This window comes from Saimiri boliviensis, chromosome 14, assembly GCF_048565385.1.
Source record: "Saimiri boliviensis isolate mSaiBol1 chromosome 14, mSaiBol1.pri, whole genome shotgun sequence".
Classification (NCBI taxonomy): Eukaryota; Metazoa; Chordata; class Mammalia; order Primates; family Cebidae; genus Saimiri; species Saimiri boliviensis.
In genome coordinates this window covers 37,379,685-37,523,337 of record NC_133462.1, presented here as the reverse complement: position 1 = coordinate 37,523,337, position 143,653 = coordinate 37,379,685, and the positions used below count along the sequence as shown (strand labels likewise).

Sequence of the window (143,653 nt, the reverse complement as noted above, 5' to 3'; positions counted from 1 at the left end):
ATATTTCCACTAGGTATTGCCCTAGTGAGGACTCTGCAGCAGCCCCAACCTCACATTTCTGCCCCACATGCTCTGGTGGGGACTCCCTGCAGCTGCTCCATCCTTAAAGGCCCATGCTTAGGCCTCCAGGCTTTTGATGACATCCTTTGAAATCAGGGTGGAAACTGCCAAACCTCCACAGCTCTTGTTTTCTGCAAGTCTGCAAAAATAGCTGCAGATGGATGCCACCAAAGTGTAGGACTTGTACATTCTGGAGGGCAAGAGCTGCACCTGGGGTCACTCGTAGCTGGGCAGCCACAGAGCACTGTGCTGAGGTGCACACAGCAGAGTCCCAAGGCAACTGTGAGCAGCAAACGATGGAGAGTGAGTGACTGGTCTGTTTCCTGAAGCCACTGTGCCCTCTGAGGCCTCTAGGCCTGTAATGTGAGGAGCAACCTTGAAATCTCTGAAATGCCTTCAGGGTCTTTGTTCTACTGTTTTGAGTAACAGCACCCTTCCATCAGCGCTAATCTCTTTAGCAAAGGATCACTAGGGTACAACCTTAGCTTCCACCTCCAGAGCACATTTTTTCACTCTGAGGCCGGACTGAGAGTTTTCCAACTCTTTCCACTTTGCTTCTCTTTTAACAAAATTCTGTCTTTAAATTGCTCTTTTGCTTCTGAATCTCAGCACAAATAACCAAAAGTAAGCATGCAACTCCTCCTATGTTTTGCTTAGAAATTTCTGCTGCTGGCCAGGCACAGTGGCTCACGCCTGTAATCCCAGCACTTTGGGAGGCTGAGGCAGGTGGACTGCCTGAGGTCAGCAGTTCAATAACAGCCTGGCCGACATAGTGAAACCCCATCTGTACTAAAAATACAAAAAATTAGCCAGGTGTGGTGGTAGGCACCTGTCATCCCAGCTACTCGGGAGGCTGAGGCAGAATAATTGCTTGAACGTAGGAGGCAGAAGTTGCAGTGAGTCGAGACTGTGCCATTGCACTCCAGCCTGGGCAAAAAGAGCAAAACTCTGCCTCAAAAAAAAGAAAAGAAAGAAAGAAATTTCTACTACCACATACCCTAGTTCATCACTCTTAAATTAGGCTTCCACAGAGTCCTCAGGCACGGATACAGTCCAGCCAGGCTTTTGCGAATTTACAACAAAGACAGCCTTTACTGCAGTTTCCTATGCCGCCTGTCTCAATTCCACCTGAACCACACCAGAATGGCCTTGATGGTCCATATTTCTTTTTTTCTCTTTTTTTTTTTTTGAGGCGGAGTTTCCGCTCTTGTTACCCAGGCTGGAGTGCAATGGCGCGATCTCGGCTCACCGCAACCTCCGCCTCCTGGGTTCAGGCAATTCTCCTGCCTCAGCCTCCTGAGTAGCTGGGATTACAGGCACGTGCCACCATGCCCAGCTAATTTTTTTGTATTTTTAGTAGAGACGGGGTTTCACCATGTTGACCAGGATGGTCTCGATCTCTCCACCTCATGATCCACGCGCCTCAGCCTCCCAAAGTGCTGGGATTACAGGCTTGAGCCACCGCGCCCGGTGGTCCATATTTCTATCAGCATTCTAGTCACAGACACTTAATAAATCTCTAAGGAGTTCCAAATCTTTTCCTAGCTTCCTTGTCTTCTAAGCCTTCATCAGGATATGGGCTTTTTCTAGTCTCTTCCTCCAAATTATTCTACCCTCTGCCCATTATCCCCAGTTTTAAAGCTTTTTCCACATATTCAAGTATTTCTCATTGTCATTAACACCATATTTCTTGGTACCAATTTACCAAAACTCTATGAACTCTACCACCAGCTTACCCAATGGTAACTAGAACACATTCCAGCCAACACATTCAGCAGTTTATTTTAAAAAAAAATTTTTTTTAAATTCAGAATACTGAAGAGATGGAGAATGATAAAGAAAAAAAAAATTTTTTTCAAACAGAGTCTCACTCTGTCACCCAGGCTGGAGTACAGTGGTGCCATCTCGACTCACTGCAACCTCTGCCTCCCAGGTTTAAGCAACTCTCCTGCCTCAGCATCCTGAGAAGCTGAGATTACAGGTGCACGCCACCATGGCTGGCTACTTTTTGTATTTTTAGTAGAGACAGGGTTTCACCATGTTGCTCTGGCTGGTCTTGAACTCCTGACCTTGTGATCTGCCTGCCTAGGCCTCCCAAAGTGCTGGGATTACAGGTGTGAGCCACCATGTCCAGCCAGTTTATTAAAAATTAATGGATCTCCATGCCAAGGCCTCTTTATAATAAAAAAAAAAAAGAAAAAGAAAAAATTGAATGGATCTAGGCCAGGCATTGTGGCTCACACCTGTAATCCCAACACATTGGGAGGCTGAGGTGGGGAGATCCCTTCAGCCCAGGAGTTTGAGACCAGCCTGGGCAACAAAGCAAAACAGCCTTATCTCTACAAAAAACAAAAAGATTTGCTGGGCATGGTGGTACATACCTCAGATACTTAGGAGGCTGAGGTGAGAGTACTGCTTGAACCCAGAAGTCAAGGCTGCAGTGAGGTAAGACTGTGCCCCTCTACTACAGCCTGGGTAACAGAATGAAATCATTATCTCTTAAATAAATAAATAAATAATTTAACCCTGGCTGGGCACAATGGCTCACACTTGTAATCCCAGCACTTTGGGAGGCCAAGGTGGGTCCATCACCTGAGGTCAGGAGTTCAAGACCAGTCTGGCCAATATGGCTAAATGCCAATCTCTACTAAAAACACACACACACACAAAAATTAGCTGGGCACGGTTGTAACATGGCTAGCCTAACAGTTAGAACCTGAGAAATGCCATTCTGTAAAAGACAAAGCTGTTTTTAAAGTAAGTTGTAACGGCTTCCCCGTTCTCTTTGCAATAACTGCTGACCTTGGCTTCTATGAAAAGTGCTTGCTTCTGCTTATCAATAAGTGCTGAAAAGTTGCTTGCCCTGCATCCCCTCACCCTAAAACCAGGATGTGGGTTTTCAGCTTAAAAACCCCGCTCCACCGAACTCGGGGCCATGGGTTGGAGAGACGCGAGTCCTCCGTGGTCGCCGCTGGCATAATAAATGACCCTGCAATTTGACATACTTTTGTCTTGGTGTTGACTTTCTATGCTCGGTCCAGTACAACATTTGGAGGTTCCACCGAGATCTTTTATTTTCATCACCAGACAAAAGCCACCTCAGAGTCTCCACCGGGCGGCCGCTCCCACCTCAGAAGCCTCTAGGGGAGGCGCCCCCGACTGTCCCAGGGCCCCAGAGTGCCATCGCAGAGGATAAGCGACCACCCGGCCGACATTCACCCGAAATTCCTCAGGGTCCTAAAGACCTCCTAAGTTTGGGCTGGAAACTGGGAACTAGTTCAAAGGAAAGGGCCTGAGTCGGGGGGACTGACGAGTCATTGCAACTCTGACCTGGCAAGCCTCACCGAGATGTTGCTTGAGGTTTCTGATGGCTGTCATAGTGGGTGGCAGCCTTCTGGTGGCTGGTTACAGTGGGCAACAGCCTTCTGGTAGCTGGCAGAGGGTGTCAGCATTTGATTGTTTTCCGTAACCTCTGTGTGAGTGAGAGAGAGTGTGTATATATGTAGTCCCACGGCTGAAAGGCTACGGGGCTTGTGTGGGCCTCCAACTGCGGTTCCACAGGAGCGTCATAGGACATAACAGTGATTCACCACAGAGCTGTCCTACTTGGACTTCCATCCTGAGGTGACCAGGCCCGGGGTTTATACGAGCACACCTTAGCCAAGATGCACCCTGAAATTTCCTTCGGGAAAGTGGCTGGAGAGGCAACTGAGTGGTCTCCCAACTGGGGGGCACCCACCCTTTGTCTGTCACTCTTGTATGGGGTCCTGTTTCGTCTGTAAATTTGTCAGTTTTCTTAGACTCCTGCTAGCAGACATATACTGGTTCAGGCCATCTTCCCTTGAGGTAGGGGATATTCTACAGTGGTTGATGAACCACTGGATGCAGGGAACTTTTATTGATCATACCCCTGCAGAGATTACTTCTCCTTCTTTCTCATTTTTTCTTCTATCACTGAGGCCTCACTCTTTCTTCCTTCGCCATGTGGCAGATAGTCTTAACTTTAGTTGTCTTTATTTTTTTCCTTGTTATAATTATTGTGGCTTGTAAATTCTCCCAGCCGCCTCCACCGGGAAAGGAGTACTTTTTGCCCGTGCTGGGTCTGATTTCATGTCGGGGAGGCAGTTGTGCCCTTAACACTTTGGAAGTAGTTTCTTTGGGATCGTGGGAGACAAAGTCCTAGATCAGGGTCTACGAGGACTCTTTTTCAGGCTGGGATGGAAAATCGGTAACTGCCTATTCTGCCAAAAAAGTGTCCAATGTTGTTATGGGCAGTGCCCAGTGGTGCATCACAGAAAGGAGAGAGAAAAAAGAGACAGAGAGGAGAAAAAAGAGAAACAGAGGAGAAAGGAGAGAGGAGAGACAGAAAACAGCGCAAGAAAAAAAGTGGACAAAAGAGAAGAGAGAGGACAAGAAAGTAAAAGAGGAGAAAGAAAAAGGAAACAGAGAGGAGACACAGAGAACAGAGAGCAAAAGAGAAAGTAAACTAAAGAGAGGAGAGATGACAAGAAAGTAAAAGAGGAGAGAAAAGACAGAGACAGAGAGAGATGAGAGAAAGAAAAAAAGTAAAAAAGGAGAAAAAGAAGTAGGAAAAAAAGAAGCAAAGAGAGGAAAACAAAAAGAAAAACAAATATGAAGAGGGATTTAATACTTTTTTAGGGTCCCTGTGTCAAGGTGACCAAAAGCTGCAGGGGCGGAAAACTCACAGCCCGCCCAGAAGCTGTGAGCTCAGTTTTTAAACTGACACAAAAAGCATTTTTTTTTCCTTCCTCTGCCAGCCGGCAGCCCCACCCGGCTTTGAGGCAGGCCACACTGCCGCAGGGTGCAGATTTGGATTCAGAATGTGACTTTAAGAAAAGCTTTCTGATGCCGGGCGCGGTGGCTCAAGCCTGTAATCCCAGCAGTTTGGGAGGCCGAGGCGGGTGGATCACGAGGTCAAGAGATCAAGACCATCCTGGTCAACATGGTGAAACCCCGTCTCTACTAAAAATACAAAAAATTAGCTGGGCATGGTGGTGCGTGCCTGTAATCCCAGCTACTCAGGAGCCTGAGGCAGGAGCATTGCCTGAGCCCAGGTGGCGGAGGTTGCGGTGAGCCGAGATCGCACCATTGCACTCCAGCCTGGGTAACAAGAGCGAAACTCCGTCTCAAAAAAAAAAAAAAAAAAAAAAAAAGTATTGCCTGGGCAATACCAAATAATTTTGACTGAGGTCATTTTAGGGACCACAGGCTTCATAATTGCTACTTGATGCTAACTATAGCAAATTACACTTGGGTTTTGGTAGTTTTCAGTATAGTGTTGTCTCTTTTAATCCCATCTTGTGTGTTAATCACTGACTGCCAGGAAATGTCTTTGGCATAACATCCCTACTTACTAAATTAGCAAAACCGTTTGCCCTAATGGTCCTGGGGTTAATATTTGGACCATGCCTTTTAAATATACTCCTCAAATTTGTCCAGAAAAAAAATAGACTCAGTCAAGTTAATAGTTCTAAGATCCAGCTATGGGCCCTTAAGCCTAAAAGAAAAAACCTATTAAAGATTTAATATGTGTAAAAAAACAAGGGGGAATGTAACATGGCTAGCCTAACAGTTAGAACCTGAGAAATGCCATTTTGTAAAAGACAAAGCTGTTCTTAAAGTAAGTTGTAACGGCTTCCCCATTCTCTTTGCAATAACTGCTGACCTTGGCTTCTTTGAAAAGTGCTTGCTTCTGCTTATCAGTAAGTGCTGAAAAGTTGCTTGCCCTGCATTCCCTCACCTTAAAACCAGGATGTGGTTTTTCAGCTTAAAAACCCCGCTCACGGCTGGGCGCGGTGGCTCAAGCCTGTAATCCCAGCACTTTGGGAGGCTGAGGCGGGTGGATCACGAGGTCAAGCGATCGAGACCATCCTGGTCAACATGGTGAAACCCCGTCTCTATTAAAAATACAAAAAGTTAGCTGGGCATGGTGGCGCGTGCCTGTAATCCCAGCTACTCAGGAGGCTGAGGCAGGAGAATTGCCTGAACCCAGGAGGCGGAGGTTGCGGTGAGCCGAGATCGCGCCATTGCACTCCAGCCTGGGTAACAAGAGCGAAAACTCCGTCTCAAAAAAAAAAAAAACCCCGCTCCCCCGAACTCAGGGCCACAGGTTGGAGAGACGCGTGGTCGCCGGCATAATAAATGACCCTGCAATTTGACATACTTTTGTCTTGGTGTTGACTTTCTATGCTCGGTCCAGTACAACACAGTGGCACACACCTGTAATCCCTGCTACTAAGGAGGCTGAGGCAGGCAAATCACTTGAACCCGGGAGGCAGAGGTTGTGGTGAGCTGAGATCGTGCCCTGCACTCTAGCCTGGGTGACATAGCATGACTCCATCTCAAAAATAAATAAATAAAATAAATTTGGGTCTAGGCACCAAAATGAGCACCAATGAGTACTAACAGAAAAGAGACACAATTGTACATTATGTAACTTCTGGTCCAAGATCATATGTGCCACCACATCCCCTAAAATGAAACTGAATCTTTTTTTTTTTTTTTTTTTTTTTTTTTTTTGAGATGGAGTTTCACTCTTGCTACCCAAGCTGGAGTGCAATGGCACCATCTCGGCTCACCGCAACCTCCACCTCCTGGGTTCAGGCAATTCTCCTGCCTCAGCCTCCCGAGTAGCTGGGATTACAGGCACGCACCACCATGCCCAGCTAATTTTTTGTATTTTTAGTAGAGACGGGGTTTCACCATGTTGACCAGGATGGTCTGGATCTCTTGACCTCGTGATCCACCCGCCTCGGCCTCCCAAAGTGCTGGGATTACAGGCTTGAGCCACCGCGCCCGGCGAAACTGAATCTTATCTCCAGATACCACTATGATATAAAAAGAAATATGCTGACAACCCTATGAGGATGCAATTAGCAAAATCCACACTATACATAACTTTAGATCTTAACCCAGGAGCTTCAAAAAATAAAAAAAGGAGAAAGTAAAAATGACATCCAAAAATGAGCAAAAATTAAATAACATTTGGGGTCCACATCTGGGTGAAAGGCAATAAATGATTACTATAAAAGTCATGAGAGTGGTTACTTTGAGACAAAGAGGCAGTTGTGACCAGGACACAGTATTTGAGGGGCACGTGGGAAAACAGGCAAAGTTCTACGTCTTGAACTGGGTGGTGGTTACAAGAGCTTTCATCATTATTAGCCACACAATTAGGGCAATCAAATAACCTAAACCTTATCTACCCCGACAAAAAATACTAGTCAAGAGGAAATCTACCCCCAACTACCCTTATGAGGCTGGCATGACCTTACTATGCACCAGATATGGTGACAGAGAAGGAAAACCACAGAGTTATCTCATTCACAAATAGATTGGCCGGGTACAGGGCCTCACACCTCTAATCATAGCCCTTTGAGAGGATGAGGTGGGAGGATGACTGGAGCCCAGGAAAAGACTGGTCTGCCAACAAAGGGAGACCCTATCTCTACAAAAATGTAAACACTAGCCAGCATGGTGGTGTGTCCCTGTAGTCCCAGCTGTTCCGGAGGCTGAGGTGGGAGGATGGCTTGAGCCCAGGAGTTCAAGGCTATACTGAGCCGTGATCATGACACTGCACTCCAGCCTCAGTTTAGAGTGAGACCTTGTCTCAAAAAAAATAAATAAATAAAAATAAAAATAAATAAATCAAGGTGTATGAAAAGTCGGAAACTATAGTTTCTATACATTTCTGTTAATTACATCTTCTGGATTCTGGATTCTTGCTCACGCCTGTAATCCCAACATTTTGGGAGGCTAAGGCAGGCGGATCACTTGGGGTCAGGAGTTCGAGACCAGCCTGGCCAACATGGAGGCTAAACCATAAAAATCGCTCCAATAGGCCGGGAACGGTGTCTCATGCCTGTAATCCCAGCACTTTGGGAGGTGGGGGCAGGCGGATCACGAGGTCAAGAGATGGAGACCATCCTGGCCAACAAGGTGAAACCCCGGTCTCTATTAAAAAAAAAAAAAAAAAAAAAATCGCTTGAACCCAGGAGGCAGAGGTTGCAGTCAGCCAAGTTGCACTACTGCACTCCAGTCTGGGAAACAGAGAGACTCCATCAAAAAAAAAATTATACACACACACATACACACACACACTATATATATATATTACATTCTCAAAGTTTAATGTTTAATGTCTTTTTTCAACTATGACATATGACACATCTTTATCGGTGAAGCACTTCTAATATTTGCATCAATGGGTCTAATTATTAATCTAAAAAAAGTATCATGAATACTAACTACCCTGAGATTTCAGACTTTTTGGCCATTATACATTGCATTAACAATTAAATTCACTGCAGGAGTAGCTATATTAATTTCAGACAAAGTACATTTCAAAAAAAATTTTTTTTGAGATGGAGTCTAGCTGTATCCCCAGGCTTGAGTACAGTGGCACGATCTCGGCTCACTGCAACCTCCACTTCCCAGGTTCAACCAATTCTCCTGCCTCAGCCTCTTGAGCAGTTGGGATTACAGGCACATGCCTCCATGCCTAACTAATTCTTTTGTATTTTTAGTACAGACAGGTTTTCATTATGTTGGCCAGGATGGTCTCAAACTCCTGACCTCGTAATCTGCCCACCTCAGCCTCCCAAAGTTCTGGGTTACAGATGTGAGACCCTGTGCCTGGCCCAGAGCAGATGTCATATCAAGGAAAGTTATCTGGGATAAAGAGGGGCATAACTTAATGATAAAGAGGTCAATATTCCAAGAAGTCGTACAATCTTTAATGTGTGTGCACCTAACAGAGCATCAAAGTACATGAGATACAAGCTAACAGAACTGCAAGGAGAATAGATAAAACCACTATTATTGTTGGAGATTTAAATACTCCTCTACCAGAAATGGACAGATCCAGCAGGTAGAAAATCAGTAAGAATGTAGTAAAACTCAACAGCACCATTAATCAAGTGTATATAATTAACATATATAGATTGCTTCATCCAAAACCTGCAGATTATACATTCTTCTCAAGCTCACATAGAATACTGATCAAGACAGACCACATGAAATTCCTCCTAACAAATCTGAAAGAACTGAAATCATACAATGTATGCTCTCAGATCACAACAGAATTAAACTAATCAAAGATAGCTAGAAAATCTTTTTTTTTTTTTTTTTTTTGAAATGGAGTCTTGCCGGGCGCAGTGGCTCAAGCCTGTAATCCCAGCACTTTGGGAGGCTGAGGCGGGTGGATCACGAGGTCGAGAGATCGAGACCATCCTGGTCAACATGGTGAAACCCCGTCTCTACTAAAAAAAATACAAAAAATTAGCTGGGCATGGTGGCACGTGCCTATAATCCCAGCTACTCAGGAGGCTGAGGCAGGAGAATTGCCTGAACCCAGGAGGCGGAGGTTGCGGTGAGCCGAGATCGTGCCATTGCACTCCAGCCTGGGTAACAAGAGCAAAACTCCGTCTCAAAAAAAAAAAAAAAGGAAAGGAAATGGAGTCTTGCTCTGTTGCCAGGCTGGAGTGTACTGATGTGAGTTCGGCTCACTGCAACTTCTGCCTCCTGGGTTCAAGCGATTCTTCTCCCTCACCCTCCAGAGTAGCTGGGATTACAGGCATGCACCACCATGCCCAGCTACTTTTTGTATTTTTAATAGAGATGGAGTTTCACCATGTTGATCAGGATGGTCTCCATCTCTTTTTTTTTTTTTCTTTTTTTTTTGAAACAGAGTTTCGCTCGTTACCCAGGCTGGAGTGCAATGGCGTGATCTTGGCTCACTGCAACCTCCGCCTCCTGGGTTCAGGCAATTCTCCTGCCTCAGCCTCCTGAGTAGCTGGGATTACAGGCACACGCCACCATGCCCAGCTAATTTTTTGTATTTTTAGTAGAGACAGGGTTTCACCATGTTGACCAGGATGGTCTCGATCTCTTGACCTCGTGATCCACCGCCTTGGCCTCCCAAAGTGCTGGGATTACAGGCTTGAGCCACTGCGCCCGGCTGGTCTCCATCTCTTGACCTTGTGACCCACCTGCCTCAATCTCTCAAAGGGCTGGGATTACAGGCATGAGCCACCACGCGCAGCTGAGAATCTCAAAAATACTTAAAGATCAAACAGCACACTTCTAAATGACAAATAGGTCAAATAAGAAATCTCAAGAGAAGTTAAAATTTTTGCACTGACAGCAGATACAACTGAACAAAATTTGTGGGGTGCAACAAAAGCAGGTCTTGGGGGATATTTATAGCACTGAATGGTTATTTAGATAAGAAAGAAGATCTATGTCAATCATCTAAGCTTCCACCTTAGGAAACTAAAAAAAAAAAAGCAAATTAAATCCAAAGTAAGCAGAAGAAAAGAAATAATAAAAATTCGAGGCCAAGCATGGTGGCTTATGCCTGCAATCTCAGCACTTTGGGAGGCCAGTGTGGGAGGATTACCGAAGCCAGGAGTTTGAGACCAGCCTGGGCAACATAGGTAGACTCCGTCTCTACAAAAATTTTAAAATTGGTGGCACATGCCTGTAGTCCCCTCTACTTGGGTGGCTGCGGTGGAAGCATCCCTTGAGCCCAGGAGGTGGAGGCTGCAGTGAGCTGTGGCCATGACACTGCACCCCCGCCTGGTCAACAAAGCAAGACCCTGTCACAAACAAAGAAAAAAACCTCAACAAAAGTCAGTGAAACTGAAAACAGAAAAAAATAGAGTAAAATCAGTAATACCAAAAGCTGGTGCTTTGAAAGGATGAATAAAATTAGCCTCTCAACAGGCTAACAAAGAAAAAACAGAAGACACAACTTACTAATAGCAGAAATTAAGAAGGGACATCACTACAGATCTCCTAAACATGAAATGGATAATAAAGGAATTTCATAACTCTATATCCACCAATTTGAAAACCTAGATGAAATAGACCAATGACTTCAAAAAAACAATATGCCTGTATTGGTTCGTTTTCATGCTGCTGCTAAAGACATACCAAAACTGGGCAATTTACAAAAGAAAAAGGTTTAATTGTACTCACAGTTCCACAAGGCTGGGGAGGTCTCACAATCAGGATGGAAGGCAAGGAGAAGCAAGTCATATCTTACATGAATGGTGGCAGGCAAAGAGAGAGCTTGTGCAGAAAAACTCCCATTTTTAAAAGTCAGAATTCTTTTTTGTTTGTTTTTTGAGACAGAGTTTCACTCTTGTTACCCAGGCTGGAGTGCAATGGCGCGATCTCGGCTCACCACAACCTCCGCCTCCTGGGTTCAGGCAATTCTCCTGCCTCAGCCTCCTGAGTAGCTGGGATTACAGGCACGCACCACCATGCCCAGCTAATGTTTTGTATTTTTAGTAGAGACGGGGTTTCACCATGTTGATCAGGATGGTCTCCATCTCTTGACCTCGTGAGCCACCCGCCTCGGCCTCCCAAAGTGCTGGGATTACAGGCTTGAGCCACCACGCCCAGCCAAAAGTCAGAATTCTTAAGACTTATTTACTATGTATAAAACCATCAGATTTGGTAAGGGAAAAAAAAAAAAAAAAAAAGACTTATTCACTATCACAAGAACAGCATGGGAAAGACTGGCCCCCATGATTCAATTACCTCCCAGGTGGGAATTCAAGCTGAAATTTGGGTAGGGATGCAGCCAAACCATATCACACTGCAAAAAGCAGAAAATCAAACACCGCATGTTCTCACTCATAGGTGGGTGTTGAACAATGAGAACACATGAACACAGGGAGGGGAGCATCACACACTGGGGTCTGTTGGGAGGAAATGGGGGAGGGACAGCGGGGGGTGGGGAAATGGGGAGAGAGAGCATGGGGAGAAACGCCAGATATAGGTGATGGGGAGGAAGGCAGCAAATCACACTGCCATGAGTGTACCTATGCAACAATCTTGCATGTTCTTCACATGTACCCCAAAACCTAAAATGCAATTTTAAAAAAACCCCACATAAGAAGAAACAGACAATCTAAACAGGTCTATATCTATAAAGAAAAAGAATAACATTCCAAAACAGAAAGCAGCAGGTCCAGATGTGTTCACTGGTGAATTCTACCAAACATTTAAGGAAGAAAGTATGCCAATTTTCTGCAATCTCTTCCAGAAGAAGCAGAGGGAATACTTTCTAACATTCTGTGAGGCCAGCATCACCCTAATACCAACATGAAAGACATTAAAACAACAGAGAACTGGCTGGGCACAGTGGTTCATGCCTGTAATCCCAGCACTTTGGGAGGCCAAGGCCAGCAGATAACTAGGTTAGGAGTTCAAGACCAGCCTGGCCAACATGGTGAAACCCCATCTCTGCTAAAAATACAAAAAATTAGCCGGGTGTGGTACTGAGCGCTTGTGATTCCAGCTACTTGGGAAGCTGAAGCAGAAGAATCGCTTGAACCGGGGAGGTGGAGGTTGCAGTGAGCTGAGACTGCACCACTGTGCTCCAGCCAGGGTGAGACACCGTGGGGGGGGGGGGGGGAAGGGCCGGGCTCGGTGGCTCAAACCTGTAATCCCAGCACTTTGGGAGGCCGAGACGGGTGGATCACGAGGTCAAGAGATCGAGACCAGGCCGGGCGCGGTGGCTCAAGCCTGTAATCCCAGCACTTTGGGAGGCCGAGGTGGGTGGATCACGAGGTCGAGAGATCAAGACCATCCTGGTCAACATGGTGAAACCCCGTCTCTACTAAAAATACAAAAAAATTAGCCGGGCATGGTGGCACGTGCCTGTAATCCCAGCTACTCAGGAGGCTGAGGCAGGAGAATTGCTTGAACCTAGGAGGCGGAGGTTGCGGTGAGCCGAGATCGCGCCATTGCACTCCAGCCTGGGTAACAAGAGCGAATCTCCGTCTCAAAAAAAAAAAAAAAAGAGATCGAGACCATCCTAGTCAACATGGTGAAACCCCGTCTCTACTAAAAATACAAAAAATTAGCTGGGCATGGTGGCTCGTGCCTGTAATCCCAGCTACTCAGGAGGCTGAGGCAGGAGAATTGCCTGAACCCAGGAGGCGGAGGTTGCTGAGAGCCGAGATCGCGCCATTGCACTCCAGCCTGGGTAACAAGAGCAAAACTCCGTCTCAAAAAAAAAAAAAAAAAAAAAAAAAAAAAAAAATAGAGAACTACGGGCCAATACCACAGCTCACGAATACATGCAAAAAATCTCAACAAGTTGAGGCATGGTGGTTCATGCCTGTACTCACAGCACTTTGAGAAGCCAAAGTGAGTGGATCGGTTGAGTCCAGGAGTTCAAGACCAGCCTGAGCAACACGGCAAAACCCCATCCCTTAAAAAAAAAAGTCTCCACATTAACAAATTGAATCCAAAATCTAAAAAAAAAACAAAAAACAAAACTACACCCCTGTATTAGAATTTTCCAGAGAAATAGAATCAATCGGATATATATAGGTATACAGCACATCCTTTTTTCTCCACTGTTTTTTTTCCCACAAGCAGATGACAATATCTGTAAGTCATAACGAGTTATAATAAACAACATGGTCAACTTAACAAACATCTCTATAAACTTTTTTTTTTTTTTTTTTTTTTTTTTTGAGGCGGAGTTTCGCTCCTGTTACCCAGGCTGGAGTGCAATGGCGCGATCTCGGCTCACCGCAACCTCCGCCTCCTGGGTTCAGGCAATTCTCCTGCCTCAGCCTCCTGAGTAGCTGGGATTATAGGCACGCGCCACCATGCCCAGCTAATTTTTTGTATTTTTAGTAGAGACGGGGTTTCACCATGTTGACCAGGTTGGTCTCGATCTCTCGACCTCGTGATCCACCCGCCTCGGCCTCCCAAAGTGCTGGGATTACAGGCTTGAGCCACCGCGCCCGGCTATAAACTTTTCTTGATTCTCTAAAAACTGCCCAACTTCTTCCTTGCATCAAGCCAAATTAGACATAGAAAAAGGCACATGTACTCTAAGTGTTCCCTTACTTCCATTAGCTACCTCCCACAATGCACGCAGGTCTGGCTTTAAGGGTTGATACTGGGCCCCACTCCAGGTGGTACTCGTTGGGCTTACTCTCCTGGGGAGTGGGAGGGTTAGGCTGGGGCTACTTAGATAAGGCGGAGGGATAAGCGGGAGGGATGAGTGATGACCTTGGAGTAGAATCCTTCACTAAAGAACTGGCAGAAAGCCCCTCAGAACTGGGGGACATTTGGGGAAAATGTAAGCCTTGTAAAGGGGGCAGCTAGGAGGGGATCCCTTAGGCATGGCATTCTGGTTCCTGGAAGTAACATGAGCCTGTAAAGGGCCATAAAAGCCTGCACATAAGGGACCTCTTCTCACTTTCCTTTTTACAAAATAAGTCTAATTGTAAAATACCATTATAATGTACAGAACCATATTTAGGCCAAATCTATTAGTTTTCTAATCTGTATGGAACCCAAACAGTGTTTCGACGGAAAATGAGTTTCTTCTTTAAGACAAATTTTAACTTGCTCCAATAGCCTAAAAGATACCAGGTGGACAAGTCCTCTGGGATGCTTGCTGTTGTCCCCAGGTCGACTAAGGAGCTCTACAGGGGGGGTTTCAGCTAAGTTTAGCAAATGTCTAGTCAATTTTCCCTTTTAAATTCCCACCTTCCAGAAAGGTGTAAATAGGGTGTTATAAAAGTGGATTAGGGGCTGGGAGTGGTGGCTCACCCCAGTAATCCCAGCACTTTGGGAGGCTGAAGTGGGTAGATTGCCAGGTCAAGAGACTGAGGCCATCCTGGCCAACATAGTGAAACCCCGTCTCTACTAAAAATACAAAACTTAGCTAGGCGTGGTGGCACGCATGCGCCTGTAGTCCCAGCTACTCCGAGGCTGAGGCAGAATCGCTTGCACCGGGAGGCAGAGGTTGCAGTGAGCCGAGATCGCGCCACAGCAACTCCAGCCTGGGAACAGAACGAGACTCCCTCTCAAAAAAAAAAAAAAAAAAAAAAAAGTGGATTAGGAGTTACAAATGCGCAGTTGCATGTTGAGTCTAAATTCCAGAGGGCTGGGCAGAGAGGGGCTAAACAAATGGTGACTGTGGACGGGAGGAAAGGAAGGCGGTAAACAGCATTGCCCAAAGGGAGACCTCAGAGGCCCTGACCACCTGAGAACCTACTCAGTAGTGGAGACACCAAAAACAACATTCACGTGGCCCCAGACCTGTTTTATCTAGTCTTCAATTCGGTGGGGTATCCAAACCCCGACTCCAGCGTCTAGTCTTGCCTCCTACTTCACCTTTAATTTACTTTTAGCTTATAAACCTCAAATGTGGAAAGAAATGTGAAAGGAAATGACAAGAGATTAATATTTAGTTAATTTAGGGCAATGGTGGTTTGTTGTATTGGACTTTGACGTTTTCTTGAGTTTGAACATTTCCAAATTAACAAGGCAAGGAAAATCCACTTGGAAAATGCTCTTGCTGTTTACGGTCAACTCGATTCCAATCTGGGATACAAAAACAAGTCTGCATGTTCTCTTTTTTCCTGGAGATGCTTGTATTGAAGCTCAGAGACTTACAGAGCCCTAAGCTGAATACAGAACTGACTTTTTGCTTTTCCATGATAGTAAAATTTGCATTTACATGCATTCATTCACCCATGCATTTAAATTGTATGAGACGCCTTAACTCCCTAAAATGAGTTTCTAATCTCTCCACCTGTACATAATTTACCAAACATAAAGAATATCCCCCAAAAGAACAAAGTAGTCCAGTGCTCACCCAAACTGGCTGAAATCTCCAGGTCGGTGAAGCCGCTGAAATAACCACGACCCCAGCAAGAAATTTTCTTCCTTTGGCAAGAAAGTCTGCAAAGGTTGATGAAGAGTTGGGAAAGGGGAGCACCTGGACCCAAGCCGCGAGCGGCACGAGCAGGAGTCTCGAAAGTAGTGCGGCAGCGGCAGGCGGCCCCACGTGCGAGATGCTGGAAGTCTCGAAAGTAGTGCGGCAGCGGCAGGAGGCCCCACGTGCGAGATGCGGCAAAGGCACCGGAGAAGGCGACCTGCAGGAGACCGCCCTTCGACCCCCTCCCGACTTCGGTCCTCCTCGTCTAGTGGGAGGAACTTTAGTCGGCGTAGAACTGCCGGCACGCGGCTGCACGCGGATGCACGCGGATGCACGCGGATGCACGCGGATGCACGCGGCGTGCAGCGTCCACTTCCGTTTCCGGGAGCGCACTTCCTTTTCTAGGCTAGCGGACAATGGGCGGGGCCTCGGAATAGACTGGGAAACAGGATTCACGACAGTTGCGTGCTGACGTCAGGCGGACGCTTCAGCCACGGCCTTCCAAAGCTAGTAGAGAGATCCCAGCGTCAGCCGGGAAAGGCAGAGGGGCGGAGACAAAGGGGCGGGGCTACTCCCAGGAGGCGGGATTGTCTATCAGAGAGCCACTCTGCCGGCCGTGCAGACCCCAGGTGAAATACGCATAGGGGGTTCCTGGAGCCGTGGGAGGGGGTCCCCTTCTCCCTCAAGAGCGTTTTTATGTTGCTCGCTTTGTGGATGGAAAACAGAGGCATGGACGGGCCTTGGAACTTGGCTACATTCACTGACCTAATTAAGGAGTCTCTGAGGCCGGGCGCGGTGGCTCAGGCCTGTAATCGCAGCACTGGGAGGCCAAGGCAGGTGGATCACCTGAGGTCAGGAGTTCAAGACCAGTCTGGACAACTTGGTGAAACCCCGTTTCTACTAAAAATACAAAAATTAGTCGGGCGTGGTGGCGCGCCTGTAATCCCAGCTGCTCGGGAGGCTGAGGCAGGATAATCGCTTGAACCCAGGAGGCAGAGGTTGCAATGAGCCGAAATTGTGCCACTGCATTCCAGCCTGGGTGACAGAGCAAGATTATTTTTATCTGAAAAAATAATAATGAAATAAACTGAATCTCTGAAACTGGATCCTGGGTCGCTGGAGAACTTACAACCTCCTCCAGAGACAACGATAAATATCAGTCTACAAGCAAAGAAAAACTTTGGAGTTTCAAGCCCTGTGTACTGTAGTTGTTCTTTCTATATTTTTGACAACCAAACCAGAAATATTTTATAACACACACATACACACACACACACACACACACACACACAGCCCGCTTCGGCACTTTCTAAACATTCGTGTGAACAAAACACCTGCCAAGACAAGGTAGGATTTTTTTTTTTTGAGACGGAGTTTCGCTCTTGTTACCCAGGCTGGAGTGCAATGGCGCGATCTCGGCTCACCGCAACCTCCGCCTCCTGGGTTCAGGCAATTCTCCTGCCTCAGCCTCCTGAGTAGCTGGGATTACAGGCACACGCCACCATGCCCAGCTAATTTTTTGTATTTTTAGTAGAGACGGGGTTTCACCATGTTGACCAGGTTGGTCTCGATCTCTCGAACTCGTGATCCACCCGCCTCGGCCTCCCAAAGTGCTGGGATTACAGGCTTGAGCCACCGCGCCCGGCCGACAAGGTAGGATTTAAAAGTGATTTGCGGCAGGGGTTTTATTCACGTCAGCATTCCCAGTACTTTGGGAGACCCAGGTGGGAGGATTGCTTGAGCCCAGGAGTTAAGAGATCAGCCTGAGCAGACCCCTGTCTCTTAAAAAATAAAAAAGCGATGGGGGATAAACGTAGAATTGCCATATGTCATAAATCGCTTAATGTAACGCTGCTATGTGGGTGTCGTTTTAGGTCTGACAGACTTCTCCCTGTGTGGTGGTTTCCCGATATAACCCACTTGTTCCTCATCTCACAGCTGCTGACCACTGTAAAACCTAATGACTAATACCAGAATCATGTGAATAAATTCCTTCAACATTTTTTCCCCTAGCGAATCAATCATGTGAAAAAAGCCTAAGATAACCCCATAAAAGAAAAAAGAAAGAAAGAAAAAAAAAAGGCACTGCCGGCCGGGCGCATTGGCTCACACCGGTAATCCCAGCACTTTGGGAGGGCGAGGCAGGTGGATCATGAGGTCAGATCCAGACCATCCTGGCCTTGGTGAAACCCGGTCTCTACTAAAATACCAAACATTAGCCCAGCGTGGTCCCAGCTACTCAGGAGGCTGAGGCAGGGGAATTGCTTGAACCCGGGAAACGGAGGTTGCAGTGAGCCGAGATCGCACCACTGCCCTCCAGTTTGCCAACGGAACAAAACTCTGTCTAAAAAAAAAAAAAAAAAAAAAAAAAAAAAAAAAAAAAAAGGCATAGCCCCAGCCCGGCGCAGTGTCTCATGCCTGTAATCCCAGCACTTTGGGAGGCTGAGGCAGGCAGATCACCTCAGGTCAAGAGTTCCAGACCAGCCTGGCCAACATGGTGAAACCTCGACTCTACTGAAAATACAAAAAAATTAGCTGGGTGTGATGGCAGGCACCTGTAATCCCAGCTACTCTGGAGGCTGAGGCAGAAGAATCGCTTGAACCTGGGAGGCGGAGGTTGCAGCGAGCTGAGATCTCGCCATTGCACTCCAGCCTGGTCAACAAAAGCTAAACTCTGTCTCAAAAAAAAAAAAAAAAAAAAGGTACAGTGCCACAGATCCTCTCTCTCTTCACCTCTCCAGTAACCTACCCACAGGTTGAGCACCATGCAGTCTCTGGAATTCCTGTGGGCCATTATTCAGCATCCCTAACCTCTCTGAAATCTATAATAAACTTTTTTTCTTTAATTAATTTTGGTTTCATTTTCTCATTGCGTCTCACTTGACACATCCGAACTTAACATCCTCCACCAGCTGTCCTAGAGAGTGGCTATCTTGGGCCAGATACGTTGGCTCACGCCTGTCATCCCAGCACTTTGGGAGGCCGAAGTGGGTGGATCACTTGAGGTCAGGAGTTCAAGACTAGTCTGGCCAACATGGTGAAACCCTGTCTCTACTAAAAATACAAAAATTAGATGGGCCTGGTGGTGCATGCCTGTAATCCCAGCTGCTTGGGAGGCTGAGGCATGAGAATCACTTGAACCCAGGAGGTGGAGGTTGCAGTGAGTCGAGATTGTGCCACTGCATTCTAGCCTGGGTGACAGAGTGAGACTCTGTATTTAAAAAAAAAAAAAAAAAAGAGGCCGGGCGCGGTGGCTCAAGCCTGTAATCCCAGCACTTTGGGAGGCCGAGGCGGGTGGATCACGAGGTCAAGAGATCGAGACCATCCTGGTCAACATGGTGAAACCCCGTCTCTACTAAAAATACAAAAAATTAGCTGGGCATGGTGGCACGTGCCTGTAATCTCAGCTACTCAGGAGGCTGAGGCAGGAGAATTGCCTGAACCCAGGAGGCGGAGGTTGCGGTGAGCCGAGATCGTGCCATTGCACTCCAGCCTGGGTAACAAGAGCGAAACTCCGTCTCAAAAAAAAAAAAAAAACAAAAAACAAAAAGTGTGACTATCTTGGCATTTGATCATTCTCAAGAGAGAAACCTCAAGACCAAACTGGAAAATAAACATTACTACCAAAAAATGGGCTGGGCATGGTGGCTCATGCCTGTAATCCCACCTTTTGGGAGGTTGGGTAGCTGAGGCAGGTGAATCACCTGAGGTCAGGCGTTTGAGACCAGCCTAACCAACATGGAGAAATCCCCTACTAAAAATTTTTAAAAATTAAAAAATAGCCAGGCTTGGTGGTGCATGCCCTTACAGTCTGAGGCAGGAGAATTGCTCGAACCCAGGAGGTGGACGTTGTGGTGAGCTGAGATCATGCCATTGCACTCCAGCCTGGGCAACAAGAGTGAAACTCCATCTCAAAACACAAAACAAAAAAACGACACCAACATATAACCCAGCAATTCCAATTGTGGGTGTACTAGCCAAAAAGTTGAAAGAAGGTATTGGAAGAGATATTTATACACCCATGCTCATGGCAGCTTTATCCACAATATCGAAAAGGTGGGAGCAACTCAAAATGTGGTCTATCCATACAATACAGTATTATCCAGCCTTAAAAAAGGAAAACTGACCCGGGCGCGGTGGCTCAAGCCTGTAATCCCAGCACTTTGGGAGGCCGAGGCGGGTGGATCAAGAGGTCAACAGATCGAGACCATCCTGGTCAACATGGTGAAACCCCGTCTTTACTAAAAATACAAAAAAGTAGCTGGGCATGGTGGCACATGTCTGTAATCCGAGCTACTCAGGAGGCTGAGGCAGGAGAATTGCCTGAGCCCAGGAGGCGGAGGTTGCGGTGAGCCGAGATCGCGCCATTGCACTCCAGCCTGGGTAACGAGAGCGAAACTCCGTCTCAAAAAAAAAAAAAAAAGGAAAACTGAGGGAGGTTTCACCATATTGGCCACGATGGTCCCAATCTCTTGATCTCGTGATCTGCCTGCCTCAATCTCCCCAAGTGCTGGGATAACAGGCATGAGCCACTGGGCCTGGCCCAGGATTAGATTTTAAAATAAGTATTAAATTAGATGTTGCATCAAAGGAATATATTGGTTTTAAAAAATTGCTCAGCTGCTCTTTCAGAGAATAAGTTAAAAACCTAACACTAGGCCAGGCGCAGTGGCTCATGCCTGTAATCCAGCACTTCGGGAGGCCGAGGCAGGAGGATCACGAGATCAGGAAATCAATACCATCCTGGCCAAACATGGTGAAACTCCGTCTCTACTAAAAAATACAAAAATTAGCTGGGCGTGGTGGTGCGCACTTGCAGCCGCAGCTACTCGGGAGGCTGAGGCGGAAGAATCACTTGAACCGGTGACAGAGGTTGCAGTGAGCCGAGATTACTGAACCACTGCACTCCAACCTGGTGTCAGAGCAAGACCCCGTCTCAAAACAAAGAAATGAACAAACCAAAACCAGAACAAACAAACAAACAAGAAAAACCCTAACACGAAACAGCATTTTTAAAGTGACTCCGCAGATTCCAAGCATCCAGGAGTCACTGGACTCAAAGCATCAGCTGCCACGGCCAATCAGAAACCAAAATGGCCGGTTACCAGGCAGACCCTAGTGGGTAGGTCAAACAGGGAGTCCTGCAGACAGATCTCACTGTGCACAGATGGCTGCTGAGGAAAGGTGGGCCTTGGCCAGGAGCTCCAGGAGCCACCTGTGCAGAAATTTCGCCAATGTCTCCAAGCCTCGTGGAGCGGTCACATGACACTCCGGACCCACTCTTCAGTCCACTTCCCCAAAGGTCACCATGGGATGAACACAGCTCAACATTGGTGAAAGGTGTGGGTGTCTTCACGCATGTATTAACCAGTAACTGTGGGCTTTGCTTTGGAGACAGAAATAAAGCCCCACCCTCTTCTCTGCCGGTGGAGCCTGCGGTTTCCATGGGAGCGGGACAGGCCATAAGTGGGTTTTGAAAAGGGTAACATTCTAATGGGAAAAGAAGGACATAAATTTCTCACGTTGGGCCAATCTGAAAAGGTCACATACTGCACGATTCCAACTCTGACATTCTGACAAAGGCAAAACTGTGGACACAGTACAAAGATGAGTGTTTGTCAGGGGCTGGGGAGAGGGAGCGAGGAATAGTTGTAGCTCGATGATCTGTAGACTTTGGGTGATAATGAAGTGGCAGTGTAGGTTCGTGAGTTCTAACAAGTGTATTAGTCGATTGGATTGTGTTGATGATTACGTTGACAATGGTGGAAGCTAATGCGTGTGTAGTGGCAGCAGGAATACAGGAAATCTTTGAACCTTCCACACTATTTTGCTGTGAACCTACTAAAACTGCTCTAGAACATGGATTTTTGTTTTGTTTTGAGACAGGGTCTGACTCTGTCACCCAAGCTAGGGTTGCAGTGACACAGTCTCAGCTCACTTCAACCTCTGTCTCCTGGGCTAAAATGATTCTTCTGCCTCAGCCTCCTGGGTAGCTGGGTCTACAGGCATGAGCCACCATGCCCAGCTAAGTGTCTTTTTTTGTAGAGGCAGGGTTTCACCATGTTAGCTAGGATGGTCTTGAACTCCTCAGTTCAAGCGATTCACTCACCTCAGCCTCTCAAAGTGCTGAGATTACAGGCGTTAGCCACCGTACCAGGTGAACATGGATTTTTTTTTTTTTTTTTTGAGATGGAGTTTTGGTATTGTTGCCCAGGCTGGAGTGCAATGTCTTGATCTTGGCTCACTGCAACCTCTGCCTCCCGGGTTCAAATGATTTTCCTGCCTCAACCTCCCGAGTAGCTGGGATTACAGGCATGCGCCACAACACCGAATTTTTGTATTTTTAGTAGAGATAGAGTTTCTCCACGTTGGTCAGGCTGATCTGAAACTCCCGACCTCAGGTAACTGGTCCACCTCAGCCTCCCAAAGTGCTGGGATTACAGGTGTGAGCCACCTCGCCTGGCCAACAAAGATTTTTTAAAAGAGCTAATAAAACATTTTCAATTGGTCAGAGTTTTCCAGTCTGAGAGGTTAACATTATTTAGCTGAACTACCAGTCTCCAACAACTCTGAAACTAATAGGATTTCTCTTTACTGCAAAATGTTACTTAAGCAGTCCCTGAGATAACAGCAAAGGGCTTTCCGTGTTTCCTAGACTGCGGTCTCATTCCCAAGTTATTTCGCGCTGGGTTGTGAAGAGATTCTGACAGGTTTCCCATATTCCTTACATTCATATGGCTATGAACTGTGATATAGTAAGACATGAGAAGCAAATGAAGGACTTCTTGCATTTTTTATAATCACAAGATTTTACCCCGGCATGAATCCTCATGAAGATATGGAGGCTTGAGCAATGAAATAAGGTGACACCATATCCCTGCGATACATGGGTCTTCTTCCATTGTGAGATTTCATGTTAATATTATGGCATGTGAGATATTTAAAGGTTGTCATACATTCCCTTACATTCTCAGGACATTTCCATTCTAATTTTTTAAAACTATTTATTTTACTTTAGGTGCATACTATATCTGGCATTTCTCCCCATGTTATCCCTCCCCATCCTCTTTCCCTCCCCACCCCTCATTATCTCTCCCCTACCCCCCCAACTGTCCCCTGTGTGTGATGCTCCTCTCCCTGAGTCCACGTGTTCTCGTTGTTCAACACCCACCTATGAGTGAGAACATACAGTGCTTGGCTTTCTGTTCTTGGGTCAGTTTGCTGAGACTGATGGTTTCCAGATTCATCCAAGTCCCTACAAAGGACACGAATTCATCTTGTCCTTTGAATATTTTTTTATGACTGATAGTATTCCATGGTGTATATGTACCACATTTTCTTTGTCCAGTTTATCACTGATGGGCATTTGGGTTGATTCTAGGTCTTTGCTATTGTACACAGGGCTGCAATGAACATACATGCTCATGTGTCTTTACAGCAGAATGATTTATAGTTCTTTGGGTATATACCCAATAGTGGGATTGGGAAAATTTTTTTGCAATCTACCCATCTGACAAAGGGCTAATAACCAGAATCTACAAAGAACTAAAACAGCCGGGCACGGTGGCTCACGCCTGTAATCCCAGCACTTTGGGAGGCCGAGGCGGGTGGATCATGAGGTCAAGAGATCGAGACCATCCTGGTCAACATAGTGAAACCCCGTCTCTACTAGAAATACAAAAAATTAGCTGGGCATGGTGGCGCGTGCCTGTAATCCCAGCTACTCAGGAGGCTGAGGCAGGAGAATTGCCTGAACCCAGGAGGCGCCATTGCACTCCAGCCTGGGTAACAAGAGCGAAACTCCGTCTCAAAAAAAAAAAAAAAAAAAAAAGAGGACATATATGAGGCCAACAAACATATGAAAAAATGCTCATCATCACTGGTCATTAGAGAAATGCAAATCAAAACCACACTGAGATAATCATCTCACGCCAGTTAGAATGGCAATCATTAAAAAATCAGGAGACAACAGATGCTGGAGAGGATGTGGAGAAATAGGAATACTCTCACACAGTTGGTGGGAGTGTAAATTAGTTCAACCATTGTGGAATACAGTGTGGCAATTTCTCAAGGATCTAGAAATAGAAATTCTATTTTAATTTTTTTTTTTTTTTTTTTTGAGATGGAGTTTCGCGCTTGATTACCCAGGCTGGAGTGCAATGGCGCAATCTTGGCTCACCGCAACCTCCGCCTCCTGGGCTTAGGCAATTCTCCTGCCTCAGCCTCCTGAGTAGCTGGGATTACAGGCATGCGCCACCATGCCCGGCTAGTTTTTTTTTTTTTTTTTTTTTTGTATTTTTAGTAGAAACGGGGTTTCACCATGTTGACCAGGATGGTCTCGATCTCTCGACCTCGTGATCCACCCGCTTCGGCCTCCCAAAGTGCTGGGATTACAGGCTTGAGCCACCGCGCCCGGCCCTATTTTAATATTTTTAAGACAGAGTCTCACTTTGTCACCCAGGCTGGAGTGCAGTGGCATGATCTCGGCTCACTGCAACCTCTGCCTCCCGAATTCAAGTGATCCTCCTGCCTCAGGCTCTCAAGTAGCTGGGACTACAGGCACATGCCACCATGCCCAGCTATTTTTTGTGTTTTTAATAGAGATGGGGTTTCACCATGTTGGCCAGGATGGTCTCGATCTCCTGATCTCAGGTTATCTGCCTGCCTCGGCCTCCCAAAGTTCTGTGATTCCAGCCGTGAGATGCTGCACCCAGCCATTTTATTTTTATTTATTATTTAGGGTTTTTTTTGAGATGGAGTCTTGCTCTGTTACCCAGGCTGGAGTGCAGTGTTCCTGGCTCACTTGCAGTCTAATTTTAGATGTGTAAAATAAGCCTCATGGAATTAGCAGAAGCTTTCCCACATGCCTGAAGGCAGAAATCTCTACACTATGGATTTTTATTCCTTATATAAAAGGTACAAACATCTAACGAAATCTCTCCACATTCCTAATAATGCAGCATCAGTCCATTCGAAGTCACTAAATGTTGAGTGAGGTCACATTTCTGACTTTCACAGTAAAAGAAACTTTCTTTTCTTGATGTTGATTTTCACAGGCCCTGTCACCGCAGGAGGTGGAAGTGAGAATGAAGATCTGATGAGCACCTGCAGACTTCTTTACATACCCTACATTCAGAGAACGTCTCTCCTGTGATCGCTTTTGTGTTTACACTAACACTAATGATAGCTTATGAATGAAAAAAGATCATACAAAAAATTTCATTGTATTTTAAGAAAGCTTACAAATGTGTGTTGGTGCACATTCAAAGCCATCCTGACCTGCAGGTTGGACAAGCTTGATCTAAAGCTTGTCCCAAGTTCCTCACAGTATTAGTTATCTAGGGTTGCCATACAAAGTAACGCAGACTGAATGATTTCACCAAGAGAAATTTATTGCCTTACAGTTGTGGAGCCTGCAAGTCCGACATCAAGGTGAAGACAGGGTTGGTTTCCTGTGGAGGCCATAATGAAAGCATCTGTTCCAGGTCTCTGTCCTTGGCCTGCAGATGGCCACCTTCTGGTGGATTCACAGTCTTCTTCATGTGTATCCTTCCTTCACTTTCTGTCATAGGGACACCAGTGATGTTAGATTAGGGATCGAACCTAACAGCCTCATTTGAAGTTACTCACCTGTTTGAAAACCTTACATCCAAATACAGCTATATTATAAGGAACCAGGACTTAGGGCTTAATAATATGGAGTGGGGCATTGTCCAGACCATACCATTTAAATTGCAGTTTCTCTCCAATGCGAGTTCACATATGCATATTAAGGTTTGTGAGATTCAGAAAGGAATTCCCAGATTCTCTACATTCATAGGGTTTCTCTCCAGTGAAATTTCTGATGTGTTTGGTAAGGCTTGGGAATTCAGTGAAGTGGTTTCCACATTCCCTACTGATACTGTGAATTCATACGCGTTCATGAAGACCTGAGATACAAAGCTGCTTCCACATTTTTACATTCATAGGGTTTCTCCCGGTGAGTTTTCATGTATTCAGTGAGAACAGGGACACCTTTAGGTTTCCCCACATTCCTTACCCTGACAGTTTCTCATCTCCATGCCTTCTTTCATGATTTCGAAAGGAACTGGAAGAACTGAAGGCTTTCCCACACTCCTTACATTCATAGGGTTTCTCCCCAGTGTGAGTTCGTTCATGTAACTGAAATGAATTGGAGTAACTGAAGGATTTCCCACACTGTTTACATTCATAGGGTTTTTCTCCAGTGTGAATCCGCATGTGAAGGTTCACACACGTGGGAAACTTAAAGGCTTTGCCACATTCCATACATGTGTATGGTTTTTTGGTACTGTGGGTCCGCATGTGATTATTAAGACTAGAGGAATGCGTAAATGCCTTCCCACATTCCAGGCACTCAAAGGGCTTCTCTCCAGTGTGAATTCTCAAATGCCCACTAAGATTTGAAGAAATAGCAAAGGCTTTCCCACATTTGACACATTCAAAAGGCTTCTCTCCGGTGTGAGTTCTTACATGTTCACTCAAACGAGAGGATCTGGCAAAGGCCTTCCCACATTCCTTGCATTCATAGGGCCTCTCTCCACTGTGAGTTCGTGCATGCTTGGTAAGGTCTGAGTTCTGAGTGAAGGCTTTCCCACAGTCCTTACATTTATAGGGTTTTATTCCAGTGTGAATTCGAAAGTGGTCACTGAGGCATGAGGAATTTCTAAAGGATTTTCCACATGTCTTACATTCAAAGGGGTCCTCTGCAGTGTGAGTTTTTAAATGTTCAGTAAGTTGAGAAGATCTAGTGAAGGCTGTTCCACATTCCTTGCATTCATAAGGCTTCTCGCCCACATGAATTTTCATATGTTGACTTAAGCATGAGGAAACAGTGAAGGCTTTCCCACAATCCTTACATTTATAAGGCTTCTCTCCAGTGTGAGTTTTTCTGTGCTGAGTAAGCTGACAAGACCTAGTGAAGGCTTTCCCACACTCCTTACATTCATAGGGAATGTCTCCAGTGTGGGTTCCCATGTGAATATTAAGGTATGCAGAATATCTAAAGCCCTTTCCACATTCCTTACATTTGTAGGGTTTTTCTGAACTGCGAGTTTGTATATGCACAGCAAGGTCTGTGGAGTGAATAAAGCCTCTCCCACATTCCTTCCATTCATGGAGACTTTCTCCATTGTGAGTTCTTAAATGTCCCTGAAGGTGTGACTGATTAATGAAGGATTTTCCAGAGTCACTGCAATCAAAAGCTTTCTCTCCTATGCACGTTCCCTGGTAAACAACATCTGGAGTCAGGTTGAAGGCTTTTCTACACTGATTAAACACAGAACAGTGCTCTCCGGAAGAGGTTCTGTTGTGTAGGGTACGGAAGTCTACTCCATACTGATGACACTCAAATGTGCTCTCACTACTTTGAGTTCTCACATGTGTGTTAAGGCATAAGTGTTCGCTGGAGACATCTCCACACTGCTTAATGTCATTGAGCTCCCCTCCATTGTGGCTTCCCGTCTGTTGACAAAGGAATGAATGGTGATTAAAGGACTGTTCAGACTCATTCTCGCATTCCACTCATCTGAAGAGAGGAACATTGTGATGATTATATTCATGTTTACCATTCTCACTACACCGACATAAGTACTGCCCTTTTGATTGCTTTCCAAGAGAATGATGAAAAGCTCCTGCCAGACTATGCCATCTACTCTAATCTCAAATGTCTGTAGAGTTTTATGAAATTGCTTTAAAAACTCACTATCTAGTTACAAATGTGTACTTGAGGGGAACTCTAAAACACTGAGTTTTGGCTAGACACGGTGGCTCACACCTGTAATCCCAGCACTTTGGGAGACCAAGGCAGGCTGATCGACTCAAGTCAAGAGCTCAAGACCAGCCCAGTCAACATGGTGAAACCCTGTCTCTACTAAAAATACAAAAATTAGCTGGGTGTGGTGGCACGTGCCTGTACTCCCAGCTACTCAGGAGAGTGAGGCAAGAGAATTGCTTGAACCCAGGAGGTGGAGGTCGCAGTGAGTCGAGATCAGCACTCCAGCCTGGGCAACATAGCAAGACTCCATCTAAGAAAAAAACAACAGTAAGTGTCAAGCTAGGTTTCAAGCATCCCCAAGTCATCATATGCCAAGTCTCTCTCCAGAGTCATTATCCCTCTTGGGAATGCTACTTTTCTCAAAAAGCTTTCATTCTGCTAATTTTCTTTTTTCTTTTAATGTAATTAAATTAATTAAGTTTTTGGTGTTTTTTTTTTTTTTGAGACGGAGTTTCACTCTTGTTACCCAGGCTGGAGTGCAATGATGCTATCTCGGCTTCACCACAACCTCCGCCTCCTGGGTTCAGGCAATTCTCCTGCCTCAGCCTCCTGAGTAGCTGGGATTACAGGCACACGCCACCATGCCCAGCTAATGTTTTGTATTTTTAGTAGAGATGGGGTTTCACCATGTTGACCCAGGATGGTCTGGATCTCTTGACCTCGTGATCCACTCGCCTTGGCCTCCCAAAGTGCTGGGATTACAGGCTTGAGCCACTGAGCCCAGCCTTAATTAAGTTTTTAAAGCCAAGATCTTGCTAAGTTGACCAGGCTGGTCTCGATCTCCTGGCCTCAAGAGATCCTCCCACTTCAGCCTCCCAAAGTGCTGGGAAGACAAGTGTGAGCCACCATGCCCAGCTTCTTTCTGATTTTCTATAATGGAATTCCAAATCATCTTTAAATGTGAAAACTAAGACATATCCTTGTTCCTCTTACCATTTGAATCCCACTAGTGGTTGGCTCCCCAAAAAAATCCTGCTGAAGGGCCGATTCTTTGGTTTTAAGTTGCACTTTCCATTCTAAAGTTAAAGAGAGAAAGAAATGTAAGGGTTTACAGACATATATGGTAGACAGATGGAGCTGCAAATGAGAGGGATCACTTGTATTTGTTTTTAAATTAACCATGGTAACAAAAAACAAACACAAAGACAGGTTTGAAGATTTTATATCAAATATTTGGCAATAATAAGGATATAGGGTCAAAATTATACATAGTTTACCATAAATTGATTCTGTGAAAATTATAAACTGATGGTGAACACAAAGAATATTACCATGTTAGGTAAGTTGAAGAATAAGACAGTAACCACACATCAAAACAAGGAACTTGGTTTTGTTTTTTGTTTTTTGTTTTTTGAGATGGAGTTTCACTCTTGTCATCAGGCTGGAGTGCACTAGCACAATCTCAGTTCACTGCAACCTCTGCCTCCCGAGTTCAGGCAATTCTCCTGCCTCAGCCTCCCGAGTAGCTGGGATTACAGGCACTCGCCACCATGCCTGGCTAATTTTTGTATTTTTAGTAGAGATGGGGTTTCAGCATGTTGACCAGGCTGGTCTCAAACTCCTGACCTCAGGTGATCCTCCTGCCTCGGCCTCCCAAAGTTCTGGGATTACAGACGTGAACCACTGGTGAGTCACCATGCCCAGCCTTTTTTGTTTTCTTTTCGAGACAGAGTCCCACTCCCTCACCTTGGCTGGAGTTCAGTGGCACAATCTTGGCTCACTGCAATCTTCAGCCCCTGGGTTCACGTAATTCTCCTGCCTCCACCTCCCTAATAGCTGGGACTACAGGAATGTGCCACCACACCCAGGTAATATTTATATTTTTGTAGAGATGGGATTTTGCTATCTTGGCCAGGCTGGTCTCAAACTCATGACTTCAAGTGATCTGCCCGCCTCAACCTCCCAAAGTGCTAAGATTACAGGTGTGAGCCACCACACCTGGCCCAAAACAGGAACTTTTAAAGAAGAAACCAAAGGATCCTATCACAGGAAAGAATGAGTAGACAGAGAGTATGAGAAGTTGAAGATTTCCTAACTTCTGAGAAAAAAACAGCCTAGCTGGGCATGGTGGCTCATGCCTGTAATCCCAGCACTTTCAGAAGCCAAGGTAGGTGGAACACTTGAGGTCAAGAGTTTGTGACCAGCCTGACCAACGTGGTGAAATCCCATCTCTACTAATAATACAAAAAGTTAGCCAAGCGTGGTGGCACACACCTGTAGTCCTGGCTACTTGGAAGGCTGAGGCAGGAGAATCACTTAAACCCAGGAGGCTGAGGTTGCAGTGAGCCGATATTGCACCACCATACTACAGCCTGGGTGACAGTGAAACTATGCCTCAGAAAAAAATATATAGATTATATATATACAGCCTCCACATTGTGAAATAAAGTGCATCTTGAAGAGTTTCCTCATTATACTTATACACATACTGAACTTATTGACCAGGGCAGTGCTTCATGAACACTCACCTTGGAAATCACCTCTCTGTGCTGTCCTAGACTCTTCTTGTTCCAGCCAAGAGATCAGACTGGGTTTGAAGAGCTGACATCCTGTGCACAGAGAAAGATATATTACTAGAAGAGGCTCAGGCAAGAGATGATAAATCTTTCTATAACTCATAACTATAGTTCCAATGGAAGCAGTGACATTATTTTAAAAGGGCTAAAAATGCAAATATCATCTGTCCATGCCCCCAAAAGATTGGTTATCTCTGATCCCTGAAGCCCAAATCCAGGCTGATGTACATACTTAGAAAGCACTAAGACTTTTATCCAAATAGGAAATTAGGTGAAACAAAGAGATCTCCATTCTCATCGGAAACAACTATACCTCTCACTCTTCAACATTACAGCACGTCAGATTCATGAGGAGAGCTTGCTGAAACATAGATGACAGGGCCATGGTGCACAGTTTCTGACTGAAGATGTCAAAGGAGGAGACTGAGAACGTACATTTCGAACAGTGCTGGTGATACTCTTGATCTCACACCACATTTTGAGAACCACCAAGCAGATGAAAGCCCTTTAGGACAGGGACTATGCCTGCTATTTCCCATTGTGCTCAGAGTTGCTATCTCTGATCTGCGACACAGTAAGTGCATAACATAATCTGCCCCACAGCAGGCTACAAGGGATGAGGCCAGTCTTACCTACTGTGGCCAAATTCTTGTAGTTCTCTAGCATTACATCTCTGTAGAGGTTTCTCTGAGTTGGGTCCAGTAACGTCCATTCTTCTGGGGTGAAGTCCACAGCCAGATCATCAAAGGTCACTGAATCCTTAAAGCATCACACACATGCCTGCTTGAGCCGCCTAACATGTCTACCAGTGTTCAATGCAAAACACAACACCAACAGAGATGGAGGGCTCACACTGCCCAACCCTGAGTTCACTGGACCCAGGAAGTCTTCTCTACCCACACCCACTCACTGCCGATCCCCTTCAGTGACATGGCTTTAATGGCACTTCTTATGCATGATCTTATCTAACACAAGCAGACTGGGAGGTTGTATTATTTTCCTCGATTGCATCACACTCTTGAGCAGATGCTAGATAAACGCTGTTGAATGGATAAAATCTCTGAACGAAGGATACTTTCATGTCCCTTACTATGTGTCAGAACACTCAACAAAATAAAAAATATGCAGTTGGGATCATGAGACAAGACTAATCAATAAATCTTGAAATACTGGGATGACACTCAAGGTAAACCCTCACCAATATGACAGGCTCTACTCCTTCAAGGAATTTAACTAGGGACCCAGTCCTTGAGGGAGACTTTATTTGCTCTAAGAAGCTCTGGAGACCATTCTGTGTAGAACGAAATGTGTCTACCTGGTGATGCAAGTATTTTATTTTGGAGAAGGATACACTTCTGCGTACCTGATAACAATTTGTCAGACAGTCAGCCACCATCCTTTCTACTTCTGTCTTTTCTTGAAGGCAGACTGGGTCTCTATAAAGACCTCATGGGAAAGAAAGAAGGCATCAGAACCCAGGGCTGACCATAATTCCCACATTCACACACCTAGAAGTCATTCCATCCTACTTTGAAATTCCCATATACTCCTGCACACTCAAGAAAACACACATACACACTACTGCTATAAATTCCAGGGCAGTCTTACCTCACCTAAAGGCAAAAAAAAAAAAAAAAAAAAAAAAAAAAGGATGGTCAGCCATGCTGCCCACTGGGAAAAGGGTAACAGTCTTATTTTACAGATAAGGAAACTGAACCATGGAAATACATAGCACCTCTTCCCAAAGCACACACAGCAGGGGCCTGATTAAGAATAAAGCCTTCACCTCAGGCGCGGTGGCTCAAGCCTGTAATCCCAGCACTTTGGGAGGCCGAGGCGGGTGGATCACGAGGTCAAGAGATCCAGACCATCCTAGTCAACATGGTGAAACCCCGTCTCTAATAAAAATACAAAACATTAGCTGGGCATGGTGGCATGTGCCTGTAATCCCAGCTACTCAGGAGGCTGAGGCAGGAGAATTGCCTGAACCCAGGAGGCGCAGGTTGCGGTGAGTCGAGATCGCGCCATTGCACTCCAGCCTGGGTAACAAGAGCGAAACTCCGTCTCAAAAAAAAAAAAAAAAAAAAAATAAATAAATAAATAAATAAAGCCTTCCAGCTGGGCGCAATGCCTCACGCCTGTAATCCTAGTGCTTTGGGAGGTTGAGACGGGTAGATCACTTGAAGTTAGGAGTTCGAGATCATCCCGGCCAACATGGTGAAACCCCATTTCTACTAAAAATACAAAAAATTAGCCGGATATGGTGGCACACGCCTGTAATCTCAGCTACTTGGGAGGCTGAGGCAGGAGAATTGCTTGAACCCCAGAGGCAGAGATTGCAGGGAGCTGAGATCGCGCCACTGCACTCCAGCCTGAGCAACAGAGTAAGACTCTGTCTCAAAAAAAGGAAAAAAAAAAAAAAAAGAACAAAGCATTCCCTAGCCCGTGTCAGCACCTCAGAAAAGAACCTGCAGTGTGAATGATCAGGCACAGACCACTGGACTCCATATTGTGTAGGGGGACACCTAAAGCAGGGTCTCTGGAAATGAACAGAAACAGGACTTACCATAGGACAAATCAGTGGCTGCCATCCCGCAGGGCTGACAGCTGAATGTGCTTCAAAGCGCCCTTCCTTTACTCCAAGGATCACTCGCAGAGCGGCTTAGGAATCTACACGAACAGACTTAACCTCCATTCTCTTTATCCAGGGTTAATGGTGTCCTGTTTGTATCAATCATTAATCAACAAGCATTACTTATCAGTCATCAGACATCATTAGCACTCTGCAGAGAATGTACGTGAAAGCCACTGAAAACGGTGTACACTAGGAATGTTAGGAACACCAGCTTCCACTACTGAGGAACAGTTTGTGTCAGAAGTCATACTAGCAGCTTTATATACTCGCTTAATTATCATAACCACTCTTTACAGTAGATATCAATGACCCCTATTTGTTGAAAAAAAAAACCAGGCTGGGCAAGGTCGCTCAGGGCTATAATCCCAGCACTTTGGGAAGCTGGGTGTGTCACTTGAGGTCAGGAGTTCAAGACCAGCCTGGTCAACGTGGTGAAATCCTGTCTCTACTGAAAACATAAAAATTAGTTAGGCATGGTGGTGCACGCGTAATCCCGGCTACTTGGGGAGGCTGATACAGGAGAATCCCTTGAACCTGGGAGACAGAGGTTGCAGTGAGCTGAGATCGGGCCACTGCACTCCAGTCTGGGCGACAGTGAGACTGTCTCAAAAAAAAAAAAAAAAAAAAGAAAAAGGAAAAAAGAAAAGAAAAAGAAAAAGCCTACATTCAGACAACACTTGGATTTGATCCAGTAGCATCCAGTTTGGAAGTTGTGGACCAGGACTTGAATGCAGACACTTTTTTTTTTTTTTCTTTTTTTGAGACGGAGTTTTGCTCTTGTTACCCAGGCTGGAGTGCAATGGCGTGATCTCGGCTCACCGCAACCTCCACCTCCCGGTTCAGGCAATTCTCCTGCCTCAGCCTCCTGAGTAGCTGGGATTACAGGCACGCGCCACCATGCCCAGCTAATTTTTTGTATTTTTAGTAGAGACGGGGTTTCGCCATGTTGACCAGGATGGTCTCGATCTCTTGACCTCGTGATCCACCCGCCTCGGCCTCCCAAAGTGCTGGGATTACAGGCTTGAGCCACCGCGGCCGGTTGGCAGGCAACTTCTAAGAGTTTCTATAGGAGGATGCTCTGAGTCAGCACAGTGGCAAAAGAGCTGACAGGTTATACAGCCCCTGCTGGCAGCTTCCAGTGATTTCTATAGGAGGATGCTTTGAGTCAGTACAGGAGTAACAGAGCTGTCAGCGTATACAGCCACCTAGGCACAAGTATGCCGGAGGGGCTTAAAGCCCTAGGACGCTCTCGGGCTTGCCAACTTGAGGCCAGCTTTCCACAAGAACTGGACGCAAGGTACTGCAACTCCTTTGTAGGAGGAGTGACTCTTGCTCCAAGCCTGCTGTACAGCGCGTGTCTTTACGAAACTCCACGCTGCCGCCTGGGCCAGCCTGCCATGTAGCACGTGCCCTTTCAGGCAAGTGCACTACTGCTTGGGCCATAGATTCTTCTCCTGGTCTGTTTTTCCCTTAATTCATGCTCTGCGCTGTGTCTGCTCTAGATATTCCTCATACTATAAACACGATATGATTATCTATGTATAGCTGTTTTTTCCCTTATTTCATGCTCTGTGCGGTGTCTGCTCTAGACATTCCTCCGACTATAAATTAAGATATAATTCTATATGTGTATGTACACACACACACACACACACACACATAGAAATAACTGAGTCATAAGATATTCTTCCAGCACTAATTGTTCTGCCTATAAACTAATATAAGATTATATATAAAGGATTATATAAAAGGAAATAACTGAATAGCAACGCTATAGACTAAGATATTCTTCAGGCACTAATTGTGCTGGGGCTCTGCTTAGCTCTCCTTCCTCGGTGCCCAGAAGGGGGATTACCCACACCCCGTCTCTACTAAAAATACAAAAAATTAGCTGGATGTAGTGGCACGTGCCTGTAGTCCCAGTTACTCAGGAGGCTGAGGCAGGACAATCGCTTGAACCCGGAAGTTACTGGATGCAACGAGCCAAGATCATGCCACTGCACTCCAGCCTGGCGACAGAGCAAGATTCCATCTCAAAAAAAAAAAAAAAACTATAAATCTCCCACTGCAACTGTAGACTTGTCTATTTCTTCTTGTGTATCTGTAATAGATACTCCTTTATACATCTTGTAACATTACTGGGTAGATACACACATTGAACTTTCGTATTTTTGAAGCAACAAAACCTTTTATCATCAGGAATGCTGCTTGTCTCTAGGAATGTTCTTAGACGGTGCTGTGTGACACTGGGACCTGCTTTTCTTTGTTCATGGGCGGCCTTAGGTATCTTTGGGTGCCAGTGTTCCCCTTTCCCTGGCATGGAGCCTGAAGGCACCCAGTGATGGCTGGACAGACAACTGAGATCCTTCTCAACACTGTTAAAGTACACCCAGATTACAGCTCCATCACAGTTCATAACACAATATCCATCTGAGTTTTGAAATGTATTGAACTACTCAAAGAATGCATGGGTGAGAGGAATACTGTCTCCTTCTATGTGCTTACCCACCACCCACAGCCTGTCTGCATACCAAAGACTGGTTTCCCTTGGCTGCCTGATGTGGATACTTAGTGCTCTCGCTTGTACCCTTAACTGGCACCCCAACTTCCTCTGCTCATGAGCCCAATAGCCAGGGTTGCCTGCATTCCAGAGGGCTGCTTCCTGCTCTCCCAGAGTCTGATGACTAGCTCTAGTACCACCCAAAAGTACAGAGCAGAAGCACTACAGCCCCGCTAAAGGCTGATCCTGAAAGGCAGTACTAAAGGAAAATCTTCCCAGTGGTAGAACTTAAGGCAATATATTGGCCTATTTCTGGGTCTGGAGTGAGAGTTGACAAGATGAATGCATACACACAGATTCATCAAAAGTTGCCTATGGCTTGGCTGGATGGTCAAAAATGTGGGAGGAACCAGAGTGGTAACAAGGAAAGCTGGGAAAGGGTATACGGATAGACCTCTCTGAAAGGACTGTGTTCCATGTGAACACCTACCAAAAGTGATCCACTAGAAATAAGGTGGACAAAATCATGCACTCTAAAGATACCTGTCACTTTTCCAAGCTACTTCAGTGCTTGCTCAATGGGCCCATTAAAAAATGTTCATGACAGCAGGGTAAAGGCTATGCATAGGCTCAGCAATAAGAACTTCCCTTACCAAGGCTGACCCAGCTAACATTACTGCTGGGCCTAATCTCCTGAAAGCAGAAGTCAACACTGAGCATCCAATATGGCACCACTCCTTAGAGGAGACCAGCCAGCCATACTGTAATGGGTCCTCTTCTACCACAAAATTGTCAAAGACTCATCCTCACCAGAAAACACTCATGTTTTGGTATGGATCTGCTAGTTAGGCTTCTGCTGGCACCACCATCCAAGGATTAACAACATGCTTTATCAGTAGTCATGGCCTCCACACAATGTAGTTTCTAAACAAGAAAGGCATTTCACTGCAGAGGAAGTGCAACAATGGAAGCATGTCCTTGCAATCGACTGGTCCCATCACACACCACATCACTCAGAAGCGGCTGATCTACACGAAAAGTGGAATCGCATACTGAAAACTCAGTTATAGGGCCAAATGGGAGACAACTCTTAGAAAGGAATTCTGTCTCATAAGTCAAGGTATACACTTTGAGTCAGAAAGCCTTCCATGGTACTGTCTCCCCACAGCCAGAATATATGGGTCCAAGAATTGACGGGTGGGCTGGGCATGATGGCTCACGCCTGTAATCCCAACACTTGGGAGGCCAAGGTGGGAGGATCATTTGAGGTCAGGAGTTCATGACCAGCCTGGCCAACATGGTGAAACCCCGTATCTCTACTAAAACACAAAAAATTAGCTGGGTGTGATGACACATGCCTATAATCCCAGCTACTTGGGAGGCTGAGGCAGGAAAATGGCTTGAACTGGGAAGGAAGAGGTTGCAGCGAGCCGAAATCATGCCACTGCACTCCAGCCTGGGCAACAGAACAAGACTCTGTCTCAAAATAAAACAACAATAAAAATACAAAATAAAACAAACAAACAAAAAAGGAATTGATGGGTGAAGGTGAAGTTAGCTTCACTGACAAAAGTTTGCTTCCATTCCCAAAAACTTAGAGCCCTGCTGGTCCAGAGGTCTTCTTAGTCCCTAATGGAAAATGCTTCCCCCAGGGGGCACAGTTATGGTTCTAATACGTTGGAACAGGAGATTGCCACTTAGCCATTTTGGGCTAACCAAGAGGGAAAAAAAAAAAAAAAAAGAAAGAAAAAAAGAAAGAAAAAGAAACGCTACTCTTCTGGGTGGAGTGGCTAATCTCAATTATCAGAGAAAAACTGGGTAGCACTGCTAGACAACTGAGGCAAGGAGGACGAAGTGACGAAGTGTAGAACCTCCAAGTACTTCTATACTACATAGGAAAGGTTAATGGGAAACCACACTGGGCAAAGGCAGGACCACAGAGGGCTTGGACTCTGGGCGGATGAAGATTTGGAGCACTCCTCCCTGGTGTAAAACCCAGAGCAGCTGAGGTTCAAGTGAACGGCAGGGAAAACATGGAATTCGTCACTGAAGAAGTAAACCATGGATACCCACTACAACCTCAAGACCAGTGACAGAAACAAGAAATGTAGTTTTGCACGTTTTCTCTGTGCTTGTTATATGCATGTGTCTGTTTATATCCATGTGTTTATTTAAATGAACCATTTACTTTTTCTTCTCACTTTTATTTTACATACATATTATTAGAGGTTAAATTTATAGTTTTGTCTTTAGGAAACAGAATAGTTAGAATGTGACTAAATTTGTGGAGTAATTGATATGCCAGTGGTGGGAACGCAAAGGACTACTGGAACAGTGCATCTTCTCCATTTGGGGCTGGGTGAGGACTTCTTCCCTCATATCTTCTTAGGTAGGAATATAGACTTGTTCAATTATTACATTCCTATGTGTTTAGAAGAATGCATATGGATGGTAAGGGACCAAAGAGTGCAATATGCCAGTCAGCTATTTATTTATCTCAGCTCCAACACCCTCATCGCTGTTGTCCTAGTTAAAACTTCCCCTCCCTATGTAGCTGTTTCTTTTTTGAGATGGAGTTTTGCTCTTGTTGCCCAGGCTGGAGTGCAATGGTGTGATCTCGGCTGACCGCAATCTCCACCTCCTGGATTCAGGCAATTTCCTGCCTCAGCCTCCCAAGTTGTTGAGACTACAGGCATGTGCCACCATGCCCAGCTAATTTTTTTCTGTTTTTAGTAGAGACAGGGTTTCACTATGTTAACCAGGATGGTCTCAATCTCTTGACCTCATGAAGCTGTTTCTTATATAGCCTGCTTGCTCCTCACCTCACTGGCCCTCAACCCAACACATCTCACAGCAGCTGACTACAATAAAACTTAGTGACCAACACCAGCGTCATATAAATAAGACCTTCCCTTTGCGCAACCAATTCACAGCCCCCAAAGGCAGGCCTGAGGGATAACATCGACGGACCTTAACAAAGACAGGGCCCCACAGGTCCTCTCTCATTCCTAGCCCACAGGTTGAGCGCCCGGCTGTCTCTGGACTTCATCAGCCTTCGAGAGCAGCCTCCTGTCTTGGAGATCTGTGAGCAGGAGGACGCTTCTGACATTTCTTTTTTTTTTTTTTTTTTTTTTTGAGATGGAGTTTCGCTCTTGTTACCCAGGCTGGAGTGCAATGGCGCGATCTCGGCTCACCGCAACCTCCGCCTCCTGGGTTCAGGCAATTCTCCTGCCTCAGCCTCCTGAGTAGCTGGGATTACAGGCACATGCCACCATGCCCAGCTGATTTTTTGTATTTGTAGTAGAGATGGGGTTTCACCATGTTGAACAGGAGGGTCTCGATCTCTTGACCTCGTGATCCACCCGCCTCGGCCTCCCAAAGTGCTGGGATTACAGGCTTGAGCCACCGCGCCCGGCCTGCTTCTGACATTTCATGTGTTTCTCTGTATCTTGCCTGCCCAACACACTGGAATGTAACTCTCCTGCCCGAACTGGTAGGGCTAAAATTTGCAGCCACTCTCCAGAGAGAGAGAGAGAGAGATAGAGAGAGAGAGAGACCCCCTAGACCAAAACAGAGGAAAATATACTCGGTGGCAGTGAACAGGGTGTGTGCTCACAACCCGAGGGACACAACACAAGGCCTTCAGATTGCTCTTGGCCTGCCTACTACCTGGCCTGCCCACACGGCTGATGCCACATGGGAGGGCTCCATGGCCTGCTGGGGTGCCTCTCTGCTGCTGTGCACTGCTGCCTGTTGTCTTTGCGGAGCGCTGCCAAAACTCCCCTCCCCAAACTGGGTGGGTCCTCCATAGTCCTAGCGCTCCCTGGGACTTACCAACTGCTAGCCTTAAGAGAGCAGGAGGGGCATTACACTATCCAAGGCTGCTGTTACTTCCCCAATAAGAACTGCTGGGCTGGAAGAAACCAACTGTATTCCCAAGGCCTCACTCTGGCACGATGGGCTTGCTACTGAGAGGCAGAAGTGGGTCAGGCAGACACTGGAGGGTTAGCAGAGTGAAAGAGGAAGACTGGCATTCTGGCTGCCCGCTGAGTGGAGAGGTGGTATCTAGGGAGGCCTGCGGACTTCCCAACATGACAACAGGAGTGGCTCCTTCACTTGGGAGATGATGGTACCTCGCTGACAAGGCTGCCACCAGGGTCTGCTATCCCCATGAGGCTGTCTTCCCTTGCATCTGTTGCTCTACGCCCCTACCCTGACAAGGTCAACTGGACACCCTAGACAGAGAGGCAGCTGCCTACGAACTGGGCAGACAGGAAGCACAAATGGAGGCCAGGGATCAAAACAGGGGCCACTTGGGACCACCAGGAACTTGTCAGGTAAACATCCAAAGACAAAGGAAAAAACAGTTTAGCCACCTGGAGATACAAGCCATTCTAAAGAATTTACTCAAAAGAAAAAAAGAGAGGGAAAAAGACTGATTATCTTGAGGTCTGGACTTCCCAGTCCTCTACGCCTAGAAGCACCAAGCCCCTTACCCCTCCTTTTCCTCTTATCAACCAGAGACAGAAACGAAGAACCCTTCAGAGAGTTAAAAGCCTAAGACTCCCCCCGAAAAAAAAGGAAAAAAGGCTTGGGCTTTAGGAGGTTACAAGTTTAAAAAAAAAAAAAAAAAAAAAGAGGAAATTTTTGAACTTTAAGTACTAAGCAAATGCCATGTCTAACAAACAGAATCCTGCTGGCCCTGGATTACTTAATGATTTAAACCAGACCGTGAGACATGGGGAAAAAATAAAAGGTAATTAGATTTTAACTAACACTTGCTAAAATGTACCAATTAACACAACTGCATAGGCCTACTCAATCTGGGGCTCAAATTTCACTTATACCTAGGGATCCTAGTACATTTAAACATTGTGCTCCCTAAAATCTTAAAAGAGTAACTAAATACAGGAGGGAGAAAAAAGGTACAGCCAGGCGAGGTAGCTCACCCCTGTAATCCTAACACTTTGGGAGGCCGAGGCCGGTGGATCATGGGGTTCCAAGATATGCCTGGCCAAGATGGTGAAACCCCATCTCTACTAAAAATATAAAAATTAGCTGGGCATGGTGGTGGGTGTCTGTAATCCCAGCTACTCGGGAGGCTGAGGCAGAGAACTCTTTGAACTGGGAGGTAGAGGTTGCAGTGAGCCAAGATCACACCACTGCACTCCATCCTGGGTGACAACACAAGACTGTCTCAAAAAAAAAAAAAAAAAAAGGTATGCCTCGCTTTAACTGTAGCCTTGCTTAAATTTCCCAGTCATAGTACCCATTGCCCTAAAATATTCCATATTAGGCACAAATATGCTAACATAATAAATAACAAATTAAAATTAAAGTGAGACTTTGACACTTAAAAATTGGCTTCACAGGCCAGGCACGGTGGCTCACGCCTGTAATCCTAGCACTTTGGGAGGCTGAGGCGGGCAGATCATGAGGTCAGGAGTTCAAGACCAGACTGGCTAACATGGTAAAACCCCGACTCTACTAAAAAATACAAAAATTAGCTGGGCATGGTGGCTTCTGCCTGTAATCCCAGCTACTTGGGAGGCTGAGGTAGGAGAATTTTTTTTTTTTTTTTTTTTTTTGAGACAGAGTTTTGTTCCTGTTACCCAGGCTAGAGTGCAATGGCGCGATCTTGGCTCACTGCATCCTCCGCCTCCTGGGTTCAGGCAATTCTCCTGCCTCAGCCTCCTGAGTAGCTGGGATTACAGGCATGCGCCACCATGCCCAGCTAATTTTTTGAATTTTTAGTAGAGACGGGGTTTCACCATGTTGACCAGGATGGTCTCGATCTCTTGACCTCGTGATCCGCCCGCCTTGGCCTCCCAAAGTGCTGGGATTACAGGCTTGAGCCACCGCGTCCGGCCAGGAGAATTGTTTGAACCAGGAGCCGGTAGGCGGAGGTTGCAGTGAGCTGAGATCTCCACTGCACTACAGCCTGGGCTACAGAGTGAGACTCCATCTTAAAAAAAAAAAAAAGGCTTGATAAAATGGGAACCCATGGATAATCAGTTAAGATCCTTCACATGGCCCATTGTATAAGTTACAATAGGGCTTCAAGGATGAAAACGACTATAAAACCTAATTAATGGCCGGGCGCGGTGGCTAAAGCCTGTAATCCCAGCACTTTGGGAGGCCGAGGCGGGTGGATCACAAGGTCAAGAGATCGAGACCATCCTGGTCAACATGGTGAAACCCCGTCTCTACTAAAAATACAAAAAAAATTAGCTGGGCATGGTGGCGCATGCCTATAATCCCAGCTACTCAGGAGGCTGAGGCAGGAGAATTGCCTGAACCCAGGAGGCGGAGGTTGCAGTGAGCCGAGATTGCGCCATTGCACGCCAGCCTGGGTAACAAGAGTGAAACTCCGTCTCAAAAAAAAAAAACAACTAATTAATGACGGGATACTTATTCCTACTGCTTCTCCTTTTGACAGCCCAGTTGTGCCTGCTCTTAAATCTGAAAACAGAATAAAGTGCACCTCATGCTGGATTACTACAGCCTTCATATTGTGGTCCCACCCATCAAGTCACCGACATCTAATACTATTAAAAATACTGATTCTATTCAATAAACAAGAAATAACTATTGTGCTTTTAATTATAAATTTGGCCAACATGTTTCTTTCTCCCCCCCCCCCCTTAGATGGAGTCTTGCTCTGTCACCCACGCTGGAGTGCAATGGTGTTATCTCGGCTCACTGCAACCTCTGCCTCCCAGGGTTCAAGCAATTCTCCTGCCTCAGCCTCCAGAGTAGCTGAGATTACAGGTGTACGCCACCAAGCCCAGCTAATTTTTCTTTTCTTTTTTTTTTTTTAGTAAAGACAGGGTTTCACCATGTTCGCCAGGCTAGTCTCAAACTCCTGACCTCAAGTGATCTGTCCCCCTCAGCCTCTCAAAGTGCTGGGATTACAGATGTGAGCCACCCAGCCTGGCCAACATGTCCTGTTCAGGGCCTATTTCAACAGCCTCTCAGGTGCAGCTTGCCTCTCCCTCTGATGGGATACAACACACCTCTTCCAGGCTACCCAATAGATCTGTTATCATGTAAGATCTTTGCAAACGAGATCTTAAGGACATCCACCTTCTCCGGGAACATGGGCATGCACTGCATTGATAACAGCCTTCTCCAAGGAAACTCCTGACATGCTCATTAAGGGAAGATAATTCCAATCTTTTAGTAATTTTTGGGATCTGGTGGCAATATTTCTGATTTACAAGTTACACTTATAAATTAAAATCAACAAGTGCTCCTATTAATGCCTAGAATTAAAAAAGAAAACAGGAAAAAAAAAACCTCCTATAACAACCTTCATGATAGAGAAACTGACAACTTTTTAAATGTCTGCTGGAGTATCTGGACCACTTAGGATCATCATTAGCTGCCTCAGGGCCTCTAGTGAGAGACACTGCCCCCACTGACTTCTTGTTATTCCCCAGTAAAACAAGTGACTGGCCATCTATTGGGCTCCCCTAGAAACAGAGGATCTCATGGACCTGAGCCTGTGATCCTCCTACCCAGCTGCTCACTGTGCTTTTGGGTCATGGAAACAACACCCCACAAACTCTGCGTGGACACTGAGGCCTCCTTAAGCCAGGATGAAGACAGTCTCAGGCCCTTGGGTCTAATCCATCTGCAGGAGGCTGTGGCTTCCCCTGTCCTCAGTCAGCTGCCTGATGCCGGGGTGCTGAAGGAGGTCACCCCTCTCTTCCCCAGGTCTCCCGACTACCTGGAAAGCCCTTGGGATTAACTAAGTGAACAGTAATGGGAGTTCACAGACTATGCAAAGGCCACTGCTGGCCACCGTAAGTGATGGAGCTCAGCGGAATGCTGTTCCCTTCCATCCCTTAGCCAGGATGTCCCTAATAAAGGACAGGATCCAAGAAACAATGTGCCTGGCCAAACTTTGGGCAGCTGTCTTAGCAACGGATACCCAGGTCAACAAACAGTCCCATCTTCTTCACGGTTATGATAAACCATTGGGTCATTACCTAAAAGCTGTCCCTTTCAAGATAAGAAAACAAAACAAAACCCTGGGAATCTCTTGTCTGAAAAATACCCAAAATATAAGGCAAAATCCCATCTCACTCCATATACTAAAGACCACAATACAAGGCCTTGCCAGGACACTACTTATTCTCTTCAGAATTACAGACATTATTTGTAACCAAGATATATGTTTCACTTCTTTTCTGTCAATTTAATTTTTTTTTTTTTTTTTTTTTTTTTTGAGACGGAGTTTCACTCTTGTTACCCAGGCTGGAGTGCAATGGCGCGATCTCGGCTCACCGCAACCTCCGCCTCCTGGGTTCAGGCAATTCTCCTGCCTCAGCCTCCTGAGTAGCTGGGATTACAGGCACGTGCCACCATGCCCAGCTAATTTTTTGTATTTTTAGTAGAGACGGGGTTTCACCCTGTTGACCGGGATGGTCTCGATCTCTCGACCCCGTGATCCACCCGCTTCGGCCTCCCAAAGTGCTGGGATTACAGGCTTGAGCCACCGCGCCCGGCCTTTTTTTTTTTTTTTGAGACGGAGTTTCGTCCTTGTTACCCAGGCTGGAGTGCAATGGCGCGATCTCGGCTCACCGCAACCTCCGCCTCTTGGGCTCAGGCAATTCTCCTGCCTCAGCCTCCTGAGTAGCTGGGATTACAGGCACGTGCCACCATGCCCAGCTAATTTTTTGCACTTTTAGTAGAGACGAGGTTTCACCATGTTGACCAGGATGGTCTCGATCTCTCGACCTCGTGATCCACCCGCCTCGGCCTCCCAAAGTGCTGGGATTACAGGCTTGAGCCACCGCGCCCGGCAATTTTTTTTTTTTTTAAAGAGGCAGGGTCTTGCTTGCCATGTTGTCCAGGCTGGTCTCAAATTCCGGGCTCAAGCGATCCTTCTACTTTGGCCTCCCAAACTGCTGGGATTACAGGGGTTAGCCACTGTGCCCAGCCCATGTTTCCCTTCTTAAAATGCACAATGCTAGCCCCTTGAAAAATATATTCAGCGACCAGGCGCGGTGGCTCATGCCTATAATCCCAGCACTTTGGGAGGTCAAGACGGGTGGATCACGAGGTCAAGAGATCGAGACCATCCTGGTCTACATGGTGAAACCCCGTTTCTACTAAAAATACAAAAATTAGCTGGGCATGGTGGCGCACAACTGTAGTCCCAGCTACTCGGGAGGCTGAGGCAGGAGAATTGCTTGAACCCAGGAGACAGAGGTTGTGGTGAGCCGAGATCACGCCATTGTACTCCAGCCTGGGTAACAAGAGCAAAACTCCATCTCAAAAAAAAAAAAAAAAGAAAGAAAGAAAGAATAGAAAAATGTATTCAATAGGTCTCAGATAACTGGTTTCATTGAAAAACAGAAAAATGTCCTCAAATAACTACTTTTCAATTTCCAGTCCATCAAATAAGCTCCTGAAATTCTCTATCATGTTCTAGGGCTTAACTTATTTCCAATCTTACCCCCATCCCACAAGGGTTGAAGGCCAAATCGAGGGTGCATAGTCTCCTGGGACTTATTAATCTTAGATTGTCCCAGAGGCCCGGCGGCTGCTCATATGATAGGGAACCCATCTGAACCTAAATTTCCGCCAAAAGAAACAAAGACACACTGTCGGGTACAGCTACATATCATTCTATTAATTGTTCATCTTACCGTTACTGGTTTGGGTGCTTTTTGGTGTACAACTTAGAGGGCTACATCTACATCAGTGCGTATCTACTTAAAAAGGATACCCCAGTGACATCCTAGATGACTCTGTCCTAGCCCAAAATATCACCGCTGGAAATAACATTGCCTCCAGCAACACAGCCCCAAACCACAACTCTGATGTTGGAGATGACTTCACCATTGCACTCAAACCTCCACACAGCGATGCCCGTGGACTGCCTCTCCTAAAGCACAAATGGACACAGAACATTTTTTTTTCCTCCTGAACTGTCTGCTTAGCCCAAGATCCTGGTAGAGTACTTGCTTTCTGCTCATAGGTGCACACCCACACACCCATACCTGAAGGAAAATCTGGTAGGAGTTACTATAATTAATGGAGATTACTGTTTTCCCCAAGAGGCACCTGCCTCTAGGCAGTCAACTCCTTAACCTGACAGAGGGGACCACCTATTCCCTGATGCCTTCTACTACCTCTCCCACTTTCTGTCTCAACTTCCAGCCTTGCCTATCCAACCACAACCACTCCTGCCCCTTGGTTACACACAATACCACCAACCTTTACGTATACTTTCCTAAATCATCAGCTCATACCCTCCAACATAACAGCCCAACATCCATTTTTTTTTTTTTTTTTTTTTTTTTTTTTTGAGATGGAGTCTCACTCTGTCACGAGGCTGTAGTGCAGTGGCATTATCTCAGCTCACTGCAATCTCTGCCTCCTGGTCTCAAGCGATTCTCGTGCCTTGGCCTCCCGAGTAGCTGGGATTACAGGCAGGTATCACCACACCCTGCTAATTTTTGTATTTTTAGTAGAGACAAGGTTTAGCCATGTTGGCCAGGATGGTCTCGATCCCCTGAACTCATGATGGGCCTCCCAAGGTGCTGGGATTACATGTGTGAGCCACTGTGCCCGGCCCCTACATCCATTTTTAGGCCTGACATAAGTTATTTGGAACCCAGTCAGATCCCATCACCTTTGGCTTATTAAAACTTCCCCTACCTGTGTGTTGTTTGTGACATAGCCTACTTGTTCCTCACCTGACTGACCCCAAACCCAACACACCCAACAGCTGCTGATGATAATGAAACCTACTGGCCAACATCAGACATGTAAATCAGTTCTCCCCACTGCTCAGGTCTAGCCAGTCCACAACCACGCTGGGAAAGCCTGAGGGATGAGGCCCATGGACCTTAACAAAGGCACAGTCCCTGCTGGGCACGGTGGCTCACGCCTGTAATCCCAGCACTTTGGGAGGCCAAGGTGGGTAGATCGCCTGAGGTCAGAAGTTCAAGACCAGCCTGGCCAACATAGTGAAACTCCGTCTCTACGAAAAATACAAAAAATTAGCCAGGCATGGTGGCATGTGCCTGTAATCCCAGCTACTTAGGAGGCTGATGCAGGAGAATCGCTTGAACCTGGGAAGTGGAGGTTGCAGTGGGCCGAGATGGCACCATTGCACTGCAGCCTGGGCAACAAGAGCAAGACTCTATCTCCAAAACAAAAAATAAAAAACAAAGGCATAGTCCCACAGGTCCTCTCTGTCTCATTCTCCACCCACTGGTTAACACCTGGCTGTCTCCTGACTTCCCGTCAGGACTTCAAGGGCAACTGTCTTCTCACAGATCTGTGAGTAATAAAATGCTTCTGCTACTTGCTATGTGCTGCCTTCTCTGTACCTAACCTGCCCAACACACCAGAACATCTCTCCTCTTGGTCAGGACAGGGCTAGAATTTATAGCCACTCTCCAGTGACAGAGACCATAGGATCGAATTAGAGGAACATACAAAAAGGGGACATGGAATAGACACTGAACAAGGGAGGGTCACTTGCCGGATACAACTGTGGCATGGCGGTCAGCAGTGTGGGTGTGAGGGCAGTGGAGGGTGCTCTGTCCATGCCATGTGCCCAGAACACAGTCTTAAGATACCACAAAACCCTGGTCCAGTCACCACCACCCTGTGGCCTTTCTAACACATGCTCAAAGGACTCTCACTAGCAGAGGCGCCCTCTGCACATGTGCCAGCAGGCTTGGTGGCTAGTGTCCCTCATGACAGACACTGCACATGCCAGGATGCATGCTGCTGCATCACCTGTCCCCCAGAGGTTTATTCCCAAAGGCCTCCAAATGTGAACACTGAAGTCCCAGGCCTTGCAAACCAAGTGGCATCCAAATTTCCTCTGCACAGCTGCCCATTAGCATCAATGTGAATGTGCCCCAGAGGTGGCTGTCACAGCACTTCCAGGGCAGACAGGAAGCACTTCAAGCCTCACATTTACAGTGGTGTCCTGACTTCCCCTATAGACTGACCCACCCATTGCAGTTTGCCTTTGCCTTGGAACATTGCTTCAATCTTGGCTATGAACTATGACCAACTGCAGCCTGAGTAACCCAGAAAACTTCACCACCCTATGGGTTACAGCCATACTGTGGCCAAATACTCTAATAGGACCCCAGAGATTCACACCCGTGAATCACACCCTTCTGTTGAGTGTATGCAAGACTTCTGACCTGTTTCTAACGGAAGAATAAGCAAAAATGAAGAGACTGCAGATATAACAGAGGTCTCAAGACAGTTGGGTTTTTTGGATTTTTTTTTTTTAGACAGGATCTCACTCTGGTTGCCCAGGCTGGAGTGTAGTAGCACAATCTTGGTTCACTGCAGCCTCCATCTCCCTGGTTCAAGCGATTCTGCTGCCTCAGTCGCTGAAGCATCTGGAATTACAGGTACCTGTCACCATGCCTGGCTAATTTTTGTTTTTTTTTAGTAGAGACAGGGTTTCACCATGTTGGCCAAGCTGGTCTTGGAACTCCTGACCTCAAGTGATCCATCCACCTTGGTCTCCCAAAGTGTTGGGATTACAGGTGTGAGCCACCGCACCTGGCCTACTTTTATCTTGACACACATCTTGCACACATGACTGTTGTTGTAGGGCATTAAGTGTGTGCCAACAGTTGTTGAAATTGGTTTTCAATATACTCTCCAAAAAGCAGCATATGCACATCTTCAGACACTTTATATCAGAACCCTCAACTATGATTTCACTATGTGCAGCTAGTTCACTGGAACCCCTAAGTGGCAGAGAAAATGTATACAATTTAAGTCTTCACTTAAAGTCATCAACAGGTTCTTGGAAACTGAGACTTTAAGAGAAATGACATACAACGAAGCCAATTTTTTCACACGCTGATTGATATAAGAGAGTTAAGTTCCTACAATGTATTTCTGGTCACAAAAACATCACCAAACTTCCAAATAAAGACCCCAAACACTTCTAATATTAAATACTGAAAAAAAAGTGAGCTACATATACATTTAAGAAAGACTAATAAAAATAGGATATTGCTGGGCACAGTGGCTCACGCCTGTAATCCCAGCACTATGGGAGGCCAAGGCAAGAGGATCACCTGAGGTCAGGAGTTCAAGACCAGCCCGACCAACATGGAGGAAACTGCGCCTCTACTAAAATACAAAATTAGGTGGATATCATTGCGGGCTCCTGTAATCCCAGCTACCTGAGAGGCTGAAGCAGGAGAATCACTTGAACCTGGGAGGTGGAGGTTGCAGTGAGCCAAAATCGTGCCATTGCACTCCAGCCTGGGCAGCAAGAGCGAAACTCCATCTCAAACAAACAAACAAAAAGAATATTTATCCAATTTTTGGTGAATCAGTGTGTGATGGCAGTTAACAGTGATGGGTTAAATCAAGGAATGCTTCCAAAGCAAAGCCTGTAAGGACCACCTCCTACCACCAAGAAGCTCAAAAAACAAACAGTAACAAATGGGGCAAGCTTGCTAAGTGGTATCATTTATTGTTGTACATTTATGTCATTATCAAATGTTTTAGGAGTTTTTAGTTTACAATATTTTGTATTGATTATTTATTCTCCAATCCACTTATTCCAGTTGCAGGATGAAAATGGCTAGAGCTCATACTAACAGTCAGGGCACAAGGTGGGAATCAACCCTGAACAGGATGCCATTCCAGGGTAGGTGGCACTCTCTCAAACTCTTTCACACATACACACATTCATAGTGGGACAATATAGACACACCGGTCAAGCTAATGTACATCACTGGGATGTGGGAAGAAACCAGAGTACCCAGAGAAAACCCAAGCAGACATGGGAAGAACGTGCAGAAGCTACAGAATGGCCCTACTGGAAATCGATTTTTTCCCTCATTGACATTATAATTAACAGACATTATTCTAAGATCTGTTTTATTTCCAGGCCATATGGCCCCTTCACAGTTTTTTGGCAGCCCACATTGGCAGGTGAGTTTTCTGCTCATTTACTTATATGGAGTGTATCAACCCAACCCCCAGATAAGTTAAGTGTCTTAAGGAGTCACACAGAGTGCTTAGTCTGGATATTCCTTCAGGGAAGCAAAGGACTAATTTAGGTAGAAGGAGCCCAAAAGTGAACAGAAAACAAAACAAAACAAAAAAACACTAAAGGAGGTTTTGTCTGTTTATTAATATACACATTTCCTAAGCCTGATAACATCAGTTAATTTTCATGGAGAGCTTATTTTTCAATGCTCTGCCACTGATTCTCATTAATCCCTTATGCTTCTCCTATTTTCCCTTGATTTACATCATTTGTCAGATATCACTTACTTTGGCCGGGCACAGTGGCTCACACCCGCAATCCCAGCACTTTGGGAGGCTGAGGTGGGCAGATCACTTAAGGTCAGAAGTCTGAGACCAGCCTGGCCAACATGGTGAAACCATCGCTACAAAAAAAAAAAAAAAAAAAAATTTGCCAGGCCTGGTGGCACGTGCTTGTAATCTCAGCTACTAGGGTGGCTGAGGCAGGAGGATGGCTTGAAATCCCAAGAGGCAGACGTTACAGTGAGCTGAGATAGTTCCACTGTACTGGAGCCTGGGCAACAGTAAAACTGTCGCAAAACAAAACAAACAAAAAAAGATATCACTTGCTTTTTCCTGTCAGTCATATATTGAAGATTAAATTATCCTATCACATTATTTCCCCAACCAAAGAAAGAATACTGACTAGGTCAAACCTGGGAGTAATTTTTGATGTGTGATGCATTCCTCTCTCTTACCCTAGAAATGGAGTCAGCCAATTCACAGAATGCTTTACCCAGCTCTCATTTCCTTCCCCTTCACCATAGCTAAATCATACCATATTTTGGTTCTCAGCTTGAATATCACTCTTGTCTTAGCATTGCCTAGTCCATAGAAAGACAGAGAAAATAATTTTGTTCTCTACTTTACTTACAGACTCCCATCAATTTGTAATACACTTATTTGCTTGGTTACATGACAGCCTCCTCCAGTAGTTTACAACCTCCCTAAGAGCAGCCCTAAGTTGAATTTTTTCACTGTGCCTTAATCAACCATTCACTCATCCATTTACAGGATATACCAAGAAATGAAGGATACATTTAAACACAGAACAGAATACAATCAGAACTACCAAAATGTATAACTTTCTTTTTCTTTCTTTCTTTCTTTTTTTTTTTTTTTTTTTTTTTATAAAGACGGGATTTCACCACGTTGGTCAGGCTGGTCTTGAACTCCCGACCTCAGGTGATCCGCCCGCGTTGGCCTCCAAAGTGCTTGGATTACAGGCACGAGCCACCACGCCCGGTCATAACTTTCTTAACGCCTGAGTGACTCGGCAAAAAAAAGACAACATAACGAATAAACAGCGACTGCTAGTTGTAAAGAGACTAAAAAGTCGCAGAGAGACTAAAAGACATGAACTGCAACATATAATACTTGGATACATATTGACTGGGCGCAGTGGCTCACACCTGTAATCCCAGCACTTTGGGAGGCCAAGGTGGGCGGATCACGAGGTCAGGAGTTTCAGACCAGCCTGGCCAACACGGTGAAACCCCGTCTCTACTAAAAATATACAAAAAAATTAGCCGGGCGTGGTGGCGCGCGCCTGTAATCCCAACTACTTGGGAGGCTGAAGCAGGAGAATCGCTTGAACCTGGGAGGCGGAGGTTGCATTGAGCCCAGTTTGCGCCAATGCACTCCAGACTGTGCAACAGGGCAAGACTCTGTCTTCAAAACAAAACAAAACAAAACACTTGGGTACATATTAAGACACCAAAACAATCAAAAGCATATATTGGTCCAAAGTGGAGAAATGTACCTTTTTACACAGGGTACATATTAACATTTTTAATTTTCTCGGTTCAAATAATAGTATTATGGTTTTAAAAGGACATGTCTTTATCTATAGGACACATATTCCCAAGCATTTAAACCTTAAGTGTCACGCCTGCAATGTTCAACTTACTTGAAAGCCTCCATTCTTTCTTCCTATACGCCCGTTTTGAAGCTCTGTGGGGAGGTACAGGCCTAGGAAGTTCAGATGAAAAGAATAGCTAAATATTCTTGCTTTTCTTCAGCAGAAAGACTTGCGGTTTAACAACGTTTATAATCACAGAGAAATAAGCACACCCCCAGATACCTAAAAGTAGCTTTATGTTTCCACCTCAAGCAGAGTGTCAAAAATAAACACAGGATGCGCAAACACATTCTTAGATGAAACGTTTGTTTGCAAAAACAGGAGGAAGAAACCCCCGAAACCAACTTTCACCCCAGTGCTCACCAGCACACGCCGGACTCGGCAGGTCCAGGAGATGGGGGGGACTAAGGACCACAATCAACTCGAACGGCGAAAATTCGTTGTTTAAGGAAAAAAAAGAAGTTACAAAGATTGCTTCGGAGGAAGATGAAGCGGCAATCTCCGTGTTTGCAAAAATCGTGAGGAAGCGCCCTTATGACAGATCTGGAAAGCGCTCCCGGCCCAGGGCCGTCGCAGTGACAGCTCCAGGGGCGCTTGGGACCTGGCGGCCCCAGCGGACCAGGAAACGCCTCTCTAAGGTGGCCCCTCGGCGTCCTGGGCCAAACTGCTACTTTCACCACCACTTCCACCCCTGATTCCTGAAGGTTTTCCGGCCACTCCACAGCTGTATTAAGTCCGAAGACCACAGGAAAGAAAACGGGCTTGGCAGCGCGGAGAAAGCGCCGGAAAAGACAGCAGCGCTCCGCTGATGTCGTCACTTCCGCTTCCAGCCCCAAACGCGATGGCGCGCCCGGGGACTGCAACCTCCGCCAGGCGGAACACCCTCAGGCAGAGAAATTCTAGATTACTTCCCCGTGGGTACGGAGACGCCTTGGAGTCGGCTCAGCTTGGGGAATAGAGGCCAAAATGGTCCCACAGCACAAGGTTGAGGTTAGAACCAAGCCTGCGGACGGGGCCCATACCTAGGGTCGGTGGTGCTGCAAGGTTAAAGATGGGGCTCCTCCACGGGATGCTCATAATGTTCACAAAAGCTTTTCTTCTCGCCTCCTCCGACGTTTCTAGCACCCTTTAAATGATTCTTCTGTTGACAAATCTGTAAGTCCATGATCTGGTCTATCTCCTCCATTCATTCGATGTAGTCTTTTTTTGTTGAGACAGGGACTCACTGTGTCATCCAGGCTGGCGATTACGGCTCACTGCAGTCTCAACTCCTGAGCTCGAGCAGTCCTCCCGCCTAAGCCTCCCCAAAAGCTGAGATTACAGGCGTACATCACAGCGCCGGGCCCAATTCAACTTTAGGTATATTTCCCCTTACTTCATTGATCTGGACGCCATTCTAAAGTCAAATAGTTGATTCCTTTGTGTTTTCAACCACTGATACTTTTTGTAAATGTTTTTTTTCTTTGAATAATGTATTGTTTTCTGAGCTCTTACCGCGAGTTCCAAGGCCTCCCATACTGCATCGTAAAATAGCTCTAATATCAGGCATTCACTTATGCAGGAGTGATTCTGGTTTCTCCAGAAATCATTTTTGCTATGGTTTGTAGTGGGTGGCCTTTGTGGAGTTAATAAATTTTTCATCTAAAGAAGGAGTTTCTTTTTTAAGTTTCCAGTCTTGCATTAAGAAGTCTCCATAAACTCCATGTTACGTAGAGATTTCCTAATTTTCTTCTGCAGCGTATTACTTTAAAAACATTGAAACCTTTCATGCTCATGGAATGTGTTTCAGCATGTAGCGTGGAATAGTGGATGCAGTATTTTTTTCCTCTGGAAAGATGGCCGATTATTGTAGTACCACATATTGATAAACTGTCCTTGACTTACTGATTTGAAATTCCATGTTTATTAAACTATAAATTCCTATGTATACCTGTATCTGATTCTAAACTCTATGTCAGTAATATGTTTACTTAAGCCAATATCAAGATCATAATCTTTTCATTCCAGTGGTTTTATATCAACTTTTAATATTCCATGAAAAAAAATAGCTGTTTTTGTGTTTTTGAGACAGAATCTTCCTCTGTCACCCAGGCCGGAATACAGTGGCACAAACTTTGCTTACTGCAACCTCCTCCTTTTGGGTTGAACCAATTCTCCTGTCTCAGCCTCCCGAGTAGCTGGGATTACAGGCATGCACCACCATACCCGGATAATTTTTGTGTTGTTTTTTAGTTGAGATGGGGTTTCGCTATGTTGGCCAGGCTGGTCTCAAACTCCTGACCTCGGGTGATCCACCCAGCTTGGTCTCTCAAAGTGCTGGGATTACAGGTATGAGCCACCACACCTGGTGGTAACTGTTTTTTTGTATCTTACTACCCTAAATGCTTAACAGACATTAAAGTTTTATGCTCCCAATGATGTAATTTTTATCATGATTTTCCCTTTTGGTTTTTAGACCACCTTTATTGAGATATAATTCACATATAACACAGTTCACTCAAAGCTATATAGTTCAATATTTTTTAGTACATTCCCAGTGTTGTTCAAACATAATTTTAGAACATTTTCATCACCCTAAAAGAAATCTTTGAATGGGAAAACCCATTTACGTTTTTCTTTTTTGAGATGGGAGTCTCATTCTGTTGCCAGGCTGGAGTGCGGTGGCGTGATCTCAGCTCACGCCAAACCTCAGCAACACACAATATACCCAAATCTCAGCAACACACAATTTACCCATGTTACAAATATGCACATGTATGCCCTGAACCTAAAAGTCAGAAAAAATAATGTACTATGCTGAAAGCAAAAATTAAAAACAAAAACTAACAAAATAGAACACTATGGACTAAACTATGTATACCCTCCTCCCCCTACAATGTTCATACCTTGGTGCCCCAACTCCTAAGGTGTTTATATTTGCATATGGGGGATTCTGGAGGTAGTCAGGGTTGGATGAAATCATGAGGATGAGGCTCTCATGATAGTATTAGTGCCTTATAAAGAAGAGACACAAGAGAGCTTGATGTATCTGTCAGCCAGAGAGGGGCAGCATAATGAGAGACAATGAGAAGGCAGTACTCTACAAGCCAAGAAGATGCCCTCACCAAAAACCAACTATGCTGGCACCCTGAAAACTTTTACAACCTCCGTAACACAGAAAATTAATTTCTGTTGCTTAAACCATCCTATGACAATTTGCTATGGCAGTACAACTTTACTACAGAACACAAACCAAAAATATACTACAATAATCAAACCCATTTTTTTTTACAGAAATTAACAAAATTAAGTAAATTCTAGCAATATTAATGTTTTTCATAAAGGAAAAAAGACACAAAGAAGTACCAGGAATGAAAAGGGGTATGCAAAAGGTATGTAACAGCAAAAGCCACACTTAAAATATCAGAAAATATTATAAACATTGAGTATAAATTTTAAAGTACAAAAAAGCCTATAAAAACAATTCTTGACAAAACAGACTTAAGAAATTAGGAAAGGAAACAAATATTTTAAAAAGATGAAACTGGAAACCTTACTAGTGCCTACAAAATATAAAAATAATTGAATTCAACTATTCAAAGTCCATGCTTTGAATTTATTCCAAAACATAAAAATAATGTCCCATAACAATGGCAACAAGTAATCCAGATTCAGCTGATTCTGCCAGTGAATTATGACTGGTAAAACAATACTTGTGGCCGGGTGCGGTGGCTCAAGCTTGTAATCCCAGCACTTTGGGAGGCTGAGGTGGGTGGATCACGAGGTCGAGAGATCGAGACCATCCTGGTCAACATGGTGAAACCCCGTCTCTACTAAAAATACAAAAAATTAGCTGGGCATGGTGGGGCGTGCCTGTAATCCCAGCTACTCAGGAGGCTGAGGCAGGAGAATTGCCTGAACCCAGGAGGCGGAGGTTGCGGTGAGCCGAGATCGCGCCATTGCACTCCAGCCTGGGTAACAAGAGCGAAACTCCGTCTCAAAAAAAAAAAAAACAGTACTTGTAATAAGAAAGTACTGTACGAGTTAAGGAAAAGAGAAAATATTCCAATCTTCATACAGAAAAACAGGCAATGATAGACTAAGAAAAGAATATTACATGCCAATGTAAATTTTTTTTTTTTTTTTGAGACGGAGTTTCGCTCTTGTTACCCAGGCTGGAGTGCAATGGCATGATCTCGGCTCACTGCAACCTCCGCCTCCTGGGTTCAGGCAATTCTCCTGCCTCAGCCTCCTGAGTAGCTGGGATTACAGGCATGTGCCACCTTGCCCAGCTAATTTTTTTATATTTTTAGTAGAGACGGGGTTTCACCATGTTGACCAGGATGGTCTCGATCTCTTGACCTCATGATCCACCCGCCTCGGCCTCCCAAAGTGCTGGGATTACAGGCTTGAGCCATCGCGCCTGGCCAACTTTCTGCATTTTTTAAAAACTCCTTTTATTACTTATACTTTTAAATATTAGGGATTTATCGAGGGCAGATATTTATCAAGGGCAGGTACAGTCAGTCCTATGTACTTGAATGTTCTGAGTAAACAAGATCACAAAGAGGAATCAAGGGAAAAGTATTCAATAAATTATTATGCTATTCATGGGAAAGACTCCCTAAACAATCAAAGTTAGAAAAAACAGACTTTTTAAAATGCTACAGCAACCAATACAATGATTACTAAAGATGGAAAACATCTGCCATTAGGATTAGAAAGAAAAGTATGCCGCTTTTACTACTCGTAGTTTTTGTTTTTGTTTTTCTGAGACAGACTCTCGCTCCATCCCCTAGGCTGGAATGCAATGGCGCAACCTAGGCTCACTGCAACCTCTGCCTCCCAGGTTCCAGCAGTTCTCCTGCCTCAGCCTGCTCAGTAGCTAGGATTACAGGCATGTGCCACCACGCCCAGCTAATTTTTGTATATTTAATAGAAACAGGGTTTCACCATGGTGGCTAGGCTAGTCTCAAACTCCTGAACTCGTGATCTGCCCGCCTTGGCCTCCCAAAGTGCTGGGATTACAGCCGTGAGCAACCGCACCCAGCCAACTTCTAGTTATTGTTCTAGTCTTTTCTGTCTACAAGAGACATAAATCACCAAAAAGAAGTGGAAAAATCAAACTGTCAGTTACACATAATGTGTATGCCTATGTGGAAAAACCCAAACAATACATAAAAACTAGAATCTTGGCCGGGCGCCATGGCTCACGGCTGTAATCCCAGCACTTTGGGAGGCCAAGGAAGCTGGATCACCAGGTCAGGAGTTTGAGACCAGCCTGACCAACATGGTGAAACCCCGTCTCTACTAAAAATACAAAAAACTTAGCCAGGAGTGGTAGCAGGTGCCTGTAGTCCCAGCTACTTGGGAGGCTGAGCCAGAAGAATTGCTTGAACCCGGGAGGCAGAGGTTGCAGTGAGTTGAGATGGTGCCACTGCACTCCATCCATGCACTCCAGCTTGGCAACAGAGCAAAGCTCCATCTCAAAAAAAACAAAAAACAAAAAAAAAACTGGAGTGTTAAAGAATGTTGAACAAAACGTCTAGTAAAATATAGCATACAAAGATCAAGTGACTTTATTTTTGAGGCAGAGTCTCACTCTGTCGCCCAGGCTGGAATGCAGTGGCATAATCTCAGCTCACCGCGACCTCCGCTCCCGGGTTCAAGCAATTCTCCTGCCTTAGCCTCCTGAGTAGGTGGGATTATAGGTGCTCGCCACCATGTCCAGCTAATTTTTGTATTTTTAGTAGAGACGGGGTTTCACCATGTTGGTCAGCTGGTCTCAAATTCCTGACCTCATCGTCCACCCACTTTGGCCTCCCAAAGTGCTGAGATTACAGAAGTGAGCCACCATGCCCAGCTCAAGTAACTATATACTGATAATCAGAATCAGCTTCTGAAGCTAGGCAATGTCTAGGCTAGGGTATCATTTCTTAGTGATACATCACTACTGGTCCAAGCACCAGGATGAGGCCAACCTGCAGTATTGACCTCACCCATGACCCGCAAGTGCTCATCCTCAGACAACTGAAAAAGTTTAGGGAGAACCTATAGGTCTTATTTGAGACAATCAGGATGGCATCTAAGGACAGTCTGTGAGGTGACAGAAGTCACACAAGGCAATTAAGACTAATCTGTATCTTTTGTGTCACTGGCAACAGTTAAAGGCAACAAAGATGGGCTAAATAATAACACTCATACCGCAGGAGAACCACTCTTAAAACCTGTTCCTCTCCATAATAAACATATAACATGAAAATGCACAGACCTCCTCGATTCAGTTTTTCTTTCTTTTTTTTTAGACAAGGCCTCACTCTGTCATCCAGGTTGGAGTCTAATGGCTCGATCACAGCTCACTGCAGCCTTGACCTCCATGGGCTCAGTGAGACTCCTACCTCAGCCTCCTGAGAAGGTAGGATTACAGGCACGTGCCATCACACCAACTTAATCTTTGTATTTTTTGTAGAGATGGGGTTTCACCATGTTTGCCCAGGCTGATCTTGAACTCCTGAGCCCAAGTGATCTGCCCAACTTGGCCTCCCAAAGTGCTGGGATTACAGGCATAAGCCATGACACCCAGCCGATTCAGGACTGGCAAACTTACCTAAAGCTTTGGATTACCATTACACTGGTTGGATTAAGAACCACAGAATGAGTCACCAAGCAACAAAAGCCTTAATGGCTGTACATGATATAACAGAAATATTTAAATTTGTACCACTCAGACTGCAATCTGGTTATGCAGCTTGTATGTGTGTGTATCCCAGGGCCACATTCAGGAAGTGCCAGTGATGGTATCAAGCACAGCAGAATATCATGACCATCTATGTTCACAGGAGTTCCTCTGTTTTTATAGCACATGGGCAAAATGAAAATCCAGAAATGGGTCATACTGCCAATCATAGCAGTTAATTGAGTCAGGCATGTATGACTGCTGTGCCAAACAGTGGCATCAAAGACAACACTAGTGGTTCCCACCACCTCTCTGCACTGCCCGATAGTTACAGGAGTTCCCACCTCTCCAGGTGAAGGGTTATGGGTCTCCCTCCATGGCCATGAAATCACAGTATCTCTTTTTTTTTTTTTTTGAGATGGAGTTTCGCTCTTGTTACCCAGGCTGGAGTGCAATGGCGCGATCTCGGCTCACCGCAATCTCTGCCTCCTGGGTTCAGGCAATTCTCCTGCCTCAGCCTCCTGAGTAGCTGGGACTACCGGCACGTGCCACCATGCCCAGCTAATTTTTTTTTTGTATTCTTAGTAGAGATGGGGTTTCACCTTGCTGACCAGGATGGTCTCGATCTCTTGACCTCGTGATCCACCCACTTCGGCCTCCCAAAGTGCTCGGATTACAGGCGTGAGCCACCACGCCCGGCGAAATCACAGTATCTTAAGTTACTTCTGTTATTTCAACCTTTCTCCACTCAGACCATTCTTCAACCCTGACCATTTATCTGAGATCAAGTGTGAAAACAGGAACAAGAGTATTTTTACATTGCAAAGCTGTATCATACCCTTTACCTTGGCCAGTGTGACCCACTATAGGTGGACCATGTTTAAGACCATGACAAACCAAAAACAGAATCTACACTGTTAGGACTGTCTGAACCCTGAAGACCCACTTTAGTTCAGTAGTAACCCAGAGGATGTAGCAACTAGACTAGAGTGGTGTGGAGAAAGACATACCATGCCAGGGATGAGCAGAGGGGTATGAGAAACTTTCAAAATAGTTCTATAGGCCGGGTGTGATGGCTCACACCTGTAATCCCAGCACTTTGGGAGGCAGAGGCGGGCAGGCCACCTGAGGTTGCGAGTTCAAGACCAGACTGACCAACATGGTACTGTATTTTTGTACTAAAAATACAGAATTAGCCAGGCATGGTGGGGCATGCCTGTAATCATAGCTACTCAGGAGGCTGAGGCAGGAGAATTGCTTGAACTTGGGAGGCAGAGGTTGTGGTAAGCCAAGATCACAACATTGCACTCCAGCCTGGGCAACAAGAGCAAAACTTAATCTCAAAAAAAAAAAAAAAAAAAAAAAAAAAGATTTAAAATAAAAATTAGTTCTATAGAACCACCTAGAAAGGCCATGTCTCTGTCAGGTTTCAGTAAACAGAAAATTCTGATATTCCATACATGCTGTTTCTCATTAGTGTGAATGCACCTCACTAAAGGTTGAAGAATAATATAAAAAATTACTTTCCAACGTTTATTACCTTCATGAAGTTTTCTCCACTGTGAAATTGCAGGTGAACACCAAAGCATTTGTCAGGAATACTTCTGAACGTATCTTATATCCAAAGGGTTTATCTCCATTGCAAGAACTCAAGGAAACATTGAAAGCTTTCTGTTTCTAACACTGTACAGCTTCAGGGTGAACTCTTACGTAATGCAGTCAGGAGATTCCAACGGTTCTCCCAGATGCCTTTAACTTTATGGAGCATCTTCAGAGTATAAGTTCTTTCCTATCTTTGAAGTGAACAGGGACGTCCATGAGCACTTTTGACACAATGCTTACACTGGTAAGTTTTCTCACCAGTATGAATTACAACGTGACTATTAAGGCACATGGACTTCCAAAAGGATTTTCCTCATTCCTTACATAAAATAGGTTTCTCAGCCAGGTGCGGCGGCTCACACCTGTAATCCTAGCACTTTGGGAGGCCAAGGCAGGCAGATTACTTGAGGTCAGAAGTTTGATACCAGCCTGGCCAAAATGGTGAAACCCCATTTCTACTAAAAATGCAAAAAATTAGCCAGGTGCAGTGGTGCACGCCTGTAATCCCAGCTACTTGGGACGCTGAGGTAGGGGAATCACTTGAACCCAGGGGGCAGAAGTTGCAATGAGCCAAGATTGCATCATTGTGCTCCAGGCTGGGCTATGGAGCAAGACTTCATCTCAAAAAAAGGGGTTTCTCTCCAGCGTGTTTTTACATGTTCAATAATATGAGAAGAACAACAGGTGCAGTGACTCATGCCTGTAATCCCAGCATTTTAGGAGGTCAAAGCTGGTGATCACTTGAGGTCAGGAGTTAGAGACCAGCTTGGCCAACAGGTTGAAACCCTATCTCTACCAAAGATATAATAAATCAGGAGCCGGGCACAGTGGCTCATGCCTGTAATCTCAGCAGTTTAGGAGGCTGAACTGGGCAGATCACAAGGTCAGGAGATTGGGACCATCCTGGCCAACACGGTGAAACCCCGTCTCTACTAAAATACAATAAACTAGCTGGGCATGGTGGCGCACAACTGTAGTCCCAGCTGCTTAAGGAGGCTTAGGCAGGGGAATTGCTTGAACCTGGGAGGCAGAGGTTGCAGAAGGCCGAGATGCTGTCACTACACTCCAGCCTGGAAACAAAGTGAGGCTCCATCTCAAAACAAAACAAAAAAAAATAATCAGCCAGGTGTGGTGGCACATGCCTGTAATCCCAGCTACTCGGGAGGCTGAGGCAGGAGAATTGCCTGAATCTGGGAGGCGGAGGTTGCAGTGAGCCAAGGTCATGCCACTGCACTCCAGCCTGGGCAACAGGGTGAAACTCCTTCTCCAAAAAAAGAAGAAAAAAAAAAAAAAAAAACTGTTTTCCCACATTCCTTACATTTACAGGGTTTCTCTCCAGTGGGGCTTTGTACAAATCCAGAAAGATTCAAGAGTTCAGGCTTTCTCACATTCCTTACATTGATAATGTTAGTCTCTCCTGTGAATTTTTACATGTTCAGTTAGGCTTGAGGAAACAGCAAGTTTTTCCACATTTTTCCACATCCATGGGGCTTCTCTCTAGTGTGAGTTTTCAAATGTGCAATAGGAGCTGATAAAGAAGCAAAGGCTTTCCCACACTGGTCACATTCAAATTGTTTCTATCCCATATGAATTATTAAATGTTGAATACGTCCTGAGGAGGTACAGAAGGCCTTCCCACATTCCTTACATTGATAGGGCTTCTCTCCAGTGTGAATTTGCACGATTAGTAAGATCTGAATGAAAAGTGAAGGCTTTCCCACAGTCCTTACATTTATACGATTTTATTTCGGTGTGAGTTTGTAAGCAATCATTAAAGCACAAGGAATTTCAAAAGGATTTTCCACATGTGTTACATTCAGAAGTCTTCTCTGCAGCATGAGTTTTTAAGTGTTGAGTTAGCACACAAGATCTACTGTAAGCTTTTTCACATATATTACATTTATAGGGTTTATATCCAGTGTGAGTTCTTAAATGATAAGTTAGACTTGAGGAGGCAACAAAGGCTTTCCCACACTCCTTATGTTCATAGGGCCTGTCTCCAATGTGTGTTCGTAAATGTTTATTAAGGTCTGAGCGTTCTGTGAAGGCTTTTCCACATTTCTTACATCCATAGGGCTTCTTCCCACTGTGTCTTCGTAAATGTCTAGTCAGGTATGAGCGCTCAGTGAAGGCCTTCCCACATTTCATACATTCATAGGGTTTTTCTTCAGTGTGCGTTCGTAAATGTTTGGTAAGATATGAGCACTTAGTGAAAGTTTTCCCACATTCCTTACATTGATAGGGTCGCTCTTCTATGTGAGTTCGCATGTGAATATGAAGACAGGCAGAAAAGATAAATGGTTTCCCACATTTGTAACACTTAAAGGGCTTCTCTCCAGTGTGAGTTCTCAAATGAGCAAAAAGAGATGAGAAGGAAACAAAGACTTTCCCACACTGGTCACAATCAAAGAGTTTCTGTCCTGTGTTACTTCTTATATCTTCAACAATGCCTGAGCATGTACCAAAGGCCTTCACACATTTCTTATGCTCATATGGCTTCGCTCCATTATGAGTTCTCAAATGTCCAAAAAGAGATGGGTAAGAAATAAAGGCTTTCCCACAATAGTCACATTTAAGGGTTTTCTCTATAGCGTGACATCTTATATGTTCAACAAGGCCTGCAGATGTACGAAAGGCTTTACCACATTCCTTACACCCATAGGGCTTCTCTCCAGTGTGAGTTCGTACATGTTCAAGAAAGCCTGACCGCACAGTGAAGGTTTTCCCACAGTGCTTACATTTATAAGGTTTTATCCCAAAGTGGGTTTGCATGTGATTATTAAGGTGGGTAGAGCATCTAAAATATTTTCCACGTTCCTTACATTCATAGGGGTTTTTAATAATGTGTGTTTCAACATTTACAGCATGGCTTGTGGAGTGGGTAAATGCTTCCCCACATTGCTTCCATTCATAGAGTTTTTCTCCACTCTGAGTTTTTCTGTGAGCTTCAAGGTGTGACTGATGAACAAAGACTTTCCCATAGTCAATGCATTCAAAGGTTTTATCTTGTGTGCACTTTCTTTGGACCTGAACATTTAAAATCAGGCTGAAAGATTTTCCATGCTTACTGAACACAGAAACTTTCCTTATGGTAGAGGTTTTATTGTATAGAGAAAGGAGGTCTTTTACATACTGAATACATTCAGACATGTTTTCTCTATTTTGAGTACTCATGTTTGTCTTAAGGCATGAATGTTTACAGAACACTTCTCCACATTGCTTACAGTCATAGAGTTCCTCTCCATTTTGGTTTCTAGCCTGTTAATACAGGAATGAATAATGAAGGAAGCACTTTAGCAAACTTATTAATAGATATCACTCATCTAAGAAACATTATGGGCCGGGCACAGTGGCTCATGCCTGTAATCCCAGCACTTTGGGAGGCCAAGGTGGGCAGATCATGAGGTCAAGAGATGAAGACCATCCTGGCCAACATGGTGAAATCCTATCTCTACTAAAAAATACAAAAATTAGCTGGGTGTGGTGGCGCGGACCTGTAGCCTCAGCTACTCAGGAAGCTGAGGCAGAACTGCTTGAAACCAGGAGGCAGAGATTGCGCCACTGCACTCCAGCCTGGCACCAGGCAACAGATCAAGACTCTGTCTCAAAAAACAAAAAAACATTATGATCATTATTTTTGCCACTGTTATAACATGCATCTAGTTCCTACCCTTTGGATTTCCTTCAACTTGAACAATGGAATCCTACTGTAAGACTCCTATGCCATCTGCTCTAATCTTGGAAAGATTCCTATAGCTTTTCTTTTTTTTTTTTAATCTTTTTTTTTTTTTTTAAAGATGGGGTTTCTCCATGATGGTCAGGCTGGTCTTGAACTCCTGATGTCAGGTGATCCACCCACCTCAGCCTCCCAAAGTGCTAGGATTACAGGCATGAGCCACCGCACCCGGCCTCGATTCCTATAGCTTTTCATGAAGTTATCTAAAAAACTCAAATGTGTAGTTATACATGTTGGAATGAACATTCATGGGAAATCTTAAGTACCAAGCTTCACACTAGGTATGGGATATCTCTCCAGATATTTCTCCCTGTTGGGTGAGTGCCACTTCTCTCAACTGTCTATCATTTCTGCTGATTTCTTTTCTTTTTTTTTTTTTTTTTTTTTGAGAGGGAGTTTCGCCCTTGCTACCCAGGCTGGAGTGCAATGGCGCGATCTCGGCTCACCGCAACCTCCACCTCCTGGGCTCAGGCAATTCTCCTGCCTCAGCCTCCCGAGTAGCTGGGATTACAGGCACGTGCCACCACGCCCAGCTAGTTTTTTTGTATTTTTAGTAGAGACAGGGTTTCACCATGTTGACCAGAATGGTCTCGATCTCTTGACCTCGTGATCCACCCGCCTCGGCCTCCCAAAGTGCTGGGATTACAGGCTTGAGCCACCGCGCCCGGCCTTGATTTCTTTTCTTTTCTTTTTTTTTTTTTTGAAACAGAGTCTCACTCTGTCACGCATGCTGGAGTGCAGTAGCGCCATCTCAGCTCACTGAAACCTCTGCCTCAAGTTCAAGCAATTCTTCTGCCTCAGCCTCCTGAGTAGTTGGGACTACAGGCACACCCCACTGCGCCCGGCTAATTTTTGTATTTTTACTAGAGACAAGGTTTCACCACATTGGCGAAGCTGGTCTCGAACTCCTGACCTCGTAATCCACCCACCTCAGCCTCCCAAAGTGCTGGAATTACAGGCGTGAGCCACCCTGCCTGGCCATTTCTGCTGATTTCTACAATGCAATTGTTAGTCTGAATGTGAAAAATAAGAAAGTTATTTTGTTAATCTTACCAACTGAGTCCCATTTAATGTTTTTAAACAAAAATTATCTTGCCAAAGGACTGGCCCATTGGTTTTCAGGCACATTTTCCATTCTGAAGTAAAAGAGAAAAATATATATATGAGAGTTGTTTACACACAAAATGGTAGGTTACATAAAAAGCAGACAGATTTGAGCAATTTACATATACCGAAAATGTGGCTATCATATGGGGTCAAGTTTTAGTAATTTTTAAAACAACCTGTTCTACGAAAATTAAACATAATGATGAACAGAAACGGTACTATCAGGGAAAAAAAAGTAGGAAAAATTTGAACAAAAGCATATAATAAAACCATCAACTTAAAGAAGTAAGGTCATTTATTATCTAATAGGCAAGTCTGGATAGATGCAAAGTAACAGAGAATGAAAAGTTAAGAAACCCCAAAACATCCAAATCTAGTGGACTCAGCCTTCTGATTCAAAGGGCATCTTATAAAACTTCATTATGCTTCCAAACATACTGAGAACTTCTCATGGACCAGGGTTGTTCTTCACAAACACTCACCTTGGAGAACTCTTGGCAATGTGCTCAACTCTTCCTCTTCCTCCATCCAAGAGATCAGACTGGGTTTGTAAAGCTGGTAACCTGTACACAGGGAAAGATACACCAATGGAAAAGGCTCATGAAAGAAATGGCAAACTTTTCCATAAAACAGGGACTATGTTTCTAATTAAGGCAATGAAAAGTACCTAAACTGCATACATCCCTTCTCTCTGTTCTCCGAAGACAGTGGTTATCTCTGACTTCTGAAATTCACATTCAAGCTTAACGCATTTCCTATTTGCCCCAAGGAATGAGCACTGGCAGTGAGCTGTGCTTTTTCTTTCTAAACAGAAAATGTTCAATACAAATTTTAAAAACCACTAAAACCTTTATTAAAGTAGAAAATGGAAGCTCAAAGAGAGATCTTGATTCTCTTGGGAAAACTACCATACCAGTAGTTCTCAACTTTGAAGTGAATTACTCATCTGAAGACAAGGCCCCAACAGCAGACTTTTTGATTTAGTACAGCATATGTGGAGTCTGAGAATGTACACAACTGTTAAGAGAGTGGTGGTGATGCTATTGATGCAAACAAACATACAAGATCAAAACCCCACACCAGGCACGGTGGCTCAAGCCTGTAATCCCAGCACTTTGGGAGGCCGAGGTGGGTGGATCACAAGGTCAAGAGATCGAGACCATCCTGGTCAACATGGTGAAACCCCGTCTCTACTAAAAATACAAAAAATTAGCTGGGCATGGTGGCGCGTGCCTGTAATCCCAGCTACTCTGGAGGCTGAGGCAGGAGAATTGCCTGAACCCAGGAGGCGGAGGTTGCGGTGAGCCGAGATCGCGCCATTTCACTCCAGCCTGGGTAACAAGGGCAAAACTCCATCTCAAAAAAAAAAAAAAAAAAAAAAAAAAAAAAAAAAAGATTAAAACCCATTAGTATAAGAACTGCATGTTATTTCCTATTTTATTCATTTAAAATGTTTTTTCAATGTGTATACATCCCCCTGTATTCAGATTTGACATCACTAATCCTAGAACACAATAAGGACATAATTTGTATCTTGTTCTTGTTCTCCTCCCTTGTAGAGGAGGCTACAAGGGATGATACCACACTTACCTACTGAGGACAGGTTCTTGTAGTTCTCCAGCACCACATCACGGTACAAGTTTCTCTCTGTTGGGTCCAGTAAAGTCCACTCTTCCTGGGTGAACTCCACAGCTACACTGTCAAAGCTTACCAGGTCCTAAACCATCAGACATAGGCTGGTTTGAGCCAAGTAACATGTCCACCAATGTTGGCTGAAGAATGAGGAAAGGGGACCCAATGCCTATACAGGGTACTGAGGGCTCCCACTATCTACACCCCAAGGTTCAATGGTCCTAGGAACTCTTCTATCCACATTCACTCACTGTCAATTTCCTCTAGTAACATGGCTGTAACAGCACCTCTTACACATGAACTTATCAACCACAACTAGACTGGGAGCTCTTTTCCTTTCCTCTCTACTGCAGTACACGCCGGAGCACACAAGAAACACTTGATAAATGATGATATGAATAAATTCTTTTAAAAAAGAACACTTTCATACCCTGTACCATCTGTCCTGGCACCCAGAAAAAAAAATATGCAGTTGGCACTGGGAAAATGAACATTAATTCATAACTACAAAAATACTCAGATAATTTTCAGGGTAATGCCTCACCAATGTGAGAGGTATGACTTTCTGGGGAAAATTCGACTAGTCTGTATTTGGTTTAAGGAACAATAGAGAGAGGTCTACGTACAAGAAAATGTGTCCTCCTCATTGAGATCATTACTCCATTTTTTTTTTTTTTTAAGAAGGACAGTTTCACACTAAGTTTTTGGATCTCCCCAAATTCATCATTATCAGAGTATTTCTCCAGAGACATTACTCCCTCTTTTTTTTTTCTTTTCTTTTTTTTTTTTTTTGAGACGAAGTTTCATTCTTGTTGCCCAGGCTGGAGTGCAATGGTGCGATCTTGGCTCACCGCAACCTCCACTTCCCAGGTTCAAGCGCTTCTCCTGCCTCAGCCTCCCGAGTAGCTGCGATTACAGGCATACGCCACCACACCTGGCTAATTCTGTAGTTTTAGTAGAGACAGGGTTTCTCCATGTTGATCAGGCTGGTCTTGAACTCCCGATCTCAAATGATCCACCTGCCTTGGCCTCACAAAGTGTTGGGGTAACAGGCGTGAGCCACTGCACCCAGTCTGACATTGTTCCCTCTTGAGTGAATGCTATTTCTCTCAATTGTCTTGTGCTTATTTTCTTCATTGGAAGTCCCGATATTCTCTGAATGTGAAAACTAAGAAATACCCTTTCTTAACATTACCGTTTGTATCCCATTAGAAGTTTGTATTTTACAAAAATCCTGCTGCACTGCTGAAACACTGGTGTGAAGTTTTATTGCCCATTCTGAAATTAAACAAAAACATAAATTGAAGTATGTAAAAAAAAAAAAAAAAAGAAAGAAAGAAAAAGAAAGAAAGAAAAAAGGTAAAATGAAAGGGTTAAAAATGATAGGCCTCATTCACATTTGTTTTCAAAATAAACATAAGAAAAAAAAGCCAAATTTGAACATTTAGACTATATCAAAAATTTGGCAATGATAAGAATAAAGAGTCAAAATTTTTTTTTTTTTTTTTGAGATGGAGTTTCACTCTTGTTACCCAGGCTGGAGTGCAATGGCGCGATCTCGGCTCACCGCAACCTCTGCCTCCTGGGCTCAGGCAATTCTCCTGCCTCAGCCTCCTGAGTAGCTGGGATTACAGGCATGCGCCACCACGCCCAGCTAGTTTTTTGTATTTTTAGTAGAGACGGGGTTTCACCATGTTGACCAGGATGGTCTCGATCTCTCGACCTCGTGATCCACCCGCCTCAGCCTCCCAAAGTGCTGGGATTACAGGCTTGAGCCACCGTGCCCGGCAAAGAGTCAAAATTTTAGCTAATTTGCTACAAACGGACTAGTTTAAAACTAACGTTAAACAGAAATAATGTTATCAGAAAAGTAGGAAAAATCTGGACCAAGAACATACTTCAAAGCAAAGAACTTGAAAAAGAAACAGAATATATAGTTTCAGGAGATCATAGAAAGTTGGAGTAGATGGAAGCTTAAAGAATATCAGAAATGGAATATTTTCTATAACTTCTGAGTTAAATGGCCTCAACCTTGTGAGATAAGGTGCATCTTAAAAGTTTCCTCATTATGTTTCCGATGGTTTAGATGTTAGTTCCCTCCAAATCTCATATGGAAATGTAACACCAAATATTTGGGGTGGGACCAGGTGGGCGGTATTTGGATCATGGGGGCAGATCCTTCATGAATGCCTTACTGACATCCTCGGAGTAATGAGTGAGTTCTTGTTCTGAGTTCGTGTGAGACCTGGTAGTTTAAAATAGGAGTCGCCAACTCTGAGGCCATGGACCAGAGCTGGGCTGCACCACAGGAGGTGAATGGCAGGAGAACAAGCTATATTTATAGCTACTCCCCATCCGGCATTGCCTCCTGAGCTCTGTCTCTTGTCAGATCAGCAGCAGCATTAGATTCTCATAGAAGAGCAAACTCTATCATGAACTGTGCATGTGAGGGATTTAGCTTGCATGCTCCTCGAGATAATCTAATGCCTGATGATCTGTCACTGCTTCCCTCACCCCCAGATCCCCAAATGGGACCATCCAGTTACAGGAAATCAAGCTCAGGGTTCCCACTGATTCTACCTTACGGTGAGTTGTATAATTACTTCATTATATATTACAACGCAATAATAATAGAAATAAAGTCCACAAAAATGTAAGGCACCTAAATCATCCTGAAACCATGCCCCTGCCACCCAGGAATTTTCTGTGAAAAAATTGTCTGCCATGAAACTGGTCCCTGATGCCAAAAAGATTGGGGACCACTAGTTTAAAAGACTGTGACACTGCCCCAACTTCTCTTTTACTCCCTTTCTCATCATGTAATGTGCCTGCTCCCCCTTTGCCTCTGCCATGATTCTAAGGCTTCTGAGGCTTTCACCTGAAACAGATGTCAGCACCACGTCTTCTGTGAAGCCTGCAGAACTGTGAGCCAAAATAAACCTATTTTCTTTATAAATTACCCAGTCTCGGGTATTTCTTTCTTGCAACACAAGAACAGACTAACACAGCTTCCAAACATACTGAACTTCTCACTGACCAAGGTAGTTCTTCATAAATACTCACCTTGGAGAAGTCCTTGCTGCAATGTCCTCAATTCTTCTTCTTCTTCCAACCAAGAGATCAGACTGGGTTTAAGGAGCTGAAATCCTTTACATGAATAATGATACATTAATGGAAGAGGCTCAGGCCAGGCAAGGGGGCTCACGCCTGTACTCCCAGCACTTTGGGAGGTCAAGGTGGGTGGATCAGGTCAGGAGTTCAAGACCAGCCTGACTAACATGGTGAAACCTCATCTCTACTAAAAATACAAAAATTTGTCGGGTGTGGTGGCATGTGCCTGTAATCCCAGCTACTTGGGAGGCTAAGGTAGGAGAATCACTTGAACCTGGGAGGTGGAGGTTGCAGAGAGCCGAGATCATACCACTGCACTCCAGCCTGGGCAACAAGAGCAAAACCCCATCTCAAAAAAATTAAAAAATTAATGGAAGAGGCTCATGCAAGAGATGATAAACCTTTCTATTAATCAGGAACTACAGTTCTTTTTTTTTTTTTTTGAGACGGAGTTTTGTTCGTTACCCAGGCTGGAGTGCAATGGCGCGATCTCGGCTCACCGCAACCTCTGCCTCCTGGGTTCAGGCAATTCTCCTGCCTCAGCCTCCTGAGTAGCTGGGATTACAGGCACGTGCCACCATGCCCAGCTAATTTTTGTATTTTTAGTAGAGACGGGGTTTCACCATGTTGACCAGGATGGTCTCGATCTCTCGACCTCGTGATCCACCCGCCTCAGCCTCCCAAAGTGCTGGGATTACAGGCTTGAGCCACCGCGCCCGGCTAGGAACTACAGTTCTAGAGAAAGCAGTGAAATTATTTCAAATAGACTAAAACTGAAAATAACTCTTCCGTGCACCTAAAAATTGGCTATCTCTGACCTCTGAAAAGCAAATTCATGCTTATATACACATTTACAAAGCAATAACCTTATAGTCACAGAAATAAGGTATGTTGTCAAACTCTTGAACGAAGAAAAAAAAAGAAAGTGAAACAAAGAGACCCATGTATACTTGGAGAATAAAACTACACTAGTGATTTTAATACTATAGTGCATCACATTCATGTGGAAGAACAGTTAAAACACAGATGATAATCCAAGTGGACAGGTTCTGATTCAGTAGGTCAAAGGCAGAGATTAAGACTATACATTTCTGAGGGAGTAACAGTGATACTGCTGAAACTGGACCACATTTTGAAAACCACCAGAGTAATTAAGACCTATAGGGCAGGGACAGCATCTCTGTTATATTCAGTGTTGACAGAAAGAATTCTGTAACACAGTAAGTACACAATGTATATCTCTTCCATAAGAGGCTGCATAAAATGATGGCAGTCTTACCAACTTTGGCCAGGTTCTCATAATTCTCCAGCATCACATCTCTGTAAAAGTTTCTCTGAAGTGGGTCCAATAAAGTCCACTCCTCCTGAGTGAAGTCCACACTTACATCCTCAAAGGTCACCGAGTCCTAAACCATCACACACATGCTGACTTATGCCAAGTAACATATCAACCAATGTTCACTGAAGAATCAGTTAACAGACTCCAATGCCTATAAAGAGTTTTATCTACCCAAGGCTCAACAATCCCAGGTAAATCCCAACTATTCCTCTCTCTATCCTTGCTCATTCACTACTTATCAATTCCAGCTGTATGGCTTTAATGGTACATCTCAAACATGAACTTCTCATCACAAACAGATTGTGTGCACTTTCTCACTGTATTTCCCTCTCTTGAAAATTACCTCAGGCTAGGCGTGGTGGCTCATGCCTATAATCCCAGAAGTTTGGGAGGCCAAGGCAGGTGGATCATGAGGTCAGGGGATTGAGACCATCATTGCCAACATGGTGAAACCCCATCTCAACTAAGATACAAAAAAAATTAGCCAGGCATGGTGGTGCACACCTGTAGTCCCATCTACTTGGGAGGCTGAGTCAGGGGAATCACTTGAACCCAGGAGGCGGAGGTTGCAGTGAGCCAAGATTGTGCCACTGCATTCCCAGTCTGGTGACAGAGCAAGACTCCATCTCAAAAAAAAAATACCCCAGAGTACACTGCATCATATACTTGATAAATGGTGATAAATGTCCGGGCACGGTGGCTCACACCTGTTAATCCCAGCACTTTGGGTGGCTGAGGCAGGCAGATCACCTGAGGTTGGGAGTTCGAGACCAGCCTGACCAACATGGAGAAACCCTGTCTCTACTAAAAATACAAAATTTGCCAGGTATGGTGGTGCATACCTGTAATCCCACCTTCTTGGAAGGCTAAGGCAGGAGAATCACTTGAACCCGGGAGGCAGAGGTTGCGGTGATCCAAAATCACACCATTGCACTACAGCCTGGGCAACAAGAGTGAAACTCCATCTCAAAAAATAAATAAACAGTGATAAATAATTAAGTCTTTTTTTTTTTTTTTTGAAGCAGGGTCTTACTCTGTCACCCAGGCTGGAGGGAAATGGTGTGATCTCGGCTCAGTGCAACCTTCACTTCCCAGGTTCAAGTGATTCTCCTGCTTTAGCCTCCCGAGTAGCTGGGACTAGAGCCATGCACCACTATGCTTACTTTTTTTTTTTTTTAGAGACGATGTCTCACTATGTTGCCCAGGGTGGTCTCAAATTCCTAAGCTCAAGCAGTACTGCCACCTCTCAGCCTCCCAAAGTGATAAGTGCTAAGATTATGGGTGTGAGCCATTGTGCCTGGCCAAGATTAGTCTTTGAGTAAAGGATGCTTTCATCTTCCTTTTCATCTGCCAGACCACTCAGCAAAATGAGAAACATACATCTGGCACCATAAGGAACAAGATTAATTAATGCTTACTGAAATACTGAAATGTTTTTCAAGGTAATCCTTCACTAGTATAAGAAACTCCACTCCCTGGGGAAATTCAACTAGTGACTCAGTGCTTGAGTGAGTCGTTATTTACTTAAAGAAGCTCTGGAGAAACATCTGCCTAGAAGGCAATGTGTTTACCGGTGATACAAGCATGTAATTTTGTGAAAGTATACACTTCCTGCATACCTGATAACAATTTGTCAGGCAGTAAGCCATCTTCCTTTCTGCCTCTGTCTTTCCTTCATGAAGATACATTGAGTTCCTAGAAAGAATTCCTGGAAAAGAAAGAAGGCATGAAAACCCAGACACAATCACAGTTCCAACATTTGCATGCATGGAAGTCATTCCATCCTGGTTCAAAATTCTCATATAATTCATATAAACTCACACAAATACACACTACATCCATAAAATGCCATTGCAGTTCTGTCTCACCTAGAGCCAGAAAAAGAAACTGTGAGCCAGGCTGTTGTAAGTAAAACTATAATATCCTTATTGTACAGGTAAAGAAACTTAAGATCTGAAAATGTGAGTCTTTTTGTGCCCATGGTAATACAACTCACAAATGAGATTATGCAGCACCTCTTCCCAAAGCACACATATAAGGGAGCTAACTTACACAACAGCCCTCTATGGCCCACTTTAGCACCTTAGAAAGGAACTACTAGTGTGAATACTAAGGCCTAGAGCACTGGACTCTATATTGTGCATAGGGTACTGATATGGTATGGCTCTGTGTCCCCACCCAGATCTCATCTTGAATTGTAATAATCCCCACATGTCAAGGGCAGAACCAGGAGGATGTAATTGGATCATGGGAGCAGTTTCCCCCATGTTGCTTTCATGATAATGAGTGACTCTCACAAGGTTTGATGGTTTTATAAGCATCTGGCATTTCCCCTGCTTGCATTCATTATTTCTCCTGCCACCCTGTGAAGAGGTGCCTTCTGCCACGATTGTAAGTTTCCTGAGGTGTCCCTGGCCATGCAGAACTGTGAGTCAACCTCTTTTCTTTATAAATGATCCAGTCTTACATATTTCTGCATAGCCATGAGAACACAGTAATATAGGTACCTAAAGCAGATTTTCAGAAAAACTTACCATAGGACAAATACATGGCTTCTATCCTGTGAGTGTGACAGTGAGATATGTCTAGACACACTTTTTTGTGATTCCAAGGACGTGTCAGGGTGGCTTGTAAATATAAGTGGATAACTGGCAATCTATTCCTCTTTATATAGAGCAATGGGACTCATGTAGACATCAATGATTAATCAACAAGCATTACTTATCATTTATCAAATACCATATATTAAATCTTTACTGCTGGTGATACGTGTGAAATCCACTAGAAATGATATATGTTCTATATAAAATGAGTATTAATAACACCAACTGCTATTTACTAGGGACTGTTATGTGTTAGACATTACATATATATACATATATATATATATATATGTATATATATGCTCATTTATTTATCTGAACAATAGCCCTATTTAGTGCTGAAAAAAAACTAAATTCAGAAAACACAAATGACTCTTCTAATATCATCTACTTAGGAAGTGGTGAACCAAGTCTTGAATGCAGTCAAGTTTGTACCTAAGTCCTCTGTGGTTTTTGTTACTCCCTCATAATGAACACCACATAAAGGACTCTGGGAATTGATACCTGGCTTACTTAAAATATGCTATTCTACTTTTGACTATAAAGAATTAGAACCAGAATGTTTTAGTTTTACCAACAAGTCAAAACTCATTTCCATCTCTGGTTGCCTCAGCAGGGTTCCAAGTAGAAACACTGAAATCAGTATTCTAAGCTCTGCCCATTGCTCCTCCAGGAGGGCACAAAACATGCGCAACAGCAGTGGCACATCAGACCCCGCCCTATGTCAACTGTTTGATGGGTCTTCTCAGAAAATCACCTTTTATTATCATTCAAGAGTTAACTTTTTCCTAAAACTTCTGCTTTTATTTTTATTCCTTCCTTTCCTTACAGTTCTTACAAATGAAATGAAAAATGCAACTGAGATCATTAACAGTAGAGAAGGAAAAGAAAAACTCTTTGAACTTGAAAACAGACTATTTAGAAATACACAAAGGAGAAAAAACAAAAATGAAGAAAAATTACAGGATTCATGGAACATCATTGAAAGAGCAAATTTTCGAGTTACAAGAGTGCAAGAAGACAAGGAAGAAACAAAGAGAACACATAAAGAAACAGCAGCGCCGGGCGCGGTGGCTCAAGCCTGTAATCCCAGCACTTTGGGAGGCCGAGGCGGGGGCAGGGAGCATCAGCACTAAACCGTAATAGCATCGCAACATAGGAGGCACCTCGCAAGGTGTAGCTAGTGCAAATATACAAAAGACGAGCCCAATTCTATTGCCAGGGTCCCTTCTTCAAATCACAGTCACTTGTATGTGCACTAAGTAGTGCCAACTTCGCATGAACAAATGACCCCAGATCCTGGAGAACAGGACAATTACCCCTCTTCCTGGGATCATGGCTGGTAAGCAGTATCCTGGGGTGCATTACTGGGACTAGCACAAGATCCAAACTTTATGACAAAGACTCTTGGCCAATACTCAGAAGGGGCAACACAAAGCACAGTGTAGCAATACACATAAACTCCAACAAGACAGGCAGCCTTCCCAAATGGCAAAGCCAATCAGCAAACCACAAAGTCAAAGGGTGCTTACAAGAGACTTTCCACCCCACTTTAAAATGATCTCACCCTTTTCACCAACTGTGTTGTAAATGGGACAGTAAGTCCCTCTTGTGGGATCCTTCTTCAGCATCCCTCCAACACACTCCTGCAATTACACTTGGAGAGGTTCAAGAAATTAAAGGATTTATGACACTCATAGATTCTTTTTTTTTTTTTTTTTTTTTTGAGACGGAGTTTCACTCTTGTTACCCAGGCTGGAGTGCAATGGCGTGATCTCGGCTCACCGCAACCTCCGCCTCCTGGGTTCAGGCAATTCTCCTGCCTCAGCCTCCTGAGTAGCTGGGATTACAGGCACACGCCACCATGCCCAGCTAATTTTTTGTAGAGACGGGGTTTCACCATGTTGACCAGGATGGTCTCAATCTCTTGACCTCGTGATCCACCCGCCTCGGCCTCCCAAAGTGCTGGGATTACAGGCTTGAGCCACCATGCCCAGCAACACTCATAGATTCTAGAGAGGGAGGCATGCCATGCCTTCAGGGGGCCATGCTGGAGGAGGACCAAAGCAGGAGGCTCTCGCAAGCAGTTAGGGAGCTGAGAGAGGCCTCCCTTAAGGGTAACTGCCTTTATTGGGGCTTGAGGTATAGTACTAAAGCAAAAGGCATGCGATTTCATTGCTGCATTTGAATGTTACTAGGTCATGGTCAGGGGAGGGCCTACAGAAGAACTTGTAGCAGGGACCTGCCTCATCACACTGGTCACTTGAGTAGGGAGCTCACAGACTGTTAGAATGCTGAGGCATCAGCCGGGCGCGGTGGCTCAAGCCTGTAATCCCAGCACTTTGGGAGGCCAAGGCAGGTGGATCACGAGGTCGAGAGATCAAGACCATCCTGGTCAACATGGTGAAACCCCGTCTCTACTAAAAATATAAAAAACTAGCTGGGCGTGGTGGCGCGTGCCTGTAATCCCAGCTACTCAGGAGGCTGAGGCAGGAGAATTGCCTGAACCCAGGAGGCGGAGGTTGCGGTGAGCCGAGATCGCGCCATTGCACTCCGGCCTGGGTAACAAGAGCGAAACTCCGTCTCAAAAAAAAAAAAAAAAAAAAAAAAAGAATGCTGAGGCATCAAGAAACTAAATTTTTTAGAACGTACAGTCAGGGAATAATGACAATATGGAACCTGGAATGCAGACATCTGGTTGGATCCAGATGAAAGACATGATCTTAAACCCCTGTTATGATTTGGATGTGGTCTGTTCCCATCAAAATTCCTGTTGAGGCTTGGTCCTCAATATCACAGCACTGGGAGGAGGGGCCTAACAAGAGATGTTTGGGTTATGGGAGTGGATCCCACATGAATAGATCAATGCTGTCAGGCAGAAGTGCATTTTAGCTCTCACAGGACTGGATTAGTTCCCACAAGACCTAGTCATTATAAAGCAAGGCTGCTGTTTGTGTTTGGTCCCTTCTGCACAAGCCTGCTTCCCCATCTGGCTCTCTACCATGTTTTGTCACAGCATGTGAGCCTCATAAGAAGCAGATGCTGGGGCAATGCTCTTGGACTTTCCAGCAGCAGAATCCTGAGCCAAAGAAACCTCTTTTCTTTATAAATTACTCAAGTATTATATCATAGCAACAATAAAGAGACTAACTACAACCTAAGACACTTTGAGCTTTTGGTTTCTGAGGAGAAAGCCTTCATTTTGAAATCTGTGTGACAATTTCACTTGGTCCAGATACCTTGGAAGGTAACATATATTCTCCTGCAGACCCACACCATAACCACTTACTGTTGTCACTAGAGTCATAACTAGTCCACAATCCAGGGGCAAAGATATGTAACATAATACAAGAGAAAAAAGCTCACACAACAAAATAATTTCAACTCTGATAAAATGTATCAGAAGAAACCCAGGAACATGTAAGGGATGGATTCTAAGGAAATTAGATCAAGAAGGTTAAAATGTAACACTAGATAGGCCCAAATTCATTGATATGGGCACTGGTATGACTTGGATCTGTGTCCCCACCAAATCTCATGTCAAACTGTAGTCTCCAGTGCTGGAGGTGAGGCCTGGTGGGAGATGATTGGATCATGGGGGCAGATTTCTCATGAATGGTTTAGCACCATCCTTTGGTACTATCCTCATGATAATGAGTGAGTTCTCATGAGAACTGGTCATTTAGAAGTGTATAGCACCTCTCCCTCATTTTCTCTTGCTCCTGGCTCCCACCACATAAGATGTACCTACTCCTGCTTCATCTTCTGCCATGACTGGAAGCTTCCAGAGGCCTCCCCAGAAGCAGAAGTCACTATGCTTCCTGTACAGCCTGCAGAAGTGTGAGACAACTAAACCTCTTTATAAATTACACAGTCTTAGGTTTTTTTTTTTTTCTTTTTTTTTGAGACAGAGTTTCGCTCTTGTTACCCAGGCTGGAGTGCAATGGCACGATCTCGGCTCGCTGCAACCTCTGCCTCTTGGGTTCAGGCAATTCTTCTGCCTCAGCCTCCTGAGTAACTGGGATTACAGGCACATGCCACCATGCCCAGCTAATGTTTTGTATTTTTAGTAGAGACGGGGTTTCACCATGTTGACCAGGATGGTCTCGATCTCTCGACCTCGTGATCCACCCACCTCGGCCTCCCAAAGTGCTGGGATTACAGGCTTGAGCCACTGCGCCCGGCAGGTATTTCTTTATAGCGATGCGAGAATAGTGTAATACAAGTACTTACTAGACATTTTGGATTTTACATATTAGTTAATAGACCACAGTATGATTCTAACAGCTAAATTGGTTGGATGCCTGAAACTTGTACTCATGACCTACAGTTAATAGGGTTAATATGCAAGAGCTTCCCTGGCTAATGTAAAGGAGAGAATCCTAGACACACAGGAACGTTACACTGGATTTATCACATGTGATTTGCACAGCTCCCCTTCTTCAACTACATTGAGGGCCCAAAAGATACCCTCTTCATGAAGGCATTCAGAAATAGTTAACTGAAGGGAGTAGTACCTCCATCCTTGAAAAGTTCTGTTTATTTTCTTTTATGCATTTGTTAAGACTATAGGAGATACAATCATCGAGATGAGTTCTCTGTTTCAACAGGGATAATGAGAACCTTGAGTGACAAAAATCAAGTGGGTAGCACTTAACTATCAAAGACAATGAGGCTACATCAAGTGTCAAGGGCACGATGAATATACCAACAATTGGAATGCTTTGGCCTACAGAGATCATTGGTGTTAGCAAACTGATCACATTTCATCCCTAGGATGAAATAGATAAGCAGCCTACTACAACAGGGATTAATAAATCTTGTTGTAATGGGACATACAGTAAATGCTATACTTTGTGGGCCACACGGTCTGTTGCAAATATTCAACTCTGCTCTTGGGGCATGAAAGAATTCTCAGATAATATGTAAACAAATGAACATGGTTGTTCTGCTCCAATTATAATTTACAAAAACAGGTTTAAGACTAGATGTGTCCCATAAACCACTGTTTGCCAATCTGGGTCTTGGAATATTGCTTGATGTATGTAACAAGAAGTCTCAGCCGGGCACGGTGGCTCAAGCCTGTAATCCCAGCACTTTGGGAGGCCGAGGAGGGTGGAGAACGAGGACAAGAGATTGAGACCATCCTGGTCAACGTGGTGAAACCCCGTCTCTACTAAAAATACAAAAAATTAGCTGGGCACGGTGGCGTGTGCCTATAATCCCAGCTACTCGGGAGGCTGAGGCAGGAGAACTGCCTGAACCCAGAAGGCGGAGGTTGTGGTGAGGGGAGATCGCGCCATTGCACTCCAGCCTGGGTAACAAGAGCGAAACACCATCTCAAAAAAAAAAAAAAAGTCTCAAGTTTAGTGGCCAAAAACCTGATAAGAGTCACCACAGGGGAGATTCACAGTCTCTCACCTAATCACCAGACCTAGGTAATACATCACTCAGGACTGTGCAGAAGTCACATGGACTCTGGAGAATTGCTGTGGACTATCATATCAATTCTCCTGTTTTCTATCAAAATAGAGTCGTCAGAGGTTTTGATATTACAGAAAACAATCCCAACAGTCCATCACATTGATAATATTTTCTACCCTGGATCCCATGAACATTAAACAGTAAATAGTTTGGACACCTTTACAGGCTACAAAGTAGAAGATGGGAGATTCAGGAGCCAGCTAAATCAACAAGTTTGGTTTTGTTTTGATTTTTTGAGGCAGGGTCTTGCTCTGTTGCCTAGGATGGAGTGCAGTGGTGTGATCACAGCTCACCACAACCTCTGCCTCCTAGATTCAAGTGATCCTCTCGCCTCACCCTCCCAAAGCATCTGGAACTACAGATGCACATTACCATGCCAGGCTAATTTTTTTTTTTTTAATCTCTTATTTGCTAGAGATGGGATTTCACTATGTTGGCTAGGCTGATCTCGAACTCCTGGCCTCAAGCAATCTTCCTGCCTCGGACTCCCAAAGTCTTACGGTTACAGGCCTGAACCACCCAATCAATACAAATTTGGGCGTTCAGGGGTCTAGACCATATCAAGATTATCCCCTCCAAGGTGTCACTCCTAGTCAGTGCTTCCAAAAATTAGATGCAACACTTGGCAGATCTGTAAGATTCTTTAGACAACATTTACCACATTTCAGTATGCTTTAACTCATCTACAGAGTTGGTTATAATGCTTACAAGTGAAGGCCAAGCGTGGTGGCTCACGCCTGTAATCCCAGCACTCTGGGAGGCTGAGGCAGGCGGATCACAAGGTAAAGAGATCGAGACCATCCTGGCCAACAAGGTGAAACCCTGTCTCTACTAAAACTACAAAAATTAGCTAGGAATGGTGGTGCATGCCTGTAGTCCCAGCTACCGCAGAGGCTGAGGCAAGAGAATCACTTGAACCCAGGGGGCAGAGGCTACTGTGAGCCAAGATCACACCACTGCACTCCAGCCTGGGTGACAGAGCGAGACTCTATCTCAAAAGCAAAAACAAACAAACAAAAAGTGAGTGAACACCAAGTGATTGCAGTGCACCAAGCTCAGGCTGCAGTACAAGATTCTTAAGGATATGGTGGGAATAATCCAGCAGATACAGCAATGCTCAAAGTATCTATAATAAATAAGCTACTGCTGGAAGGCTCTAGCAAGTGCCAGTAGGAAAAAATCATAGCAGTAGTTCAGAATAAGTATATTCCCTCTTCTGCAGGAAACTAGTCTCCTTTTGAGTAAACAGTTATCACTGGGCATAACATAGAAGTTGTACATGGGACATCAAATGATCAAGTGGCCTGAGCTTCCTACCATGAACTTGAGGTTGTCTGACCCACAAAACCCCAAGTTTGGTGGGGGGAAATGTAGAAGCAATCTGTCATGACATGGAAATGGCACAGAAGACATTGAGCTCTAGAAGTTCCACAGTAAACTGCATGAACAAATGGCAAAGACTCAACACAAGCTCCATTCACACTACCTCCTTTCCCTCAATCCACGCCTGTGGCTTCCTGAGGCATTTTTTACGTCTGTCCAACACAAAGCCTGTTTGCAGATGTGTCTGCACAATATGCTAGCACCACCCAAAAGTGAGAGAAGAAACACAACAGGTCAGCTAAGAATCTCATCCCAGTGGCAGAACTTCTCACAGTATATTTGACTATTCTCTGGATCTGCAGAACATGCCCAGAAGGACAAGTAAACAATGATCCATGAGCAGTTGCTAATGGTTTCACCAAATGATCAAGGATGTATACGAAACAAGACTAGTAAGACTAGAAAAACATATGTGGATAGATGTCTCTTAAATGACATGGACTGTGAAGATATTTGTGTCTCATGTAAATGACCAGTAAAGGTAATCCACTAGAAATGAGACTTTTAATAATCAGATGAACAAAATGATACTCTATGTAGAAGTCAATTGCTTTCCCCAGCCACCTCAATGCTTGCTCATAAGCCCTTGAATAAGATGGCCATAAAAACAGGGATAAAGGCTACTTACAGCTCAACAGTATGGACTTCCATTTACCAAAGCTGATGTAGCTAACACTACTGCTAGGTGCCTAATCTGCTAAAAGCAAAAACCAACACTGAATATTTAAGGGTATTAATTTCTTTTTTCTTTTCTTTTCTTTTCTTAGGGGTGGCAGAGGGACAGGGTCTCACTGTCACCTAGGCTGGAGTGCAGTGGCAAGATCATGGCTCACTACAACCTCAACCTCCTGGGCTCAAGCAATCCTTCTGCCTCATGCTCCTGAGTAGCTGGGACTACAGGCGTATACCACCAAGCCTGGCTAATTTTGGGGATTTCTGGGGGGCAGGGTTTGATTTTTTTGTTTTGTAGAGATGGGGTTTCACCATGTTGCCCAGGCTGGTCTTGAACCAAGGGCATTAATTTCTAGAGTAACCAGGGGAGCCATGTGGTGGCAAGACGATTACATTGCACCACTCCTACCATGAAGGTGACTCAGACTCATCCTCACTGGAATAGACTCATGTTCTGGATATGGATTTGCCTCTGTACTAGTTATGCTTCTGCCTAACTGCCTAACCAGTAGAGAGGCAAATCCATATAGCATTTGTATCAGATTTGTATATAGAAGAGCAAATCCACTAGGCTTCCACTTATACAATGCACCATCCGTGCACTCACAGAATGCTTTCACTGTAGTCACAGCATTCACACAATACAGTCTTTCATCAAGGAACCCATTTCACTGCAAAGGATGTGTAACAGTGGGAACTGGTCTCATCACACACCCCATCACTCAGAAGCAGTTGATCTAAATGAAAGAATAAATGGCTTACTGAAAATTCAGGTACAGGGCCAACTGGGAGACACCCTCTTAAAGAATGGGATTCTGTTTCACAGAGCATGCACTGAATCAGAGATCATTACATGCTACTATCTCACTACAGTCAGAACATGCAGGCCCAGGAATTGATGGGTGAAGGCAGAATTAGCTCCATAACAGAATTTTTGCTTCCAATCCTAGCAATGCAGAGCACTGCAAGTTTGGAGATCTGAGTCCATAATGAAGAATGCTTCCCCACCGGCAACTATTTGGTCCCAATACATTGGAAAGCGAGATTAACACCTGGCCATTATGAGTTTCATATCCACCAAACCAAGAGGAAAAAAAATAAGAAGGTGAGGGAATAATCTACTAATTGAAGGAATTAATACCAATTACTAAAGGGAAACTAGGGTATTGCTATACAACTGAGGCAAAAAGGATGATGTCTAGAACCTCCTAGCACTCCCATGCCACTTAGAAAGGATAACAAAAAATTACAATAGAAAAAAGGCAGTACTGGGCCGGGCATGGTGGCTCACACTCGTAATCCCAGCACTTTGGGAGGCCGAGGCAGGTGGATCACCAGGTCAGGAGTTTGAGACCAGCCTGACCAACATGGTGAAACCCCGTCTCTTTAAAAAAAAAAAAGAAAGAAAGAAAAAAGGCAATGGTGCAATCTCAGCTCACTGCAACCTCCTCCACCTTCCAGGTTCAAGGAATTCTCCTGCCTCAGCCTCCCGAGTAGCTGGGATTACAGGCGCCTGCCACCACGTCTAGCTAAATTTTGTATTTTCTTTCACCAGACTGGTCTCAAAACTTCTGATCTCAAGTGATCCACATGCCTCAGCCTCCGAAAGTGCTGGGATTACATGTGTAAACCACTGCACCCAGCCCCAGGTTTTCTCTCTGATTGTTATGTATACATGTTAGTTTCTAAGCATGTTATTTATATAAACCAACCATTTACTTTTATCTCTATTTCTATCTTGTATATAGTTACTAGAGGTTAAATTTACAATTTAGTCTTCAGGTAACAGAATATTCAGTGAAAATATCACTAAATTTCAGTAAAAATTAATATGGCCTCGGGCATGGTGGTTCACAACTGTAATCCCAGCACTTTGGGAGGCCAAGGTGGGTGGATCACCTGAGGTCAGGAGTTTGAGACCAGCCTGGCCAACATAGTGAAACCCTGTCTCTACTTAAAATACAAAAGTTAGCTGGGTGTGGTGGTACACACTCGTAAACCCAGCTACTCAAGAAGCTGAGGCGGGAGAATTGCTTGAACTTGGGAGGCGGAGGTTGGCAGAGGTTGGCAGAGGTTGCAGTGAGCCAAAATAGCACCACTTCACTCCAGCGTGGAGGATAAAGTGAAAAAAAGAAGAAATTAATATGGCCTGTGATGAGGGGCTGTGTACCTTCTCACTTGAGGGTGAGAAATTCCTGCCTTCAATTTTGTTAGGCAGAAATGCAGACTTAATTATTATAAGAGAATTCAAGTGTATGTAGATGGGCACATGTGGATGCTGAGTAGACAAAGCATGAAATATGACAGTTACCAATTTACCCATCTCAGCTCCAAATTCACCATCTTTATCTGCTATGGAATAAAGGGCCGCATTCTTTCTTTTTTTGTTTTTGAGACAGTCTCACTCTGTCACCCAGGCTAGAGTGCAGTGGCGCAATCTCGGCTCACCACAACCTCTGCCTCCCCAGTTCAAGTGATTCTCCTGCCTCAGCCTCCTGAGTAGCTGAGATTACAGGTGCATGCCACCACATCCAACTAAGTTTTGTGTTTTTAGTACAGACAAGATTTCGCCATGTTGGTCAGAATGGTCTTGAATTCCTGACCTCGTCATCCGCCCGCCTTGGCCTCCAAAAGTGCTGGGATTACAGGCATGAGCCACCGTGCCAGGCCAGGGATGCATTCTTTAAGCATTTATCTTTTAACGGAACATGTTAAATTTTATCCTGTTCCATTAAAAGATGGAAGGGAAGGGGATGGAGAAGGGGAAGAGAGACGGAGAGCAGAGGGAGGGAGAGAGGGGGAGAGGAGAAGAAAGGGAAAGGGAAGGAGGAGGGGAGAGATGCATGCCTGCATCAAAATATATCATGTACTGCAAAAATATATACATATACCCATAAAAATTTTAAATATAAACAAATAATTTTAAAAAAAAAAAAGACCTAGCAAAGCAAAGGTTTTGCTATTCAGCCCTTTCCAGTTTTCCACCCTCTGATCGGGACCTAATTATCTGTTTATAGGAAACACAAGAAATGGAGAAAACATTTAAAGATTCAATAAAAATCCATTCGGAAATATCAAGCTTAGCATGGTGGCTCACTCCTTTGGGAGGCCAAGGCAGGCAGATCCCTTGAGCCCAGGAGTTCAAGACTGGCCTGGGCAACATAGCAAGACTTCACTTCTACAAAAAATTAAAAAATTAGCTGGGAATGGTGGCTCAAACCTGTGGTCCCAGTTATTCAGAAGGCTGAAGCAGGATTGCTTGAGCCCAGGAGTTTGAGGTGGCAGTGAATTGTGATCGGGACACTATACTCCAGCCTCAGCCTGGTGACACACCCTAGACTCTGTCTCAAAAAATAAAAATAAAAAAGGAAAGAAAGAAAACAAATATCATAATGTGCAGCTTTCTAAAATAAAAATTGTGCAAAGCACGGTGGCTCACGCCTGTAATCCCAGCACTTTGGGAGAGTGAAGCAGGCAGATCACCTGAGGTCACTAGTTCAAGACCAGCCTGACAAACAGGGAAAAATCCTGTCTCTAATAAAAATACAAAGTTAGCCAGATGTGGTAGTACATGCCTGTAATCCCAGCTACTTGGGAGGCTGAGGCAGGAGAATTGCTTGAACCTGGGAGGTGGAGGTTGCAGTGAGCCGAGATCATGCCATTGCACTCCAGCCTGGGCAACAAGAGCAAAACTCTGTCTTAAAAAATTAATTAATTAATTAGAAAGCTGGGAGCGGTGGCTCACACCTATAATCCCAGCACTTTGGGAGGCCAAGGCAGGCAGATCACGAGGTCAGGTGCTCGAGACCAGCCTGACCAACATGGTGAATCCCTGTGTCTACTAAAAATACAAAAATTAACTGACCACGCTTGGTACTTGCCTGTAATCCCAGCTACTCCAGAGGTTGAGGCAGGAAAACAGCTTGAACTCAGGAGCTGGAGGTTGCCGTAAGCCGAGATAGCACCACTGCACTCCAGCCTGGGTGACAGAGCAAGACTCCATCTCAAAAAAAAATAAAAAATGAAGCAGGGTGCGGTGGCTCAAGCCTGTAATCCCAGCACTTTGGGAGGCTGAGGCGGGTGGATCACGAGCTCAGGAGATCGAGACCATCCTGGTCAACACGGTGAAACCCCGTCTCTACTAAAAATACAAAAAATTAGCTGGGCATGGTGGCGCGTGCCTGTAATCCCAGCTACTCAGGAGGCTGAGGCAGGAGAATTGCCTGAACCCAGGAGGTGGAGGTTGCGGTGAGCCGAGATCGCGCCATTGCACTCCAGCCTGGGTAACAAGAGCGAAACTCCGTCTCAAAATAAAAATAAAATAAAATAAAATAAAAATAAAAAATGTATGACTTTTGAAAAAGCCAACATAATAGAGAAACAATAACAACGGCTCTAGGTTAAAAAAGAAGACATAACAAGTGCAATTCAAAAAGCTTGAATACGCTGGGCACACTGGCTCACGCTTGTAATCCCCACACTTTGAGATCACTTGACCTCAGGGGTCTGAGACCAGCCTAGGCAACATGTCAAAACTGCATCTCTATACAAAGTACAGGCCAGGCGCAGTGGCTCAGGCCAGTCATCCCAGCACTTTGAGGGGGCCGAGGTGGCGGGATCACCTGAGGTCGGGAGCTTGAGACCAGCCTGACCAACATGGAGAAACCTTATCTCTACTAAAAATACAAAAAATTAGCCACGCATGCTACCGCATGCCTGTAACCCCAGCTACTCAGGAGGTTGAGGCAGGAGAATCGCTTGAACTGGGGAGGTGGAGGCTGCGGTAAGCCAAGATCGCGCCATTGCACTCTAGCCTGAGCAACAAAAGTGAAACTCCGTCTCAAAAAAACAAAAACAAAAAGTACAAAAATCGGCTAGACCTCGTGGCGTGCACTGGTGGCATGCACCTATAGTCCCAGCTACTCGGACAATTAAGGCGGGAGAATTGCTTGGGTGTGGGAGGCGGTGGTTGCAGTGAGCCGAGATCCTGCCATTGCACTCCAGCCTGCACGACAGACCAACACCCTGTCTCAAAAACAATCTGAGGTCGGGCGCAGTGACTCAAGCCTGTAACCCCAGCACTTTGGAAGGCTGAGGAAGGCGGAGGACGAGGTCAGGGACCAGTCTGCCCAACATGGTGAATGAACCCTGTCTCTACTAATACAAAAAAATCAGCCGCCGGGAGCGGTGGCGCACATCTGTAATTCCAGCTACTCAGGACGCTGAGGCAGGAGAATCACCTGAACCCCGGAGGCAGAGTGAGCCAAGATTGCGCCACTGCACTTCAGCCTGGGCGACAGCAAGACTGTCTTGGGAGAAAAAAAAAAAAAAGCTTGAATAGATCTCAGATCCAAAAACACTCGGTTATATTTCAGAACAATTTGAAGTATTTTCGTTTATTATACAGAGTAAATATTAGATAACATTATTTTTCTGTTAGGTAGAAAGGGCCCATTCCCCATGCCCGGGACCCACATCCAGCGGACCGCCTCCGGAGCCCATCCCCTCTTGCCACATGGCTCTTCCTTCTTTGTTTAACCTCCATCAATCACTCCATAACACCTCACCTGTATTCCCACCTTAGCCCGCCAAAGCTAAGCCAATCCCTGCACTCCACAATATTCCCCCTTCGCCCATGCCCAACCGCCACCAATCACTTCACAACACCTTGCCTAAACAGGCCGCCGCCCCTATAAAAACCCTCTCCGGCAGCTGCTGGGTGCAGCTCTTCCCTCTCCCGCTCGAGTTGCCCGCAAACCCCAATAAACCTGGACTCGGCTTAACAACTCCTCGCTCTCATTTGCTTTGGGAAGGGTCTCTGCGGGTCGCACATTTTCATTTTCTTGATGCAAATGGTACTATGGTTTTAGTAAGATAACATTCTTATCATTGAGTCAGGCATTACGAACTACTTAAACGTCGAGCTTCATCTCTGCAATTTAGTTCCCGTTTACTCTCAAATAGTCCACCATAAAATTTATTTACGAGAGAACAAATAGAGAAAATGCTAAAAACAGCTGCATCTACAATGGATACTTATTCGTCGTACTGGATGGTCAAAATACCCATAGGTTTAAGTTTTTTCGAAAGAAAATGTGGGAAAAATACACTTAATACAGTCATCCTGGTAAATTTGATTATTCTAGTATTAGTGTATAAACCCTCCATCCTTTCTTCCCGGAGGGCTGGTTATGAAGCTCTTTGGAGATGTACGGCGCTAGGAACTTCTTTTTGTGTTTGTGGGTTTTGTTTTTGTTTTGTTTTGTTTTTGAGATGGAGTTTTGCTCTTTTTGCCCGGGCTATAGTGCAATGGCGAGATCTCGGTTCACTGCAATCTCTGCCCACGGGTTCAAGCGATTCTCCTGCCTCAGCTTCCCGAGTAGCTGGGATTACAGGAATGCATCACCATGCCCGGTTAATTTTTTGTATTTTTCGTAGAGACGGAGTGTCTCCCTATTGGTAAGGTTGGTCTCGAACTCCCGATCTCAAGTGATCCACCCGCCTCGGCCTCCCAAAGTGCTGGGATTACCGGCGTAAACCACCGCACCCGGCCAGAGCTAGGAACTTCATATGAAAAGAATAGCTGAGTATTCTTCGCTTTCTTTAGCAGAAAAGACTCGCGGTCTACAAACGTTAATATGCACATACAGAAATACGCACACCATAGACAACTAAGAAAGCACCTTTCTACCTCAACGAAATGTGCCAACAAAAAAATACACAGGTTTCGCAAAGGCCACGTGACAAAATCTCCCACAAAACACTCGTTTGCGTCACAAAGGAAGCAGCTGCCCCCTTGAACCATCTATCTCCCGAGGCTCACCCGAACGCGGTGGAGTCGCCAGGTCCGTGGGGCTGCAGGATCTTGGGGACGGAGTCAACCGAACGCTAACGGCAAAACTCTTTTCCCTCTGAAAAACAATTCACAAAGGTTGCCTTGGAGACTTATTTTCTAAGGCCTCAGAACCCTTGGAGACTTTTGAAGACGGCAACACAGCGACTGGAAACATCCCTCGGGCGGGCCCAGGCTGCACTTCCCGCCCGGCTCCTCTAGGGCACCCAAGGTCCCAGTGGCCTCTCGGGCCTGGCCTCCCCCGATGGCTGCGCGGCTTCGGCGGGCGCGAATGGAGGGGTCCGCACATCTCTAACGAGGTTCCTCGATCGCCCGAGATCGAACGTGACCTTTGCCGCCCCCGAAACACCGCCCAACCCCCTAGTCTACACAAACCTCACCCAAGCAGTGACTGAACACAGGACACAAAGAAAAAGGCGCCAGCGACTAAAAAAAAGAGGGCGGCGCCCCGCTAACGTCACTTCCGCTTTGGACGTGGGGAGGGTTGCGACAGTTGGCTAGGATGGGATTCTTTCGGCATAATTCTAGTTTTCCTCCGCGTAGGTGCGGGGGTATCAAGGGGTCGGCTCAGTGCGTGGGTGGGAGAGAGAGAGAGACGGGCTCAAAGACGGTGGGGGTGTTAAATCAGGCCTGTGGGCGGGGCCCATTCCGGGGGCGGGGCTAACGGTGGGGCCAGACCCAGCCGGTGGCTTCGGTGACAGAGTGGACTAGAAGGGCGAAACGTCCGTCGAGGGACTTGCCCCTCAAGATGCACATTAAAAACGTTCCCCACGTTCCTGAACCCCTTTCAAGATTCTCTCCAGTTGATAAACCTGCCAATCCATGAAATGACCTACTTCCTCCATTCGATCACGTCTTTAGAACTTTATTTTCTCTTTATTTGACCTTGCTAAACTCTAATCATTGATTCCTTTGCGTTTTCAATGTACAGATACTTTGTGTAAATATTGCATTTTTTTCTTTTTTCTTTCTTTCTTTTTTTTTTTTTTGAGACAGGATCTGGCTCTGTTGCCCAGGCTGGAGTGAAGTGGCAGGAACACAGCTCACTGCAGTTTCGACCTGTCCAGGCTGAAGCCATCCTCCCATCCCAGCCTCCAGAGTAGGGCGCACCACCACGCCTGGCTAATTTTTGTATTATTGTTGTTATTATTACTATTATTTTGTAGAGATGGGGGTCTCACCATGTTGCGCAGGCTAGTCTAGAACTCCTGGGCTCAAGCGACCTGCCCGTCTTACCCTCCCGAAGTGGGATTACAGGCGTGAGTCACCACACACCATGCCTGGCCTTATTGTATTTTTTTTTTTTCTTTAACTATGTGTTATTATCTCTCAGATCTTACCAAATGATTAAAAACCTCCCGTACTACATTGTGAAATACTACTGGTACCAAGCATTCTTCATTTATTTTGTGCCAAAAAAAAAAAAAAAAAAAAAAAAAAAAAAAAAAAAGGCTGTTGGACTTGTGGTAGAGATTAAGTTGACTCTTCTGGTTATATTGGTACCTTTATAATATTGAGTCTCCCTATGTGTCAGTATCTCTCTATTTAGATCTTCTTTAAATTCTTTCAGTAATGTTTTGACATTTTCAGTGTACAAATATTTTACCACTTGGGGTAAAGTTATTCCTATGTAATTTATTTGGATGCTTTCATAAAAAGGATGACATTCTCAGTTTTCTTTTCTGATTGTTCATTGCTGGCCTATAGATAGATAACCAATTTTCATCTGCTGCTATTGTACTGTGTGTGCAGCTTTATGGAATTTATTACAAGCTCTACTAGTTTTCTTGTAAATTCTTCAGAATTTTCTATATATCAAATATCACCTACAAATACAGTTTTATTTGTTCTTTTCTTTTTTTTTTTTTTTCTTTTTTTTTTTTTTTTTGAGACAGAGTTACCCAGGCTGGAGTGCAATGGCGCGATCTCGGCTCACCGCAACCTCCGCCTCCTGGGTTCAGGCAATTCTCCTACCTCAGCCTCCTGAGTAGCTGGGATTACAGGCACACGCTACCATGCCCTGCTGATTTTTTGTATTTTTTTTTTAGTAGAGATGGGGTTTCACCATGTCGACCAGGATGGTCTCGAACTCTCGGCCTCCCAAAGTGCTGGGATTACAGGCTTGAGCCACCGCGCCCGGCTGTTCTTTTCTAATTGGGAAACCTTTTAGTTCATTTTCTTGTCTAATCGCTCTGGCTAGAATTTTCTGTAGAATGTTGAATAGCAATAAACAAATCGAACATTTGATTCTCCTTGGTCTTAGGGAGAATTTTCAGACATTCACTATTGAGTATGATGTTAACTGTGTTTTTCATAAATGCACTTTGTCTCATTGAATAAACTCCCTTCTATTTCTGATTTTCACATATATATACATATTTTGAGATGGAGTCTTGCTCTGTCACCCAGGCTGGAGTACAGTGGTGCAATCTTGGCTCACCACAACCTCTGCCTCCCAGGTTCAAGCACTTTGGTGCCTCAGCCTATCCGAGTAGCTAGGATTACAGACACCCATCACCATGCTCAGCTAATTTTTTGGTATTTTTAGTAGAGATGAGGTTTCACCATCTTGGCCAGTCTGGTCTTAAACTCCTGACCTTGTGATCCACCCACCTCAGCCTTCTAAAGTGCTGGGATTACAAATGTGAGCCACTGCACCCAACCAGTTTTCTTAATTTCGATCATGGAAAAGTGTTGGGTTTCATCAAATGCCTTTTCCGCATTAGTTGAGGTGATTCTGTGGGGTTTTTGTCTTTTGTACTAGTAATGTGAAGAATTACGTTTTTTAAAATTTCCATTTGTTGCACCAACCTTGCATTCCTGAGGTAAATCTCACTAGTCATGGTGTATAGTGCTTTTAATGTGCTGTTGGATATGATTTGCTAATATTTTTTAAGGATTTTTGCATTTGTATTCACAAAAGACAGTCTTTAATTTCTTTGTCTTGAGGGGTTTTTTTTGTTTGTTTGTTTTTTTGTTTGGTTTGGTTTGGTTTCTTGTGAATGGGATCTCAGCCCATCACCCAGGCTAGAGTGCAGTGGCACAATCTTGGCTCAATGAAGTCTCTACCACCCCAGGCTCAAGCCATCCTCCCACCTCAGCCTCTCAAGCAGCTGGGACCACAGGTGCACCACCATGCCCAGCTAATTTTTGTATTTTTTTTCACAGAGATGGGATTTCACCATGTTGCCCAGGCTGTTCTTAAACTCCTAAATTTAAGCAATCTACCCACTCTGGGCCTCCCAAAGTGCTAGGATTACAGGCATGAGCCACCTCTCCCAGCAAGAGTTGTTTTTTATTTGGCTTTAGTATCAATGCAGTGATGGCCTCATGGATTTAGAAAGTTTTCTCTCCGGCCAGGCACACTGGCTCATGCCTGTAATCCCAGCACTTCGGAAGACCAAGGCAGGCAGATCACTTGAGGTCAGGAGTTTGAGACCTGCCTGGCCAACATGGTGAAACCACATCTCTACTAAAAATAAAAAAAAATTAGCTGGCTCTGGTGGCACACGCCTGTAACCCCAGCTACTGGGAGGCTGAGGCAGGAGCATCGCTTGAACTCGGGAGGCAGAGGTTGCAGTGAGCCAAAATCATGCCACTGCACTTCAGCCTGAGTGACAGAGACTCTGTCTCCAAAAAAAAAAAAAAAAAAAAAAGATAAAAGAAAAACAAGAAAGTGTTCTCTCCTGTTCTACTTTTTTTTTTTCTTGAGATGGAGTCTCACTCTGTCACCAGGCTGGAGGGCAGTGATGTAATCTTGTCTCAGTGCAACCTCCACCTTCCAGGTTAAAGCAATTCTCCTGCTTCAGCCTCCAGAGTAGTTGACACTACAGGCTCGCACCACCACACCCAGCTAATTTTTGTATTTTTAGTAGAGATGGGATTTCACCGTGTTGGCCAGGATGGTCTCTCCCTTTTTTTTTTTTTTTTTTTTTTTTTTTTTTTTTTTTTTTTTTTTCTAATTTTTAGCGATGAGACTTCACTCTCGTTGCCGTGATCTCAACTCACTGCAACCTCTGCCTCCTTGGCTCAATGCAATCTCTACCACCCCGGGCTCAAGTGATTCTCCTGCCTCCGCCTCCTGAGTAGCAAAGATAACAGACATCTGTGACCACTCTGGGTTAATCTTGTATTTTTAGAAGAGACAGGTTTCTGGTGTTGGTCTTGAACTCTCGACCTCAAGTGATCTGCCCACCTCTGTCTCCCAAAATGCTGGGATTACGGGCGTGAGCCACTGTGCCCGGACTCCTATTCTACTTTTTTGGAGGATATTGAGAAACACTGATGTTAATTATTCTTTAAATGTTTGGTACAATTCATTCATGAATTGACACTTCTTTGGTCCTTAACAATTCATTGTTGGAAAGTTTTGAAATACTGATTTAATATTTTTTCTTGTTATAGATCTGTTGAGATTTTTCATTACTTTTTAATCCAGTTAAGATAATTTCTGTGTTTCCAGGAATGTGTCCACTTTATTTAGGTTATCTAAGTTGTACAATTAATTGTTCATAGTATCCTCTTCTAATCTTTATTTCTGAAAAGTTTGTTGTAGTATGCCCCAGTGTCATTTCTAATTCTAATTATTTGCATCTTCTGTCTTTTTTGGCAATCTAAGTTAAGTTTGTCAATGTTATCGATCTTTGCAAAGAAACACCTTTTAGTTTCATTGATTCTCACTGAATAGATTCTCGTCTATTCTCCATTTTACATATTTCTCCTCTTATTTCTTTCCTTCTGTAGGATTAGTTTACTTTCCTCTTTTTTGGTAGTTCCTCAAGATATAAAATTATTTGTAGGTATTTACAGCTATAAATTTCCTCCTGAGGCCAGGTAAGATAGCTCACACTTGTACTCCCAGCACTTTGGGAGGCCAAGGCAAGAGGATTGCTTGAGCCCAGGAGTTCAAAGCTGCAGTGAGCCGTGATTGTGCAACTGCACTGCAGCCTGGGGGACAGAGCCAGACACCAAGCCTGGCAATTTTTACTGATTTTTAAAAATCCAGTGAGAAGTCAAAACTGGAGGCTGGGTGCAGTGCCTTACACCTGTAATCCCAGCACTTTGGGAGGCTGAGGAGGGTGGATTACGAGGTCAAGAGACCGAAACCATCCTGACCAACATGGTGAAACCCTGTCTCTACTATAAATACAAAAACTGGCTGGACATGGTGGCATATGCTTATAGTTCCAGCTATGTGGGAGGCTGAGGCAAGAGAATTGCTTGAACCAGGAAGTGGAGGTTGCAGTGAGCTGAGATCATGCCACTGCACTCCAGCCAGGGTGACAGAGTAAGACTCCTTCTCAAAAACAAAAAGTAAAAATGGAGTTATATACAAAAATATCACAAATGTGGTCCAATGTACTTACCTTTACTAGAGATCTTTATTTCTCCACACAGCTTGAGTTACTACTGTCTAGCATCCGTTTATTTCACCCTGAAAAACTCCTTTCAGTATTTCTTTTTCTTTTTTTTTTTTTTTTGACACAGAGTCTCACTCTGTTGCCCAGGATGGAGTGCAGTAGCACAATCTTGGCTCACCCAACTACTGTCTCCTCAGTTCAAGCGAACCTCCTGCCTCAGCCTCTCGAGAAGCTGGGACTACATGCATGCACCACCATTCCCAGCTGATTTTTGTATTTTGGTAGACATGGGGTTTCACTATGTTGGCCAGGCCGTTCTCAAACTCCTGAACTCATGATCCGCCTTGGCCTCCCAAAGTACTGGGATTACAGGAGTTAGCCACCACCCCCAGCAGCATTTCTGGTATGGCAAGTGTAATGGTAAACTTCCTTGCCATTAGTTTTTCTAGGAATGTCTTAAATTCTCCCTCATTTTTGAACATTTCTGATGACCATAGAATTCTTGGTTGATAGGGTTTCTTTCTCAGCTCTTTTTTTTTTTGAGACGGAGTTTTCGCTCTTGTTACCCAGGCTGGAGTGCAATGGCGCGATCTCGGCTCATCGCAACCTCCGCCTCCTGGATTCAGGCAATTCTCCTGCCTCAGCCTCCTTAGTAGCTGGGATTACAGGCACGTACCACCATGCCCAGCTAATTTTTTGTATTTTTTTAGTAGAGACGGGGTTTCACCATGTTGACCAGGATGGTCTCGATCTCTCGACCTCGTGATCCACCCGCCTTGGCCTCCCAAAGTGCTGGGATTACAGGCTTGAGCCACCGCGCCCAGCTTCTCAGCTCTTAAATATGTCATCTCACTGACTGTGTCCCCCATGATTTCTGATGATGTATTTGGTATTAATAGTATTGAGAATCCCTTTATGTAAGGAATCACTTCTTTCAGCACTCTTTGTCTTTGCCATTTGCCATTTTGATGATAATGTGACTCAGTGGGGGCCTCTCTGAGTTTCTCTTACTTGGAGTTTGTTGAGCTTCTTTGATTCAAAGATTTACATTTTTCATCAAATTTGGAATGTTTTGCTTATTATTTCTTCACATTTTATTCTACTCCTTTATTTCTCTTTATCTTTCTCCACCTTCCATAATGTGTATGTTGGTCTGATTAGTGGTGTGCTACAGATCCCTTAAGTTCTGCTTAGTCTTCACTCTTTTTCCTTTAGGCCTCTCAGAGTCGATATTTCACAAAAGTTTTATCTTCAAATTTGTGGATTCTTTCTTCTGCGTGCTCACATCTTCTGTGAAAGAGAAGATGCAACCAGTGACCAAAGAGCTAATGTTAGGAGTTTGGCTCTACAAAAGAAATAGTTCCATGTTATCTTGTTTAAAATTAGTAAGTATTTTATTTATAAAGTATTGTCAGCCAGGTGCAGTGGCTCACGCCTGTAATCCTAGCACTTTGGGAGACCAAAGCAGGCAGATCACAAGGTCAGGAGTTCGAGTCCAGACTGAACAATACGGTGAAACCCTGTCTCTACTAAAAACACAAAAATTAGCTGGGCGTGGTCACACGCACCTGTAATCCCAGCTCCTCAGGAGGCTGAGGTAGAACAATCCTTTGAATCCTGGAGGCAGAGGTTGTGGTGAGTCAGGATCATGCCACTGCACTCCAGCCTGGGTGACAGAGCAAAACTCCATTTTAAAAAAGAAAGAAAGAAAGAAAGTATTTTGGAAAGAAAATAAAAAAGGATATAATCTAAAAAGCAATGTACAGAAAACTTTACAAAGAACACTTAAATTAAAACATTTAAAAGGAATTAAAACAGTTCCTTCTCTGAGAATAAATGAAAATGTGACAAAATGGATAGACAATGAAAAGGTGGAAAAGCTCATGAAATAGTGTTTATCTTCACTATTGAGAATCCCTTTATGTAAGAAATCACTTCTTTCAGCACCCTTTTCTTTGCCATTTGCCATTTTGACGATAATGTGACTCAGTGGGGGCCTCTCTGAGTTTCTCTTACTTGGAGTTTGTCGAGCTTCTTGGATTGAAAGACTCACGTCTTTCATCAAATTTGGAAAGTTTTGCCTATTATTTCTTCAAATTTTACTTCTTCCCCTTTACTTCTCTCTTATCTTTCTCCACTGGCTTCTCACTGGCCAGGGCTGTTCCACACAATGATACTTTTCTGCCTGGAGCTCACCTGTACGGGTGACTTGAAAAATTTCTCTCTTTTCTGTCCTCACCTTTTTGTGCTACACCTTGTTTTTTGTTTTTTGTTTTTTTGTGGGTTTTTTTTTTTTTTTTTTTTTTTTTTTTTTTTTTTTTTTGAGACAGAGTTTCACTCTTGTTACCCAGGCTGGAGTGCAATGGCGCGATCTCGGCTCATCGCAACCTCCGCCTCCTGGGTTCAGGCAATTCTCCTGTCTCAGCCTCCTGAGTAGCTGGGATTACAGGCACGCGCCACCACGCCCAGCTAATTTTTTGTATTTTTAGTAGAGACGGGGTTTCACCATGTTGACCAGGATGGTCTCGATCTCTCGACCTTGTGATCCACCCGCCTCGGCCTCCCAAAGTGCTGGGATTACAAGCTTGAGCCACCGCGCCCGGCCTTTTGTGTTTTTTTGAGACGGAGTTTCACTCTTGTTACCCAGGCTGGAGTGCAATGGCGCCATCTTGGCTCACCGCAACCTCCACCTCCTGGGTTCAAGCAATACTCCTGCCTCAGGCTCCCGAGTAGCTGGGACTACAGGCGTGCACCACCATGCCCAGCTAATTTTTGTATTTTTAGTAGAGACGGGGTTTCACCATGTTGACCAGGATGGTCTCGATCTCTTGACCTCGTGATCCACCCATCTCAGTCTCCCAAAGTGCTGGGATTATAGGTGTGAACCACCGCGGCCGGCCTTACACCTTGTTAATCATACTACATTTGTAGAGCTGATACCCTGCTCATGGGACAGACAGGATGTGCGAGTGATGAATAGGAGACAAGAACTTTGCACAAAAAGAATTATACTTTCGATTTGAAGCATGCTGGATATAGACAAATGCAACTTTAGGGTATAGTTGCCACCACTAGTAATATACTCATCATGTGAAAGAACCTGTTAAAAAACAACAAAAAGGAAGTCCCAGTCTCCAAATTTGGGTATCAGCAGGGTGATAATACCAAATTTGGGTAAAAAAGCTTGTTTCCCTTTTAGTTGTAATATTGGTTCTGAAAGCCCATACTCTGACTAGGTGATAGACCTATTGGAGGGACTCCCAGATCCAATAGCCTGATTTGCAGAAATAAGATAACCATGGGGGCCAGGCATGGTGGCTCATGCCTGTAATCCCAGCACTTTGGGAGGCTGAGGTGGATGGATCTCCTGAGGTCAGGAGTTCGAGACCAGCCTGACCAACATAGTGTAACCCCGTCTCTATTAAAAATATAAAAAATTAGCCGGGCATGGTGAGAGGTGCCGGTAATCCCAGCTACTTGGAAGGCTGAGGCAACAGAATCACTTGAACCTGGGAGGCAGAGGTTGCGGTGGGCCAAGATCGCACCATTGCACTCCAGTCTGGGCAACAAGAATGAGACTCCATATCAAAGATAAAAAAGAAAAAGAAAAAGATAACCGTGGGGACTCCAATCAAGTAAAGTGCCATTATCAAACAGAGGCCCACTGGACAGCCTCAAAGTTATACTACCAGTCCCTACTTGGATGGCATGTAAGAAGATCAGGCACTTGTATAGCTTCATTAGAGTCCTCAGTAAGATTAGTAGTAGCAGCAAAAATAAAGGTCAAATTTGTGAGCTTAGCATCCCTTTTAGGCTGATAGTAAAGATACTCCTGAGAAATGAGAGTAACATAGACTTATCATGTTCTATTGTAGAAAAACAAAGAGTAGGATTACTGGACAAGGAGTCATTAAGTTTAATCCATCTCAAATTTTCAGTTAAGGGGTGAGACAGGGGCATCTATTGACCTCCCATCCAAAAAGTATCATTAGTTGACAAAAGCAGGTCAGCATCCCACCATGTAATAACATTAAAAACAGGGGTATTTAGAACATGACTCCAATAAACACACTCTTGAGCTGATCCTGCTTGGCAAAGGACAAGAATTACAGCCACCCCAACATTCATGTCTGTCTGTCTTTCTCAGAAGTTTCCCCAATTACTGCCAGATACATAAGAAACCAATTCTCAGAATGGCAATCATTAAAAAATCAGGAGACAACAGATGCTAGAGAGGATGTGGAGAAAAAGGAACACTTCTACACTGTTAGTGGGAGTGTAAATTAGTTCAACCATTGTGGAAGAGAGTGTGGTGATTCCTCAAGGATCTAGAAATAGAAATTCCATTTGACCCAGCAATCCCATTACTGGGTATATACCCAAAGGATTACAAATCATTCTATTATAAAGACACATGCGCACGTATGTTCATTGCGGCACTATTTACAACAGCAAAGACCTGGAACCAACCCAAAAGCCCATCAATGATAGACTGGACAAAACAAATGTGGTACATATACACCATGGAATACTACACAGCCATAAAAAAGGATGAGTTCAGGTTATTTGTAGAGACATGGAGGAATCTGGAAACCATCATTCTCAGCAAACTGACACAAGAATAGAAAACCAAACACCACATGTTCTCACTCATAGGCAGGTGTTGAACAATGAGAACACATGGACACAGGGAGAGGAGCATCGCACACAGGGGTCTGTTGGGGGGGCTAAGGAAGGGACAGCGGTGGGTAGGGAGGTAGGAGAGGGATAACATGGGAAGAAAGACCAGATATATGTGACGGGGGGATGGAGGCAGCAAACCACCTTGCCATATACGTACCTAAGTAACAATCCTGCATGATCTGCACATGTACCCCTGAACCTAAAGTACAATAGAAAGAAAGAAACCAATTCTCTGCAGTTGAGGAGCTTCCACAGTGGCAAGTTGGATAGTTGCTTGTTGATACAATCTTTTTAGGTGTCCTCAAGTAATGTCAGGCACCTTCTGTGCCATCACCATCATTGTTGGTTGATTCTCCAAGGACAGGTCCTATTCTCAAGGAGAGAGCCCCATATTACCCCTTTTTTGTTTACTAAGATATGTTTAAAAGTTTAATGAGGCCAGGCGCGGTGGCTCAAGCCTGTAATCTCAGCACTTTGGGAGGCCGACGCGGGTGGATCACAAGGTTGAGAGATCGAGACCATCCTGGTCAACATGGTGAAACCCCGTCTCTACTAAAAATACAAAACATTAGCTGGGCATGGTGGCGCTTGCCTGTAATCCCAGCTACTCAGGAGGCTGAGGCAGGAGAATTGCCTGAACCCAGGAGGCGGAGGTTGCGGTGAGCTGAGATCGCGCCATTGCACTCCAGCCTGGGTAACAAGAGCGAAACTCGGTCTCAAAAAAAAAAAAAAAAAAAAAGTTTAATGAGCTCGTTTAACAATGGCCTAACTGGTTGAGTACTAGGAAATACCAGTTTTGTGTTGTATGTGTTAAAGTTACAATGCATATGTAAATTGAGTACTAAGATAGTAGGTCCATTATCAGTTTTTAAAGTTTGTGGAAGGCCTAAAGTTATAATAGATTTAAACAAATGAGTAACTGCATCTTTAGTTTTTTCCTCTGGTCCAGAGGGTAGCATGTATCAAACCTGTGTAAGTGTTCACAGTAACATGGAGATGAAAATGTCCAGAGGGTGGATACTGAGGTAACATCAGTTTGCTAGATGGCATTAAGCACCAGACCTTGTGGGACAACACCAAGCTCTAAGGAAAAAGGAGAGAAAGAATGCTATTGGCAAATAGGACAAGTTTTTTGTTTTGTTTGTTTGTTTAGACAGAGACTCGCTCTGTCCCCAGGCTGGAGAGCAGTGGCAAGATCTCGGCTCACTGCAACATCCACCTCCCAGGTTCAGGTGATTCCTGCCTCAGCCTCCCGAGTGGCTGGGACTACAGGCACGTGCCACCACACCCAGCTAATTTTTGTATTTTTTAGTAGAGACGGGGGTTTCACCATGTTGGCCAGGCTGATCTCAATCTCTTGACCTCGTGATCTGCCTGCCTTGGCCTCCCAAAGTGTTGGGATTCCAGGCGTGGGCCACTGCAGCTGGCCAGGACAAGTTTTAATAATTACGTGAACTTGAGCAAGTGTTAAGTGAAATTGTTGTTTAAGACTGCAGGCATTCTGATTAAAAAAAGCATGATCAGGCCGGGCACGATGGCTCAAGCCTGTAATCCCAGCACTTTGGGAGGCCGAGGTGGGTGGATCACAAGGTCAAGAGATCGAGACCATCCTGGTCAACATGGTGAAACCCCGTCTCTACTAAAAATACAAAAAAAATTAGCTGGGCATGGTGGTGCGTGCCTGTAATCCCAGCTACTCAGGAGGCTGAGGCAGGAGAATTGCCTGAACCCAGGAGGCGGAGGTTGCGGTGAGCCGAGATCGTGCCATTGCACTCCAGCCTGGGTAACAAGAGCGAAACTCCGTCTCAAAAAAAAAAAAAAAAAAAAAAAAAAAAAAAAAAAAAGCATGATCAGCTTGAACTCGCAAAAAAACAGGAAAGTCTGCAAACCACATTTGTGGTCATACCAGAGAATCAGCTCTAGCGTTGCCTTCTGATAAGGGACCAGGTAACCCAGAAGGAGAGTGAATATGTGTGATATAAAGAGGGTGATGACGGGCACAGAGGAACTCTTGCGCTGTAAGAAGCAAAGCTAATAGGTGTTTATTAGTAATGCCCTTCACTTGTGCAAGATCTAAATGAGTAATGTTATGCACCGCATAAGCAGAATTGCTTATTACATTTATGTCTTGGCGAGGAAAAGTTTATAAGGTCAATTATCAGGGCACCTAATTCCGCACATTTCACAGTTTTGAAATGCTCCTGGATTTTGTGCTACTAGTTCTGCATGGCATCTTGCCACATTGTAGCTGCTTTTTCAGTTTTTCCTGAACCATCTATAAAGACAATAGTGGCATGAAGCAAGGGCTCAGAGACAATAACAGATACAAATTTAACAGTGTGTAAAAAATTTAGGAGCTTAGAGGCTGGTAAATGAAAGATGATACTACCAATAAAGTCAGTGATTGCTACTTGCCAATCAAAATCACAAACTAAGAGTATGAAATTGTTTCTTGCTTAACGGTAGCAAAAGAATAGCAGGGTCATATCCTGATAACTGGATGCAACATTAAGAGAAGCTATTAAATCTGTAGTCTTAAAGGTCGGGCGCAGTGGCTCACGCCTGTAATCCCAGCACTTGGGAAGTGAAGGTGGGTGGATCGCGAGGTCAGGAGCTCAAGACCAGCCTGGCCAAGATGGTGAAACCCTGTCTCTGCTAAAAAATACAAAGAAGTTAGCTGGGCGTGGTGGTGGGTGCCGGTAATCCCAACTACTTGGGAGGCTGAGGCAGGGAATTGCTTGTACCCAGGAGGCGGAGGTTGCAGTGAGCCAAGATCATGCCACTGTACTCCAGCCTTGGTGGCAGAGCGAGACTCTGTCTCAAAAAAAAAAAAAAAAAAAAAAAAAAAAAAAAAAAAAAAAAAAAATCTGTAGTGTTTTGTATGTGTTTAGAGGGGTTATGAGACCAGTAAATAGCACATAAAATACAGAAATGGCAAAAGATAAAGCCTACCTGCTAAACTAAGTCATGGAAGGGATGAATATTTTAAGTGATTTTTTACCATATTTTCTGGCCTTATAAAGTGATTAGAGGCCAGATGCGGTGGCTCACGCCTGTAATCCCAGCACTTTGGGAGGCCGAGGCAGGCGGATCACCTGAGCTCAGGAGTTTGAGACCAGCCTGAGCAACATGGGGAAACCCTGTATCTGCTAAAAATGCAAAAATTAGCTGGGTGTGGTTGCACCTGCCTGTAATCCCAGCTACTTGGGAGGCTGAGGTAGGAGAATCGCTTGAACCCAGGAGGCGGCGGTCGCAGTGAGCCGAGATCACACCATTGCACTCCAGAATGGGCAACAAGAGTGAAACTCGGCCGGGCGCGGTGGCTCAAGCCTGTAATCCCAGCACTTTGGGAGGCCGAGGTGGGTGGATCACGAGGTCAAGAGATCGAGACCGTCCTGGTCAACATGGTGAAACCCCGTCTCTACTAAAAATACAAAAAATCAGCTGGGCATGGTGGCGCGTGCCTGTAATCCCAGCTACTCAGGAGGCTGAGGCAGGAGAATTGCCTGAACCCAGGAGGCGGAGGCTGCGGTGAGCCGAGATCGCGCCATTGCACTCCAGCCTGGGTAACGAGAGCGAAACTCCGTCTCAAAAAAAAAAAAAAAAAAAAAAAAAAGAGTGAAACTCCGTCTCAAAAAAAAAAAAAAAAAAAAGAAAGGAAAGAAAGTCATTAGAATGTGACTGCAAGTTGCCAGGATAATAAACCTGCATTAAGTTAGCTTAAATATGAAAAAAAGAAAAAAAAAAGAAAAGAAAAGAAAGAAAAGAATACACAAAAACTTTTTGTAAATGTCCTTAGGTGCTGGCCATTTTCTTGCATTAGCCTTTAGCGGGAATGTCTTGGAAGCGAGCTTGGGAAAGTAGGGCTGTGGCCAGTTTCCTCCCATCTGCTCCAACCTCCTTATGCAGCCTCTCTAACAGCGTGCCACCTGTTGCTGCCCTTATACTATAAGTGACAGGAAGAGGCCAGGAAATGATCAGGTAGTAAAGTGTGTGTGTAAGCATGGGGGCAGGAGGCAAGATGGTAACAGACTGGGAGAAGACCACGCCCCTTATCTTCCAAGCCTCCTATGCCTGGAGCCAATCCCATTAGGTACTGAAATTATACTGAGCTTTTCATTATTTTTACCACCCCCAAGCAGAGAGGCTCAGGGGAGGAGCAGACATGCAGCACAGGGTCTGCTTTGAAGTTTTCCAGCCACAGCGTTTTTGAACATTTTATTAAAAAGTGAAACAAACATTCCTTACTGCTGCGTCTATCCTCTGAAGATGACAGCAGCTGGCAGAGCTTGTCCACCTCAGCCTAGTTAGCATTTAACATATGGCTGTGGGAGAGCGCCCCTTATTAGTGGGCTCCTCCCCCAGAGCTCTGTACCCTAGGCTGCTCCACACTCCTCTGCCCACCTTAGGCTAGTAAGGTCAGGGTGCACATGGACTTCTTAGCCCTTTTCCTAGCAGGCCAAGGAAGATACAAAAATGGCTTGTTAGCTGATGTAGAGAGCCAGAGGAGCCCACTCACTCTGGGGGGATCAGCAGCAGGCCTGATGTGAACTTTGGGTGAACACCAGAGGAGCAAAACCATAATAGGGGAATGTGTATGCCTTGGAAAAGAGCAGTCAGATCTAGTGAAAGATAACCAGCTTTCACTAACCTTGCTGCAAGATAGCTGTTAGCTGAAGTATGTTAACTGAAGTATGAGAATTACAACCACAGGCCGTTCTGGGTAACTGCATCCTCCCTCTGCTGTGTGCTTTGTGAACATATAAAATAAAGTACTCTGAGGCAAGACGGGGCCGGAGAAACTGATATTTTCACTTTCCCGGACCGCCTGGCCCCGCTTTTCTCTATGTTTGTCTTTGTGTTTTTCTTCATCCCCCACCGTTCCCTCTTAGGTCTTTGAACTCCTGTGCAGCGCGGGACGCAGCACACACCAGAAGCTGAGACATGTGCGGGGTGGCAGCAAAGGGTAGCAGTAGGAAAAGCAGCAGCACAGCAAGCAGCAGGCCACGTTCTGGGCAGTTACTAAGGCACGTGACTATGGTGAGAACGATCCTCAGGACCAGGCTGGAGCTGCCTGCAGCCACCTGGGGACTCAGTCTGTGCCTCCTAGCCTCCCCTCCGTCATGACAAACCCAGAAAGGGGCAACCTGCCCAGCCTGCCAGTGACTAAATGGGCACTCCGTGGCATCTCAGTAACTCTCCTGCCCCAGGCCTTTGTGGGCAGCAAGAAAGCCCGAGCTTCCTGGAATAAAACCCAGGAGGCAGCATGCAACTTTCCCTTATACTCCAGGGAAACAGAGAAGATGAGGCCAGGAAGGCCGATGCTGGACGTAGGAAGTGAGCACTTGCATATTAGGAAGATAATCATCCTCAGCCACTTTCCTTCCCTCCTGGAGGAACCCCTCTAACAGGGAAGCTTGTCAAGGAGATGCAGCCACCCAGTCATATAGATGTTTGCTGATTGGGGTCTTATCCAAGAACTGTCCCTTGGGTGGCCTCCAATCTCCTTAAGGGGCTTGGGAGGCACTGTTGCCTGGATGGGGCCAGTGAATGCAGGTCCCTTTAAGGGTGGAGGAAAAGAGGGCAATAGCTTTTCTACTGGAGGAGAAAAAGGCTCTGGTCCATCCTTATCATCACTAGAAAAAATCTCTTCCTGGCCGGGCGCGGTGGCTCAAGCCTGTAATCCCAGCACTTTGGGAGGCCAAGGCGGGTGGATCACAAGGTCGAGAGATCGAGACCAACCTGGTCAACATGGTGAAACCCCGTCTCTACTAAAAATACAAAAAATTAGCTGGGCATGGTGGCGCGTGCCTGTAATCCCAGCTACTCAGGAGGCTGAGGCAGGAGAATTGCCTGAACCCAGGAGGCCGAGGTTGCGGTGAGCCGAGATCGCGCCATTGCACTCCAGCCTGGGTAACAAGAGCGAAACTCCGTCTCAAAAAAAAAAAAAAAAAGAAAAGAAAAAATCTCTTCCTTATTCCCCATAGAAGGGAATGAAGGGAGGAGAGAAACCTCTCCCTGTTGTTTTGGTTCCTGTTTCTCCTTCTCCTTTAAATCTCCTGAATTCCCTTCAGGCAGAGAAGATAGGTGGTCTGACTCATTTCGATCTGGCAGATAAGGAGGATACAACACAGACCATACCAGCACCCAGGTGGTCAAAACAGTAACATTAGTAAGATGACCTTGCTCATATCCTCTTTCAGGCAGCAACCTACCTGCTCCCACTACTCTAAGTCTAAGGTTCCTTTGCAAGGAAAAAGACGGCATTCCTGCCAAATTAAAAGCATAAGCTTGTGTAGCTCCAGGCTCTCTAGTACACTGGATAGCCTTAAACAGCTGTTGCACTGTTTTAAATAACACTTTCTGCTCTTTGGTCATTTCTTGACCAATGATAACCCAACCCCTGATATTTTACACATGGTTCCCATCCTCCTGATGGGAGTCAGGATTGTCCCTTACCAGGATTCCCCGAAAATTGATGAGCTTGCCTCCTTCACATGTAACTTCAAGGTGATTACTTCAGGGTCACCACTTGCAAAGCTTATAGCTTGCAGTGAACGTGGAGAATGAAGTACTCAGACAATTCCAGCTGAGTGGGGCTAGGGGAAGCTCTTCTGAGAGAGTCCTCCCCAGCATCCACCTGCCAAGTATTTGTTGAAAGGGCTTGTATTAAATACAAACATCCACTAGATGGCCATTTGAGGCCGGTTACTGAGGCACCTGGACTGTGGACAACACTCAAACCACATCCTCAGGAGGCTATTTTCAGCATTCCTACCACACACTCCGCTCCCTGTCCTGTTTTCAGGGTTAAGGAGTTTCATTCTCATGCACAAATAACATACACAGTGCCTCAGTATTTTTCCATGCCCGACCACAAATGCCTTGTACATAAGCTTGAATATGTTGCTGTGTGCCCCGCACAGACGAGGATTCTGGCCTCTGTATCACTCACCCCACTGCAAATACTTCTAGGTGGACTGTGACTTACTTACATTACAACCTTTCTTCTTTCTTTCTTTCTTTCTTTCTTTTCTCTTTCGTTTTCTTTTTTTTTCTCTTTCTTTCCTTCTTCTTTCTTTATCTTTTCTTTTCTTTTTCTTCCTTTCTAGATGGAATTTCACTCATTGCTTGTTGCCCAAGCTGGAGGGCAATGGTTCGATCTTGGCTCAATGCAACCTCCACCTCCTGTGTTCAAACGACTCTCCTGCTGGGTTTAAGCAATTCTCCCAGTCTCCCGAGTAGCTAGGATTACAGGCATGCCCCCACCACGCCTGGATAATTTTGTCTTTTTAGTAGAGATGGGGTTTCTCCATGTTGGCCAGGCTGGTCTCAAATGCCTGACCTCAGGTGATCTGCCCATCTCAGTCTCCCAAAGTGCTGGGATTACAGGCATGAGTCATCACACCCAGCCACATTACACGCTTTCTTGACGAAACCCTAATTTGTGCAGAAACTAAGGAGAGATTGGCATGGATTTATTTGTTTGTTGTTGTTGTTGTTGGCTTGACTCAGGATTTAAAATCTGGAATGGTGAAGGTGACAGTAATTGGCTGGAGCAAGCAATCCCCAAAGTTCTAGAGTGTGGCTGAAGACTTTGATTGTACACTGTTCTTTTTTTTTTTTTTTTTTTTTTTTTTTTTGAGACGGAGTTTCGCTCTCGTTACCCAGGCTGGAGTGCAATGCGCGATCTCGGCTCACCGCAACCTCCGCCTCCTGGGTTCAGGCAATTCTCCTGCCTCAGCCTCCTGAGTAGCTGGGATTACAGGCACACGCCACCATGCCCAGCTAATTTTTTGGATTTTTAGTAGAGACGGGGTTTCACCATGTTGACCAGGATGGTCTCGATCTCTTGACCTCATGATCCACCTGCCTCGGCCTCCCAAAGTGCTGGGATTACAGGCTTGAGCCACCGCGCCCGGCCTGTTCTTTTTTTTTAATAGTCATTCCAAATATTGGAAGGTGCATTTTTTTTTTTTTTTTTTTTTTGGAGACAGAGTTTCGCTCTTGTTACCCAGGCTGGAGTGCAATGGCGCGATCTCGGATCACTGCAACCTCCGCCTCCTGGGTTCAGGCAATTCTCCTGTCTCAGCCTCCTGAGTAGCTGGGATTACAGGCACGCACCACCATGCCCAGCTAATTTTTGTATTTTTAGCAGAGACAGGGTTTCACCATGTTGACCAGGATGGTCTGGATCTCTTGACCTCGTGATCCACCCGCCTCGGCCTCCCAAAGTGCTGGGATTACAGGCTTGAGCCACCGCGCCCGGCCTTTGGAAGGTGCATTCTTACAGGAAGTTCCTTGCCCTCCCAAAAGCCACCCACTTCTCTCTAAGAAGAATGGCCCAGTCATCTCCCAAGTTCACATGGGAGAGGTGATAGCATTGCTTTCATGTAAATTATATACTGCAATTAAAAAAAAAAAAATCTTTGCTTTTATATATTTTATTTTGAATGATCAGCCATTGTGGCCCCCCTTTTTGGTTCCCCAACTTGAGCTGTATGAAGGCTTTGGGTCTCCCTGGGAGTGGTTGGAGTTGTGGAGGCAGCCAGGGCTTACCTGTACAATGACTTGAGACCGGTGGAATAGAAGTGCACACCTTAAAAAAAAAAAGTAAAGAAATGCATGAAGACCCATAGTATGACCAATTATCAAAGACACTAGAGACGACTATCTAAAAGCATCAATTAATAATCCCTCATGACAGCCAGCCAAGGTGGCAGAGGTTGTAGGAAGCAGAGATTGCACCACTGCACTCCAGCCTGAGTGACAGAGGGAGACTCCATCTGAAAATAAACCAAAAACAAAAAATCTCCCAGATTTTACAGAATCTAGATTTTACACACACACACGCACACACACACACACACACACACACACACACACAAAATCCCTTATGCTGGCAGTTAAACATACTCTCACAAAACTCACTGTTAAATAAACATATAATGTGAATGAGAAAGTGTTTACAGATGGAGTCATGAAGAAAGTATTAATATATAAAATGTGCATAATAGAACAAGTAATATATTCAGAAACTTTCAAAAAATTTTTATAATATAAAACCATTGGCCGGGCGTGGTGGCTCACGCCTGTAATCCAAGCACTTTGGAGGCCAAGGCGGCTGGATCACCTGAGGTCAGGAGTTCAAAACCAGCCTGATCAACATGGTGAAACCCTGTCTTTATAAAAAAGAAAGGAAGGAAGGAAGGAGGGAGGGAGAGAGGAAGGAAGGAAGGAAGGAAAGAAGGATGGAAGGAAGGAAGGAAGGAAGGAAGGAAGGAAGGAAGGAAGGAAAGAAAGAAAGAAGAAAGAAAGGGCCGGGCGCGGTGGCTCAAGCCTGTAATCCCAGCACTTTGGGAGGCCGAGGTGGGTGGATCACGAGGTCGAGAGATTGATACCATCCTGGTCAACATGGTGAAATCCCGTCTCTACTAAAAATACAAAAAAATTAGCTGGGCATGGTGGCGCGTGCCTGTAATCCCAGCTACTCAGGAGGCTGAGGCAGGAGAATTGCCTGAACCCAGGAGGCGGAGGTTGCGGTGAGCCGATATCGCGCCATTGCACTCCAGCCTGGGTAACAAGAGCAAAACTCCATCTCAAAAAAAAAAAAAAAAAAAAAAGAAGAAGAAAGAAAGATGATAATATAAAATCATCACAGAAAACTAAGGGGCCACAAGTCTTATCTGAGAATAGGACACACAGAAAGACAATCTCATCTTCATGTCATTTATTTGAATGTATCCCCAAAATAAATTATCTTGTTTGCAACAGGTGAAGAGTGATACAGAAATGCTTCCACAAATTAATAACATTTGTACCTTACCCTTCTTTATTTTTGAGACACGGTCTGGCTATGTTGCCCAAGCTGGAGTGCAGTGCTGCAATCTTGGCTCACTGCAACCACTGCCTCCTAGGCTCAAGCAATCCTCCCACCTCAGCCTCCCCAGTAGCTGGGACAACAGGTACATGCCACCATGCCTTGCAAATTTTTGTATTTTTTGTAGAGACAGGGTTTCACCATGTTGCCCAGACTGGTCTCAAACTCCTGGGCTCAAATGATGCTCCTGCCTCGGCCTCCCAAAATGCTGGGATTACAGATGTGAGCCACCACACCTGGCCCACAGCTTACCCTTCCAGTGTGCACTTTTATGTCTCTATTAAAGGAGGTTTCTTTTCTTTTCTTTTTTCTGGTTTTTTTTTTTTTTTTTAGGTGAGGTTTCACTCTTGCTCTCCAGTCTGGAGTGCAATGGTGCAATCTCAGCCCACTGCAACCTCTGCCTTCCAGGTTCAAGTGATTCTTCTGCCTCAGCCTCCAAATTAGCTGGGATTATAGGTGCATGCCACCATGCCCAGCTAATTTTTGTATTTTAGATGAGATGGAAATACTTCAAATTTTGGAAAACTTAGGAATACTCCATGGAGAAGTATAAAAAGCTATCATAATCTAAATCGAAAAACCATTCAAGGAAAAAGCAGGAGAAAAAAAATTACATGCCAGTGTTCATCAATCATACCTTGTAGAAAATAAAAAGTTTCTCTTCAAAGCTTCCCTTCCTGTTAAAGAATAATAATAATAAATGTTAGAAATAATAGCTTCTTTTAATGGCTTTCTTCAAAGCCTTCTTGTATTTTGCTAGTAACTCTTTGTTAAGCCCTATCCTACGCAGCTGTAAGTACATTCTATATCCTTGTAGTTTAACCAAGATATCTGTGCTGGACATACTCACAGGCACCCCCCAGCTCACAGCCTATGTCCCTTCCTTATTTGGAAATGTTATTACTTTTGTAGGTCCTTTTGAAAGCCGCTTCCTCTTTTCCTTTGTTCTCCATTGCTTTACCTGTTCAGGAAAGTTTTGTTTTGTTTTGTTTTGTTTTTTTAAGCCTACAGTACCCAGTATTCCCAGGTGGTCCCCCATCCAAAGGAAAGTTTTAAGTTATTAGCCAATCAGGTTTAGCTTAGACGTTGAGGTCTGACTCCAACCAATGGAGATCAGACACAGTAGTAAGGACACAATGTGTAAAGGACAAATATGCCTGCCTTTCCTTTGTTCACTGTGCTCTTGTGGCAAGATTGCTGATGAGCAGCACCCTTTCTGCAGAAAGTAAAAATGCCCTGCTGAGAAAACTTTTTGTCTGAATGCTAATTTTTCCTTGTGTTACCTAGAAACAAGCATTCTGTCTCTAACAAATGGTGGCCTGTATGAGACCCATGCAATGAGCATACCCAGGCTCTCAGTAACCCAAAGGAGAGAAAGGCTTGCAACTCCATGCTATCCGGCAACTCTGCACAGACCAAGGTAGGAAATGTCACAAGGGGGTGACAAAGTACTTCCTTAGTGGCCAAAATTCTGGAAGGCGAGTGAGTATGGGTGTGTATGCATGAGTGCAGTCCTCTCTGTGAGTGTAGAGGCCAGACAGGATGAAACAAACGAATCTGCAAGATCTGTGATCATTTCAGAGGACCTAGAGGCCAGATGGGCAAAACAAACGGAGCTGCAAGTTCTGTGACTGTTTCATATGGCCTAGAGGCCAGAGAGGGTGTGTGGAGAGGGAAAGAATGAAAGAGACCTCCAGAAGTGTGTGTGTGTGGGGGTGGGGGGTCGGGGGGTTAGGGCTCGGTAATAGAATTCTTGCCAGGGGAAAAAAAGGGCAAGCCTCTGGAAAACGGGATAGGTAAGAAACCCCTAGGTCAAGAGGGGTTGAGTCTAACTGGCACCCAATATGGGGAATGTTTCTAAAAACGGATAGGAGGGTTGGGTGCAGTGGCTCATACCTGTAATCCCAGCACTTTGGGAGGCTGAGGCAGGTGGATCATGAGGTCAGGAGTTCAAGACCAGCCTGACCAACATGGTGAAACCCCCTCTCTATTAAAAATACAAAAAATTGACTCGCGTCGCGGCCGCGGAGACGTGAAGCTCGTGAATCTCCTCCCGCTCCGGGTCGGCGCTCGCCCTAGCTCTCCTCGCCCTTTGCCCCGGCCCCGGCCCCGCGCCCGCCATGGAGAAGACGGAGCTGATCCAGAAGGCCAAGCTGGCCGAGCGCTACGACGACATGGCCACCTGCATGAAGGCCGTGACCGAGCAGGGCGCCGAGCTGTCCAACGAGGAGCGCAACCTGCTCTCCGTGGCCTACAAGAACGTGGTCGGGGGCCGCAGGTCCGCCTGGAGGGTCATCTCGAGCATGGAGCAGAAGACCGACACCTCCGACAAGAAGTTGCAGCTGATTAAGGACTATCGGGAGAAAGTGGAGTCCGAGCTGAGATCCATCTGCACCACGGTCCTGGAGTTGTTGGATAAATACTTAATAGCCAATGCAACTAATCCAGAGAGTAAGGTCTTCTATCTGAAAATGAAGGGTGATTACTTCCGGTACCTTGCTGAAGTTGCATGTGGTGATGATCGAAAACAAACGATAGATAATTCCCAAGGAGCTTACCAAGAGGCATTTGATATAAGCAAGAAGGAGATGCAACCCACACATCCAATCCGCCTGGGGCTTGCTCTTAACTTTTCTGTATTTTACTATGAGATTCTTAATAACCTGGAGCTTGCCTGCACGCTAGCTAAAACGGCTTTTGATGAGGCCATTGCTGAACTTGATACACTGAATGAAGACTCATACAAAGACAGCACTCTCATCATGCAGTTGCTTAGAGACAACTTAACACTTTGGACATCAGACAGTGCAGGAGAAGAATGTGATGCAGCAGAAGGGGCTGAAAACTAAATCCATACAGGGTGTCATCCTCTTTGCTTCAAGAAACCTTTTTACACATCTCCATTCCTTATTCCACTTGGATTTCCTATAGCAAAGAAACCCATTCGTGTGTATGGAATCAACTGTTTATAGTTTTTTCACACTGCAGCTTTGGGAAAGCTTCATTCCTTGATTTGTGTTTGTCTTGGCCTTCCTGGTGTGCAGTTCCTGCTGTAGAAAAGTATTAATAGCTTCATTTCATATAAACATAAGTAACTTCCAAACACTTATGTAGAGGACTAAAAATGTATTTGGTATTTAAGTAATCTGAACCAGTTCTGCAAGTGACTGTGTTTTGTATTACTGTGAAGATACGAAAATGTAGTTAATTAAAATTTGAAGAGTGTTGCACATAACTTCTTAATTTCTACATTCCCTCCCTTACTCTTCGGGGGTTTCCTTCAATAAGCAACTTTTCCATGCTCTTTATGTATTCCTTTTTAGTAGGAATCCAGAAGTATTAGACCGAGTGGAAAAGCACTTGCCATTTCTGGCTAGGGGTAACAAATTGAAATGCCTCCTGTGTCACATAAGGAGGTCATGTAAATCTGTGGCAACAGGGAGTTTCCTTATTCACTCTTTATTTGCTGCAGTTTAAGTTGACAACCTCCCTTCCCAATAAAAATTCACTTACACCTCCAAAAAAAAAAAAAAAAAAAAAAAATTAGCTGGGCGTGGTGGGTGCCTGTAACCCCAGCTACTCAGGAGGGTGAGGGAGGAGAATCCCTTGAACCTGGGAGGTGAAAGTTGTTGTGAGCAGAGATCACGCCACTGCATACCAGCCTGGGCAACGGACAGAGATTCCATATCCAAAAAAAAAAAAAAAAAAAAAAAAAAGAAAAGAAAAGAAAAGAAAATGGGATAGGAAAGAAAAGCCACAGAAGGCAGTGAAGTATTCCTTGGTTGGGAACAAGGAAAGAGAAAATGGTGGGAGGGCAGGGTGAGAATGAGCTGGAGGTTTCGGGAGGTGAGGGAGTGTGTGTGGTAGGGGATGCAGCACCGACCCTGCCACGGGACTACGGGGTGGGGGACGGACAAGCCTCCATGTTGGAAGACCGAGGAGCCCACCAAGAGTGACTGCATGGAGGAAGCCCAGGAGGAGGCAGCCAAGGCGGCTGTGGGGGAGCCCCAGCAACAGCCCCCTGAGGCCCTGCAAGGCGGCACCTGCGGGGACCACTACCAGCCTAGCACTGAGGGGAGGTTGGACGAGGCCCAGCCACTGCCACTGTGTCCTGTGAGTGGAAGGCCAAGTATCCCCACCCGCAGAGGAGTGGCCCCAGCACCAGGCCTCCCCACATTCCCAGCAGCAGCCCCAGGCCACAAAGTCCCTGTCTCCAGTTCAGGGCAATAAGAGTCCAGAACTCTTAGGTGTAGAAAAAGTAACAACTGATAAAGATCCAAAGGAGAGAATGAGAGAAAAGAGGAAGAGACTTAGTGTGAGGGAGAGAGGAAATGAGATGACTGGGAAAGTGAGAGGCTTTTTCCTTGTGTAACCTAGGAACAAGCATTCTGTCTCTAACATACCTGTAATTCAAAATGATTAAAGTTTTTCTTTTTCTTCTTCTTTTTTTTTTTAATGAGACGGAGTTTCGCTCTTGTTACCCAGGCTGGAGTGCAATGGTGCAATCTCGGCTCACCGCAACCTCCGCCTCCTGGGTTCAGGCAATTCTCCTGCCTCAGCCTCCTGAGTAGCTGGGATTACAGGCACGCGCCACCACGCCCAGCTAATTTTTTGTATTTTTAGTAGAGACGGGGTTTCACCATGTTGACCAGGATGGTCTCGATCTCTCGACCTCGTGATGCACCCGCCTCGGCCTCCCAAAGTGCTGGGATTACAGGCTTGAGCCACGGCGCCTGGCCATGATTAAAGTTTTAAACATAAGACCTGCAACTGTAAAGCTACTAAAAGAAAACACAGGAGAAAGACTACACATTAGTCTGGGTGATAATATTTTTATTTAGATTTGACCCGAAAACTACAGGCAACAAAAGCAAAAATAGACAAATGGGATTACATAAAAACAAAAAGTGGGTGGAAGATCCAAGATGGCCGATTAGGAGCAGCTCAGGATTGCAGCTCCCAGTGAAAGCGCAGAGGGTGAGTAGACGCCATATTTCCAAACGGATTTTTATTGCCCACAGACCAGGAGATTCCCAGGCGGAGGAGCCCCACGGGTCACCAGTGCGGCTGTTTTGGCCGATGCGGCTGTTTTACTGGCGCCCTGGCACAGCAATTCTCCATACAAAATACATGGGTCTGGGAGCCCTTTTAGCTGGCGACTGGAGCTCCGGGAAGGCAGAGTCACCCATTCACCTGATTAAAAAAAAGGACTGAAACAGGGAGCCAGGCCAGGAGATTCCTGGGGAAGAAAGCGCCACGAATCTCAGCACTGCTGTTTCAGCCTGTGCAGTGGGTCACCGCACAAGAAATCACACAGATCCCGGTGCCTTTTCAACAGGTGACTGGAACACCTGGAAGAGAGCTGACCGTTCAACTAAAAAAAAAGGCTCTGAGGCAGGGAGCCAGGTGATCAGGCTCGGCTGGTCCCACCCCCACAAAAAAACAGCAATTGGAAACACTCTGGGTTGAGAGTTTCACAGCAAGCACAGCTGAACCCGGGAATGTCCAGTTCTGTGGGGGAGGGGTGTCCGCCATTACTGAGGCACTCCACCACTACGGAGGCAGCCTGCCGTTGCCGAGGGAACCTGCCATTACAGAGAGAGTCCGCCATTACAGAGGTGGGCCACCATTGCTGAGGCAGTTCTAACTACACCCATATAAACAGGACTGCAGGGAAGTTCACACAGCAGCTGGGCAGAGCCCACAGCACCTCAGTAAAGCCTCTGCAGGCAGACAGTGACTAGGCTGCCTCCTTGCTGGGCAGGGCAGCCTTGAAAAAAAGGCAGCAGCACAATGGAAACTCATAAATAAAGCCCTAACTCCCTGGGACAGAGCACCTGGGGGAAAAATGGTGTTTATGAATTTTGCTACAGCAGATTTAAACATACCTGCCCAGCAGCTCTGAATGAACAACGGAGCTCATACCTCAGCACTTGAGCTCCTATAAAGGACAGACTGTCTCCTCAAGCAGCTCCCTGACCCCCGTATATCCAAAGAGTCACCTCATACAGGAGAGCTCAGACTGATATTTGGCGGATATCCTTCTGGGACAAAGATAGCAGAAGAAGAAACTGGTAGCAACACTTACTGTTCTGCAGCTGCTGCAGGTAATCCCCAGGCAAGGAGGGCCTGGAGTGCACCTCAGCAGTCCTACAGCAGAGGGGCCAGACTGTTAGAAGGAAAACTAAGAAACAGAAATAACTTCATCATCAACAAACTGACGTCCACTCAGAGATCCAATCTGAAAGTCAGCAACTATAAAGACAACAGGTGGATAAATCCACAAAGATGGGAAGAAACCAGTGCAAAAAGGATGAAACACCCAAAACCAGAACGCCTCTCCTCCTACAAGGGATCACAACTCCTCACCAGCAAGGGAACAAGGCTGGATGGAGAAGGAGTGTGATGAAATGACAGAATCAGGCTTCAGAAGGTGGGTAATAAGAAAATTCTGTGAGCTAAAAGAACATGTTCTAACCCAATGCAAAGAAACTAAGAACCTTGAAAAAAAGATCTGACGAAATGTTAACGAGAATAGACAACTTAAAGAGAGGAATATAAGTGACTTGATGGAGCTGAAAAACACAACGCAAGAACTGTGCGAAGCATGCACAAGTTTCAACAGACAAATTGACCAAGCAGAAGGAAGGATATCAGAGGTCGAAGATCAACTCAATGAAATAACACAAGAAGGCAAGATTAGAGAAAAAAGGGTAAAAAGGAATGAACAAAGTCTCCAAGAAATATGGAACTATGTGAAAAGACCTAATCTATGTTTGTTAGGTGTACCTGAATGTGACAGAGAGAATGAATCCAAGCTGGAAAATACTCTTCAGGATATTATCCAGGAAAACTTCCCCAACCTAGCAAGGCAGGCCAATATTCAAGTCCAGGACATACAGAGACCACCACAAAGATATTCCTCAATAAGAGCAACCCTAAGGCACATAATCATCAGATTCACCAGGGTTGAAATGAAGGAGAAAATGCTAAGGGCAGCCAGAGAGAAAGGTCAGGTTACCCATAAAGGGAAGCCCATCAGACTCACAGCAGATCTTTCAGCAGAAACCCTAAAAGCCAGAAGAGAATGGGGGCCAATATTCAACATCCTTAAAGAAAAGAAGTTTCAACCCAGTTTCATATCCAGCCAAACTAAGCTTCTAAGTGAAGGAAAAATAAAATCCTTTGCAAACAAGCAAGTACTCAAAGATTTCATCACCACCAGGCCTGCTTTACAAGTGCTCCTGAAAGAGGCACTAAACATAGAAAGGAACAACCAGTACCAACCACTCCAAAAACATACCAAATGGTAAAGAGCATCAACACGGCCGGGCGCGGTGGCTCAAGCCTGTAATCCCAGCACTTTGGGAGGCCGAGGCGGGTGGATCACAAGGTCAAGAGATCGAGACCATCCTGGTCAACATGGTGAAACCCCGTCTCGACTAAAAATACAAAAAATTAGCTGGGCATAGTGGCGCGTGCCTGTAATCCCAGCTACTCAGGAGGCTGAGGCAGGAGAATTGCCTGAACCCAGGAGGCGGAGGTTGCGGTGAGCAGAGATCGCGCCATTGCACTCCAGCCTGGGTAACAAGAGTGAAACTCCGTCTCAAAAAAAAAAAAAAAAAAAAAAAAAGAGCATCAACACAATGAAGAATCTGCATCAACTAATGGGCAAAACAGCCAGCTAGCATCCAATTGGCAGTATCGAATTCACACATAACCATATAAACCCTAAATGTAAATGGACTAAATGCCCCAATCAAAAGACACAGACTGGCAAATTGGATAAAAAGCCAAAACCCATTGGTGTGCTGTATCCAGGAAACCCATCTCACATGCAAGGATACACAAAGGCTTAAAATAAAGGGATGAAGGAAGATTTACAAAGCAAATGGAGAGCAAAAAAAGGCAGGAGTTGCAATTCTTGTCTATGATAAAATAGACTTTAAAGCAACAAAGATCAAAAGAGACAAAGAAGGACATTACATAATGGTAAAAGGATCAATGCAACAAGAAGAGCTAATGATCCTAAATATATATGCACCCAATACAGGAGCACCGTGTTACATAAGGCAAGTTCTTAGTGACTTACAAAGAGACTTAGACTCCCACACAATAATAGTGGGATATTTTAATACCCCATTGTCAATATTGGACAGATCGATAAGACAAAATTAACAAAGATACCCAGAACTTGAACTCAGACCTGGAACAAGCAAATCTAATAGATATTTACAGAACTCTCCACCCCAAATCCACAGAATATACATTCTTCTCAGCACCACATCACACCTACTCTAAAACTGACCACATAATTGGAAGTAAATCACTCCTCAGCAAATGCAAAAGAATGGAAATCATAACAAACAGTCTCTCAGACCACAGTGCAATCAAGTTAGAACTCAGAATTCAGACACTAACTCAGAACTGCACAGCTTCATGGAAACTGAACTGGCTCTTGCACGTTGACTGGATAAACAATGAAATGAAGGTCGAAACAAAGATGTTCTTCGAAACCAACAAGAACGAAGACACAAGATACCAGAATCTCTGGGACACATTTAAAGCAGTGTCTAGAGGAAAACATATAGCAATAAATGCCCACATGAGAAACAAGGAGAGATCTAAAATCAACATTGAGATACCATCTCATGCCAGTTTGAATGGCGATCATTAAAAAATCTGGAGACAACAGATGCTGGAGAGGATGTGGAGAAATAAGAACACTTTTACACGGTTGGTGGGAGTGTAAATTAGTTCAACCACTGTGGAAGACAGTGTGGCGATTCCTTAAGGACCTAGAAATAGAAATTCCATTTGACCCAGCAATCCCATTACTGGGTATATATCCAAAGGATTATAAATCATTCTACTATGAGGACACATGCATACGAATGTTCATTGCAGCACTGTTTACAATAGCAAAGACCTGGAACCAACCCAAATGCCCATCGATGATAGACTGGACAGTGAAAATGTGGCATATATACACCATGGAGTATCATGCAGCCATCAAAAACAATGAGTTCATGTCCTTTGTAGGGACATGGATGAACCTGGAAACCATCAATCTCAGCAAACTGACACAAGAGCAGAAAATCAAACACCGCATGTTCTCACTTATAGACGCGTGTTGAACAATGAGAACACATGGACACAGGAAGGGGAGCACCATACACTGGGGTCTGTTGGGGGGAAATAGGGGAGGGACAGTGGGGGGTAGGCAGTTGGGGAGAGATAGCATGGGGAGAAATGATGCCATATATAGGTGAAGAGGAGGAAGGCAGCAAATCACACTGTCACGTGTGTACCTATGCAACAATCTTGCATGTTCTTCACATGTACCCCAAAACCTAATATGCAATTAAAAAAAAGCTTCTGCACCACAAAACAAACAACTGAGTGAAGAGACAATGTACAGACTGAGAAAAAATATTTGCAAGCTATACATATGGTAAGGGATTAATATCCAGAATATATAAGGAACTCAAACAGCTCTATCGACAGAAAACAAACAATTCAATTAAGAAATGATCAAGGGCCGGGCGCGGTGGCTCAAGCCTGTAATCCCAGCACTTTGGGAGGCCAAGACGGGTGGATCACGAGGTCAAGAGATCGAGACCATCCTGGTCAACATGGTGAAACCGTCTCTACTAAAAATACAAAAAAATTTAGCTGGGCATGGTGGCGCGTGCCTGTAATCCCAGCTACTCAGGAGGCTGAGACAGGAGAATTGCCTGAACCCAGGAGGCAGAGGTTGCGGTGAGCCGAGATTGCGCCATTGCACTCCAGCCTGGGTAACAAGAGTGAAACTCCGTCTCAAAAAAAAAAAAAAAAAAAAGAAATGATCAAGGGGTTAGTTGTGGTGGCTCATACTCTCATACTTGTAACCCCAGCACTTTGGGAGGCCGAGGTGGGAGGATCACTTGAGCCCAGGAGTTTGAGACTAGCTGGGAAACACGGCAAAACCATTTCTAATTAAAAATCAAAACCAAACAGAAAACAAAAAACTTAGCTGTGTGGTGCGTGGCTGCTGTCCCAGCTACTTGAAGGGCTAAGGTGGACAAATCAATCACTGATCCCAGGGAGGCTGAGGTTGCAGTGAGTCATGATTGTGTCACTGCACTACAGTCTGGGCAACAGAGCAAGAGCAAGACTCTGTCTCGAAAATGAGGAAAAGAGAGAGAGAAGAGGGAGAAAGAGAGAGGGAGAAAGAGAGAAGGGGGAAGGAGGAGGAGGAGGAGAGGAGAGGACAGAAAGGAAGAATATTCACTTGTTTTTGTGGCATGCATATACACAGGTGGTCAGTCCTATGAAGAAAAGCAAGGGAATAACAAGGTCCTAACCCCAGTGAAGATTGCTTGAGCCCAGGCTGAGGCTACAGTAAGCCACGATCACACCAATGCACTTCAGTCCAGGTGACAGAGCAAGACCCCAAAGAAAGAGGGAAGGGAGGGGAGGGGAGAGGGAGGAAGGATGGAAGGAAAGAAGAAAGAAAGGAGGTAAGGGAGAAACAGAGAGAGGGAGGAAGGAAGGAAGGGAGGGAGGGAAGAGGGGAGGGGAGGGGGAGAAATGAAGGAAAGAAGAAAGGAAGTGAGGAAGGGAGAAACAGAGGCAGGGAGGAAGGAAGGGAGGGAGGGACGGAAGAAATTCCCCAAAGATGGTACTTATTTTTGTGGCATGCATACAAAGGTAGTCAGTCCTATGAAGACAAGCAAGGGAATGAGTCCTAACCCCAGTGAGTCTTCCAGATTGGTCTCCAAGGCTGGATGTCGGGAGAAACCCAGTGGACACATTCACCTTTCAGCTTATTCCAACCATGACTGAAGAGGCCCAGCTAGGTAATACAGGTCCTCTTGAGCTAGCAGCTTAGCTTCAGGTGGACGAATGCATGATAAAGTTATAATAAAGTTTTCCCAAAAGATCTAGCTGCCAATAGGTAAAGCCACAAGGCTGCTAATGTCAGGCTGCTGTACTCATTCCATTTCCATTTGACCAGCAAAACCTACTGGGACATTCCCTTGCTGGTCACTGAATTTTTTCGAGATGTCAAGCATTCAGTTTCATAAAGAGATGAGTACTAGGTCCCTACCTGACCTTTCGTTTTTTTAATAGAGGCAGAGTCTCGCTATGTTGTCCAGGCTGGTTGTGACCTCATGAGTTCAGGTGATCCTCCTGTCTTGGCCTCCCAAAGTGCTGAGATTACAGCCATTAGCCCAGCCTCTACCTTTTCTTTTCTTTTTTGAGATAGTTTTGCTCATTACCCAGGCTGGGTTCAGTGATGCAATCTTAGCTCACTGCAATATCCACCTCCTGGGTTCAAACAATTCTCCTGCCTCAGCCTCCCAAGTAGCTGGGATTACAGGTGCACACCACCACACCCAGCTAATTTTTGTATTTTTAGTAGAGACAGGGTGTCATCATGCTGGCCAGGATGGTCTCAATCTCTGACCTTGTGATCCACCCGCCTCAGCCTCCCAAAGTGCTGGGATTACAGGCATGAGCAACTATGCACAGCCTCATTTGAGTTTTATGAGTTCTTTTACCAGATGACTTTGGATGCTTTAAGGGATAATAAACACAAAATGCTTTTTCACATGCCTTAGATCGACTGAAATGGTCTTCTTTGTGTCTTCTCATGTTTAGCAGACCAAAGACTGAAGAGGCTGGGTGTGGTGGCCCACACATGTAATCCCAGCACTTTGGGAAGCCAAGGTGGGCAGATCACTTGAGACCAGTAGTTTCTGACCAGCCTGAGCAACATGATGAAACTCTAGCTCTACTAAAAATACAAAAATTAACCGAGCATGGTGGCACATGCCTGTAATCCAACTACTCCAGAGGCTGAGATAGGAGAATTGCTTGATCCCGGGAGGCAGAGGTTGCAGTGAGCTGAGATCATGGCATTGCACTCAAGCCTGGGCAACAGAGGGAGATTGTCTCAAACAAACAAACACACACACACACACACACACATCATTTTCTTACATTCATAAGTTCTCTCTCCATTTTAACTCTGAACATGAATATTAAAGACTATGGAATATCTAAAGGCTTTCTCACATTCTCTGTATTATTTTCCTAGAGCTGACCAAAAAAAAAAAAAATTGTATAACTTAAACAACAGAAATTTATTTGCTCATAGTTTTGGAGGCTGGAAGTCCAGGATCAACGTGTAGATAAAGATGGTTTCCTCCATAATGAGCCTTAAAAGAAGTCTCTTCCAGGAATCTCTCCTTGACTTGCAGATACCATTTCTGGTCATGTCACATAAAATTCTGTTCCTGCTACCCTGATATCTCTTTAACTTCTTATAAGGAAACCAGTCATATTAAATGAGGGCCACATTCTAACTGCCTCATTTTAAAACCACCTCTTTAGAAAACTACATCTCCAAATACCACCTCATCTTGAGGTCCCATGGGAGAAAGCCTTAATATGTTGACTGGTGGACGAGACATGGGACATAATCCAGATCAGCAGTCCCGTAAGTTTTTGGCACCAGGGGCCAGTTTCATGAAAGACATTTTTCCTACAGACTGGAGTAGGGAACAGTTTGGGGATTAAACTGTTCCACCTCAGATAATCAGGCCTTAATTCTCGTAAGGAATGCGCAACCTAGATCTCCTACATACGCAGTTCACAATAGAGTTCATGCTCCTATGAGAATCTAATGCTGCTGATGATATGACAGAAGGTGGAGGACAGGCAGTAATGCTTGCTCACCCTACATTCACCTCTGTATGTACGGCCCAGATCGTAACAGGCCACAGACCTGTACCAGTCCATGCCCAGGGGTTTGGGGACCCCTGATCTAGGCCATTCCACTTATATTCATCAAGTTATTCTCCAGCATACATTGATTGGCATGTGCATATTAAAGCTGTGAAACATAAAAAGGTTTTCCTGCCAGGCACAGTGGCTCACACCTGTAATCCCAGTACTTTGGGAGGCCCAAGAGGGCGCATCATTAGGTCAGGAGATCGAGACCATCCTGGCTAACACGGTGAAACCTCATCTCTATTAAAAATACAAAAAATTAGGGCCGGGCACAGTGGCTCAAGCCTGTAATCCTAGCACTTTAGGAGGCTGAGGCGGGCGGATCACAAGGTCAAGAGATCGAGACCATCCTGGCCAACATGGTGAAACCCCGTCTCTACTAAAAATACAAAAATTAGCTGGGCGTGGTGGCGTGCGCCTGTAGTCCCAGCTACTCGGGAGGCTGAGGCATGAGAATTGCTTGAACCTGGGAGATGGAGGTTGCAGTGAGCCAAGATTGTGCCACTGCCCTCCAGCCTCGTGCCTGGCGACAGAGTGAGACTCTGTCTCAAAAAAAAAAAAAAAAAAAATTAGCTGGGCATAGTGGCGCATGCCTGTAATCCCAGCTACCCAGAAGACTGAGGCAGGAGAATCATTTGAACCCGGGAGGTGGAGGTTGCAGTGAACCAAGATCATGCCACTGCACTCCACCTTGGGAAACAGACTGAGACCACAAAAAAAAAAAAAAAAAAAAAAAAAAAAAAAAAAAAAAGTTTTCCCACACTGCTTCAATTCATATTTTCCATTTACATAGGGTTCCCTGCCACTGTGAATTCTTACATGTTCATTATGACCTGAGATAATAAAGAAGTGGTTCCACATTAACTCCCATAGCATTCCTCTCCAATGTGACTTTGTTCACGTTTCCTGTAAATGGGAACCATAGAGAGCTTTCCCACAATTCTAACAGTGATAAGGTTTCTCCTCAGTGTGAATTTTTAAAGTATATGAAAAGGGACTATAAGAATTGAAGAATTTGCCAGCCGGGCGCGGTGGCTCATGCCTGTAATCCCAGCACTTTGGGAGGCCGAGGCAGGTGGATCACGAGGTCAAGAGATCGAGACCATCGTGGTCAACATGATGAAACCCCGTCTCTACTAAAAATACAAAAAATTGGCCAGGTGCGGTGGCTCACGCCTGTAATCCCAGCACGTTGGGAGGCCGAGGAGGGTGGATCACAAGGTCGAGAGATCGAGACCATCCTGGTCAACATGGTGAAACCCCGTCTCTACTAAAAATACAAAAAATTAGCCGGGCATGGTGGCGCGTGCCTGTAATCCCAGCTACTCAGGAGGCTGAGGTAGGAGAATTGCCTGAACCCAGGAGGCAGAGGTTGTGGTGAGCTGAGATCACGCCATTGCACTCCAGCCTGGGTAACAAGAGCAAAACTCCGTCTCAAAAAAAAAAAAAAATGTATATACAAAAAATTAGCTGGGCATGGTGGCGCGTGCCTGTAATCCCAGCTACTCAGGAGGCTGAGGCAGGAGAATTGCCTGAACCCAGGAGGCGGAGGTTGCGGTGAGCTGAGATTGCGCCATTGCACTCCAGCCTGGGTAACAAGAGCGAAATTCTGTCTCAAAAAAAAAAAAAAAAAGAATTGAAGAATTTGACCAGGCATGGTGTCTCATGCCTGTAATCCTAGCCCTTTTTGGGAGGCTTGAGGCAGATGGATCATCTGAGGTCAGGAGTTCAAGATGAGCCATGGTGAAACCTCGTCTCTACTAAAAATATAAAAAATTAGCTGGGTGCAGTGGTATGCACCTGTAATCCCAGCTATTTGGGAGACTGAGACAGGAGAATCACTTGAACCCGGGAGGCGGAGGCTGCAGCAATAAGCTGACATCATGCCACTGTGCACTCCAGCCTGGGTGACAGAGTAAGACTTTGTCTCGAAAAAATAAATAAATAAATAAAAATAAATAAAAAATAAAAAGAATTGAAGAACTGATCATACTACTAACACTCACAGGGTTTCCATTTTCCATACACTGTGGGTTCACATATTTGAAATGAATTAGAATAACTGTAGGTTTTTCAATATTGCTTTACATTTTTAGGGGTTTTCGCCAGTGAGTTGGCATGTGGATATTAAAAAGGAAGTATTATATAAATCCTTTCCAATATTTCTTACACTGAAAGGGCATCTCTCCAGAGTAAATTCTCACACGTTCATTAAGCTTTGAGTAACTATCTAGTGCTGGCTTCTCAATATTTCTTATATTCATAGGGCTCTGTCCACTATGAGTCCTTGTTTAAGAAGGGCTGAGCATTGATGATGGGTTCTTTTTACTTATTTTTTAGACAGTCTCTCTCTTGCCCAGGCTGGAGTGCAGTGACACAATCTCAGCTCACTGCAACCTCGGCTCACTGCAACCTCCACCTCCTGGATTCTAGTGATTCTCTCACCTCAGCCTCCCAAATAGCTGGGATTATAGGCACCTGCCACCACGCACAGCTGACTTTTGTTATTTTTTGTAGAGAAAGGGTTTCACCATGTTGGTCAAACTGAGTTTTTTTGTTTTATTTTTGAGACTAAGTCTCAGTTTGTTGCCCAGACTGGAGTGCAGTGGTATGATCTCGGCTCACTGTAACCTCTGCCTCCCAGGTTCAAGCCATTCTCCTGCCTTAGCATCCAAAGTAGCTGGGATTACAGGTACCTGCCACTACACCTGGCTAATTTTTGTATTTTTAGTAAAGACCTGGTTTCACCACATTGGCCAGACTGGTCTCAAACTCCTGGCCTCAAGTAATCCACCCAGCTTGGCCTCCCAGGATTACAGGCATGAGCCACTCTGGCTGGCTATTGATATAAAAAAAGGAATTTGGCTGGGTGCAGTGGCTCACACCTGTAATCCCAGCATTTTGGGAGGCCAAGGTGGGCAGATAATGAGGTAAAGAGATCAAGCCTAGCCAACATGGTGAAATCTCGTCTCCACTAAAAGTACAAAAATTAGCTGGGCATCAAGGGACATGCCTGTATTCACAGGTACTTCAGAGGCTGAAGCAGGAAGATCACTTGAACCTGCGAGGCAGAGGTTGTGGTTAGCCAAGATCACCCCACTGCACTCCAGCCTGGGCAACAAAACAAGACTCCGTCTCAAAAAAAAAAAAAGGAATTTGTCACATGATCCCAGAAAGAAGTAAAATGATGAACAGCCTCAAAAGTCAACAACTCTTCCCAGATGTGTCAGAGTAATGGGGCTGCAGGACAAACCATCATGGAGGGAGGGGTTATCTGTGCTTTGTCAGTTTTACCTCCAGGAGCTGAAACAGGTTTTCATAGTATCAGCGAAAAATCCCCTCATGCTCTTGGCTAATAATGTGAAAAAGTGCTCTCTTCATAACAAGGCCTGCCATCAGGAGAAACTAGTTCACCAGAGAAAAGTCTGCTTTTTGCCTGGGCATGGTGACTCACACCTGTAATCTCAGCACTTTGGGAGGCCGAGGAGGGCGGATCACCTGAGATGAGGAGTTCAAGACCAGCTTGGCCAACATGGTGAAACCCTGTCTTTAAAAAAATAAAAGAAAAAGAAAAATCTGCCTTTTTTTTTTTTTTTTTTTTTGAGATGGAGTTTTGCTCTTGTTGCTCAGGCTGGAGTACAAAGGCACAATCTCGGCTCACTGCAACCTCTATCTCCTGGGTTCAAGAGATTCTCCTGCCTCAGCCTTCCGAGCAGCTGGGGTTATAGGCATGCGCCACCACACTGTTAATTTGGTATTTTTGGTAGTGATGGGTGTTTCTTTACATTGGTCAGGCTAGTCTCAAACTCCTGACCTCAGGTGATCCACCCACATCAGCCTCCCAAGGTGCTGGGATTACAGGCGTGAGTCATCACATCCGGCCAATCTTCTGGGTTTTCATGAGAGCTTCAGTGACCCGGAGGAAGGAAATAACCAACTCCAGCCAACTCTATACATCCTGACCCAACTAAAGGGTGGGAAAAACTACGAAGTTCACAGTGCAGAGGCACGGATTCACTAAAAGGCTGACATCTAATGACTGGACAATAGAACACTGCTGCTCTCCCCATAACTTACCACCATTACTACAGGCCTATTTACAGCAGTTCCTCTTATCTGGTATGCCACGTCCAGCTATGGAAAAACTGCAAGCATACTAAAAGGCAAAAGTTAGTTTAAAGAGAAAGAGTAAGAACCAGAACCAGATATAGCAGGACTGTTGAAATTAGACTGGGAATTTAAAACAATTATGATTGGTATGTCCTGGGTTCTAATGGATAAAGCAGACAGCATCCAAGAATGGACCGGCAGTGTAAATACAGAGACAGAAATTCTAAGAATCACAAATAAAGGCCAGAGATTGAAGACAGTGTAACAGAAAGTGAAGAATGCCTTTGGTAGGCCTATTATTGGACAGGAAACAGCCAGGAAACAGCCAACTAAAGAGCTTGAGAATATAGCAGTAAAAAATCCACAACTGAAAAGCAAAGAGAACTAAGAATAAAATAACAAGATATTAAGAACTGTGGGATACCGACAAAAGTTGTATCTTACCTATAAACGAAATACCAGATGGAAAGAAAAAAAAAGGAAAAGAAATATTCGAAACAATAACGACTGAATTTCTCAAAATTAACTCAGACACCAAAACACAAATCCAGAGGCTGAGCAAATATCAAGCAGGACAAGCACCAAAAAACCCTACACCTAGGCATATCATTTAAAAATAACAGAATATCAAAGATATCAAAAGATTCTCAAAGAAGCCAGAAGGGGAAAATGCTTTATGTCTTAGAATCAAGAGCAAGAATTACATCCAACATTGAGCACAGAAGGAAGAAGTGAAGGTAAAATAAAAATGTTCATTTTTGTAATTCTTAATTGATCAGGTAACTTCTGAAAAATAGCTACAATGTACTAGATTACAAATGCTAGTTTTGTGTGCCTGTGTGCATATGCAGGTAAATGAAATATAGTAATGGTGGAAGGTCTGAGAGGGAAGATTTAGAATTATTTTGATAGCCGGGCATGGTGGCTCACGCCTGTAATCCTAGCACTTCGGGAGGCCAAGGTGGGTGGATCACCTGAGGTCACGAGTTCAAGACCAGCCTGGCCATCATGGTGAAACCCCATCTTTAAAAAGAAAAATAAGAAAAAAAAAAAGAATTATTTTGATAGTATAAGGTACTAACACTACTCATGAAACAGTACAGTAGTATGAGAATTCATGTAAATATTATGGTATGGAAAATATACAAACATTTCTTACCTTCCCAGGGTTTTGAGGTAATTTTAGGTGTGCAAAAAAAAATTCTGTGGAGTTAATGTAAGGCTTCCTACTTGCATTACAGGGAGAAGGCTTCTCTCCAGTTCACCTTCTTACACCTTTCTAGAAGGTAGAAAACATTAATGTAAGCTCTTCTACAATCCTAATGGGGTCTCGGCCTGCTCCAAGTTCCAATATGGTGTATAAGGTCACAGATTTCTTACTTTACAGTAAAAGAAACTTTCCTTTTTTTCCCCTCTATTTTCACATGGTCTATGAACAGACAACTTGTATGTGAATATTAAAATAGAGGGAACATTCACAGGCTTTTTCATGTGCCTTACATTCATACAATTTCTCTCCTATGTAAATTCTGTGTGTAGAAAGTACCGAAGACTCAATGAAGGTTTTCCCACGCCTTACATTCATATAGCTTCTCTCCAGTGTGGCTTTGCATGTTGAATATTAAGGCTTTTAAACAATCTATAAACGTTTTTGCTTATTGCTTGCTGTATTCACTTGCTAGAGCCACCACAACAAAACACCAGAATGGGTGGCTCAAACAAGAGAAGTTTATTTGCTAAAAGTTCTGGAAGCCCAAAATCAATGTGCCAGCAAGCAAGGTTGGTGGCCTTGATAGGATCTGTTCCAGCCTTCTGTCTTTGGCTTGCAGATGGACATCATCTGATGACCTCATGTCATCTGTTTGTTGTTCCACTTGTGTCTTTCTCCTCTAATAGGGAAAACAGTCTCAATTTAACAAAAAAAAAATTTTTTTTTTTGAGACGAAGTCTTACTCTGTCACCCAGGCTGGAGTGCAGTGGCACGACGTCTGTTCACAGCAACCTCTGCCTCCCGGGTTCAAGCTATTCTCTTGCCTCAGTCTCCCAAGCAGCTGGGATTAGAGGCACCTGCCACCACACCTGGATTTTTTTTTGTTATTTTCAGTAGAGACAGGGTTTCACCATGTTGGTCAGGCTGGTCTCAAACTCCTGACCTTAAGTGATCCACCCACTGCAGCCTCACAAAGGGCTGGGATTACAAGAATTAAATAATTTTCATAGTTTCTTCTCTCCAGTGTGAGTTCATTTATGTCTTTGAAGTGAATTAGAACAAATTAGAGCTCTCCCACATTCATTACATGGACAGAGTTTCTCACTAGTGAGTTCGTTCGTGTCTTCGAAGTGAACGAGGATGACTGTAAGCTTTCCCACACTGCTGACATTTATAGGGTTTCTCTTCCATGTGTGTTTTTTCATGAATTCTAAAGGAACTAGAACATATGAAGGCTTTCCCACACTGTTTACATTCATAGGGCTTCTCTCCAGTGTGAGTCCTTTCATGTATTTGAAATGAACTGGAATGACTGAAGGCCTTTCCACATTGTTTACACTCATAGGGTTTTTCTCCAGTGTGGATTCGCATGTGAATTTTAAGGCGGGTGGAATAGTTAAAAGTCTTACCACATTCCTTACAGATGTATGGTTTCTGGGCATTGTGCGTTCGCATGTGATTATTAAGACATGAGGGATACCCGAATACTTTCCCGCATATCTTACACTCACAGGCCTTCTCTTCAGTGTGAGTTCTCAAGTGTCCATTAAGATTTGAGGAAATTGCAAAGGCTTTCCCACATTCAGCACACACAAAAGGCTTCTCTCCAGTGTGAGTTCTGATATGTTGAATAAGGCGTGAGGACGTAAGGAAGGATTTCCCACATTCCTTACATTCATAGGGTTTGTCTCCACTATGAGATCGTACATGTATACTAAGGCCCGAGTACTGAGTGAAGGCTTTCCCACATTCCTTACATATATACGGTTTCTCTCCAGTGTGAGTTCTTCCATGTATCTGAAATGAATTGGAATAATTGAAGGCTTTCCCACATTCCTTACATTCATAGGGTTTCTCCCCAGTGTGGGTTCGCATGTGAATACTGAGGTAGGCTGGGTATCTATAGCCTTTTCCACATTCCTTACATTTATAGGGCTTTTTTGCATTGAGGGTTTCTATAAGCACAGAAAGGTTTGTGGAGTCAATAAAACCTGGCCCATGCCATTCATAGAGTTTTTCTCCATTGTGAGTTTTCATATGTGCCTGAAGGTATGACCCATTAATGAAGGATTTTCCACAGTGACTACATTCAAATGACTTTTCTTGTGTGCTAGTTCTCTGGCATACAATATTTGGTGTCAGGCTGAAGATTTTTTCACTCTGATTAAACTCAGACAGTTTCTCACCAGTAGAGGTTTTCTCATGCAGAATAAGGAAATCTTGAGTGTTCCCTGTACTTTGAGTTCTCATGTGCATCTTAAGGCATGAGTGTTCACTGAAGACTTCTCCACCTTGCTCACAGTCACAAAGTTTCCTTCCATTGTGGTTTCCTTCCTGTTGAAGGGACGATAAGAATTTTATCAAATATATTAACAGAATGCACCCATCTGAAGCTAAAAACATTATAATAATGATTATAATTTATGGCATTTTTATTACATGCATTCAGGTCCACCCTGTAGATTTATTTTAAGTGGTATGACTTAACTCTTATTCTAGAATGCTGTGCCATCTACTTTAATCTTGGCCAGGCCTCTAATCCCAGCAGTCTGGGAGGCTGAGGAGGGCAGAACACATGAGATCAGGAGTTCAAGAACAGCCTGGCCAACATGGTGAAACCCTGTCTCTACTAAAAATACAAAAAAATTAGCTGAGTGTGGTGGCACATACCTATGATCCCAGCTATGTGGGAGGCTGAGGCATGAGAATCGAATTGCTTGAACCTGGGAGGCAGAGGTTGCAGTGAGCCAAGATGGTGTCACTGTACTTCAGCCTGGGCAACAAAGCGAGATTCCGTCTCAAAATTGTAATAATCATAGGTTTGGTGCCATGGTTCATGCCTGTAATCACAGCACTTGGGAGGCCGAGGCAGATGGATCACCTGAGGGAGACTGGGAGTTCCAGACCAGCCTCACCAACATGGAGAAACTCCATCTCTATTAAAAATACAAAATTAGCCAGGTGTGGTGATACATGCCCATAATCCCAGCTACTTGGGAGGCTGAGGCAGGAGAATTGCTTGAACCTGGGAGGCAGAGGTTGCAGTGAACCAAGATTGAGCCATCGCAATCCAGCCTGGCAAAAAGAACAAAACTCCATCTCAAATAATAATAATAATAATGGATTGCTATAGAATTCTGTGATATTGTTTTTAAAATTCAATGTCTAGACGGGCGCAGTGGCTTACATTTGTAATTCCAGCATTTTGGGAGGCCAAAGTGGGTGGATCGTTTGAACCTAGGAATTAGACAGCAGCCTGGGCAACATGATGAAACCCTATCTCTACAAAAAATATTAAAAAATTATCTGGGCATGGTGGTACGTTCCCGTAGTCCCAACTACATAAGAAGCTGAAGTGGGAAGATCACTTGAGCCAAAGGGTCAAGGCTTCAGTGAGCCATGTTTGTGCCATTGCACTCCAGCCTGAGTGACACAGCAAAACCTTGTCTCAACAAAAAAAAAATTTTTTTTAATTCAAAGTCTAAGCCAGATGTGGTAGCTCATGCCTGTAATCCTGGCACTTTGGTAAACTGAGGCAGAGGATCACTTGAGCACAGGCGCTCAAGACTAGTCTGGGCAACACAGCAAGATCCTATATCTACAAAAAATTTAAAGAATTAGCTAGGTGTGATAGTGCACACCTGTAGTCCAGCTACTAGGGAGGGTGAGGTGGGAGGATCGCTTAAGCCTAGGAGGTCAAGGCTATAATGAGCCATGATTACACCACTGCACTCCAGCCTGTGACAGCAAAACCCTGTGTCAAAAAAAACACCAAAACAAAACTCAATGTCTAGTTCCACATGTGGAAATGTGAAGAAGCTCTGAAGAAACAAGTTTCATAATACATTTGGAGCATCCCCAAACTAATCACTCTCTCTTGTGTGTATGCAACTTCTCTCAAATATCTCTTATTTTTGCTGACTTTCCATTATAGAATTCCTGATTTTCTCTGAGGATGGAAAATAAGAACCATCCCTTGCAAATCTTACCAATTGTACCCCAATGGATGTCTGACCCCTCAAACAGTTCTGCTGAAGTGTAGACCATTGGGTTTCAAGTTGCAATTCCCATCCTGAAATAAAACAGAAAAACAAATAAAAGGACTTAAGCAAGGTGAGGTAGCTCATGCCTGTAATCCCAGCACTTTGGGAGGCCAAGGCAGGCAGATCACTTGAGGTCAGTGTAAGGCTGGTTGCCTCGCCTGGAGTTCCGACAGGCCCATATCCCTCCCATCTTGAAAATCAGAATACGTCAATCATCTAGCCCCACCTTGGAAATCCCCTCTACACTAGGATGCCAATCATCTAGCTCCGCCTTGGAAATCCCCTCTGCACTCGGCACCTAACCCCTCCCTTGGAAATCCCCTCTGCACTCAGCCTGCTCACAGGAAGTCCCACCTCTCTACCAATAGTAGCTCCTGCTGTCCACATCCTGTCTCCCCAAATCCAATCAAACGCCTTCACTCCCTATAAAACCCCACTCCTGACAGGAAGCAGTGCAACTTGCCTGGCCCCTCTCCCTGGGACCATGGAACATCGTCAGGGAGCTGAATAAATTGGAATTGGCATCTAATTTCTTGTTCTGGCCTCAGTTTCCTCGTTTTTTACTTGGCTCCTATCTTCAAAGAATAAACTTTACAGTCAGGAGCTGGAGACCAGCCTGGCCAACATGGTGAAACCCCATCTCTACTAAAAATACAAAAGTTAGCTGCGTGTGGTGGTGAGCACCTGTAATCCCAGCTACTCAGTGGGCTGAGGCAGGAGAATTTCTTGAACCTGGGAGGCAGAGGTTGCAAGGAGCTGAGATCACACCACTGTACTCCAGCCTTGGCGACAGAGTCAACAACAATGACAAAAGAAAGGATTTGGGGGAAAAAAAAATGGAAAGAAATGGAAAGAGTTGAAAACAATAAGGCTCATTTCTATTTGTTTCAAATTAAACATGGCAAAAAAAACAAAGAGATTCAGGGATTTGGGCTACATCAAAAATTTGGTTTTGATGTAAATGATCCAAAGGGGGAAAAACTGGCTAAAACAAGGACATTAAGTAAAAATTTTAGATTGTTTATTACAAATTGATGCTATGAAAATTAAAACTAATAGTGATTCCTGCAGCTGTACCTTGATTTTCTTAGGGGGGAAAAAAACTGATAGGTCAATAGAGAGTATCACGGAGTGAAAGCAGGAAATTTCTGGAAAAACTGTGTAACAAAAATTGACTTAAGGAAATGTTCTCGCCGGGCACGGTGGCTCATGCCTGTAATTCCAGCACTTTGGGAGGCCAAGGTGGGTGGATCACCTGAGGTCAGGAGTTCACCGCCAGCCTGGTCAACATAATGGAACCCCATTGCTACTAAAAATAAATTAGCCAGGTGTGGTGGTAGGTGCCTGTAATCCCAGCTACTTGGGAGGCAGAGGCAGGAGAATCATTTGAACCTGGGAGGTGGAGGCTGCAGTGAGCCAAGACTGCGCCATTGCACACCAGCCTGGGCAACAAGAGTGAAACTCTGTCTCAAAAAAAATAAAAAGAAAGAAAGAAAAGAAATGTTCTAAGACCCCAGGTGGATGCCTGAGATCATGGCTAGTTCTGAACCCTGTATACACTATGATTTTTCAACCTAGTAACTGAGATGGCCATTATGTGACTGACAGGTGGTATACACAATGTGGATATACTGACAAAAGGATGATTCACATGCCAGGCAGGATGACATAAGATTTCATCATACTACTGAAAACAGTGAAAAATTTTAAACTTTGAATGTTGTTTTATTTCTGGAATTTTTTTTTTTTTTTGTGGGGTAGTAGGGCAGTGGCCAGGGTCTCACTCTGCCACCCAGGCTGGAGTACAGTGGTGTCATCACATCTCATCGCAGCCTTGACCTCCCAGGCTCAATCAACCCTCAAAGCTCAGTCTCCTGCGTGGCTGGGACAGCAGGTGTGTCCCACCACCCACAGCTAACTTTTCTATTTTTTGTAGAAACAAGGTTCTTGGTATATTGCCTAGGCTGGTCTCGAACTCCTGGGCTCAATGATTCACCCTCCTAAGCCATCCAAAAAAGTGTGGGGATTACAGGCATGGGCCACCATACCTGGCTGAATTTTCCATTTAATATTTTTTGGACCATGGTTGACTGTAGATAACTGAAACAGTGAAAAATGAAATCACAGACAAGGGGGGACTGTTCTGTAAGTAAAAGTGTGTGGGAAGTTAAATATTTCCTAACTTTATCTAAACCTGCAGAGAGAAAATACACGTTAAAAAGTTTCCTAGGCCAAGAATGGTGGCTCATGCCTGTAATCCTAAGAATTTGGTAGGTCGAGGCGGGTGGATTACCTGAGGTCAGGAGCTTGAGACCAGCCTGACCAACATGGAGAAACCCCACCTCTACTAAAAATACAAAAATTAGCCAGGCGTGGTGGCGGGCACCTGTAATCCCGGAAGCTACTCGGGAGGCTAAGGCAGGAGAATTGCTTGAACCCAGGAGGTGGAGGTTGCAGTGAGCCAAGACTGCGCCACTGCACTCCAGCCTGGGCAACAACAGTGAAACTCCAGCTCAAAAACCAAACCAAAACAACAACAAAAAAAAGTTTCCTAATTATGCTTCCAAACATAGTGACCTTCTCATCAACCAGAGTTGTTCTTCATGAACACTCACCTTGGAGAACGCCTCCCTGAACTGTCCTTGACTCTTCTTGTTCCAACCAAGAGATCAGACTGGGTTTGATGATCTGACCTCCTGAGCACAGAAAAAGACATTGATGGAAGAGGCTCATACAAGAGATTACAAACTGCTCTTTCCCTGCTGCCACTAGGTCATGCAGAGGTGGAGGCTTGGGTGCGTTCAAGATTCAGCTTCACCCGTAACCCACTGCCATGACTGAGGAAGATATTGCTGCTGGAGGTGTAATGGACATCAATACTGCTATACAAGAGGCGCTGAAGACTGCCCTCATCCACGATGGCCTAGCACGTGGAATCTGCAAAGCTGCCAAAGCCTTAGACAAGTGCCAAGCCCATCTTTGTGTGCTTGCATCCAACTGTGAAGAGCCTATGTGTGTCAAGTTGGTGGAGGCCTTTTGTGCTGAACACCAAATCAACCTAATTAAGGCTGATGACAGCAAGAAACTAGGTGAATGGGTCGGCCTCTCTAAAAATGGCAGAGAGGGAAAGCCCCGTAAAGTGGTTGGTTGCAGTTGAGTAGTAGTTGAGACTATGGCAAGGAGTCTCAGGCCAAGGATGTCATTGAAGAGTACTTCAAGTGCAAGAAATGAAGAAATAGCCAGGCGCGGTGGCTCAAGAGGCGGGTGGATCACAAGGTCGAGAGATCGAGACCATCCTGGTCAACAAGGTGAAACCCCATCTCTACTAAAAATACAAAAAATTAGCTGGGCATGGTGGCGCATGCCTGTAATCCCAGCTACTCAGGAGGCTGAGGCAGGAGAATTGCCTGAACCCAGGAGGCGGAGGTTGCGGTGAGCCAAGATTGCGCCATTGCACTCCAGCCTGGGTAACGAGAGTGAAACTCCATCTCAAAAAAAAAAAAAAGAAATGAAGAAATAAATCTTTGGCTCACATACACAGACACACACACACACAAAGAGATTACAAACCGTTCTATGATTCAGGAACTACATATCCAATGAAAGTGGCGAAGTTATTTCAGAAGGGCTAAAAATGCAAATAACATCTCTGTCTGTGCCCCAGTCTGGTTACTTCTTTCCCCTAAAACTGAAATTCAGGCTTACGTATATATTTAAAAAACACTACGACTTTTATTCAAACACAAAATAATGGCCAGGTAAGGTGGCTCATGCCTGTAATTGCAACACTTTGGGAGGCTGAGGCAGGTAGATCACTTGAGGTCAGGAGTTCAAGACCAGCCTAGCCAACATGGTGAAACACCATTCTACTAAAAACACACACACACAAAATAGCCAGGTATAATGGTGCACACCTGTAATCCCAGTTATTCGGGAGGCTGAGGCACAAGAATCACTAGAACCCAGGAGGCAGAGGTTGCAGTGAGCTGAGATCAAGCCAGTGCACTCCAGCCTGTGCAAATGAATGAAACTGTGACTCAAAACAACAAAAAAAATACGAAATCAGAAAGTATAACAAAGAGATCCTCATTCTTCTGGGGAAACAACTACACCAGTGGTTTTCAAAACATTATTGTACATCACAGTCATCTAGAGGACTTGTTGAAACACAGATGATTGGGCTCCAACTCCAGGTTTCTGGGTGGAGAATGAAAATGTACTTTTTTTGAGACGGAGTCTTCCTGTTGCCCAGGCTGGAGTGCAGTGGCATCACCTTGGGCTCATAGCAACTCCTCTTCCTCCTGGGTTCAAGTGATTCTTCTGCCTCAGCCTCCGAAGTAGCTGGGACTAAAGACATGTGCCACCATGCCTGGCTAATATTTGTATTTTTAGTAGAGATGGGGTTTCACCATGTTAGCTAGGCTGGTCTAAAACTCCTGATCTCAGGTAATCTGCCTGCCTCAGTCTCCCAAAGTGCTGGGATTACACATGTGAACCACCGTGCCTGGCGGAAAATGGACATTTCTAACAGACGGATGGTGTTGTTATTAATCTTGGACCGCATTTTGAGAGTGGTCACGTTAAAACCTATTTAGGATAGTGACTATGTCTGTTATTTCTCTTTGTGTTCAGAGTTGATGTTGCTAATGCCGCAACACAGTAAGCACATAACATGTATCAGTCCCATAGGAGGCTGCCAGGGATGATGCCAGTCTTACCTACTGTGGCCAGGTTCTTGTAGTTCTCTAGCATCACATCACTGTAGAGGCTTCTCTGAGTTGGGTCCAGTAAAGTCCACTCCTCCTGGGTGAAGTCCACAGCCACATCGTCAAAAGTCACTGAATCCTAAAGCATCACACACATGCTGGTTGGAGCCAGGTAACATGTCCATCAGCACCCACTGGAGAATAAGGAAGTGGGACGCAATGCCTATACAGGATTCCAGGGGCTGTAATTACCCACTCCAGGGTTTAAGGGTCCTAGAAACTCCTCTCTCCATAAACACAGTCACTGTCATCTCCTCCACTCATAGGCCATTAATGGTACTTCTTGAGTATGAATTTATCTCAGCACAACCAGACTAGAAGTTCTCATCTTATTTCCATCTTTTTGAGCACAGTGCTCAGCACATTCCAGACATCCGATCAACACTGATAAACAACTTGAACAAAGGACACTTTATTTATTTAGAGACAGTCTTGCTCTGTGACCCAGGCTGGAGTGCAATGGCACAATCCTGGCTCACTGCAAACTCCACCTCCCGAGTTCAAGCAATTCTCCTGCCTCAGCCTCCCGAGTAGCTGGGATTACAGGTGTGCCACCACACCTGGCTAATTTTTGTTATTTTTAGTAGAGACAGAGATTCACCATGTTTGTCAAGCTGGTCTCAAACTCTCGACGTTGTGATCCACCTACCTCAGCCTCCCAAAGTGATGGGATTACAGGCATGAGCCACCGTACCTGGCCAGAACAGTTTACTTTTCTAATTCAAAAAAAAATTTTTGAGCCGGGCACGGTGGCTCAAGCCTGTAATCCCAGCACTTTGGGAGGCCGAGGCGGGTGGATCACGAGGTCGAGAGATCGAGACCATCCTGGTCAACATCATGAAACCCCGTCTCTACTAAAAATACAAAAAATTAGCTGGGCATGGTGGCGCGTGCCTGTAATCCCAGCTACTCAGGAGGCTGAGGCAGGAGAATTGCCTGAACCCAGGAGGCGGAGGTTGCGGTGAGCTGAGATCGCGCCATTGCACTCCAGCCCGGGTAACAAGAGCGAAACTCCATCTCAAAAAAAAAAAAAAAAAAAAATTTTTGAGACGGTCTGACTCTCTTGCCCAGGCTAGAGTACAGTGGTGCAATCACAGTTCACTGAAGCCACAACCTCCAGGGCTCAAGTGATCCTCCCACTTCAACCTCCCAAGTAGCTGGGAGTACAGTCATGTACCACTTTGCCCAGCTAATTTTTAAATTTTTTGTAGACGGGGTCTCATTATGTTGCTCAGGCTGGTCTTAAACACCTGTACTCAAGTAATCTGCCCACCTCAGGCTCCTGAAGTGCTAGCATTATGGGCATAAGCCACCATGCCCAGCCCGGGATGATTTTCAAGTTAACACCTCCCTATATGGGAGGCCCCATTCCTTGGGGAAATTCAAATGGGGATTCAGTCCTTGAGTGACACTTTACTTGCTTTAAGAAGCATGGAGAAGCCAGGCACGGTGGCTCACGCCTGTAATCCCAGCACTTGGGAGGCCGAGGCGGGTGGATCACGAGGTCAAGAGATCGAGACCATCCCGGTCAACATGGTGAAACCCCGTCTCTACTAAAAATACAAAAAATTAGCTGGGCATGGTGGCATGTGCCTGTAATCCCAGCTACTCAGGAGGCTGAGGCAGGAGAATTGCTTGAACCCAGGAGGCGGAGGTTGCGGTGAGCCGAGATCGCGCCATTGCACTCCAGCCTGGGTAACAAGAGCGAAACTCCATCTCAAAAAAAAAAAAAAAAAAAAAAAAAAATACAAAAAATTAGCTGGGCATGGTGGCACGTGCCTGTAATAATCCCAGCTACTCAGGAGGCTGAGGCAGGAGAATTGCCTGAACCCAGGGAGCGGAGGTTGCGGTGAGCCGAGATCAAGTTTGTCCCTATGTACAAGGACACAGTTACTTTTTACCTGATAACAATTTGTTAGGCAGTCGGCCACTATCCTTCCTGCTGCTGTCTTTTCTTCATGAAGGCAAACTGGGTCCCCAGAAAGATAATGTCCTGTAAGAAAACAAATGCATGAGAGCCCCAGGATGACCATAATCCCCACATCCACCTACCTAGAGGTCATTACTCCTAGTACGAAATTCCCAAATATTCCTGCAAAATCAAGAAAACACATGAGGCCAGTTGCAGTGGCTCATATCTCTAATCCTAGTGCTCTGGGAGGTTGAGGCGGGAGAACTGCTTGAGGTGACAAGTTTGAGATCAGCCTGGGCAACACAGTGAGACCCTTGCTTTACAAAAAATTTTAAAATTAGCCTGGTGTGGCCGGATGCAGTGGTTCATGCCTGTAATACTAGTACTTTGGGAGGCCGAGGTGGGCAGATTACGAGGTCAGGAATTCAAGACCAGCCTGACCAACATGGTGAAACCCCGTCTCTACTAAAAATACAAATATTAGCCAGGTATGGTGGTGCACGCCTGTAATACCAGCCTACTCAGGAGGCTGAGGCAGGAGAATCGCTTGAACCCAGGAGGCGAAGGTTGCAGTGAGCTGAGATCAAACCACTGCACTCCAGCCTGGGAAACAGCAAGACTGTTTCAAAAAAAAAGAGCCGGGCATAGTGGCTCACACCTATAATCCCAGCACACTTTGGGAGGCTGAGACGGGTGGATCACGAGGTCAAGAGATCAAGACCATCCTGGTCAACACGGTGAAACGCCATTGCTACTAAAAATACAAAAAGTTAGCTGGGCATGGTGGCGCATGCCTGTAGTCCCAGCTACTCGGGAGGCTGAGGCAGGAGAATTGCTTGAACCCAGGAGACGACAGAGGTTGCAGTGAGCTGAGACTGTGCCATTGCACTCCAGCCTGGGTAACAAGAGCGAAACTCTGTCTCAAAAAAAAAAAAAAAATTAGCTCCATGTGGTGACATACACCGGTAGTCCCACTTCCTTGGGAGGCTGACAGAGGAAGATTGCTTGAGCCAAGGAGTTCGAGACCACCTTGGACAACATAGTGAGACCTCCTCATCTCTACCAAAAAGAAAAAAAACTATATATATATATAGTTTTGTTTTGTTTTGTTTTTTTGAGACAGTCTCGCTCTCTTGCCAGGCTGGAATGCAGTGGCACAATCTCAGCTCACTGCAACCTCCGCCTCCCAGGTTCAAGCAATTCTCCTACCTCAACCTCCTGAGTAGGTGGGAACACAGGCACGCACCCCCACTCCCAGCTAATTTTTGTATTTTTTTAGTAGAGATGGGGTTTGACCATGTTGGCCAGGATGGTCTCAATTTCTTGACCTTGTGATCCACCCGCCTCAGCCTCCCAAAGTGGTGGGATTACAGGTATGAGCTACCACGCTGGCCTATATTTTTTTTTAAATCAGCCAGGTCCGTGGTGGCATGTGCCTGTAGTCCCAGGTACTTGGGAGGCTGAGGTGAAACGACTGCTTGAGCCCGGGAGTTTGAGGATGCAGTGAGTTCTGAATGCACTACTGCACTCCAGCCTAGGCAAAAGAGCAAGATGAAAGGAAAGAGAAAAGAAAAAAAAGAGGCCGGGCGCAGTGGCTCAAGCCTGTAATCCCAGCACTTTGGGAGGCCGAGGCGGGTGGATCACGAGGTCGAGAGATCGAGACCATCCTGGTCAACACGGTGAAACCCCGTCTCTACTAAAAATACAAAACACTAGCTGGGCATGGTGGCGCGTGCCTGTCATCCCAGCTACTCAGGAGGCTGAGGCAGGAGAATTGCCTGAACCCAGGAGGCGGAGGTTGCGGTGAGCCGAGATCGCGCCATTGCACTCCAGCCTGGGTAACAAGAGCGAAACTCTGTCTCAAAAAAAAAAAAAAAAGGAAGAGAAAAGGAAGAAAAGAAAAGAAAGAGAGAGAAGAAAGAAAGGAAAGAAAGGAAAGGGAAAGGGAAAGGAAAGGAAACACAAACATACAACCTGCTGCCATAGAATGCCACAGCAGACCTAAAGGTGGTGATGAGCCACGCTGCCTGCCCGGAAAATTACAACAGTCTCATTTCACAGATAAGGAAACATATACCCAGAGCCCGTGACTCTATCTTACTGATAAAATTCACGAAGGAGAATCTGCAGTACCTCTCTTTCCAAAACTCACAGCCAGGATGAGGCTGACTCACAAAACAGCACACTCTGGCCCACCTCAGCACCTCCCAAATGAATCATCAGCGTGACCAGCAGCCCGGACCACTGGACTGCAGAGGGAACCTAGAGCAGTGGATCTGAAAAAGAGCAACAGGACTTACCATGGGACAAATCAACAGCTGCCATCCTGTGAGGTGAGAATGTACCAGAACCCTGCTTTCATTGATGCCAACATCACTTCAGGACAGCTCATTAATCTAAATGGACAGCAGCAATCTCCATTCCTCTTGATATAGGGTTATTGGGATTCCTGTTGGTATTAATCAATAATCAACAAGCATACTTAATCATCAGTCATCAAACATATACACTGGCTGGGGCAGTAGCTCATGCCTGTAATCTCAGCATTTTGGGAGGCCAAGGTGAGAAGACTGCTTGAGTCCAGAAGTTTGAGACCAGCCTGGGCAACATGGCGAAACCCTATCTCTAAAGAAATTTTAAAAAGTAAATTAAGAAAAGAAAATTGAAGTGGTAAGCCAGAACTGGAATTCCAGTACAATTTTTGCACACCCACATTAAAAAAAAAAAAATCTCACAATACACTTTAAGTACTGGACAGCCTCAACAGGGCCTTGACTGGAAACACTTAAATCAAACAAATCTGCATCCCCATCTCATGCTGTCAGAGAGGCAAAGTCAAACTGCTGTGTGCCTAAAATTGGTCTGTTACGTGCATCTTCACAGAGAACTGATTTTTTTTCATGGCGCTTGATTATATTTTTATTTTATTGTATTTTATTTTTTAATTTTTTTTTTTTAAGATAGGGTTTCGGCCGGGCGCGGTGGCTCAAGCCTGTAATCCCAGCACTTTGGGACGCCGAGGCAGGTGGATCACGAGGTCAAGAGATCGAGACCATCCTGGTCAACATGGTGGAACCCCATCTCTACTAAAAATACAAAAAATTAGCTGGGCATGGTGGCGTGTGCCTGTAATCCCAGCTACTCAGGAGGCTGAGGCAGGAGAACTGCTTGAATCCAGGAGGCAGAGGTTGCGGTGAGCCAAGATTGTGCCATTGCACTCCAGCCTGGGTAACAAGAGCGAAACTCCGTCTCAAAAAAAAAGATAGGGTTTCACCTTGATGGCCAGGCTGGTCTTGAACTCCTGACCTCAGGTGATCCACCCACCTCGGCCTCCCAAAGTGCTAGGATTACAGGCGTGAGCCACCGCGCCCAGCCTATTTTTTTTTTATTGCATTTTAGGTTTTGGGGTACATGTGAAGAACATGCAAGATTATTGTATAGGTACACACATAGCCGTGTGATTTGCTGCCTTCCTCCCTTCACCTATATCTGGCATCATTTCTCCCCATGCTATCTCTCCCCAACTCTCCACCCCTCGCTGTCCCTCCCCCTGTGTAGTGCTCCCCTCCCTGTGTCCATGTGTTCTCATTGTTCAACACCCGTCTATGAGTGAGAACATGCGGTGTTTCATTTTCTGCTCATTTCAGTTTGCTGAGAATGATGGTTTCCAGATTCATCCGTGTCCCTACAAAGGACACGAACTCATCGTTTTTAATGGCTGCACAATATTCCATGGTGTATATGTGCCACATTTTCTCTGTCCAGTCTATCAGCGATGGGCATTTGGGTTGGTTCCAGGTCTTTGCTATTGTAAACTGTGCTGCAATGAACATTCGTGTGCATGTGTCCTTATAGTAGAACGATTTATAATCCTTTGGATATATACCCAGTAATGGGATTGCTGGGTCAAATGGAATTTCTATTTCTAGGTCCTTAAGGAATCGCCACACTGTCTTCCACAATGGTTGAACTAATTTACACTCCCACCAACAGTGTAAAAGTGTTGCTATTTCTCCACATCCTCTCCAGCATCTGTTGTGTCCATATTTTTTAATGATTGCCATTGGAACTGGCATGAGATGGTATTTCAATGTAGTTTTTATTTGCATTTCTCTAATGACCAGTGATGATGAGCATATGTTTGTTGGCCTCATGTATGTCTTCTTTTGTACAGTGTCTGTTCATATCCTTCGCCCACTTTTGAATGGGCTTGTTTTTTTCTTGTAAGTCTGTTTCAGTTCTTTGTAAATTCTACCCTTTGTCAGATGGGTAGACTGCAAAAATTTTTTCCCATTCTGTTGGTTGCCAATTCCTCTAATGACTGTTTCTTTTGCCATGCAGAAGCTGTAGAGTTTGATTAGGTTCCATTTGTCTATTTTGGCTTTTGTTGCCAATGCTTTTGGTGTTTTGGTCATGAAGTCCTTGCCTACGCCTATATCCTGAATGGTTTTGCCTAGATTTTCTTCTAGAGTTTTTATGGTGTTAGGTCTTATGTTTAAGTCTTTAATCCATCTGGAGTTAGTTTTAGTGTAAGGTGTCAGGAAGGAATCCAGTTTCTGCGAGAACTAACTTTTTATAGTATTTACCTGGTTGATTTTTTTCCATCAAAGTTCAGTTTTATTTGGCCAGGTGAGGTGGTTCAGGCCTGTAATCCCAGCACTTTGGGAGGTCAAGACAGGTGGATCACAAGGTCAGGAGTTCCAGACCAGCCTGACCAACACGGTGAAACCCCATCCCTACTAAAAACACAAAAATTACCCAGGCATGGTGGTACGCACCCGTAATCCCAGCTACTCAGGAGGCTGAGGCAAGAGAATTACTTGAACCCAGGAGGTGGAGGTTGCAGTGAGCCGAGATCACATCACTGTGTTCCAGCCTGGACAAAAGAGTGAGACTCAAAAAAAAAAAAAAAATGTGTTGCTCTGCAAAAAGTGAAAACTCCAATTACTCTCGGTTCAAAGAAACTGAAATATGTAAACAAATGCAATATAGAAACCTTTAAGGGATCTTAAATCCAAAAATATCCAAGACCCTGTTTTGGAAAAATATACAGATTTTTTTCTTTTTCTTTTTTTTTAAAAGATGGGGTTTCAGCATTATGGCCAGGCTGGTCTTGAACTCCTGACCTCAGGTGAGCCACCTGCCTTGGCCTCCCAAAGAGCTAGGATTACAGGCATGAGCCACCGCGCCCAGCCCTCTTTTTTTTTTTTTTTTTTTTTTTTTAGATGGAGTTTCACTCTTGTCGCCCAGGCTGGAGTGCAATGGCTGACCTCAGCTCACCACAATCTCTGCTCCTGGGTTCAAGCAATTCTCGCGCCTCAGCCTCCCAAGTAGCTGGGATTACAGGCATGCACCACCACGCCTGGCTAATTTTTCTATTATTAGGAGACCGGGTATCTCCATGTTGGTCAGGCTGTTCTCAAATTCACAACCTTAAGTAATCCACCCACCCTGGCCTCCCAAAGTGCTGAGATTACAGGCGTATGCCACAGCGCCCAGCCCAGATTTTTGTCTAACAAATAGACATTGCATGACACTAATGTTTTTCATTTTCTTGTATGAAATAATAGTATTCTACCTGTACTAAGGCAATGTCCTCATCTTTGACATATGCAATGCCGAGTATTTAGTCAAGTATTATGTCTAGTACTTACTTTCAATTTACTATCAGGTCGAATTCACCATAAACTGTATTTACCTGGGGAAAGTAGAAACGGGCAAAATGCTAAAAATGGGTGAATCCATTACAATGGATACTGGATGGTCAAATTATGAGTACGTTTAAGATTTTTCAAAAGAGAAATATGGGGGAAAAAACACTCATTCCAACCATTCTGTTAACTGTCAATTTGATGATTCTGATACTAGAATAATAAAGATTTCATCCGTTCCTGCTGGAGCTATCATTATAAAGCTCTCTTGGGATGAACAGGCCTAGGAACTTCATTCGAAGGGAATGCGTTATTATTCTTAGTATATTCTTTTTTAAAAAAATTTTAAATACTTTTTTAAAAAAAAAAAAAGACCGGGGCCGGGCGCGGTGGCTCAAGCCTGTAATCCCAGCACTTTGGGAGGCTGAGGCGGGTGGATCACGAGGTCGACAGATCGAGACCACAGGGTCAACATGGTGAAACCCCGTCTCTACTAAAAATACAAAAAATTAGCTGGGCATGGTGGCGCGTGCCTGTAATCCCAGCTACTCAGGAGGCTGAGACAGGAGAATTGCCTGAACCCAGGAGGCGGAGGTTGCGGTGAGCCGAGATCGCTCCATTGCACTCCAGCCTGGGTAACAAGAGTGAAACTCTGTCTCAAAAAAAAAAAATAAATAAATAAATAAAAATAAATAAAAAATAAAAAGACCGAAGAGTATTCTTAGTATTGTTTAGCAGAAAGACTTGAGGTCTACAAACGTTTATACTCACATACACAAATATGCACACACCTATAAACCTAAAAAATAATGTTTGTCTTTCTCCATGAAAGTAATGGTCAAAAACAAAACAAAACGCACAAAGACAAAACCAAATTTACAAATGAAACATTGATTTGCATAAGAAGAGACACAAAGGGCCACCTAGAACAACTTTCACCCACTGCTTACCAGAACACAAAAATCACCAGGTCCCTGAGCCGGGAGGACCCTGGGGACGGAGTCAACGTGGATGCAAAAAGCGGAAATCATTTTCCTGCTGGAAAAAAATTCACAAACGCTGCTTTGGAGACCTTTGGAGAGGAGAGCACAGTGGACACCGCAACTAACGCCCCGGCTCCTCCGGGGGAGTGATGAACCGAGCGGAAGCAAGCGGCACCGACGAACGCAAGCGAGGCCGGCGAAGCCTCGCTAAGGTCTAGGCCAAACCCGTCCTTCACCCCAACGTCACCTCATCTCCGCGGAACTCACCAACGCCGGAGGGGCTCCAAGTCCGAGGGCAGAAAGGCTCTCAAGCGCGAACAGCTGGCGTCACGGAAGGAACGGCGGGCCGCTGACGTCATTTCCGCTCCCCGCTCCCCGCCTGCGACTCGCTGGCGTTTGGAGACTAGGGCCTCTGCCATGCAGGACCCTTCCGAGGCAGAGAATTCTAGTTCCCTCCTGCTTGGCTGCGGAGGACCTTGGAGTGGGCTGTAGGCAGAAAGGAGCCCAGAGGGCATTTCGAGGTTAGAGCCAGGCCTGCGGGCGGGGCTCCCGGCAGGGGCAGGGCCGGGGACCGGGGCCATCCGTCGGGGCCGGGGAGGAAGGTGAGGCCAGGCCCAGAGGACAAGGTTAAAGTTACAGTCAGGCCGTTGGGCGAAGCCACAGGGGCCGGGCCATAGGGGCAGGGGCCAAAGTGTTAGGCATCTGGAATAGTGATAACTACGTATTTTGCTATGTTACTATTTAAACATTTCATTTTAAAAACATTTTTTTGGCCGGGCGCGGTGGCTCAAGCCTGTAATCCCAGCACTTTGGGAGGCCGAGGCGGGTGGATCACGAGGTCAACAGATCGAGACCATCCTGGTCAACATGGTGAAACCCCGTCTCTACTAAAAAAAATACAAAAAATTAGCTGGGCATGGTGGTGTGTGCCTGTGATCCCAGCAACTCAGGAGGCTGAGGCA

The 143,653-nt window shown here is 44.9% G+C and overlaps 4 protein-coding genes and 1 pseudogene across 14 annotated transcripts; 2 read left to right on the top strand and 3 right to left on the bottom strand.

Annotated features, from left to right (window-relative positions):
- Window positions 1-25,158: 25,158 nt before the first annotated feature.
- On the bottom strand, window positions 25,159-51,931 carry ZNF266 (zinc finger protein 266). 6 transcript variants are annotated; one of them, XM_074384670.1, is made up of 9 exons: window positions 51,500-51,931; window positions 51,185-51,246; window positions 47,415-49,640; window positions 32,661-32,815; window positions 31,458-31,540; window positions 30,727-30,853; window positions 30,047-30,127; window positions 28,512-28,594; window positions 25,159-27,265 (listed from the first exon to the last, which is right to left on the bottom strand). In XM_074384670.1, exons 4-9 carry the CDS (start codon window positions 32,683-32,685, stop codon window positions 25,820-25,822), a joined length of 1,845 nt encoding a protein of 614 aa, XP_074240771.1. In that variant the 5' UTR covers window positions 32,686-32,815; window positions 47,415-49,640; window positions 51,185-51,246; window positions 51,500-51,931; the 3' UTR covers window positions 25,159-25,819. The 6 variants fall into 6 exon arrangements, with proteins under 6 accessions (XP_074240771.1, XP_074240774.1, XP_074240773.1 ...); XM_074384673.1 differs by having other exon boundaries at window positions 31,458-31,530; XM_074384672.1 differs by having other exon boundaries at window positions 49,525-49,640.
- A 7,276-nt stretch (window positions 51,932-59,207) lies between these two features.
- ZNF560 (zinc finger protein 560) lies at window positions 59,208-87,775 on the bottom strand. Its single transcript, XM_003939007.4, has 10 exons — window positions 87,694-87,775; window positions 87,284-87,371; window positions 71,938-72,026; window positions 70,259-70,385; window positions 68,932-69,015; window positions 67,064-67,146; window positions 65,827-65,953; window positions 64,719-64,799; window positions 64,183-64,265; window positions 59,208-62,651 (listed from the first exon to the last, which is right to left on the bottom strand). Exons 3-10 carry the CDS (start codon window positions 72,004-72,006, stop codon window positions 61,182-61,184), a joined length of 2,124 nt encoding a protein of 707 aa, XP_003939056.4. The 5' UTR covers window positions 72,007-72,026; window positions 87,284-87,371; window positions 87,694-87,775; the 3' UTR covers window positions 59,208-61,181.
- A 20,098-nt stretch (window positions 87,776-107,873) lies between these two features.
- Window positions 107,874-143,439, bottom strand: ZNF426 (zinc finger protein 426). Of its 6 annotated transcripts, XR_012513450.1 has the most exons (9): window positions 142,959-143,439; window positions 142,659-142,746; window positions 138,358-138,506; window positions 136,047-136,138; window positions 134,098-134,224; window positions 131,995-132,075; window positions 129,326-129,408; window positions 125,286-127,670; window positions 107,874-107,913 (listed from the first exon to the last, which is right to left on the bottom strand). XR_012513450.1 is itself a non-coding variant. In XM_003938924.3 (8 exons), exons 3-8 carry the CDS (start codon window positions 138,380-138,382, stop codon window positions 126,441-126,443), a joined length of 1,638 nt encoding a protein of 545 aa, XP_003938973.2. In that variant the 5' UTR covers window positions 138,383-138,506; window positions 142,659-142,746; window positions 142,959-143,439; the 3' UTR covers window positions 120,768-126,440. The 6 variants fall into 6 exon arrangements, 5 of the variants coding, with proteins under 5 accessions (XP_003938973.2, XP_010347915.2, XP_010347914.2 ...); XM_003938924.3 differs by lacking the exon at window positions 107,874-107,913 and having other exon boundaries at window positions 120,768-127,670; XM_010349613.3 differs by lacking the exons at window positions 107,874-107,913; window positions 131,995-132,075 and having other exon boundaries at window positions 120,768-127,670.
- LOC120362766 (14-3-3 protein theta pseudogene) lies at window positions 109,251-110,546 on the top strand (annotated as a pseudogene).
- LOC120362767 (small ribosomal subunit protein eS12-like) lies at window positions 132,213-132,536 on the top strand. The gene has a single exon (XM_039466539.1). The coding sequence runs from the start codon at window positions 132,213-132,215 to the stop codon at window positions 132,534-132,536; it is 324 nt and encodes a 107-aa protein (XP_039322473.1).
- Window positions 143,440-143,653: the final 214 nt, after the last annotated feature.

Bases quoted from the DNA above. Each gene is read 5' to 3' on its own strand.
- ZNF266 (XM_074384670.1), bottom strand. From the start codon at position 32,685: ATGGCAGCCACTGATTTGTCCTATG. The intron at 31,541-32,660 runs GTAAGTCCTGTT...CTTTCCCATGAG, and splicing joins AGCCACTGATTTGTCCTATG to GTCTTTATAGAGACCCAGTC. The intron at 30,128-30,726 runs GTAAGACTGGCC...CTCTGTGCACAG, and splicing joins CAAGAATTTGGCCACAGTAG to GATGTCAGCTCTTCAAACCC.
- ZNF560 (XM_003939007.4), bottom strand. From the start codon at position 72,006: ATGTATCTTCATGAAGGAAAGACAGAGGCAGAAAGGAAGATGGCTTAC. The intron at 70,386-71,937 runs GTATGCAGGAAG...GTGATGGTTTAG, and splicing joins GCCTGACAAATTGTTATCAG to GACTCGGTGACCTTTGAGGA. The intron at 65,954-67,063 runs GTAATGTTAAGA...CTGATGGTTTAG, and splicing joins CTTCTAATGGGATACAAACG to GACCTGGTAAGCTTTGACAG.
- LOC120362767 (XM_039466539.1), top strand. From the start codon at position 132,213: ATGACTGAGGAAGATATTGCTGCTGGAGGTGTAATGGACATCAATACT.
- ZNF426 (XM_003938924.3), bottom strand. From the start codon at position 138,382: ATGGCAGCTGTTGATTTGTCCCATG. The intron at 136,139-138,357 runs GTAAGTCCTGTT...GTTTTCTTACAG, and splicing joins AGCTGTTGATTTGTCCCATG to GACATTATCTTTCTGGGGAC. The intron at 132,076-134,097 runs GTAAGACTGGCA...TTCTGTGCTCAG, and splicing joins CAAGAACCTGGCCACAGTAG to GAGGTCAGATCATCAAACCC.